General features: G+C 43.4%; 4 protein-coding genes across 7 annotated transcripts in view; 2 read left to right on the top strand and 2 right to left on the bottom strand.

Moving 5' to 3' along the window:
- The window catches only part of kcne3 (potassium voltage-gated channel subfamily E regulatory subunit 3), a 30,186-nt gene extending 8,826 nt beyond the window's left edge, over positions 1-21,360 (top strand). Inside the window, exon 2 of the mRNA XM_062974423.1 lies at positions 18,402-21,360. Coding sequence (XP_062830493.1) covers positions 18,457-18,747 — 291 coding nt within the window. The 5' untranslated portion in view covers positions 18,402-18,456 and the 3' untranslated portion in view covers positions 18,748-21,360. The remainder of the gene's footprint in view (positions 1-18,401) is intronic.
- A 3,319-nt stretch (positions 21,361-24,679) lies between these two features.
- On the bottom strand, positions 24,680-59,594 carry xndc1n (XRCC1 N-terminal domain containing 1, N-terminal like). Its single transcript, XM_062974420.1, has 10 exons — positions 59,383-59,594; positions 56,230-56,338; positions 47,795-47,939; positions 44,550-44,705; positions 43,039-43,202; positions 40,686-40,762; positions 37,780-38,030; positions 35,614-35,695; positions 32,966-33,111; positions 24,680-31,422 (listed from the first exon to the last, which is right to left on the bottom strand). The coding sequence occupies exons 2-10, from the start codon at positions 56,272-56,274 to the stop codon at positions 31,181-31,183; spliced, it is 1,308 nt and encodes a 435-aa protein (XP_062830490.1). The 5' UTR covers positions 56,275-56,338; positions 59,383-59,594; the 3' UTR covers positions 24,680-31,180.
- A 544-nt stretch (positions 59,595-60,138) lies between these two features.
- On the top strand, positions 60,139-96,981 carry rnf121 (ring finger protein 121). Of its 2 annotated transcripts, none has more exons than XM_062974421.1 (9): positions 60,139-60,272; positions 72,086-72,123; positions 74,438-74,579; positions 77,688-77,842; positions 79,732-79,839; positions 82,854-82,974; positions 85,473-85,606; positions 90,370-90,471; positions 94,828-96,981. In XM_062974421.1, the coding sequence occupies exons 1-9, from the start codon at positions 60,216-60,218 to the stop codon at positions 94,946-94,948; spliced, it is 978 nt and encodes a 325-aa protein (XP_062830491.1). In that variant the 5' UTR covers positions 60,139-60,215; the 3' UTR covers positions 94,949-96,981. The 2 variants fall into 2 exon arrangements, with proteins under 2 accessions (XP_062830491.1, XP_062830492.1); XM_062974422.1 differs by lacking the exon at positions 60,139-60,272 and adding an exon at positions 71,730-71,822.
- A 37,694-nt stretch (positions 96,982-134,675) lies between these two features.
- The window catches only part of LOC100566838 (nuclear mitotic apparatus protein 1), a 29,049-nt gene continuing 19,545 nt past the window's right edge, over positions 134,676-144,179 (bottom strand). For 2 of the 3 annotated variants that reach the window (XM_062974419.1, XM_062974417.1), the window contains 8 exons: positions 142,190-142,350; positions 141,236-141,479; positions 139,936-140,236; positions 139,546-139,691; positions 138,406-138,624; positions 137,582-137,701; positions 137,240-137,401; positions 134,676-136,215 (listed from right to left, as the gene is read on the bottom strand). In XM_062974419.1, the coding sequence (XP_062830489.1) occupies positions 136,177-136,215; positions 137,240-137,401; positions 137,582-137,701; positions 138,406-138,624; positions 139,546-139,691; positions 139,936-140,236; positions 141,236-141,479; positions 142,190-142,350 (1,392 nt within the window). In that variant the 3' untranslated portion in view covers positions 134,676-136,176. The remainder of the gene's footprint in view (positions 136,216-137,239; positions 137,402-137,581; positions 137,702-138,405; positions 138,625-139,545; positions 139,692-139,935; positions 140,237-141,235; positions 141,480-142,189; positions 142,351-144,179) is intronic. The other variant, XM_062974418.1, reaches the window with a different exon arrangement.

The following is a 144,179-nucleotide window of genomic DNA, read 5'->3' as shown; positions in this document are numbered from 1 at the left end:
AATACCATATAATAATAATAATTATATATTCTATATTACATATAATATTACTAATAATATTACAGTATAGTGGTATAGTTCAATATAGTAATATATAATGCTAATATTGTGCTATGCTAATAATATAATATATTGTATGTACATATAATATTGATAATAATATTATAATGTAATGCAATACAATAATAATAATACCATATAATAATAATAATTATATATTCTATATTACATATAATATTACTAATAATATTACAGTATAGCGGTATAGTTCAATATAGTAATATATAATGCTAATATTGTGCTATGCTAATAATATAATATATTGTATGTACATATAATTTGTAAGCCACTCTGAGTCCCCGTTGGGGTGAGAAGGGTGTGATACAAATGTAGTAAATAAATGCAGTAAATAAATAAATAATAAATAAATAAATAAATAAATTTTAGACTTAGGCTCACCCAAAGTCTGAAATGATTTGAAGGCACACAACAACAACAACAACAACAACCCTAATTAACTTGACTATCTCATTGGCCACAAGCAGGACCACACTCCCCATTGAAATCCTGATCAATGTATGTTGGTTAAAATTGTTTTTTATTTTTAAATAATGTATTGTTCTTTCATTGTTCCTGTTGTTGTTCCTGTTGTTGTTGTTGTTGTTGTTGTTTTTGCACTACAAATAAGACATAGGCAGTATGCATAGGAATTTGTTCGGGTTTTTTTTTTTTCAAATGATAATCCGGCCCCTCAACAGTCCGAAGGTTTGTGGACCGGCCCTCGGCTTAAAAAGATTGAGGACCCCTGATCTAAGCCCTCCCGACGGATGGCCATGCGACTTTTGCTTGAAAAGCTCCAGGGAAGGAGACACCATTGGAGCAGATTCCACTGCTGAATTTCCCTTACCAACAGAAAGTTGTTCCTAATGTTGAGGTGTAATCCCTATTTCTAGGATTTGAATTCATGGCTCTGTTGTGTCCTAGTCTCTGGAGAAAAAGAAAACAACCTTGCCTCCTTCTCCTTTAACAGTGATGGCCAACTTATGACACGCGTGTCAGCACTGACACGCCTAGCCATTTTTGCTGACACGCAGCCGCATGCAGATTGATTGGATGACTATGTCTTTTGTGGACAAATTTGGTGTGATTCGGTCCAGTGGTTTTGTTGTTTACTCCATGGGAATTATGCATATTACATTATATATATATATATATATATATATATATATATATATATATACTAGCTGTGCCCGGCCACGCGTTGCTGTGGCAAAGTGGTGGTGGTATTGGTTAAAAGTTGTTGTGGAATTTTTATTTGATGTTATTTGTATTTTTTTAAATTAATTTTATTGTAACTTATCGTTTTTATTTATTATATTTTATTATTTTGTTGTATTATTTTTTTAGTGTTTTTTATTGTATTATTTGTATTTATTTTATTTTTTATTCTTTTATTAACACTGGGCTGAGTGGGTTGCTAGGAGACCAAGTGGGCAGAGCTTAGAGCCTTCTAAGTGGCAGCAATTGGATAAAAACAATTACTTCTCTCCCTCTAATTAGGACTTTATTTTTATTTGCTAGAGGTGTGGATGAGGGGTTGTGTTGTCAAATTTCGAGGTTGGGGGGGCCTGTAGTTTTGTTGTTTTGTGGGTCGCCGTGATGCCATCACTCTTTTATATATATATATTCATTTTATTATTATTCTATTATTATTGTAGTATATTATTATATTATTACTATTATATTATTATTATATTATTCATTATTCAGGACTACATTGAAACTGCAATAGAGAGAAATCAGCGTGGAAATTGCAAGAGGTCCCATAGATTGTTGTACATGGAAATAATGGTAGTAAATAGTTTTTGATTTATTAAATACAGTTATATATTACAATTACAGTAGAGTCTCACTTATCCAACATAAACGGGCCGGCAGAAGCTTGGATAAGCGAATATGTTGGATAATAAGGAGGGATTAAGAAAAAGCCTATTAAACATCAAATTAGGTTATGATTTTACAAATTAAGCACCAAAACATCAAGTTATACAACAAATTTGACAGAAAAAGTACTTCAATAAACAGTAATGCTATGTAGTAATTACTGTATTTACGAATTTTGCACCAAAATATCATGATGTATTGAAAACATTGACTACAAAAATGCGTTGGATAATCCAGAACGTTGGATAAGCGAGGGTTGGATAAGTGAGACTCTAATCATTCTATTATTATTGTAGTATATTATTATATTATTACTATTATATTATTATTATATTACAGTACTCTGTACTATTGAAGCTGGCCAACTAAAGATTCCCCAAGGTAGCAAGCAGCCAGGCTTGGAAGCAGCAAGGCTATTCATTGCAATTCTAGCAGCCCAGAAAAACATTCCTGTAGAACGCAAGTCCCCAGGCTTCCAAGCAGCAAGCCTATTCCGTTGCATTCCAACTCACCAAACAAGGATTCCCATTAGAAGAAAACGGCCAGGCTTTGAGGCTGCAAGGCTGTTCACTGCTATTCTACCTGGCCAACAAAGGATTCCCATACGCCACAACAATGCGTGTCTGGCTATGTCCCCGAAGCATTTTCTCCTGGCATTTCACCCACATATGTGGCAGGCATCCTCAGAGGTTGTGAGGTCTGTTGGAAACAAGGCAAGCAGGGATTATATTTCTGTGGAATAATGTCCAGGGTTGGAGAAAGAACAGTAAAAAAGAAAATAAAATAAAAAAGAACAACACTCAGAAGACAAGGGAAAACAAGATGCAACCAGTGCCTGCTAACACCTCCCAAGAAAGGATTCCCTCAGGCAGGAAGCAGACAGACTTTGAAGCTGCAAGGCTATTCAATGCTAATCAAGGTGACCAATTGCAACATTCAACAGGCAAGAGTTCTTTTTTCCCATCCTGGACATCATTCCACAGATATATATACACCCCACTTGCCTAGTTTCCAACAGACCTCACAACTTCTGAGGATGCCTGTCGCAGATGTGGGCAAAATGTCAGGAGAGAATGCTTCTGGAACATGAAAACTCACAGCAACCCTGTGATTATAGCAATCAAAGCCTTCGACAAAGTCATTAAACACCCCCAGTTCCTAAGCCATTCCTCATAGGGATTCATGGTTTGCAAACTTTGGGTTATTATTATTTTGAAACATAGGCTGGATGGCCATCTGTCGGGAGGGCTTTGATTGTGTCTTCCTCCCTGGCAGAAGTGGGTTGGATGGCCTTCCATGATTCTACGAACCCCACGGAGGCCCTTTTTCTCCCTTGCACAAACAACAAGTGGCATTTTGTTGAGTTTCCTCCACGTTCTGCAAGAAGACGGAAATGTCAGTTTTGGCCCCGGAAACATGACGGAGTGCCAGGAATTATTGTCCGGAGTTCAATTTTTATTATCAGGGTTTCTCTGGAAGCGAACAATAGGCGCATTCAGCGGACACAAAAGGTGGCAAAGCCGGGAGATGGAAACAGGTGGGTTGTTGTATGTTTTTCGGGCTGTGTTTGCAAGTTGCAAAAGCCCACGAGGCTGGAAATGCCAGAAACACGTCAAAACTCTTGGGCAGAGCTTTTGAAATATTGTCTTTTAAACACTCCATCTTCCAAAACAATGCCGACATTGACATAGCTTCCAGAATCCCAGACTTTGCAACTCTCATGATTCCTTGGGAATTGATGTGGGGTAAAAATGAATCAATTCTACAGTGTAGATCAGGGGTCCTCAAACTTTTTAAGGCGAGGGCCGGTCCACAATCCTTCAGACTATTGAGGGGCCGGATTATCATTTGGAAAAAAAAAATACAGTAGAGTCTCACTTATCCAACTCTCACTTATCCAATGTTCTGGATTATCCAACACATTTTTGTAGTCAATGTTTTCAATATATCATGATATTTTGGTGCTAAATTCATAAATACAGTAATTTCTACATAGCATTACTGCGTATTGAACTACTTTTTCTGTCAAATTTGTTGTATAACATGATGTTTTGGTGCTTAATTTGTAAAATCATAACCTATTTTGATGTTTAATAGGCTTTTTCTTAATCTCTCCTTATTATCCAACATATTCACTTATCCAACATTCTGCCGGCCCGTTTATGTTGGATAAGTGAGACTCTACTGTACAAACAAATTCCGGTGCACACTGCACATGTCTTATTTGTAGTTCAAAAACAACAACAACAACAACAACGAAAGAACAATACAATATTTAAAAATAAAAACCATTTTAACCAACATACATTTATCAGGATTTCAATGGGAAGTGTGGTCCTGCTTCTGGCCAATAAGATAGTCAAGTTAATTAGGGTTGTTGTTGTTGTTGTTGTTGTTGTTGTGTGCCTTCAAGTCATTTCAGACTTTGGGTGAGCCTAAGTCTAAAATGTATTTATTTATTATTTATTTATCTACTGCATTTATTTACTACATTTCTATCACACCCGTCTCATCCCAAAGGGGACTCAGAGTGGCTTACAAATTATATGTACATACAATATATTATATTATTAGCATAGCACAATATTAGCATTATATAATTATTATATTGAACTATACCACTATACTGTAATATTATTAGTAATATTATATGTAATATAGAATATATAATTAATATTCTTATATGGTATTATTATTAGTGTTATATTGTATTACATTTTAATATTATTATCAATATTATATGTATATACAATCTATATATATAAAAGAGTGATGGCATCAGGGCAGCGGACAAAACAACAAAACTACAGGCCCCCCAACCTCGAAATTTGACAACACAACCCATCATCCACGGCTCTAGGTTGATACAACAAAAAGAAAAGAAAAATAAAGTCCTAATTAGAGGGAGAGGAATAATTGTTTTTATCTAATTGCTGCCAGTTAGAAGGCTAAGCTCCGCCCACTTGGTCTCCTAGCAATCGACTCACCCCAGGGGACAGGCAGAGTTAGGCTTCACTTAGGCCTCTTCCACAGATTATCTAATTAATATCGCAAAGAACACCACTCTGAAAACAAGGGAATTCCAGACAGGAAACAATCCGGGCCAGCTAACACCTCCCAACAAAAAATTCACTCAGGGAGGAAACAGCCAGGCTTTAAAGCTGCAAGGCCATCACATGCTAATCATAATCATAATTGCAGCATTCATACTAGCCTCCAACAGACAAAAAAAACCAGGAATATTGTATATTCACAACCTTTAGGAAATAATATCCCCTGATGGCGCAGTGTGTTAAAGCGCTGAGCTGCTAAACTTCTGGACCGAAAGGTCGCAGGTTTGAATTGGGGGAGCGGAGAGAGCCCCCACTGTCAGCCCCAGCTTCTGCCAACCCTAAAGTTCAAAAACATGCAAATGAGAGTAGATGAATAGGCACTGCTCCAGCGGGAAGATAACAGCGCTCCACGCAGTCATGCCGGCCACATGACCTTGGAGGAGTCTACGGACAACGCCGGCTCTTCGGCTTAGAAATGGAGATGAGCACCAACCCCCAGAGTCAGACACGACTGGACTTAACGTCAGGAGAAACCTTTACCCTTGACCTTAACGACCACCAATACCTCAATACTTTATTTCCCAGACCACCAGACTTCGCCACAGCAACGCGTGGCCGGGTACAGCTAGTTTATTATATTATAAAACTGAGGACGGGGGCCAGGTAAATGACCTCGGAGGGCCGCATCCGGCCCTCGGGCCTTAGTTTGGGGACCCCTGGTGTAGATGCACCTTTTGTCTGTTGGGTAGAATATAATCCGGAGCACCGTCTCAAACCAATACGTGTTTTCCTTGCTTCGGCATTGGATCCGAGATAAATTGTTCGTCTTTGTGTTACCAAGAGAGAGCAATGCAGCTTTTTTCCCATCCCTGTTTGCAAAGCTTTTGAAAAACTTTGTGCAAACAGGGTGGCGGAGCTGTGATGAACGGGTTCTGCCGCACAGCGTTCATCCTGGGTCTTAAAATGCGATTATTGCACACTAAAAAAAAAAAAAATGACTCACCGGGATTTGTTCATGTTGTTCTTTTGCCTTGACGTTAACTCTGATTTACGGCGATGCTCTCGTATTAGGCGTGTCTTGGTCGTTCTCTTATCCTGAATCCAATCCTAGTCTCCAAAGTCATAGGTTGCATCTACACCAGGCATGGGCGAACTTGGGCCTTCCCTCCAAGTATTTTGGACTCCAACTCCCACCATTCCTAACAGTCTCAGGCTCCTTCCTTTTCTCTTTCAGCCACTTAAACTTAAGGTCCACCCTCTATAAAGACTTCAGCAGGGATCCCATCAGGTTGTTGCACCTCAGCACTGGTTCACCTTGCTCTTAACACACACTCCACCACAGCTGATTTGGTGCTATCAATAAAAGATAGCAAAGTCTGAATAAAAAGCAGTAAAGAAAGCAATAATCCCAATGTAAAGGCAGTCAGTCAAAAGCAATAATCCAAATGCAAAGGCAATCTGCAGAATGTAGTTCAAAGTCTCTAATATAGCAAATCAGTCCTGAAAACAAGGCAGCACGAACTTCAAAATACAATCCAAAACACAGGATCCAGGCATGAACAAAGCAAGAATCATTTTTCATGAGCATAGACAAGACAGGAACTTAGCTTCCAAAACCAACGTTGCTTCGTCTGAAATCTTTCCCTGTTTCTCCCTTATTTAACCATGCTTACAGGCTAAGAAAGCATTCCTTTGTCCTTGAGTTCCCACACGTTTACCAGCTATTCTAAGAGAACATCTGGGACCATGAACTTTTAACCTTAACTTTTTAACTTTTAACCTTAACCTTGTATCTCTGTCTAAGGAAGACTCCTCTGACTCGCTGCCAGAGACACCGGGGATTTGTTGATGTTCTGAACTCTGTTGATGTTCTGAATCCTGTGAAAGGTCACCCTGATCACTGTCTTCTGTTTCACCGCTAGTCTGTTTATCCCAGACTTCTGCTTCACTGCTAGTCTGCAGCCTCTCTAACAATTCAGAACCTTCAACATTTCCTCATCAGCATTTCCTTGGTCAGCCTGCATAAACCCAAATCCTCCTTCATCATCAAACTGAACCACAACACAGGTCTGCTGGCTTTGTTATTTTTTGTTGGCTGATGGCATTGCTGACTTCCTCCAGACTAAGCAGTGATGCAAGCTCATCCCTGGTTTGTTGTTGCGGGATTTGCGAGAGAACCTCTTCGGCCACATTGGAGTTGCAATTCAGGAGGTTGTGGTAGGCCTGAGGCTACAACTCCCATTCTGTCGCATTGAGCCATTGCATTTCAGGTGGTGGTGGTGGGAGTCAAATTGCATTGGAAGCAATGGCATGAAAAGATATTGTCAATTTATTTATTCATTTACAGTATTTATATTCCACCCTTCTTTCTCATCCCAAAGGGGACTCAGGTTGGATCACAATGTACATATACATGGCAAGCATTCAATGTCATTATTAGACATATGACATATATAGACAGACACAGAGGCAATTTACCATTTTCCAGCTTCTGGCTTGCATGAGGGTATGCTCGATTCCGGCCACAGGGGGAGCTGCTGCTTCATCATCATCCACTGTGACACCGAGTTCTTGATGGAGTACTTCCTCATCTTCTGCACACTGCTGGAGATTTTATGGCATCGTAGATTAGTTAAATTTGCCTCCCCTAAATTCCTACTTGACAGATGCAACTGTCTTTCGGCTGCGTAGATCAAGATCACTGCGTAGATTACTATTAATGTCAGGAACTTACCCTGACCCGGGCTGGCTTCGAACTCGTGACCTCTCGGTCAGAAGTGATTTATTGCAGCTGGCTACTAACCAGCTGCACCACATGCCTGCCAGATTGCGACGATCCCCCCTTTTTTGGCTGGTCATACTTGCCGCACCTGTAAGTCATAACTGACACATTCTTGGTAATTATTTTAATTATAATGTTTAGGGAGAACACTGGGAGGTCAAATAATCAGCGGAATATCACAGAGATTTATAGGGACAGGATCCCAATCAATTCTATAGAATCACAGAGGTTGTCGTTTTACAAGGTGCCTCACCAAGCTACAAATCCCAAGATCTCATAGAATTGAGAAACGATAGTTAAAGCGGGGTCAAACTCACATTCACTCTACAGTGTAGATATGCACCAAGTCTTCCTCATTCTTGCAGTGGGTTCATGAAGTCGAAACTAGTTTGAACTCAACTTGCATCAGTTCAAGTAGGCTTAGCGTGATGCATATATGATGTATGATTTGAATGGAATTGTATGAAGGATGTATGGGGTTGTTGTGTGTTTTTGGGGCTGTATGGCCATGTTCCAGAAGCATTCTCTCCTGGCGTTTCACCCACATCTATGGTAGGCATCCTCAGAGGTTGTGAGGTATGGTTGGGGAAAGATATATGGTCGGGACCTATATAGTCTAGAGATACCTTCCTAAGATTGAAGACTGGAAAACTACAAGAAGGAAGTGAAGAATTCATGGACTGTAATTAAAAGTTGCTGATGAAAACTGTGACAAATAATTAACTGTTGACATTGTTGACTTGATTCAATTTTGGGGGGAAACAGTGTGTTTACATCATCAGAGACAAAGGCTCTTTAATTTAAGGTCATGTTTACAAGGTCAAAGTCTCTAATATAGCATGTCAGTCCTGAAAAACAAGGTAGCGTGAACTCCAAAATACAATCCAAACACAGAATCTAGGCAGGAACAAATGCAAGAATCTTTTTCCATGAGCAGAGACAGGGCAGGAATTAAGCTTCCCAAAATCAGTGTTGCTTCGCCTGAAATCTTTCCCTGTTTCTCCCTATTTAACCATGCTTACAAGCTAAGAAACCATTCCTCTGACCTTGGGTTCCCACACGTTTACTAGCTATTCTCATAGAATGCCTGGGATGAACCCTTAACCTTAACCTTGTGTCTCTACCCTGTTTCCCTGAAAATAAGACATCCCCAAAAAATAAGACCTAGTAGAGGTTTTGCTGAATTGCTAAATATAAGGCCTCCCCTGAAAGTAAGACCTAGCAAAGTTTTTGTTTGGAAGCATGCCCGGCGCCAGCCAAACAAAACACCATAGCATGCAGGATACCAGTTGTATATGGAAATAATGGTAGTAACAAGAAATTCTTGACAGGAGTCACAGTTTGTCTGGTTTGGTTATGTTGGTTTGTGATGACAACTACTGTACAGTATAGAATAAATGTTCATTTTTTTGTTCAACAATAAATGTGAATTCTTCTTCATGGAAAAATAAGACATCCCCTGAAAATAAGACCTAGCACATCTTTGGGAGTAAAAAATAATATAAGACACTGTCTTATTTTTGGGGAAACACGGTATCTAAGGAAAACTCCTCTGACGCGCTGCCCGAGCCACCTGGACTTTGTTGATGTTCTAAATCTTGTGAAAGGTTACCCTTATCACTAACTTCAGCTAGCCTGTGGCCTTTCTGACAATTCAGAGCCTTCAACATTTCCTTGGTCAACCTGCATAAACCCAAATCCCCCTTCATCATCAGACTGAACCACAACAGGTAGGTGGATAAAGTGCTGTATTTAATTGGAGACTTGGGGGTGGGATAAACAGTGAAATTATTTCCACCAGCAAGACATACTGCTATATAAGAGACCTTCTAATAGTCCAAAATTGTAGCAGACCAGAGGAGTCTGGTCCACCCACTTCTTTTCTCCTTGGGAAGGAGAGAGATTGTGTATCCTGGCTTTCATGGCCGGGATCACAGGGTTGTTGTGTGTTTTCCGGGCTGTATGTCCAGGTTCCAGAAGTATTCTCTTCCGATGTTTCACCCACATCTATGGCAGGCATCCTCAGAAGGATGGGAGAAAGGATATAGTAGTATTTGGATGCATGAGGACGAATGAGTGTATATCTAATGTGAATGCTGAGTAAACATGTAATTCCCCTTTTTGTTTGTTTGTTAGCCACTATAACTGTAGGTTATTTGTGGATTCAATGTAGTTACATAGACTCTGTATGCCTGTACGGCCAATGTTGTTCTTGGTGTAAAAGTTCTGATATCCTTTCCCATACTGGAAAATTGCAATTTTTTGAAGTTCTTGAAAAATTATTCATAACATTAGAACAAAGGAAAACGAGGGGGAAAGATGGGAGAGAGAAAGCGGGATGTTCACAGAAGGGGCCTCCATTTCCTAGTTGTTTCTATCATAAAAACATGGAAAAGGTTTATTAAACTGCAAAAACTTTGTTTTTGCGGGAGGGACATTCTGCCATGGCACATTTTGCTCTAGTTTCCCATTGAATACCTGATAGAGTCTGAACCCATTTAAACTAGTTTGTAGCAGCCACAAAAATAATATAAATATTATAATATATATTATTTATATTCTACTCTGTCTCCCCGACAAGCCTGCGGTGGCGCAGCATGTTAAAATGCTGAACTGCTGAACTTGCGGACCGAAAGGTTGCAGGTTCGAATCCGGGGAGCGGAGTGAGCGCCCGCTGTTAGCCCCAGCTTCTGCCAACCCAGAAGCTCAAGAACATGCAAATGTGAGTAGATCAATAGGTACCACCCTGGCAGTAAGGTAGCAGCGCTCCATGCAGTCATGCCCATGGCCACATGACCTTGGAGGTGTCTATGGACAATGCCGGCTCTTCAGTTTAGAAATGATGAGCACCAACCCCCAGAGTTGGCTACGACTGGACTTAACATCAGGGGAAAACCTTTACTTACCTTTACCTACCTATTTATCTATTGACATTTCTGCTTTTGATTTGCTAGGTGGGCAGGTGAGCTGGGGCTGGTGGTGGGAGCTCACCCCAGCCCAGACTTGAACTGCCGATCTTTTGATTGGCAGTATTTTTTGCAGCTTAACGGTTTAGCCCACTGAGCTAAGCCTGACCCCCCAAATGATGTTTCTGAAGTAGAACAACGACTTTCCAATTAAGGATCGCAAACTTAAGCAGGGATGACACTTTCAAACCAGGGACAAATCAGTTTTCAAATTCTGTTTCATAGTGTAATCCTAAAGTTGTAAGGGGCCTCCAAAGGCCATCTATTCCAGTCTAACCCCTTTCCACCAGCCTTTCAAACCTGTCCACCTCCTTCTGCAATTACTTTGCCCAAAACTGGACGCAGGATTATTATTCCAGATAAAGTCTGACCAAACCAGAATGGAGTGTGATTATTATTATTTTATTATGACACAGCAAACAAGATAGATATGCTGGATTTCGTTTCACAAAACCACAAGTCGAACACTTCCCAAGTGTCTAGGACTGTGTGATGTATTATCAGATGATGCTGCAGATCCCAGCAGGGTGGCCTTTTGCAGTTGGCAGATCCGTAATTTTGTCAATGTCTATTGTTTCCAAATGCCGGCTGAGAACTTTTGGCACGGCACCCAGTGTGCCCATCACCACCGGGACCACCTGCACTGGTTTCTGCCAGAGTCTTTGAAGTTCAATCTTGAGGTCCTGATAGCGACTGAGTTTTTCCTGTTGTTTTTCGTCAATGCGACTGTCACCTGGGATGGCAACATCAGTGATCCAAACCTTGTTCTTTTCCACAACCGTGATGTCTGGTGTGTTGTGTTCCAGAACTTTGTCAGTCTGGATTCGGAAGTCCCACAGTATCTTTGCGTGCTCATTTTCCAATACTTTTGCAGGTTTTTGATCCCACCAGTTCTTTGCTGCTGGGAGGTGGTACTTGAGGCATAAGTTCCAATGAACCATTTGTGCCACAGAGTTATGCCTCTGTTTGTAGTCTGTCTGTGCGATTTTCTTACAGCAGCTGAGGATATGATCCATGGTTTCGTCGGTTTCCTTGCACAGTCTGCATTTTGGGTCATCAGCTGATTTTTCGATCTTGGCCTGAATTGCCTTTGTCCTGATGTCTTGCTCCTGGGCTGCAAGGATCAGGCCTTCTGTCTCCTTCTTCAGGGTCCCATTCGTGAGCCAGAGCCAGGTCTTCTCCTTATCAGCTTTTCCTTCAATTTTGTGAAGGAACTTCCCATGCAATGTTTTGTTGAGCCAGCTGTCAGCTCTAGTTTGTAGTGCGGTTTTCTTGTACTGATTCTTTGTCTGCTGTGCTTTGAGGAGTTTCTGATTTTTGACTTCAATCAAAGCAGGTTCTTCACTTTGCTTTACATATTCTGCCAGGGCATTATTATTATTATTATTATTATTATTATTATTATTATTATTATTATTATTATTATTGTTATTATGTTTATTTATACCCAGCTTTTTCTCTGCACAAGGAGACTACGGCTTCCCTTTCTCCCGGGTTTCTGTCCCTGGTTTTGCAAAATTTGGTGGCATCTCATTCTTCGTCTCATCGGGCCATAATAACGTTTCTCGCTCTTTGGGAGTTTCCCGGTTTCTCATGGGTAAAACCAAAAAACAAAGAGAAGCAGGGCAAGGTTTTTCTCTCTTTCTCATGCCGTTGCAAAACTAGCTGGAAGGAAGCCACAAAGAATTGCAAATAAAAGTTTTCTTCGGTGTTGGCAGAGAGAAGAAATGGCTCTGTCTGTAGTATTTACGGGTTGGTTGCAGATGCAGGTCACTGAGAGTGCATCTACACGGCAGAATTAACACAGTTTGGCTCCACTGCAAAGCTCAATGCTATGGGATCATGGAAATCGTAGTTTGGAGAGGCACCAACCCTTTTCGGCAGTGACTTTGTGAAACTTTGTGAAACTACAACTCTTAGGAAAGTGCTACCAAACTGTGTTAGTTCTACATTGTAGATGTACCTTTGTATTTATGTGTGTGGGTTCCAATGTATATATGAGGGTTGAATGAAAAGTAATGCCTCCACCTTCGTAACTCCTCAACAGATGACAGTCCTGGTCTGCGGCAGGTGCTGTCTTGTTCAGTAGACTCTCCTCTACAGTTCCATTTGGCGGGAAGCCTTAGCATTGAACGGTTGTGTTGTTAAAGTGAGAAGTATGGAACCCTGCACAGTCAATGCGACTTAAGCAATGTGCAGTTATAAATTCTTGACCACAGAAGGTGTCACCCCAAAGGAGATTCCTCAGAGAATGCAAGCTGTTTGTGGTGATTGTGTTGATGTGAGTCCTGTGCGTCGTTGGGCGAGTAAGTTTAAAGATGTTGAGGTGGGAACATCTGACTTGCGTTGGATGTCCTGTGAGAGCAACCACTGAGTTTCCCAAGCAAAAGGTGGACAGATTGATTCAGGATGATCGTTGTATCACTCAGAGAGAAATTTCAAGCACAATCGGCATTTCACAAGAACGTGTGGCTCACATTATTGCTTTGCTTGGCTGTCAGAAGATTTGTGCATGATGGATCCTGTGAGACGTCGGTTGTGGAAACAGAGTGTCGACTTCTTCCGTGACGGCTTCAGAAAACTTGTTCCTCATTGGCAGAAATGTATCCAATTGTCTGGTGATGATGTGGAAAAGTGAATAGTGGCAGTTAAAGAGCACATTCTAAGGATTATTTATGTGTTTGATTTATTAAAATATCCCCATCCAAACCCAAGTAACGAAGGTGGAGGCATTACTTTTCATTCAACTCTCATATATGTGTGTGTGTACGTGTGGGTATGTGCACGTTCTTCTATGGTTTTTCATCTGAAAGCTTTACAAACAGGGTGTGTAAGTAAACAGATCGGCCACATTTCCTCCTTTTCAACCTCAAGCACTTTTTTCACCCAAGATGTACTTCTGCTGAATGCAGAAAATATCACAATTCAAATGCATTTATAGGGATTTTTAGTTAATAACTAACAGAAAATACTGGAAGGGTTTGGTGGGCATTGACCTGAGTTTGGGAGTTGTAGTTCACCTACATCCAGAGAGCACTGTGGACTCAAACCATGATGGATCTGGACCAAACTTGGCACAAATACTCAATCTTCCCAAAGGCAAATACTGGTGGAATTTAGCATAAATAGACCTTGACCTTTGGGAGTTGTGGTTGCTGGGATTTATAGTTCACCTACAATCAAAGAGCCCCTTGAACCCCACCAATGATAGAATTGGGCCAAACTTCCTACGCAGAACCCGCATGACCAAGAGATAATACTGGAGGGATTTGGGAGGAATTGGCGGTGGTTTAGGGGAGATGTACTGTGAATTAATATGTGTTTTGTGTTGGTCTTTGGCGACCCCTCGTGACCCCCCCAAGGGTCGCGACCCCCAGGTTGAGAAACACTGATCTAGACCTTTGTTTATTAAATTTGGTTAGAACACTTGCTAGGCAGATTCTCTCACTTTATTGCAGCCTATGTTCCATATCATCCCTGTCTGGAAGAACTGGGTCAGACTGGATGGCCTTGGAGGGTTCCTTCCAACTCTTATGGAGCATGTTTCTCCTTGAGCATCTTTTGGATTCTCCATCTCTGAAGGTTTTTAAGCAGAGGCTGGATAGGCATCCGTCTGCTGGCCCCATTTTAGGAGGCAACCCCTGGCAGTGAGACCAGGGAGAAGCCTTGTTAGATCCCAGCCACCCATAGCACCAGGGCCTACAGTGTTTCAGGACATGCACTTTGATACAGATGATGCTGAGGATTATACTAACATTTCACCTTTGCAGCTGCAGGTGCCCGAATATATTGACTTTAGAGACTTACTAATTGGGGAAGATTCTTCTACTCCTCCCTCACAGATAGAGCCAGATGTTGCTGAGACGCCTGGGAATGCGGTTTTTAATCGTAAAGATTTTGTGACCAGAGAGAGAAGTGCAAAACTATCAAGACCCAGGCTGCAGAGCACCAATAACCATGCGCAGAGGCCAGAATCTATCTAATATCTTTATTAAAGGAATATATAAAGTCAATAAAAACAAGTGAAGAATATAGTTCAGAAGTAGACCTTTCAGGAAAGGTCAAATGTCCAGGAAAAATGTCCAATATGATATATTAGAGTCCAAAGTTATAATCCAATAACCGAAACACACACTTTGCCAAGCAAAGTGTGGGGAAATGACAGGGTCCTTTAGTCCAATGGAGCTTGACAACAAGGCTGGAGAGCAAACTAGATTCTTGGCAAACAAGGCTTGATACGTGGCAACAAGAAGCAAGAGACGAGAACGAGGTCCGTGGCAAGATCCGGGGGCAAGGCAGGCTTGGAACTAGAACAAGGTCCGAGGGAACTGGAGTAGCGTAGTCCACACACGATCTTACTCCCTAAGCTGACGAATTTACTCCGCAAGGATTCCCTTGCGGTTAAACACCTATATAGGATCTTGTTTTCCCGCCAAGGAACACTTTCCCTGGGGAACAAGAAACGAAACCCATACTGTGTCCAGATGCATGACTCCTTAAGATTTCCCAAGGGAAACAGGCTTAATCAGCTAATTGTCTGGCAGCTATCCTGGCGCTTCTGCGATTCGCCTCCCTAGCGCCTCTATCTCGATTATAATTATCCCGGCGAGAAAATGGGGGAGATTTCTGCTCAAGGCTTGTTTGGCTGACTTCTTGTGGGCAAACATCTTGCAGGTGCAAGGGCTCCAATTCTGGCTGAAACGGTGGGAAACCCAAGTTTTCCTCTTCATCTGCCACAATAGTACTAGGAACGGGACTACATGGCCCATGAGTCATCACAAAAACAAGGGGTCCGCCGGAGCCAGAGACTGGCAAATAGATGGGATAATGGTTAGTGTTCCCATGAGAAAGTTTTGGGAGTTTGTACTCCCTAAATTGTGAACAGTCCAGAGTTTGTTAAAAGTGTTTCGCTCAGTAGATTTCTTGCGGTGTCAACATTGCTCTTCCTTGAGAGAGGTTTTCTCCGTCTCCAGCTCTTGTTTGTTACCAAGCCAAGTTTTCCAGTTCTAGTCGGGCCATGCCGTGCCGCGACTCTCGAGTAGACCTTGACTTTACTTCAGTTGTTTCCTTGTTCCTGACTCAAGTTTGCCTCAGCCTTGACAATCTTGCTGCCTTGATTGCTATGAAGTTTTTCCAGTGGATTGAACTCTGTTTCTGCCAGCCTTGTTTCTCTGTTTCAACTCATGGACACTTGGATTTCTTTGGAGAGCTATCGAGTTCTCATTGTGGATTATAATATTGGATCTTTTCCTTTACCCATTTGGAAGTGCCATTGACTTTCTAAAAAGAACTATTCCTTACTCAGACCCTATGCCTAATTTCCTTTGGATATATAATTACTTTAATAAAGATATAGTGTGTTACATTGGCTCTTGTCTGGTTTTCGAGTGCTCATGCTGCCTTGGGATGCAACAAGCCTGTTGGCAGAAACCTAGGCAAGTGATCCGCCTGGCTGCCCATTGTGAGTGAGTCCCTGCTGTGGTGAGCATACAGATCAGGCCCAATTGAAATCAGCCAGCAAGCAAGGAGAGAAGGTGATTTTCAGCCAAGGAAGATTTTATTATCTGCAGATAAGATGCTAGCTAGTGAATCATTCACAAAGTAGATAGCATACAGAATACAGTTTCATAACCCTTTTTATACCTAGGCTGCAACCAAGGCACTAATTCTGACCAGTCCCAGAGAGGGACTTGGTTCACAGGCCAGCATGGGCTGGGAACAAGGGATGATTAATTGTCGATAAATGAAGTTCCTTTTACTTAACAGGAAAAATAACAAAGTGATTGAGGGCATCTCTGGCCCTACCCAGGAAGACTATTGTCTGGATGGGATGGACATGATCTGGCCCATTGTGAGTCCCAGATCCCAGAGAAACAAGACATCATATCTCTTCTCTTAGGTGATCCCTCGTAGTTCGAGGAGGATTGTCTTCCATCTCTGGTGTCTTGGGGGTGGGTTCTTAGGTGGCTGAAGAGACCAATTCTTGATCTGCATGTTCTCCCGCAGTGAGGACATCAGTTTCCAGGTGGAAGGCGGTCCCGGTCAGGGTTGGCTTGACGGGCCTTCCTCTTGGCACGTTTCTCCCTTAAGTCCTCCATTCTTGCCTCTTCAAACTCCGCAGCACTGCTGGTCACAGCTGACCTCCAATTAGAGCGCTCAAGGGCCAGGGCTTCCCAGTTCTCAGTTTTTAAGGTTGGCTTTGAGCCCATCTTTAAATCTCTTTTCCTGCCCACCAACATTACGTTTCCCGTTCTTGAGTTCAGAGTAGAGTAACTGCTTTGGGAGACGGTGATTGGGCATTCGGACAACGTGGCCAGTCCAGCGGAGTTGATGGTGTAAAAAAAATCATATTTTAATACAATCATGCAAAAATGACAGAGGATGGGTTTTGGCTGTAGAAATGCTGATTTCCTTCTGATGCGAGAGGCCCCGTTCATCAAAGGCACAGGGTGGTGAAATGGGTTCTTCCCCAGAGGGCAGGGAGAGGTGATTTTCCCCACCTGAATAGAACTATTATGTTGCAATGTCCAGATAAAGTCCAAATATACAGGCGAAACTGGGAACTTGATGAGGAAGCTCCCAGCTTAGTTTCTTTCCCGCAGGCTATACAATTGTGTGGGGGGCAAGACATCTTTGGGTTCAGGAACAAGGTTTCCCCCAAAGGGAAGGAATGGGGATCTCAGGAGTATAAAATATTAGGTTAACATAAAATATAGGCAAAATAGGAACACATAGGAAAAAACATGGAGTGAAAAAACAGAGGAAAAAAAAGGAGACTTCAGTGAGCGGTGACCTGGCCCAGGTAAACTAGACATCCCAAGGACCCGGGGCTGGCTTTCTCATGCAACACAATAATAACTAAACATAGATGTCTATTCTAAACAATATCTGAAAAATATGCAACTACTATAAAGGTTCAAAGCATGGAACACAATATGTATATTAGAGCATCATATACATAATAATGTTGACAATAGTAATACAACAGATGATCAAATTCAGTTAGCTGTAGTGACACACAGTAGTAACTTACAGAGTATAAAGATTTATAGACTGCAATCATCCAGACTTAAATGCTACAAAGAACAGTTTTCAATATGGAACAATATCTACAAGACTCCAACTAAATATTGTTAACCACACAGTATGTGTACATTCAATCTCTCCAAAATGGTATGTGAAAATATGCTGTGAAACTAAATAAATCAGTATACAATTCTATTGGCTTACTTCAGCTCACAGCCAGCTACTCTAAAACAACATCTGTATTTGATCGGTTTCCTGGCTGGGGAACTGTGAACAACTCTTATTGAGCTATAGCCAGCTACTTAGAATTGGCATCTAAGCAACATCTGTTCCCCTATTTGGAAGCTTATCTCTGACAAACTGAATTTATTGTCAACAAACTGAAGCTACGGCTAATTGACTGCAATTACAACCTGAGGAGTCCTAAAGAACTGCTCCAGTACTACAGAGACTTTGATTTGTTTTGACTCCACACCAGGTTTGAGTCAATAGAATTGTATACTGATTTATTTCTCATGCAACACGTCAGGAGGGCTTGGATTGTATCTTCCTGCTTGGCTGCTTGTGTGATATGACATTCTTGTCTTGCTTGTGTGATATGACATTCTTTCTATTTTTTAACCTCCCCAGAAGCAACGTTTTCCCCCTTGATATCCGAGGGAGGAAGAAAGGAAGGCAGGCCAGGATGATAGGCAATGTGTCCGAGAGTTGGCTCCACAAACTCAACACGATGCTGAGAGTCCTGAACCAGACGCTGCAGCACGCGGAGTCTTGTGCCCAAGGCGTGAATCACATGAAGGAAGAGGCCGTGGAGGAGCAGGAGACCTACGCCTACATGTACATCCTCTTCGTCATGGTCCTCTTTGCGGTGACTGTGGGCAGCCTGATCCTGGGATACACGCAGTCCGGGAAGGAGGTGGACAAGCAGAACGACCCCTACCACGTGTACATCAAGAACCGGGTCTCCATGATATGAGAACGTTACAAGAGCTGCTGGAGATGGTGTGTCTTCGCAGCATCCTTCCGTAGTGACTCTTTAGGAATCCAAAGAAGCATTTGCACCTTGTACCTCTGAAGGATGCAAGAAGACTTCTTTTCAGAGGCAAAAGCAAAGTGTGCGAAAGATTACACTATGTAACACTATTTTTTTTTTGTTCCTGGGTTATCAATGTCATTTCCTAATTGGTTCTATCATAAAAAACATGGGAAAGGTTTATTGTTCTACAGATACTTCGTTTTTGCGGGAGGGACACATTTTGCTCTAATGTCTCAATATCCCATAGAGCAACATTTCTCAACCTGGGGGTCATGAGGGGGCTTCAGTGGGGTCACCAAAGACATCAGAAAACACATACCATATATACTCGAGTATAAGCCAACCCAAATATAAGCCGAGGCACCCAATTTTACCACGAAAAACTGAAATAACTTATTGATCTGAGTATAAGCCGAGGGTGGGAAATGAAGCAGCTACTGGTAAATTCCAAAATAAAAATAAATACCAATAAAATTACATTAATCGAGGCATCAATAGGTTAAATAATGTATATATATATATATGGATATAGATATACAGGTACATGGATCTATATGTATATAGGATTTGCAAAGATCTGCAAACATATGAGGGGAAACTTCATATATAAAATTAATGTATATAGATAGATAATAAGTACATAGGGATTGCAAATGCAGGCAGGGGGTTAATGCCTGTATATCTTGTAGGAGAGTTTAACAAATATTTCAGGGGAAAATGCTTTTATAAATTAATGGATATATGTTTTTCTTCTTCCTGACTTGCAAGGGCGTATTTCCCTTTTCAAAACACTCCCTTGTTTAAGAGCGAGGGAGACTTTGCAAAAGTAAACACACTGATAAGGGAGGAGAAGAGAGAAATATATGATATATTCCAAGCAATGGCCTCCAGGTTCTGTTGCCCGGCCTTGATCTTGACCCCATTATAAGCCGAGGGGAGCTTTTTCAGCTCAAAAAAAAAAAGGGCTGAAAATTCAGTTTATCTTCAAGTATATACAGTATTTCTGATGGTCTTAGGCAACCCCTTTGGCAGAGAAGGCTGAAGACCACCTGTCCTTTGGCCTAATTCTATCGTTGGTGGGGTTCAAGGGGCTCTTTGATTGTAGGTGAACTATGAATCCCAGCAAGTACAACTCCCAAATGTCAAAGTCTATTTCCCCCAAACTCCACCAGTGTTCACATTTGGCCATATTGAGTATCCATACCAAGTTTGGTCCAGATCCATCATTGTTTGAGTCCACAGTGCTCTCTGGATGTAGGTGAACTACAACTCCCAAACTCAACCACTAAATCTATCCAGTATTTTCCCTTGGTCATGGGAGTTCTGTGTGCCAAGTTTGATTCAATTCCATCATTGGTGGATTTCAGAATACTCTTTGATTGCAGGTGAACTATCAATCCCAGCAACTACAATTCCCAAATGGCAAAATCAATCCCTCCAATCCCACCAGTATTCAGATTTGGGCGTATCGGGTACTTGTGCCAAATTTGGTCCAGTGGATGAAAATACATCCTGCATATCAGATTTTTACATTACGATTCATACCAGTAGCAGAATGACAGTTACGAAGTAGCAACGAAAATAATTTTATGGCTGGGGGTCAACACAACATGAGGAACTGCATTAAGGGGTTGCAGCATTTGGAAGGTCGAGATTCATTGTCATAGAGTCTTAACCAATTCAACCTAGTTTTTGGCACAAAAATGAAGTAAGATAATGACCTTTCAAGTAAGTCCTGTTAGGGAAATCTGTCAGTCAAGTTCGTTTGAGCACAGCCAAAAGGAAGAGACGGACGGCACATCTGAATTTCACCACTTTTACTATTTGCAAAATAGTAAGAAACAGTTTCAGCGCATGCTGGAAATGAACGGCCCACTTTTTTGTGGGTTAGATTTCCAGTTGTACCATTTTACAGGCATGCGCAGGAGGCTAAACAAACAATGGAATTTTACCGAGTAAGGTAATTCTTAGACCACACGCTTGAACAGGAAGCAACACTTTCAAACCAGGAACAGAAAATGTTTCAAATTTTGTTACATAGTGTTATGGATCAGTAGATATGTCGATACAGTAGAGTCTCACTTATCCAACATAAACGGGCCGGCAGAACATTGGATAAGTGAATATGTTAGATAATAAGGAGGGATTAAGGAAAAGCCTATTAAACATCAAATTAGGTTATGATTTTGCAAATTAAGCACCAAAACATCATGTTATACAACAAATTTGACAGAAAAAGTAGTTCAATACGCAATAATGCTACCGGTATGTAGTAATAAATTTAGCACCAAAATATCACAATGTATTGAAAACATTGATTACTAAAAGGCAGACTGCATTGGATAATCCAGAATGTTGGATAAGCGAATGTTTTTGAAACGCAAAAGCACATATTCTTTAATGGAATAAACACTGTATTCATTTCATCATTTAAAGATGAAATAAATACTGTAGGCTCTCAGTTAACTGGAACTTAAGCAACTGGACAAAACCTCAACAAAATAATACTTTTAAATTAAAATAAAACAATGCTGTTTTGTACAACAAAACTGTGTTACGTTAAGTGAAGTTTGTCTTTATTTGTCTGAATTTGCTTTTAAATATTAATATCAGGTCCATGCAGAGTTTGTGGTGTGATACAGTATGGGGAATAGTACTAGTTAGGCCCATTTTGATAGGGAATCTCAAGCAACTAGAAGCTACATTTATCTGGCCAATCCCCATGGGGTGTAGTTAACTGTGGGCCCATCTACATCTATATATATAAATCTGTTCTGTCCATTTCTACCTTCATAAAAACAGTGAAACTACAAAACCCAGAACCACGAAACTTGGCAACAAAACACATGGTCCTCCCCACTGTGTTTAGATGACAAAACCAAAACACAATTCGAAGTCTATGTCCCTCAAAATCCCAAAATCCAAAAACAGCTATGTGCGCATGCGCAGAGGTGGCCCCTGCCCCCACCCGTGGAAGACATATGGGTATTTCAGCAGCATACAAGCAGCCCAACGGCTGCGGCAGACGGCTTGCCTGATGCTGGGGAAAACAACGAAGCTGAGGAAAAAAGGGGGAAAATTTTCCCCATCTCAAGCCATCTCAAATCCCCCATCTCAAATTTTCCCCATCTAATCGGTGAGGGACAATCGGACATTTGCAAACGTGCCCGGGGGGGGGGGGGGGGGAGGGAGGGACAACACTCTGAAAACACTCTGAATTGCACACAAGAAACAAACAGGGTCAGCTAACACATCCCAACAAAGGATTCACCCAGGTAGGAATCAGCTGCAAGGTCATTACATGCTAATCATTCTGGCTAATTGTAGCATTCATACTTGCCTCCAACAGACAATAAAAAAAAACCCAAACAGAAATACTGTATATTAACAAGCTTTAGGAAACAATATCCCCTAATGGTGCAGCATGTTAAAGCGCTGAGCTGCTAAACTTGCAGACTGAAAGGGCGCAGGTTTGCGCTGGGGAAGAGCAGTGAGCTCCCACTGTTAGCCCAAGCTTCTACCAACACAGCAGTTCGAAAACATGCCAATGTGAGTAGATCAATAGGTACTGCTCCGGTGGGAGGGTAATGGTACTCCATGCAGTCATGCCAGCGGCCACATGACTTTGGAGGTGTCTACGGACAACGCTGGCTCTTCGTCTTAGAAATGGAGATGAGCACCAACCCCCAGAGCCGGACACGACTGGACTTCATGTCAGGGGAAAACCTTTACCTTTACCTTAACTACCACCCATTCCTCAATACAGTAGAATCTCACTTATCCAAGCTAAACGGGCCGGAACTAGAAAAAGTAGTTCAATATGCAGTAATGTTATGTTGTAATTACTGTATTTACAAATTTAGCACCAAAATATCATGATATATTGAAAACATTAACTACAAAAATGGCTTGGATAATCCAGAAGCTTGGATAAGCGAGGCTTGTATAAGTGAGACTCTACTGTACTTTATTTCCCATACCACCATACTTCGCCACAGCAACACGTGGCCGGGCACAGCTAGTTACCCTATAATACAGTTTCAAACTGCTTTATGTGGTCAGTGTAATAATAATAATAATACACTTTATTTATATTCTGCTTGATCTCACCGGAGGGACTCAGAGGAGATTACAGTATACACCTATGAGGCAAACATTCAATGCCTTTTACACAGTGAACAAGGACATGCAATACACAGACAAAGGTAAAGGCTTCCCCTTTTCATCTCCGGCGTCTGGAGGCCATGCTCAACTCCGCCCATGGGGTTGTGCTCTTGTTCCATTTCTCCATGCCAAGGAGCTTGTTGTCTCTGATCTCCGATCGTGTTGCCGGCTATGTTTTGCACATCCGCCGAGGCAGTACCTATTGATCTACTCGCATTGGATGCTTTTGAATGGCTAGCTTGGTGGTAGCTAGGGCTGACAGTCGGGAACTCAATCTGACTTGTGGCTTCGAAATTGCTACGCTATTGTACCGTGTAGCACACTCATAGGGAACTAGCTGTGCCCAGCCACGCGTTGCTGTGGCAAAGTATGGTGGTATGGGAAATAAAGTATTGAGGAATTGGTGGTAGTTAAGGTGAAGGGTCCCCTGGGCTGAGTGGGTTGCTAGGAGACCAAGTGAGCGGAGCTTAGCCTTCTAACTGGCAGCAATTGGATAAAAACAATTATTGCTCTCCCTCTAATTAGGACTTTATTTTTCTTTTATTTTTGTTGTATCAACCTAGAGGCATGGATGAGGGGTTGTGATGTCAATTTTCGAGGTTGTGGGGTGTTTACTTTTGTTGTTTTGTCCGCTGCCATGATGCCATCACTCTTTTATATATATAGATTGCAGATGGGGTCTGAGGGTCTACTGTAGTTTTATTGATCCATTTTTCCACATTATAAACTGACGAAAGCATAGGAGTCCAAGGGGGCATCAAACTGCATTAAATTCTACAGTGCAGATGCAACCCTAACTGGCCCCACCCACACTGCCACATAATGCAGTTTGAAATGCATTATAATGGTCAATGTAGTGTCATATAATGCAGATTGAACTGGATTACATGAATCTACGCTGCCATATTGTAAGACAATTACCTTCAATGGGTCCTGGCTCAGGAGGGAAATCAGGCAGAAAAACCCAGTCTTGTGAGAGATGCAAAAAGCAAAGTTTATTTTCACCATAACTGTGAGAAGGCAAACAACCGTAAACCCCAAAACATTTGTACTTGCAAATGGCTGCCGCCACATGTGCGTAGCAAACAAAGAATTTATACCTTTTGCTTATCTAAAATGGACCAATGGCTGAGGGTCTTCCTCACCTTCCACACCCACTTGGCATAAGTGATACCTGTGACCTCACTTGTTGATTTCAAGATAACTTTTGGTTTTGGTCTTGGAACTTAAGCGGCTGAGGGGGGAAAGGAAGGGGCCTGAGGCTGTGAGGAATGGTGGGAGTTGGAGTCCAAAACACCTGGAAGGAGGGCCCAAGTTTGCCCATGCCTGTACCTCTTTAGTGTGGGAGGAGTTGTCGTCATGTGATTGTACTGAGCATGTTCAGACACAGGACTCCTTTTTGTTAGCAGTTTCAATCAGACCTCGGTGGAGTGGCTGAAGGGGAAAAGGAATGGGCCTGAGGATGTTAGGAATGGTGGGAGTTGGAGTCCAAAACACCTGGAGGGCTGATGTTTGCCCATGCCTGAGCTAAATCCTTAGTATCCATTGCCCATTGTTATCAAGACCGCGATTTAGCAGGGATCTGCCCTGTGAGGGAGATCCGACCGCTCCTCCGATGAGATAATGAACCTTGGCGAGCCGTTAGGGAAGCAGAAAATAACCCGGAATATAAATTTACCTGAGACCAAAAGGAAAAGACTCTGCCAAGTTGAAGGAAAAACTGCCAAGGCATTTTATTAAAGCAATTCAGCTGAAAAGGACATCCGCCGCGATAGATCGCCATGCGAGATGTAACGATACATTGAAAATAAAGCAATTTTATACATTTCTAAGTTTGAAGTCTGCTTGAATCTCCCGCCCTGTCTCTCTGCCCAATCTGGCTTCTGATAGGTCGAGGGCGCCGCACGAGGCGGGAGCTTGGTTCTCTGCCCTGCACCTCGGCCAATGAGGAACAACCTTCGCCTCTGCCAGGGCCAATCAGGTTGGGGAAGGCGGGAGTCAGCTAGACAATGGGTTCGGGTGAATGAATCATTTGGAGTTATCTTATGCAAAGTGATTACCCGAAGCTAGCGCCTTCCAAGATAATCTTAAGATTATTGCTGTTTTTGAATAGGGTCATTTGGGATGTCCGGGGTCCTTTATGCACGTACACAGTTCATGAACACCTTAAGGTGTGGCGGAGATGTCAGCTAATATTGACACTATGGGATTACGGTGGCAGGACCAGCGGGAAGTCTTCCTTGGGCTCCCCAGGGGTCCAGGATGGGATTGTGATCAACATTACCATATGAGACTTTATCACCCTGGGGACTGCTCCAATCTAGGGGGTCAATCTCTGGCTATGGGCCATGCAGATGCAACATAGATTAAATCTTTATGGTGACAGTTTACCTTCTTATATGTGTGAAGCCCAGAATCTAGGGTGAGGGAAGGCAGGAATTTCCGGGGTCAGCTAGAGTTCAGGCTATGCCTTCATTGATTAAAATATACTAGGGAATATAGAAAATCATATCTTATCAATTTCCACCCAAAATTACCGAAAAAGCACTAAATATTAACATTTATAGCTTATTTTCCATTCCTGCGCTAATAGCGCAAAGCGGGAGGCGATTTAGGCAAGGAACGCAGTTTGACAATCAGCTGATGATCAGAGAAGGAATGGTCAAAAATGATCTCTGTTGGTTGTATTTTAAAGATTAGGCGATTTTAGTCATGAATATGAATTGGGGTGATTCTTGGTGCAAAATTGAGTGAGTTATGAATGGAAATGCATGCTGGGGGTGGGCGATTCAGCAATTCAGCCATATTGTGGTTTTTCTGAGAACAGGGAGGAAATTCAGATTCCCTCCGGTTTAAAAAAACCCAGGTTTTTCTGTAATATGATATATATAAAAGGGAAATATATGAGTTTGGGGGTCTTCCAGGGAACCCACAGACCAAGTTACATTTGGCTAAACAGTTAATAAAGAATTGATTCCAATATTTCATAAACATATAAGCATACGATTCATGAAAAGTCCATAAGCAGCTCAGGTTGATTTCTGTCCTTGGGAGTCCAGCAAGAGTATATGAGTGAGGAATCCTGTCCATTCATAAAAATGAATGAATGAACCGAAGAAGTCCGTCCGGGAGTCTTTGCCATTATGGGGATCGCAGCTGGTCCTTGAAGAAACTACATTTCTCTCCCAGGGAATGGCAGTCCGCCACCAGCAGCCCTGGGAGAAACTTGTGTCCCCATAAAGGCATCCTGTCAGGCGCGGGAGCCGAGAAGCGGCCCGGGGCTGCAAAGAGCAATTGGAAACGGCTTTTTCTGACAGTCAGCTGTTTAGAAGTTTTAGAATGGACCAATTGAGGCGCTGTTGGTTGTCCCGGGACCAGGAGTCTTTAAAAGTGTTAAATATAAAAGATAGGCACGCTTGGAATATTTTTGAGAAAGTTATGGGTCAAATTGTTCGGTCCCCTATGTTACTCAATGGCAGGGAGAGTGCGGAAGGCTTCCCGCCAGGGTTGGAACGGCGGCTGGGTTAGTGGAAGAAAGGAGAGAGGTTTTCCATGCAGGAATCAGAGAAAGGGATACAAAGTAACCACTGGAGAGAGTCTCAAGATAAAAGGGGTGTCATAGACAGAACGCCACCAAATAGAGTACAACACAGTTTATTAAAGTTACAGAACTAAAAAATGCCCGTAGGAAGCAAAGGACTAGGCAAACACTTGTCTTCAGTGTGAAAAGTAACAGAAACAGCTCCGTTTGAATTAAAACGGTTCGAAAGGATAAACCGGATTAAACAGGAGTTTAATCCGGATTAAAGCAAAAGTGCTTACTTCAGCCTGACAATTTAAACAAACAAAAGTTGGAAAACAGAGGTCAAAATGAACACAAAAAACTGGCAGCAGATTCCTCTCTGCTACTCAAAAGCTACAGATGAGTAACTCAGGCTGTTTACTCCTCCGTGCAACGAGCGAAATCCGGGTCCAGGCACATCAATCAGGGTAATGGCGGTCAGCAGGGTCCCAATCCGGTCCAAGGTCGAAAGCCAAGTGCAGACGTCTAAAGTTCCACAAGTTCCACCGAAAGCCACAGAAGGGATAGTCCAAGGTCGTAGTCAGTCCGTCAGTCCAGCGTCAATCCAGAGTAGGTCCAAGCTATCAAGATTAAACACAAGTTGCACAGAAAAACCCCACACAGTTCCTCCCGCCGTCTATGCCGTGTCCTTGGTAACTTACGTATCCAGCAACGAATCACACCCGTCTTCAGGAAGTTCCCCAACAAGAGCCCAAGCGTTCGTCCAGATTACCTTGCCCAACGCAATTAGCCATTGATCCTAAACCCCATTTTATCCCAGTTCATAACTCCTCATCGCTGTCAGCTGCAATCCTAATTCCAGGTGCCTCATCATCATCATCCTCATCAGAGCTAAAACACCTTTGACTACGCCCCACAGCATCCCCAGCTGCGGATCCCGCTCCATCCCTCCAGCCCGTCCATGGGTCTGATCCTGCAACCCGCCAATCGCCTCCCATGCTATCAGTGCCGGTGACACCCAAATCCTCCCTCACACGAGTCCACGCCATGTCATCCTCCTCTGAGCTAACCATCTCTTCCTCCATTCCCTCAGTAAAATCCTCAAATGAGTCTTCATCTGTTGGTTCTGCAAATAAGTCCCGGAGCCGTTTCCTTTCACGCTCCTCAAAAGAGTCTGACTCTCGAGGAGTCTTACGACCCCGTCTCCCAGTACCGGAGCCAGAAGGCTCAACCATAACAAGGGGATACTTTTATTGGGGGATTAGTTACAATGTTAGGGTTGGGGGGGGGGAGTGATAAAAGAAATCAATAATAATTCGTTGTGGTCCGCGCACTGTCCCGCTCCGTTGGTGATCCGGATTTGTGGAACTCCCCGCAGCAGGTCAGATGAATTTAAAAGCGGGGGTCTCCGCTATCAATGGGAGTTGGAGTCCAAAATACCTGGAGGGCTCGTTTGCCCATGCCTGAGCTAAATCCTTAGTATCCATTGCCTATCACTCATTTCTAAAAGGAGTATGAAGGCATTGTTATTGCTGGTGTTATTATTATTATTATGATTCAAATTGCCTTATGTTATTATTGTTTGGTCAGAAGAATATGTGGGTGAAAGATCTTGGGCTTTCTGAATCCAATGGTGACCTGTTTTGCTATCCGCTGGATAGGGTGCATCTACATTGTGGAATTAATCCAGTTAAGTTCCGTGCAAAAACAAAATAATTTTTTGTTTGCAATCCAAGCTCCTAAAACGTGAAATATCATTGGGAAAGTAACAAAACCTCATACAATTTCACTCAAGAGAGAGTGGACCTTTTGCTAGAAAATCAAGCATTGTATGCTTTGTGTATGTATCCCTTTGAGTCACCTATAAATGTATAGCAATGGTATGGATTTCATATGTTTAGCTTGGATGCATGCTGCAAGTCGACATGCGAGTGTAGAGAACAAACCATAGAGCACTGACTACATGCAACCTGAGCCCTGGTCAAAGGAAATCTAGTATAATGACAAGTTTGTAACTTTGTTTGTGTTTTTAAATACATTATAACCCTCAATTTCCTTCTGACACGATTAAATGCATAGCTTGGATGTTGTTTTCTAAGTGCCCACTAGAGGACAGTTTTCTCCATGTTCAGAGACCAAGCTTTTCGTATTCTGGGTTGTTGTGTGTTTTCCGGGCTGTAGGGCCATGTTCCAGAAGCATTCTCTCCTGATGTTTTGCCCACATCTATAGCAGGCATCCTCAGAGGTTGTGAGGTATACAGTAGAGTCTCACTTATCCAACATAAACGGGCCGGCAGAATGTTGGATAAGCGAATATGTTGGATAATAAGGAGGGATTAAGAAAAAGCCTATTAAACATCAAATTAGGTTGATTTTACAAATTAAGCACCAAAACATCATGTTCTACAACAAATTTGACAGAAAACGTAGTTCAATATGCAGTAATGCTATGTAGTAATTACTGTATTTACGAATTTAGCACCAAAATATCCCGATGTATTGAAAACATTGACTACAAAAATGTGTTGGATAATCCAGAACGTTGGATAAGCGAGTGTTGGATAAGTGAGACTCTACTGTATTAGAAACGAAGCAAGGGAGGTTTATATATCTGTGCAACCAGGCTATGAAGCTGCAAGGCTTTTCAATGCTAATCAAGGTGATTAATTGCAACATTCCCACTTGCTTTCAACAAACAAGTTCTTTCTTCCACTCTGTACCTTCCAGATATATAAACCTCACTTGCCTAGTTTCCTACCTGTTTCCCCAAAAATAAGACATCCCCCGAAAATAAGACCTAGTAGTTTTGTTGAATTGCTAAATATAAGGCCTCCCCTGAAAGTAAGACCTAGCAAAGTTTTTGTTTGGAAGTGTGCCCATTGAACAGAACACCAGAGCATGCAGGATTGATAAATGTACGTACCATAGATTGTTGTACATGGAAATAATGGAATTAACAAGAAATTCCTGATAGGATTCACAGTTTGCCTGGTTATGCTGGTTTGTGATGACAACTATTGTACAGTATATAGTCAATGTTCATTTCTTTTGTTCAACAATACATGTGAATTCTTCATCGAAAAATAAGACATCTCTGAGAATAAGACCTTGTGCATTTTTGGGAGCTAAAATTAATATAAGTCACTGTCTTATTTTCGGGGAAACACGGTATAGACATCACAACCTCTGAGGATGCCTGCCATAGATATGGGCGAAACATCAGGAGAGAATGCTTCTGGAACATGGCCAGAGAGCCCGGAAAACTCACAGCAACCCTGTGATTCCAACCACGAAAGCCTTTGACAATACATGTTCATATTCTACTGCAAAGGTGTTTAATTTGGCTTGTAGGTCTTCTGAATGAGCACAGGCTACATTGTCGTCAGCATATTGGAGTTCTATAACGGTCGGAGATCTACATCACTTGTTCAACTATGTTTCTGGCAGCAAATAAAATCAATAAGTGTTAACAGGAGCAGGAATCTTATATAGTCAAGGATGGAAGATGACCCGAAATGCCAACCATGGAAGACTGGGCAGTGAATATATCGGTGTTGTGGTTCAGTCTGATGATGATGGGGGATTTGGGTTTATGCAGGCTGACCAAAGCAATGCAGATGAGAGAAATCTCAAAGGCTCTGATGCTGGAAATGTTGAAGGCTCTGGCTTGGATCCACAGACTAGCAAGGAAACAGAAACTAGTGATAAGGGTGATCTTTCCCAGGAGTTCGAACATCAACAAGTTCCAGGTGTTTCTGGCAGTGACTCAGAGGAGTCTTCCTTAGATATATGAGGTTAAGGTTAAAGGTTCATCGTCCCAGACGTTCCCTTAGAATCGCTAACAAACGCGTGGGAACGCAAGGACAGAGAAATGCTTTTTTGGCTTGTAAACATGGGTAAATACAGGAGAGACAGAGAAAGATTTCAGACGAAGCAACGTTGATTTTTGGAAGTACAGCTCCGCCTTGTCTTAGGATTCTCGTTTATGTTCATGCCTGGAATCTATGATTTGGATTTTACGCCAAAGTTCATGTTGCCTTGGTTCAAGGACTAATTTCCTATACCAGAGGATGCAAATTGCTTATACCTCTGGATTATAGCCTTTTTGACTGACTGCCTTTGCATTTGAATATTGCTTTTTATTGAGTGCCATTGCATTTGGATGTTTGCCTTCTTTACTGCTTTTTATTCATACTTTGCTATCTTTTATCAATAAACTGTTTAAACCCAGCCTGCTGTGGTGAAGTGTGTGTTAAGAGCAAGGTGAACTGGTGCTGAGGTGCAACAGTGGGAATGTATAGAAATGGACAGGTTAATGAATTTGTTGAAGGATAAATCACTGCGCAAAGATTTAGAATCGAAACTTTTCTATCAACGTATATTTGAGGGAGAGGAAAATACTTGACGGACAGGTTTGGAGATATAAACCATTGGGAGATTCATTTGTTAACGGGAAAAAGAAGTAGAAGTAAACAACTTTCCTATGTAAGAAGCCTATTACTCTCAATATCCTCCTCGCTGAGGGTCCTTATCCAGCGAAGTCTCTGTCCAAAGACACAGACCCTCAGCATAATGGGAGCCAATGGTTTGTAGGCCTTCTTCTGAATGAGCACAGGCTATGTTGTCGTCAGCATATGGAGTTCTATAACAGTTGGAGAACTACATCAGTTGGCCGAAGCTCTCCGCCTATTCTGCCCACAGCCAAGGAGGACTGCTGCCTGAAGGCTGGGCCTGATCCCCGCATCCACTGGCGTGGCTCTCTATCTCCGAGGCACGGAAAGGCAGCTGGCAAATGGGGCACTGGACCCAGGCTTCTTCCCATGATGATGATGAGGAAGAGGAAGAGGAGGAGGAAGGGCTGGGTGCGAGGTCCTCTTCTTCTCCGCACCTGGAGGCATGCGCAGGTAAGGCTTCGGCAGGGAAGCGACCTGGGAAGGAAAGAAGGGAGGTTGATGAAGGTGTAAAGAAGTGTGTTTTTATTTTAGTTTATAGAAGTCATGTTTAACTGTGTTTTAAAAGAGTCAGTATTTCAGTTATTCTGCTTTCATGAGTGGTTGCCATGGAAAAGGGGCCAACTGTGTTTAGTTGAAGAGAGAGTAGAATTTGGAGGGAAACTCAGTCTGTGGTCAGAGAACCACAGGGAAGGTTGGTTTTTAGAGTATGTGCCTGAGAAGGTGCAGTTAAGACTGATTCTGGTTGAAGGGATCAGGGTGGCTCAAATGTTTGATTTTGAGCCAATTTAAAAATAAGTTTGGTGGCTTATTTTAAGGTAGTCTGTTTCCAGATAAGGAACAGATAGTCTGTGATTGAAATTCACAGGGTGACTGCAGGTTAAAGCAGTGGAGAAAGAAGTGGTATTTTAAGGTTATTGTAACTGTTAATCTAAGTGCCTCTGAAGAAGTTATTGTAACCATTAAGCTTGTGCCTCAATAAACGTGTTATTGTTCTCTCAAACATCTCAGTCTCTGTCATATATACACACATCAGGAATAAACCAGAAGAAGAAAGAAAAACAAAATTTAAAAGTCTCCTCTCTAAGTAGCCAGTGGCTAAATCTTCCAATAGTGGTGGCAAGAGTTGATGATCCCCTTGACATCTGGTGGCAGCATTATAAAACCTCTATAATTTGGTGGCAGCTTTTAAACAAAACATCTTTATATTGGTGGCAACGGATAATATAAACTATATAACAATAATATAACAATCTCCATCTCCACATCTCCGCAATTGGTGTCAGCGATGGGATTTTTAAAAAAGATTTCTCCCCCTTTCTGACATCTTTACAGAAGGGAACTCCAGCAGGGGCAAACTTGGGCCTTCCAGGTGTTTTGGACTCCAACTCTCACCATTCCTACCAGCGTCAGGCCCCTTCCTTTTCACCCTCAGCAGGAGATGTGCTTCCAAAAATCAACGTTGCTTCTTCTGAAATCTTTCCCTCTCTCCTGTATTTACCCATGTTTACAAGCTAAAAAAAACATTTCTCTGTCCTTGCGTTCCCACGCGTTTGTTAGCGATTCTAAGGGAACGTCTGGGACGATGAACCTTTAACCTTAACCTTGTATCTCTATGTAAGGAAGACTCCTCTGAGGCACTGCCAGAAACACCGGGAGCTTGTTGATGTTCGAATTCCTGGGAAAGGTCACCCTTATCACTAGTTTCTGTTTCCTTGCTAGCCTGCTGCTCTAAGCCAGAGCCTTCAACAGTTCCAGCATCAGAGCCTTTGAGATTTCTCTTATCAGTATTGCTTTGGTCAGCCTGCATAAACCCAAATCCCCCTTCATCATCAGACTGAACCACAACACCCACATCTTCCCTGCGGGTGAAAAGGAAAGGGCCTGAGGCTGTTAGGAATGGTGAGAGTTGGGGTCCAAAACACATGGAAGGCCCAAGTTTGCCCATGCCTGGTGTGGACAATGCTTTAGAAAGCAAGGTGTTGAAAAGCAACTTCACTATGCAAACTTTTCTCCTTACCTGCGCAAATGGGACAGGTGTCTGAGGCCACAGCTCCATCCTCCGGCCTGTTCACTCCTCCCTCTTCATTTTCTCTTCTTTCCACATTCAGACGATTTCTCTTCCGGTCCTGGGCTCCTCCCTTCCTCTGAGAGACATTCCTGGGCCTGCAAGAAGGAACAACCGTAGACATTCAGGTTCTCCTGGGAAGACTTAAGCTGAAGACGTGGGAAGAAGACCAGCACTGATTTGCTATATGCGACCGTTGGGAGTTTGAACTCCATTCTGAAGGAATGTGGAGAAATGCCAGGATTCAAAACTAATAAGGAGAAGACGGTCACTTTTTGACTAAGAATACAGGGAGTAAGGAGGAACATTTATTTATTTATTGACAGTATTTATATCCCGCTCTTCTTTCTCATCCCGAAGGGGACTCAGGGCGGATCACATTGTACACACACAAGGCAAACATTCAATGCCATATGAACATAGAGACAGAGACAGACACAGAGGCAATTTAACCTTCTCCAGCTTCCTGAGGGTCTGTTCGATTCTGGCTATAGGAGGAGCAGCTGCTTCATCATCCACTGTGACGCCAACTTCCTCATTCCAAATGCTGCTGGGTGATTTTTATGGTGTTGTAAATTAGTTAAATTAGCTTCCCCACATAAGCGGCACCTAAATTTCCCACTTGATAGATGCAACTATTTTTCGGGTTGCTTAGGTCAACAACGAGCAGGGCTATTTTTTATTTTAATAGTCACGTGCTCACTCCAACGGGCTGGCCTCGAACTCATGACCTCTCAGTCAAAGTGATTTATTGCAGCAGGCTACTAACCAGCCCACGCTACAGCCCAGCCCCATAAAACCTTATGTGATAAATAGATCAGCTATTCCTAACATGGAAGGTTAGATCCCACCCAGTAATGATAATACAATGAAACAAAAAACAAATCAACACATAATCATGGTAATGTTAGAACAGCCAAAATAAAACCCACCAAAAGAGGGAAGGACCTCTTCCATGGAATGGCTTTGGATCCCAAAAACATACCAGAGAGGTAGCAAAGCCAACTATTAGAGAATTGGCTGTGGGTAATTTTTCCAGTTTTCTTTCAAAGCAGCAACAAGTTCTTTTAACAAAGCAGAATTGTATTTTTAGGATCACAATTTGACTTGAGAAGCATGCCCTTCGTTTTCCAAGAAACGGCAGAGAAAATCGGGTTGTTGTATGTTTTCGGGACTGTATGGCCATGTTCAAGAAGTATTCCCTCCAGAGAAAATCAATTATGTGCAATGCAAGGCCCTGGAAAATGGATGAAATTGGAAGGCTATGTATTTTATCCTCCCCAGACCTACATCAATACCTATGTCCCCATCTACATTGCCACTTAGTACAATTTCATGTCATTTAGCTGCATTGAACTGCGTTTAATGACAGTGTAGACTCATGCAATGCAGTTCAACTTGCATTATGAAACTGCATTATATGGATACCTGACCTATAAGCTACATTTTCACCATAGGAAAAAAAATATGTAGTTGCAATTAAATTAAAAATAAAACCCTGAGACCTGAATGGTCCTATCTATCCTTTAGCACAGTGATGGCCAACCTATGACACGCGTGTCAGCACTGACACGCCTAGCTATTTTTGCTGACATGCTGTTGCATGCAGATTGATCGGATGACTAATGTCTTTTGTGGCCAAATTTGGTGTGATTTGGTCCAGTGGCTTTGTTGTTTACTCCATGGGAATTATGCATATTACATTTATATATATATATATATATATATATATATATATATATATATATAATCATTCTATTATTATTCTATTATTATTGTAGTATATTATTATATTATTACTATTATATTATTTTTATATTATTCATTATTCATGACTACATTGAAACTACAATAGAGAGAAATCAGCATGGAAACTGCAAGAGGTACCATAGATTGTTGTACATGGAAATAATAGTAGTAAATAGTTTTTGATGTATTAAATACAGTTATATATTACAATTATATATTTTTGTTATTTAAACTATATATATTGTGAAATTATGGTTTTTTTCTCGAAGTGACACACCACCCAAGTCATGCTAGGTTTTTTGGTGAATTTTGACACACCAAGTACAAAAGGTTGCCCATCATTGCTTTAGCATGTAGTTTTGCCCCACATTCTGCTGGTTCTCATTTCATGGGGATTTTTTTTGCTTCCTGCAAATCTGTTATCGAGGGAAGTTGCAATAGTGATGGTAAGGGATTGTGGATGGTCAAACTGGGATATTAGGGATTTAATTGTTCACCAGAAATGAACCGAGAAGAACAGAGGAAGGGCTGTGCTGCAGAAGCATCCTGCCGATTGAAAGGTCAGCAGTTCGAAGCCCGGGTTGAGGTGAGCACCCGCCGTTAGCCCCAGCTCACCTGCCCACCTAGCAGGTTGAAAGCAGAAATGCAAGTAGATAAATAAGTACCGCTTTTAGTGTTGTCTGTCCTTGTTAATTGTATAATCGGCATTGAATGTTGTACAGTATGTGTGTTCTGCAAGCTGCTCTGAGTCCCTTTTGGGGTGAGAAAGGCGGGGTATAAATATTATAAATAAATAAATAAGTAAATAGATAAACAAATAAGAAGCAAGTGCCAGAGACAATCAAGATTACCTTCCCCCATTATTGCAGCCTGATCCTCTTCTCCGGCTTGTTTTCCTCCGATCTCTTCTTCCAGCGGATTCCTGTTCGGACCCTGAAAGATGCACCAGAACAACAACTTCAGCAAGTTAAGGTCAGTTAAAAGGGAGACTAGAAGTCCCTTTGGGGAGATAGGGTGGCATATAAATAATTATTAATAATAATAATAATAATAATAATTAAGCACAATGGAGCCACGGGTGCACATGGCAGGAAAGGAGATTCCACTTCAATATTAGGAGGAACTTTCTGACTATTAAAGTTGATTTGCACTTGGACTCTCCTCCTCTGGGGTTTTTTTTTAAAGCAGAGACTGGATGGCCACTTGTTGGGAGGGCTTGTATGGTGTCTTCCTTCCAGGCAGAAGGGGACTAAACTGGATGGACTTTGAAGGACCACTTCCAAGTCTAGAATCCTATTATTATTATTATTATTATTATTATTATTATTATTATTATTATTATTATTATATTGTATGACACAGCAAACAAGATAGATATGCTGGATTTCGTATCACAAAATCACAAGTCGAACACTTCCCAAGTGTCTAGGACTGTGTGATGTATTTTCGGATGATGCGTGCAGATCCCAGTCGGGTGGCCTTTTGCAGTTGGCAGATCGTAATTTTGTCAATGTCTATTGTTTCCAAATGCCGGCTGAGATCTTTTGGCACGGCACCCAGTGTGCCCATCACCACCGGGACCACCTGCACTGGTTTCTGCCAGAGTCTTTGAAGTTCAATCTTGAGGTCCTGATAGCGGCTGAGTTTTTCCTGTTGTTTTTCATCAATGCAACTGTCACCTGGGATGGCGGCATCAATGATCCAAACCTTTTTCTTTTCCACAACTGTGATGTCTGGGGTGTTGTGTTCCAGAACTTTGTCAGTCTGGATTCGGAAGTCCCACAGTATCTTTGCGTGTTCATTTTCCAATACTTTTGCAGGTTTGTGATCCCACCAGTTCTTTACTGCTGGGAGGTGGTACTTGAGGCATAAGTTCCAATGAATAATTTGGGCCACATAGTTGTGCCTCTGTTTGTAGTCTGTCTGTGTGATTTTCTTACAGCAGCTGAGGATATGATCTATGGTTTCGTCGGTTTCCTTGCACAGTCTGCATTTTGGGTCATCAGCTGATTTTTCGATCTTGGCCTGAATTGCCTTTGTCCTGATGTCTTGCTCCTGGGCTGCAAGGATCAGGCCTTCTGTCTCCTTCTTCAGGGTCCCATTCGTGAGCCAGAGCCAGGTCTTCTCCTTTTCAGCTTTTCCTTCAATTTTGTCAAGGAACTTTCCATGCAATGTTTTGTTGTGCCAACTGTCAGCTCTAGTTTGTAGTGCGGTTTTCTTGTACTGGTTTTTGTCTGTTGTGCTTTGAGGAGTTTCTGTTTTTTGAATTTAATCAAAGCAGGTTTTTCACTATTATTATTATTATCATTATTGGGGTCTGTCCTGCCACGAGGAGGCAGAACATCACCTGCTGTCCTGTCTCTTTAAGATTCTAAAAGGGCGGAGCTTAGCCTTGGCTACTGCCAGCCTGAAATGGCAGTTATTTTTTGTCAGTTAGATTTTGTCAGTTGGTGAGGCACTGGAAGGAAGTGTAGGAAGCAAAAAGGATCACAGAAATTCACATCACGTTGGAACTGTATTCAAATTAGATTAAAAAGCCATAGACTACAGCAATAGAGAAAGCCATGTCAACACTGCATTGAAGTCATCTCAAAGATACAAAGAATCCAGTCATAACAAGACTTTATACTCTGTGGCAATATCTATCCAGAACTGCATAGACCAAAAGATTTCTTTCCTCACAAGAGACTTCATAGTGGCAACAAGAGGAAAAGAGATCAATTTTGTCTATTAATAAAATATTTTGTTTCACCAGATAGTCTCCAATCTGTCCTTCGTGCTATGGTTCCTTCCAGTTCATTTGGTTAAGCATGGAGGCAGAACAGAGTCTATTTCTACTTCTTTCTCTGAAAGTACCTGATAGCAATCTGTCCCACTGGAAGCGGATTGAAGAACATTTCTAAGGTTCACAAAGCATTCATGAGCATTAAAGTGGTGTCAAACGCCATTCCTTCTTGGGGAAGCCTTGCGGAGGTGAAAGCTGAGGGCCTTGTCCTAGTTTGACATAAAGTACTCACGCAGTCCCAGGTTCTTCTGAACCGCTTGTGGGCTTGACCTCTTTTCCTCTCCGCTCTTTGCCCCAAGGGGAGAGGAGTCCAGCAGCAGCGGGAAGACCCTTTTGCGGGGGGCCGAGGAGGAGGAAGCGGAGGCCGCTTTGAGCACCATCCTGGCCGTGCGGCTCAAGCAGGGCGAGGGGGTTCCTCCGGGGCTGGAAGAGGGGTCCAGCTGCTGCAAGCGGCTCCTCAGGGCCACTTCTTCCTCGGAGACCCTGCAGAAATGGAGAGAGGAAAGCCCAGTGAGAAAGGTCCGAAGCAGAAGCTCAGATGCATTGTGATACCAGACATAACTTCAAAGCTGATCATGAAGACATCAGAATACTCGTGGTCCCTAAGTTACAAACACTCAAGTTACAAAAGAATTAAGAGTTAAGAACAGGAGTGAGACAACAGGAAGTGGGAGGAAACTCCAGAAACTTCATTTCTGCGGCTGCTACAAATGAGGTAATAATAATAATAATAAGCTATATGGAAAAATGCAAACTGAAATCCAGTCTCTGACTAACACTGTCCGAATTTTTAGCACTGATATCAGCATGGAGTTTGGTTTGGACAAATGTTCAACAGTGGCATTGAAGAAGGGAAAAATCATTGAAAGTGAGGGCACAAATAAGCTTAATGGCCAAACAATAAAGTGTCACCAGCCAGAGGCCTATACATATCTGGGCATATTACAGCTGGACAACATCAAGCATGAACATGTGAAGACTGTGGTCAGCAAAGAATACACACAAGTGTCACAGACAGAACGCCAGCGAGTAAAACAAAACTCAGTTTATTGAGGTTACAGAACTAAAAACGCCCGTAGGAAACAAAGAACAGGGCAAACACTTGACTTCAGTGTGATAAGTAACAAAAAAACAGCTCAGTTTGAGCTAAAACGGTTCAAAGGGATAAACCGGGTTAAACAGAAGTATAATCCGGATTAAATCAAAAGTGCTTACTTCAGCCTGGCAAACAATGCAAACAAAGGAGGATCAACAGGAGTCAGAATGTAAACAACAGACTGGTAGCAGATTCCTCTCTGCTACTCAGAAACAGCAGGAGAATAAACCAGGCTTGTTTATTCCTTCCTGCAGCGAACGAAAAGCGTGGTCGTAGTCAGGATTCAGTTTAAGGTTCAGCGGCCAACGATATCCAGGTCCAGGCACAGCAGTCAGGGTAACGGCAGTCAGCAGGGTCCCAATCCGGTCCAGAGGTCAATAGCCAAGCGTAGTCGTCTAGAAATCCAAAGGTCTCACCGATAGCCAGCAGAAGGGATAATCCGGAATCGAAGTCAGTCAGTCCAGCGTCAATCCAGTGCGAGTAGATATTGCCCGTCAAAAAGACGACGGAGGATCAAGCTATCGAGATTAAACACAAGTTGCACAGAGAAAAACCCCGCACAGTTCCTTCCGCCGTCGATGCCCAGTGTCCTTGGTAAACTTACGTATCCAGTAACGAATCACACTCTTCAGGAAGTTCCCCAACAAAAGCCCAGGCGTCCGTCCAGATTACCTTGCCCAATGCAATTAGACATTGGTCCCAAACCCCAATTTATCCCAGTTCAAGCTCATCATCGCTGTCAGCTGCCATCCCAATTCCAGGTGCCCCAACATCATCATCCTCATCAGAGCTTAAGCACCTTTGACTACGCCCCACAGCATCCCCAGCTGTGGATCCCGCTCCATCCCTCCAGCCAGTCCATGGGTCTGATCCTGCAACCCGCCAATCACCTCCCATGCTTTCATTGCCTGTTTCCCCAACACCCAAATCCTCCCTCACACGAGTCCATTCCATGTCGTCCTCCTCCGAGCTGGCCATCTCTTCCTCCAAACCCTGAGAAAAACCCTCAAATGAGTCCTCATCTGTCGGGTCTGTAAACAAATCCCGGAGCCGTTTTCTTTCACGCTCCTCGAAACTTATAGTTTCTCAAGTCGCTCCTGACACAAAAAATACTACTATTATTATTATTCATCAAAAAATCATTTATTGTATGGGCCCAAGGCCATGACAAAAAGCAACACATCTGCATAATTGTGCTGTTGCGCCTGGGGCTATAACTCTTAGCGAAAGAGGCATGGACGTGACATCTTTCCCCAGGGGATTGCTTCTTGCCCTCCTTTAGGGAAACTGGAACTCCCAAGGACCAAAACACTGTAGATAACTCAAAACTGGTTTTATTGTTCACAAAAGGTTATCCCAATAAGCTGGAAGTTTCAAAGGGGTAAAGGAAAATATATATTACAGTATTTGGTTGTCTTAAGTCCAAGGAGCTCTGCAGCGGAGAAGCTTTTCCAGGTCCCTCTTTCTCAATGGCTGTGAATGCCGGAGCAATCCTCAGCCTCAGTCCAAATGGCCTATGTTTGAAGACACAGTCTTCCTCTGGTGCCAAAGAACTGATTTGAAGGCGCTTGAGACTCCTCAACGTCGTCCAGGTTGGCCCTGAACATGAAGCAATAAGTCTCAAGGGTAAGAACCTCAGAATTGGTGCTGAGAGGTAACTTAATCAAGGGCTTTTAGAGCCAAGTCCCTCTCTCACATCCATCTGATAGAAAGTTTGATTGTGGAATGAAAAAGGAAACACTGACCCACTCCAGGAAAGGGTGGAGTCAAACAATTGAGCTGAGGGAGCAATATAACTGGTGCAAACAACATTGATTGACAACTATGAATAACCAATCAATCCAACTACATTTACAGGGTAAAGGCAAAATCAGGCATGATACAACCATTCAAATTTTGCAACTTACAGTTCGACATATAGATGGCGCCACTTGAGCCGTCACAATAATAGTACCCTTGAACAATAGACTTTATTTTATTATTATTATTATTATTTATTAATAAGCAGTACTTGCTGTTGTGATAGTGGTAGTACTACTTACGCAGGCTCCTCTGGGAAGAAAGTCCGGCAAATGGCTGCATTGGAAAGCCATGGGTTACTCGGGGGTTCAGCAGGACCCTGTGTGTGGTGAACAGAGAAGCGAAAAGGATAGGAAAATAAAATAGGAAGCAAAATAGCATAGGCCCCCATCTACAGTGACCACATAATACAGTTTTAAACCAGTATTGAGGAAAGTGGCTTTGCTATGCAGATGATTCCATAGAAAATCCTGGAAGAAGTTTTGGGCCCAGAGGGGATTTCTTCCATACATTTGTGTGAGAGTTTGTTGTCAGGCTGCTGCTGGCTCCAAACTGCATTAAATGCCCAGTTTAGACGGGGCCTCAGTCTTAGAGCTCGAAAAGATCCCAAGTGTGATCTAGTTCAACACAATTGTGTCATGCAACAGGACACAAGCAAAGCACTCCTGGAAAATGGCCATCCTGCTTCTGTATAAAGAGCCTGGATGACATTGATCATAACTTTGCTCTTCTTTCTGTCAATGCATTTTTAGCTACTCAATGTCATTATGGGCCAGTCTTTGAATATTCTATCTATATCTTCAGCAAAAAGGCTTCTAGTTATTTTGAAAACATTGTGTTGTTTTATTTTTAAGGAGACAAGTCAATCTGGGCTGGGCTGTGGCGAAGTTGCTTAGTAGCCAGCTGCAATATATCACTACTGACCGAGATCAGTCAGCCCGGGTCGGATTGAGCTTCCGACCATTAAATAGCCTAGCTTGTTGTTGATCTAAGCAACCCGAAAGACAGTTGCATCTGTTGAGTAGGAAATTTAGGTGCCGCTGCGGGGAGGCTAATTTAACTAATTGGTGTCACCATAAAAAGAAGTCCAGCAGCGTGCAGAAGAATGAGGAAGTACTCCATCAAAGACTCGGTGTCACAGTGGATGATGAAGCAGCAGCTCCCCCTGTGGCCGGAATCGAGCATACCCTCATGAAGCTGGAAAATGTTAAATTGCTTCTGTGTCTGTGTCTGTATGTCATATGTCTAATGGCATTGAATGTTTGCCATGTATATGTGCATTGTGATCCGGGGTGAGAAAGAAGGACGGAATATACTGTATATACTCGAGTACAAGCCTAGTTTTTCAGCCCTTTTTTAGGACTAAAAAAGCCCCCCTTGGCTTATACTCGGGTGAGGATCCTGGTTGGCTTATATTTGAATCAGCTTATACTCGAGAATATATGGTAAATTTATTACTTTTCTCTATTATTATTGGTATTACATTTATTTTTTTACTCTATTATTATTACATTTATTATTGTACTCTATTATTGTTGCTACTATTACATTTATTTTACTTTATTTTAATTATTATTATTAATACATTTATTATTTCAATCTGTTCTTATTATTAATATTATATTTATTATTCTACTCTATTTATTATTACATGTATTATTTTCCTGTATTTCTTATTATTATTACATGTATTATTTTACTCTATTATTATTAAAAGGATACATAAGCACATTTACATTGAAGAAGATGAGAATAATGATTTGATCAGAGTTGGACAGTCTTATCTTAAATTTGAGCTTGATGCTAATATTCAAAAACATTTACTGTATATACTCGAGAATAAGCATAGTTTTCAGCCCTTTTTTTAAGACTGAAAAAGCCCCCCTTGGCTTATACTCGGGTGAGGGTCCTGGTTGGCTTATATTTGGGTCAGCTTATATTCGAGAATATATGGTATATTTATTATTTCTCTCTATTATTATTGGTATTATTACATTTATTATTTTTCTCTATTATTGTTGCTATTACATTTATTTTATTATTATTATTAATAATACATTTATTATTTCACTCTGATCTTATTATTATTATTGCATTTATTATTCTACTCTATTTATTATTACATGTATTATTTTACTCTATTATTATTAAAAGGATACATAAGCACATTTACATTGAAGAAGATGAGAATAATGATTTGACTAGAGTTGGAGTCTTATCTTAAATTAGAGCTTGATGTAAATATTCAAAAACATTTAACCTACTGATGCGTCAATTAATGTAATTTTTTGGTATCTATTTTTATTTCTGAAATTCCCCACCCTTGGCTTATACTTGAGTCAATGATTTCCCAGTTTTGGTGGTAAAATTAGATGCCTCGGCTTATATTTGAGTATATACGGTATATAAAATAAATAAAATGGGGCTAGTTGGCCATCTGTGAGGAGGGCTTGGATGGCACCTTCCTGCCTGGCAGAAGGGGGCTGGACTGGATAGCTTTTGGAGGACCCCTTCCGACTCTAGGATCCTATGATATTATGGGTTTGGATCTACGTCCACATGAAAAGTGCAGGACGGTCGCCCCTTGGTTCGTACCTTTCCAGGAGACGAGGCCGGCGCTGCTTGTGCCTCCTCTGCGTCCAGCGGCGTCCGGATCCGGAGGAAGGTGAGGCCAAACTGGGCCTGTCGGTTGAAGGGCTGGCTGCAGGTGAGCCGGACCCGGTCCCACTTCTCAGCCAGAGCGGGAGCCAGGAAGTCCCCTGGGGAGGCGGCCAAGGAGACACACAGCAAACACATGTCGGCCATCTCTCAAAATCCGAATCAGAATTAATCAAAATCTGAATATCTGGAAGAATTAAGCGGTGCAGCTTTGTGTTTAGCATGTGCAAAAAAAGCCAATGTGATTCTAGGCAGCATCCATAGGAGGAGAGGGTTGTTGTATGTTTTCCGGGCTGTATGGCCATGTTCCAGAAGTATTCTCTCCTGACGTTTTGCCCACATCTATGGCAGGCATCCTCAGAGGTTGTGAGGTACCTTCCTTCCTCCCCTCCTTCCTTCCTCTCCCCTCCCCCTTCTCTTCCTTCCTTCCTTCCTTCCTTTCCTTTCTCCTTCCTCCCTTCCCTCTCTCTGTCCTATCCTTCCTTCTCTTCCTTTTCCCTTCCTTCCTTCCCCTTTCCTTCCCTCTTCCCTTCCCTCCTTTCTTCCTTTCGCCTTCTCTTCCTTCTTTTCCTTTCCTTCCCCTTTCCTTTCTCCTTCCTTTCTTTCCTATCCCTGTCCTATCCTTCCTTCCTCCTTTTCCTTTCCATTCCCTTCCCCCTTCCTTCCCTCCTTTCGCCTTCTCTTCCTTCCTTCCTTTCCTTCCCCCTTCCTTCCTTTCCTATCCCTGTCCTATCCTTCCTTCTCTTCCTTTTCCCTTCCTTCCTTCCCCCTTCCTCCTTTTCCTTTCCCTTCCCCCTTCCTTCCCTCCTTTCCCTTCCTTTCGCCTTCTCTTCCTTCCTTCCTTTTCTTCCCCCTTCCTTCCCCTTCCTTTCTTTCCTATCCCTGTCCTATCCTTCCTTCTCTTCCTTCCCCCTTCCTTCCCTCCTTTCGCCTTCTCTTCCTTCCTTTCCTTCCCCCTTCCTTCCCCCTTCCTTTCCTATCCCTGTCCCATCCTTCCTTCTCTTCCTTTTCCCTTCCTTCCTTCCCCCTTCCTCCTTTCCCTTCCTTCCCTCCTTTCCCTTCCTTTCGCCTTCTCTTCCTTCTTTTCCTTTCCTTCCCCTTTCCTTTCTCCTTCCTTTCTTTCCTCTCCCTGTCCTATCCTTCCTTCTCTTCCTTTTCCCTTCCTTCCTTCCCCCCTTTCCTTCCCCTTCCCCTTTCCTTCCCCTTCCTTTCGTCTTCTCTTCCTTCTTTTCCTTTCCTTCCTTCCTTCCCTCCTCCCCTTCCCCTTCTCTTCCTTTCCTCCTTCCTCCCTTCCTTTCTCCTTCCTTCCTTTCCTCTCCCTGTCATATCCTTCCCTCTCTTCCTTATCCCTCCCTCCCTCCCTCCCTCCCTTCCTTCCTTCCTTCCTTCCTTCCTTCCTCCTCCCCCCTCCCTCTTCCCTCCCTCCCTTCCCCTTCCTTCCTCCTTACCTTTCTTGAACATCCGGACCCCGCATCGGTTCTGGCCCCCCTTGGCCTCGCTCGGGGTCATCAGGGCCGTGCAGGGCAGGAGGGTGAGGTAGTTCTGGCCCGGAGCCCAGGAGGAGCGCCCCACGTCAATCTGGAGGAAAGCCGAGCCACAGTTCCCTGGGGAGACACACATCAGACCACGTTCAGTCCCAGGGACCCTGTTATAGGGCGCTAAAGCACAAAGGGAACCCCATTCCCATCGGGACCAAGGATGCAGGGGCCACCTTCAAGTGGGGGGATTTTGATTAATGTCAGAGACCCCCCTCTCTGTCATGGAACCTCCTCTGCATTCCACAGTCTGTGATATATCTTCCTGTCATGTAGCACAAACAGAAGTCTTTGTCATTTGCCCTTCCAGCAATCAATCAGGGCTTGCTGCAATTAACCTCTTGACTGTTGGAATGCTTGCCGGAACGAAATACATACACTTCCACAGCAACAATAGATTAAACATTTCACTCCATATCACAAAAACACTAAAACTCTCTAGGTCCTCCAGAGTGACCCCATGATCCCCTTCCGCCAGTGGTTTGACCACAGAATTGCTCTGGTGAGTCTCTGGCCCTCCAAGCTGATTCTACGGTCCATAGACCCACATGAAAGGGGACAAACTGTAAACAGAAATATGTTTCCTCCAGAGACTAGGACCCAATGGAGCCATGGATTCAAATGGCAGGAGAAGAAACTCCAACTAAACATTAGGAAGAATTTCCCGATAGTGAAAGCTGTTCAACAGAGGAATAGGCTGCCTTGGTAGAGTCCCCTTTCCTGGAAGTTTTTCAATAGAAACTGGATAACCATCTATCAGAAAGGTTTTGATTGTGCCTTCCTTCCTGGAAAGAGGGGGGTTGGACTGGATGACCTTTGGGATCCCTTCCAATGCTAAGATTCTATGTGAATTAAAAAAAACTGTGAATAAACCCCCCTCTCTAGATTCTTCAACACGACTTTATGGAAGACATCCACTGGAACCATAGAATTACCCTGGAGAACCTAGAGATTACTAGGGTGCATTTATATTACAGACTGAATGCAGCTTGATCCCACTTTAACCACGCTGGCTGAGTGGTATGGCCAATGCAGTTTTAACGCCAGAAGAGAATGCTTCTGGAACATGGCCATACAGCCCTGAAGACTCACAGCAACCCAGTGATTCCGGCCATGAAAGCCTTCAACAACACACTGTGTATTGTAGCTCACCGTTATGTTTATGACAATTGAAATAAACTCACGAAAAGACCACTAAAAGATTTCCTGTCTCTGGTGATTAATTGGAACACTGAAATTTCCAGAGATTTATATAAGGTGTCTGGTCTGGCTAAAGGGAAACAAGATCTGGGTAATTTCACTATAGTACGGGAAAAATATGAACACACTTCTATGCACACTGCACATACCTTATTTATAGAGCAAAATAATAATAAGAAGAAAACCGCACTACAAACTAGAGCTGACAGCTGGCAACACAAAACATTGCATGGAAAGTTCCTTGACAAAATTGAAGGAAAAGCTGATAAGGAGAAGACCTGGCTCTGGCTCACGAATGGGACCCTGAAGAAGGAGACAGAAGGCCTGATCCTTGCAGCCCAGGAGCAAGCCATCAGGACAAAGGCAATTCAGGCCAAGATCGAAAAATCAGTTGATGACCCAAAATGCAGACTGTGCAAGGAAACCAACGGAACCGTGGATCATATCCTCAGCTGCTGTCAGAAAATCGCACAGACAGACTACAAACAGGGGCAGAACCATGTTGCCCAAATGATCCATTGGAACTTATGCCTCAAGTACCACCTCCCAGCAGCAAAGAACTGGTGAGATCACAAACCTGCAAAAGTATTGGAAAATGAGCACGTAAAGATACTGTGGGACTTCCGAATCCAGATTGACAAAGTTCTGGAACACAACACACCAGACATCACAGTTGTGGAAAAGAAAAAGGTTTGGATCATTGATGTCGCCATCCCAGGTGACAGTCGCATTGACGAGAAACAAGAAAAAAACTCAGCCGGTATCAGGACCTCAAGACTGAACTTCAAAGACTCTGGCAGAAACCAGTGCAGGTGGTCCCGGTGGTGATGGGCACACTGGGTGCCGTGCCAAAAGATCTCAGCCGGCATTTGGAAATAGACATTGACAAAATCACGATCTGCCAACTGCAAAAGTCCACCCGACTGGGATCTGCACGCATCATCTGAAAATAAATCACACAGTCCTAGACACTTGGGAAGTGTTCGACTTGTGATTGTGTGAAACAAAATCCAGCATATCTATCTTGTTTGCTGTGTCATACAATAAAATAATAATCACAATATTTAAAACAAAGAACAATTTTAACCAACGTAAACATGCCAATATTTCAATGGGAAGTGTGGTTGTTTTTGGCTGATGACAGGATCAAGTGAATTAGGATTGTTGTTGTTGTTGTTGTGCGCCTGCAAGTCGTATCAAATTCAGGGTGACCTTCAGTCAATAAAGTTTTAAGGGGGTTGGGGTTAATGGCCTTGGAGGGAAGGCCACATTTGGACTGCAGGGCTTGAGTTTGCTGACCCCTGGTCTACGAGTGCTAGGTCCTCACTAAACTACAACTCCCAGGGATCCCAGGTGTCAAACTGCCTGGCCATGTCTGTCTACACATACACAAGATGGTCTATGTACAAAGAAAATATGTCCAAATAGCATATAATATTATTAAAGTTCCCAGTACAAAGCTCAATTTGGCAGTACCAGACAAAATGAAAAGGAGCAACAGCTCTAACACAAAAGTTATCCAAGTCTGATATTGGTTCCAATGTATATAGGCTTCAGGGATATGAAAATCATTGTTGCTGAGTATACCAACTCCTGAAGAAGGGGACTCTCCCCGAAACAGGGTACAAAAATACCCGGGAACCCCTGTAGACTTGGGACTTTATTTGGACTTTACTTTCGAAGACTTTTTTGAGAGCGGTGCTCCATCTTTATTTTCTTCATTCCAGTATACAGCAACAGGACCGACCATCTGTTTACTTTGTTTGGAAGATATTTTCATTGACTATGTATCCCCGATACATACAATACTTTACAAGTATTCTGGGATTTTGTATAGTGGCCACGTCTGTCTGTCAGAAGGGTTTGGGCAATGTCTTCCTGCCTGGCAGAAAGGGGCCAGATTGGATGCCCTTTAGGAATCCCTCCCAGCTCTGTGATGCTATGCTTTTTGTGCTCACCCACATCCACATAGCCAATGCGCGTGGCTTGCTCCAGCTGCAGCTCGGCTTTGAGCTGGCGGCTCCGGTCCCGGGGGCAGCAAAGCCAGGGGCGAAGAGGGCAGCCCTCTTCCAGCAGAAGGTTCTCCACGGGATGCTTAGGGTCCTGGCCCAGGAAAGAAGGAAGAACATGGCAGTCAACCTCATAGAATCCTAATGGTAAGAGACTCCTAAAGGCCATTGAGTCCAACCTCCCCATAAATGCCGTCTATTTATAGCTTTTGGACATCAGAGAAATATTGCCATATAAGAGACCTTATGACAATCCAAAAATTGTAGACCAGACCAGACTGGCCATGCTCTGCTCCATTGGGAAGGAGAGAGATGGTATACTTTGGAGAGTGTCAGATCTGCAAAGGAGAGTAGGATTCTGTTCACTTTGCCTCCTTTACTTAAGGGAAGAGGAAGGAGTGCTTTTTTGAGTCATGTTCTTAGGGATTTTTGAGTTTTGGAACTGTGTGTTGGCACATTTGCAAGGAAGCAGTCTGGCCTAAGTGGTGTTCTTCGTGGAGGAAGAATGGAGAAATTGTGCATGTATGCATGAGGATGAATGTATGTACATGTGTGTGAATGCCAAGAAAAAAAATGTAACTCCCCCCCTTTGTTTGTTTATGAGCCAATGTAACTGTAGGTGGTTATTAATCCAATGTAGTTGCATAGAATCTGTATGTCTATATGTCCAATGTCGTTCTTTGTGTAAAAGTTCTGATATAGCCTCTCACACTGAAAATTGCAGTAAAAAGAACCTTTGTTTTAAAAGCATACTCGAGTATAAGCCGAGGCGCCTAATTTTACCACAAAAAAACTGGGAAAACATGGACTCCAGTATAAGCCGAGATACCAATAAAATTACATTAATTGAGGCATCAGTAGTTTAAATGTTTTTGAATCTTTACATCAAACTGTAGTTTAAGATACGACTGTTCAACTCTGATTAAAACATTATTTTCATCTTCTTCAATGTAAATGAGCTTATATATCCTTTTAATAATAATAGAGTGAAATAATAAATGTAATAATGAGTAAAATAATAAATGTAATACAAGAGTAAAATAATAAATGTATTATTAATAATAAAAATAGAGTAAAATAAATGTAAAAGTAACAATATTAGAGTAAAATAATAAATATAATAATAATAAATAGAGTAAAATAATAAATGTAACAATACCAATAATAATAGAGAAAAATAATAAATATACCATATATACTTGAGTATAAGCCGACCTGAATATAAGCCCACCAGGACCCTCACCCGAGTATAAGCCGAGGTTTTTTTTTCAGTCCTAAAAAAGGGCTGAAAAACTAGGCATATACTCGAGTATATACAGTATTCATGACAAATATATAGATCAAAATGATACCACATTGGTAAGGATCATTGCAATTTGTGTTATTAGGATGTGATCTCCACTGCAGAATTGATGCAGCTTCACACCATTTTTACTGCTATGGATTAATGCTATGGAATCATGGGGAGTGTAGTCTAGCAGGGGTGAATATCCACAATACAATAATACAGTTTTGACACCATTTTAATTGCCATTACTCCATGGCATGGAATTCTGGGATTTGAAGCTTGGCAAGGAGCATGTCTACAATGCAAAATAAATGGGGTTTGATATCATTTTAACTGCCATGGCTCGATGATTTGAAAACCTGGGAGTTGTAGTTTTCTCAGGCTTTTCGCCTTCTCTGCCAAAAGGTGATGGTACCTTATCAAACTACAACTCCCAGGATTCCATAGCATTGAGCCATGGCATTTAGTGCAGTCAAACTGCATTAATTCTACAATGTAGATGCACTCAAAGAATATACGCTGAAATGTTATTGCCAAGAGTGCTGTTTTGAGCTCCACATTCCTTTGCTAGCTTATTTCTAAAAAACGTTATATTCTGCTTTGGCCCTAAATATGACCTAAGTATTATAACTGTACCCTCAATTCGCTTCTGACACAATAAATAAAAAAATCTTAACTCCTTTTTTATTTTAAATGTGCAATGAAATATTCTGTTGCTATTTGTGTTCTGAAATGAATATGTTATTATGACCATTTCAAATGATAATATTTTTTATTATCCACTTCTCCTCAAGGCCAAGGTACAATATGGTTGAAATCCGTAAATAAAAACATTAGAACACATCTATTAAAAGACACAGACATAAGACTAAAACATTTTAAAATATAAGTACAGTAGACTCTCAGTTAACTGGCCCCATGGGGAGTGGGAGGCATAGTTTCCAGTTGCTTGAGAGTTTCCATTAAGGATAGGCCTAACTAATACTAATCCAAACCTCACAGCATAAACTGTATAACTGTACAGACTTGATATAAATATGGAAATACAGTCATTAAAAGCAAATGAAGACAAAGACACAATTATGTATTACGAAGACTGTTTTGTGAAGGCAGTATGCAGTCTGAGTTCAATGGCAGTCACACATCATTGTCATTACAGGAGAGTTCCAGCTATCCGAGTTAAACGGGCGGGCCGTGTGTCAGATAACCGGATCTTGTTGGATAATAGGGAGGCCTGGCCTAGGGATTCTCCGTGTTTCCTCAAAGTCTTAGTCAGGCCTTTACCGAAGACTGGGAATTCTTCCCTACGATAAAGGCATGACTGAGACTGGGGAAATGTGGAGCAATGCGCTCCACATTTCCCCAAAGTCAAGCACCTTTACCGAAGGGAGGAAACTCTTATCTTACCTTCCATGGCTGCCTCTGCTGCTGCGTCTGCCTCCCTTCCTCTGCCGCCTCCTCCTTTGCCTCTGTCAGAGTTTTTGGTGTTATAGTGTGAAATGTTAAATCCAATTGTTGCTGTTGGATTGTGTTTATGTGTTCTGGCAAGCTTTCCAGCAGCACAAGAGTTAATTACAGTCGTGATTGATTACCTGCAGGGCCAATGGGTCAAGACTTCCGTTTCAACTGCTGGACGGAAGGTTTGTCATGAACTGTGGAATGTTAGGAGTTGCCTTGCTAGCACTGATAGGAGACTTGGCTTACTGAGAAGACGGCTTACTGAGAAGACGGGGCATGCTTTGCCCTTGCCGGGGAACATGTGTCCTGATAGTGATGGTGTTTAGAGTTGTATATAGTCTGTAAATAAAAGTATTGAATGCTGGGATCAGCAGATAATTTACGACTGAGGTGTCATTTGTTGGTGCCACTTTCACCGGATGCTTAAGTGGTCTGACTGGTTAGAAGAAGGTGAGAGACCTGACTCATAAATAAGTAAGGGTGGCGATTAACCCCTGACAGCCTCCTCCTGAGGCAGCCCAAGGAAGAGGGAAGTAAAAGTCCTCCTCTCTCTCTCTCTCTTGAGCTCCCTCCAGCTCAGCAGTGCTCCCTTCTCAGGCTGCCCCAGGAGGGGTCACGGAGGAGGGGGAGGCAGACACAGCACCTCGGATAATACAGAGTGTCGGATAAGTGGAATACGGATAAGCGGAACTCTACTATATTATTATTTTACTAGCTGTGCCCGGCCACGCGTTGCTGTGGCTTAGTCTGGTGGTGTTGGTCAGTCTACATTAGGTTGTATTTATGCTGTGACCTCCACCTTCTTTATACTCACATTAGTAGTAGTATTTGAAGTCTGTTACCTTCTTCAATTTTTGTGTTGATTGATAATTGGTTGAGATCCCTGTTCTCTTTGGTTTGTTGTTAGTTGTAATGCCTGTTTCTGCTGAGTGTGGTTTATATTTTTATTGTGGTACAATAGTCCTTTTTTTGTTTTGCCTGTGTAGGTGTTTATTATTGTTGTTGTTGTTGTGGTCATGAAGGTTGGATAAGTTAGATGCTACTGTATTGTTTTTTGGAGGCCCAGTGTAGCACTGACTGGCCTCTCAGCCTCAGTGCCTGGCTGTTTCTTGCCTGTGATGGTGTTGATTCTCGTTGTTGTTGTTGTCATTGTTATTATTGTAATTGTTTTTTTGGAGGCCAAGTGTGAATGTAGTGATTGGGGAGGTGGATGAGTTGTGTTGTCAAATTTTGTATTTGTTATAGTCACAATGCGTTGTTGTGAGTTTTGTGGGTCCGGATTGTGGTTTTGTGGTGTAGTTGTGTTGTTACAACCGGGAGAAAAGGCTTTTGTGTTGTGTTGTCAAGTTTTGTATTTCTGGGGCGTTTAGTTGTGTTGTTATAGTCACGATGCACTGTTGTGAGTTTTGTGGGTCCGGATTGTGGTTTTGTGGTGTGGTTGTGTTGTTACAATCGGGAGAGAATGCTTTTATGTTGTGTTGCCAAGTTTCATATTTCTGGGGCATTTAGTTGTCTTGTTATAGTCATGATGTGTTGTTGTGAGTTTTGTGGGTCCAGTGTGGGTGTGTGGTGTGGTTATGTTGTTACAACTGGGAGGCAAGGCTTTTGCATTGTTTTGCCAAGTTTTGTGTTTCTGGGGCGTTTAGTTGTGTTGTTATAGTCATGATGCGTTGTGAGTTTTGTGGGTCCGGATTGTGGTTTTGTGTTGTGGTTGTGTTCTTACAACTGGGAGGCAAGGCTTTTGTGTTGTGTTGTCAAATTTTGTATTTCTGGGGCGTTTAGTTGTGTTATAGTCACGATGCGTTGTTGTGAATTTTGTGGGTCCAGATTGTGGTTTTGTGGTGTGGTTGTGTTGTTACAACCGGGAGAAAAGGCTTTTGTGTTGTCAAGTTTTATATTTCTGGGGTGTTTAGTTGTGTGCCAAGTTTCGTATTTCTGGGGTGTTTAGTTGTGTTGTTATAGTCACGATGCGTTGTTGTGAGTTTTATGGGTCCGGATTGTGGTTTTGTGGTGTGGTTGTGTTGTTACAACCTGGAGGGAAGGCTTTTGCGTTGTGTTGCCAAGTTTTGTATTTCTGGGGCGTTTAGTTGTGTTGTTATAGTCACAATGCGTTGTTGTGAGTTTTGTGGGTCCTGTGTGGTTTTGTGGTGTGGTTGTGTTGTTACAACTGGGAGGCAAGGCTTTTGCATTGTGTTGCCAAGTTTTGTATTTCTGGGGTGTTTAGTTGTGTTGTTATCGCATGATGCGTTGTTGTGAGCTTTGTGGGTCCGGATTGTGGTTTTGTGGTGTGATTGTGTTGTTGTAACCTGGAGGCAAGCCTTTTGCATTGTGTTGCCAAATTTCGTATTTCTGGGATGTTTAGTTTTGTTGTTATAGTCACTGCGCAAACAACTTTATCATTTTATATATATAGATTAGGGATCATTGGCATCTGCCGCTGCTGCAGGTGGGACAGGATCAGGAAAAGTGGATGTGGATGGTTTGGGATCTAGATCAGTCGATGATGGCGTTCTGGCAAATTCACGGGGGTCTCTCTGAAAAAACGAAGGAAGATCCGTTTGTGTCACAGTCTTGTGCCACTCCTGCAAGGTCATGTTTTGCATGATGTGCAGCTGCATCACATGGTGAGGAGCGAAGAAGGGCTGTTGTTCCGCAAAGGCGATCACGGTATCAAAAGCAGCAGCCGCTTTGTGCCAGGAGACCTTTTCCACCTCGCTCCTGTCATCTGCATCATCATTGCCGCCATCACCATCGCTCTCTTCCTCCTTTATGCCTGTCATCGTCCCCTGGTTTACGGTGGCCTCCATGACGTCTTCCGTGTTCAGCCTGTGAGTGACGCGAATGGCTTCGTCCACGGCCAACTCGCTGAACACGTCGCGAAACGAAGCCGCCGCTTCAAAGCTGGCCGTCCTTGGCTCTCCAGACAAGTCCAGCTTGCAAATGCCGTGGCGGACCTTGAAGCGGGTCAGCCATCCGCTGGAGAAGGAGCACTGGCCACCCAGGTTCATCTTCTCGTGGAACTCCCTCGCTTTCTCCTGCAACATGGGACCGGACACGCGGCTGCCCTCGGCCCGTTTCAGCGAAAACCACTCGTACAGGGCTTGGTCCAGCGCCTCCATTTTTGGCGCGTGGAGAGTGTGGCGCTTCTCGACGCTCCGTTCGCTCTCAGACTTGAAATAGAACTCCTTGATCTTCTGTGACTGGGCCTTGATGCCGTAGATGGTCGACGAGCCAACGTTGAATTCATCCATGAGAACCGCACGGCTCTCTCCGTTCTCAAGCCTCTCACAGATTTCCATCTTCTCCTTGAGGGTCAGCACAACGCGCTTGCGCTTGAGCGGGACCTTGGTCGGAGAACTCGAGTCCTGCTCCATTCAGGCTCCTTCATGCAGTCTCTAGCTCTTTCTAGAGCCCTCAAAGAGTTGATTCCTCTGCTGGCTGTTGGATCTTGCGCCTCTCGCCAGCAACACCACCACGAATGCGCCACTGTTCCTCTAATGTCACCACGGTTTGCTCGATCTCAGCACCACCATCGCTTGCCCTTGCTCACTGCCACCGCTTGCTTGAGGTAGATGCAGGAAAGGCTGTGGATGTAGCATATCTTGATTTCAGTAAGGCCTTTGACAAGGTCCCGTGACATTCTCACACAGAAGCTACATAAATTGTGAGCTAGACAATACTCCTTTGAGGTGGATTTGTCACTGGTTGTCTGCCCGGACCCAAAAGGTGCTTCTGTCCAATGGCGGCTCCTCTTCCTCTTGGACAGAAGTGACCAGTGGGGTGCCATAAAGAGAGCTCTGTCTTGGACATAGAGCTATTCAACCTCTTTATCAATGACTTGGATTACAGAATAAAAAGCATGCGTATCAAATGTTTAGCCTGCAGAAGAAAAGGCTGGGAGGAGACATGATGGCCGTATATAAATATGTGAGAGGAAGTCATAGGGAGGAGGAAGCAAGCTTGTTTTCTGCTGCCCTGGAGACTAGGACGTGGAACAACGGCTTCAAACTACAGTAAAGGAGATCACCTGAACATCAGGAAGAACTTCCTTCACTGTGAGAGAGAGCTGTTAAGCAGTGGAACTCTCTGCCCCAGACAGTGGTGGAAACTCCTTTAGAGGCTTTGAAACAGAGGCTGGGTGGCCATCTGCCGGGGGATGCTTTGAATGCGATTTTCCTGCTTCTTTGCAGAATGAGGTCGGACTGGATGGCTCACAAGTCTCTTCCAACTCTAGGATTCTACGTACAGATGGCATCAAATTGGGAAGGCTGGCTTGCAGATATTGAATATGGGCCAAAACTAACCAAACAATGAAATGCATAGATATAGGATGGCTTGAGAACAGTCGAAGTGAAGGGGATTTATGAGCCTTAGTGGACCACAAGCTGAACATGAGTCAACAGTGTGAGGCAGCAGCTAAAAAGGCCAATGCAATTCTAGGCTGCATCCGCTGGAGTCTAATGTCCAGAATGAAATCGAAGTCTCCTTCTCTTCTGCTTTGGTCAGAACTCATATGGAATAACAATCCTGTGTCCAGTTCTGGGCAAAGCAACTCAAAGATGGAGATGGACAAGATGGAGGGTGTTCAAAGGGTGACCAAAAGGGTGCAAGGTCTGGAGGAGTGGCTTAAGGAGCTGGGGATGTTTAGCCTGGGAGAAGACAGGATAGCCACGTCTAAATATTTGACAGGATGTCCCACTGAAGAAGGGCAAGCTTGTTTTGTGCAGCCTTGGAAACTAGGACACAATGGATTCAATCTACAGGAAAAGAGATTCCACCTGGACACTCTTTCTGAGAGTAAGAGCTGTTCGACAGTGGAATACAGATGACCCCAGCATCCGGTGGAGCCTTCTCTGGCAGCTTTTAAAGAGAAGCTGGGAGGGGGGGCATATATTGGGCGGGCTTTGATTGTGTGTTCCTGCAAAGCAGGTGTCGAACTGGACAGCCTTTGGAATCTCTTGATTCTAGATTATCACTGCAGAGAATTGTGCTGCTTGCTTGAGCTTGTCTTCATTGCTGGCTCCTAGAAAACACTGCTGAGCATCTCCTATGTTTATACACAGTGAACTGATATGAATGGGGCCCCATCTCCACTGACCATTAAATGCAGTTTCAAACCAGCATTGCAGAAAGTCTTATCACTGTGCTAATGATTCCACAAGAAATCCTTGAACCAGTTTCAAACCTAGAAGATGATGACACAAAACTACAAAGCACTGATGAGGTGCATTAAGGTCTTCCTTTTGCATGCTTTCCTGGGCATTAGTTGATGCTGCTGTAGTTGAAGCCAGCTAGCTTCAAATTACATTAAAAGATCAGTGTAGATGGGTCTGGGGAGACAAAACTGTGGTGCACATAGCATGGGCTTACTCATGGTGTGACACACCAAGTTTAGAATTATTATTATTATTACCTTGATTTATCTCTTCCGAAGGAGACTCAAAGCTAACTGAGATTTCTACTCAAGATTAATTTGATTTCTACTACAGTGTTATTTCTTCAATTTTTTACCAGTTCCTTGAGAGTTCCGGTTATCTGAGAGCCTTCTGTAAACATTTTTACACTTCAGTTTATAGACAAAAGCAGCATATTTGCTTTCCAATAAAAAAACAACCAAGTGTAACATCATTCATATTACCTGAGACGTGAAAGACACGACATATTTAATGTTAACTGGAGCCATCTTTAAGTTGTTGGAGAATCTCTATTTGATTTTCTGGGTATTCTCCCATCAAAACGCTCAGATGCTGCAGAAAAAGAGAGAAAGAGGTTAAAAAAAGGAGAGAGATAAGATTATTTCTTGCTAGATTTCTTTCCCATTCTTTAATGATTATTTATACGCCATTTTGTTCTCCAGGATTAAGACCCAAATGAGCTCACAACTTTAAAAGGACTGAATTCATACAATGTGGATCAAGTAGAAATCTTTAGATTTCTTGAAGTAGATTAACTTCAAGAAACATTGGAAATTGTTTATCAGGAACATAACTAATTTGAATTACTGTATATACTCGAGTATAAGCCTAGTTTTTCAGCTCTTTTTTAGGGCTGAAAAAGCTCCCCTCGGCTTATACTCGAGTGAGGGTCCTGGCCAGCTTCTATTTAGGTCAGCTTATACTTGATTATAAAGGTATTCAGAGTTGGACAGTCTTATCTTATTAAAGTCTTATTATTATCTTAAATCAGTTTTATATAAATATTCAAAAACATTTAACCTACTGATGCCTCAAATAATGCAATTTTATCAATATCTATTTTTATTTTTGAATTTGACCCGTAGCTGCTGTATTTCCCACCCTTGTCCTATACTTGAGTCAATAAGTTTTCCCAGTTTTTGTGGTAAAATTAGGTGCCTCGGCTTATATTCGGGTCGGCTTATACTCGAATATATACGGTAGTATTTATTTTTGTTTTAGGTATTGAATGTTTGCCGTTTTGTTGTTGGAATCCGTCCTGAGTTCCCTCGGGGAGATAGGGCGGAATACAAATAAAGTATTTATCATTATTATTATTGACACAAAGACACAGTATGACACAGCAAATGAGATATATATGCCGGATTTCATATCACAAAATCACAAGTTGAACACTTCCCAAGTGTTTAGGATTGTATGATGTATTTTTGGATGACGTGTGCAGATCCCAACGATCAAGTGTATTATTATTATTATTATTATTATCATTTCATTTATTTCTGCCTAAGTGGGGTATCTTATATTTGTCCCAGTTGAAATTCGTGTTGTTAGTTTTGGCCGATCAGCTCCCTATTGTGTTGAGGTACTTTTGCATCCTGATCCTGTCCTCTGGAGTATTAGTCTCTTTCCTAATTTGGTCCCATGTGCAAACTTAACCAGTTACGGATCCACCTCACAGCAGCCTTGCCCAGCCCACATTGGACTAGTTTGCCTGCAGGAAGGCATGGGGGAGTGTGTTGTCAAAGGCTTTCATGGCTGGGATCACAGGGTTGTTGTATGTTTTCCGGGCTGTATGGCCATATTCCAGAAGCATTCTCTCCTGATGTTTTTCCCACATCTCGCTTAAAAAACTCCAAAATCAGAACAGTAAATATTAAGGAGCAGCACTCTGAAAACAGAAGAATTCCAGACAGGAATCAATCAGGGGCAACTAACGACTCTGAACAAAGGATTTCCCCAGGCCAGGATGTGAAGCTGGGAAGGCCATTTAATGCCAACAAAGGTGATTAACTACAACATTCACACTGGCCTCCAATAGACAAGACTTCCTTTTCCCCACCCAGGATCTTCCACAGATATATAAACTTTCCTTGCTTAGTTTTTCCATACCTTTTAAAAAAAATTTAGTTTTAGGATTACAATAAAAGTAATGCAGAAAGAAAGTAGGAATAGGGATAAGTAAGGGGAAGGGGGAGGAGGAGACTAAAAAGGGGGGGGGAACTTTGGGGGGAAGGGGATAATAGTAAAAAAGAAATGATAAAAAAATTAATAATAACAGTACTTCCAGATATCCTGTTTCAGATCATACTTTCCTGATCTCTTTCTTTTAGCAACATTGGACTATTTTAATATATGTCTGACCGAGGATTGTTTTAAGTCCATCTTTAGTAGAGATCTATTTTCTCCTTCTTCAAATAAAGTCTTAGTTTATTCCAGTCTGTTGGTTGTCCGTGTGGTTTATTCTGTGTCATTAACTGTGTCAATGAATTCCTGATGTCTAGGATTCTTAATATCCATTTTTTGGTGGAGGGAGTTTCTTGAGTTTTCCATAGTTGTGCTAGGCATATCCTGGCAGCAGTTGTAAGGTAGATGAACAACTTGTTTGTGTTTGTGTCCATTTGAAAATCCGTGAGCCCTAGCAGAAAATATTCTGGTTTGAACTCAAAATATTTTGTAATATTTTTTCTGTCTTTTTCTGTACATTGTGCCAGAATTTTTTTTTACTTTTTTACATTTCCACCACATGTGTATGAAGTCACCCTTGTGTTTCCCGCATTTCCAACATTTATTTTATTTATTTATTTGCAGTATTTATATTCCACCCTTCTCACCCCGAAGGGGACTCAGGGCGGATCAATGCCCATAAACACATCGAAGCGAGACAGAGACAGACAGACGCAGAGGCAATTTAACTTTCTCCTGTGGGGATGTTCGATTCTGGCCAGAGGGGAGCAGCTGCTTCATCATCCACTCTGATGGCATTTCCTCACTTCCTCATGCCAATGTTGTAAATTAGTTAAACTTGCCTCCCCACTTTTATAAGTGGTACCTTATTTCCGACTTGATAGATTTATCTTTCGGGTTGCTAGGTTAGCAACGAGCAGGGGCTATATTTTATTTTTAATTGACGGGTGCTCACCCCGCCACGGGCTGGCCTCGAACTCATGACCTCATGGTCAGAGTGATTTATTGCAGCAGCTGCTCACCAGCCTGCGCCACAGCCCGGCCCCATTTCCCATTATTTTTTTCATTGCTGAATTTGGCTATTCTTTCTGGTATTAGGTACCATCTGTAAAACATTTTGTACCAGTTTTCTTTTAGTTCAGCTAAGTATGTATATTTTAACTTCTTTGACCAAGTCAAAGAAGTAGTTTCTCCATACCTCACAACCTCTGAGGATGCCTGCCACAGATGTGGGCGAAACGTCAGGAGAGAATGCTTCTGGAACATGGCCAGGCAGCCCGGAAAACATACAACAACCCAGGAATAGGGGACTTTGCCAAACAAGGCCTTGCTAGAATCAAGAGAGGCTCCATCCGCAGTATTCCCTGCTCCTGACAAGCCAGGCCACACATTTCCACTCCCATCGCACCTACCTCACATTGGCCTTGTCCAATCCATCTCACATTGTTTTAGCTTTCTCTCCGAGCGCCCCCCGGGATGATGGGCCTTGCAGTCCTTCGCGAACCTGAGGAAAAGCCACAAAAAGGAAGAGCCGGCTAACCCTTCATCTCCCGCCCAAACCGCCTCTTCACCTTCTCTCCTGATTGGCTGCCTCTTCCCCCTCGCCGTGACGTAAGCAAGGTCATATCCTCCTTGAGTGGAGAAAAGGGCGGGTTGAAATAAAAACAAATAAAATAAATACAATTAAAATAAACAGCGCATTGGTCTCTTTGTGTATCTCTCTCTCTATTTATTCTACTTGCGAGAGGAGAGGAGTGATTTCAAGTCTCAAGCGGGTGTTTTTCCATAAATAGAGCCATTATTATCTGTCAGGACCTGTCGGGACTTGTACAGGTTTTTTTCCCCTCTCAAGAAAGGAGGCGAGAGGAAGGGATTATCTCTCAATTACTATCCTCTAAACAAAACGCAAAATTTGGAGTCCTCGATGGAAAGTGTCAAATCGACGAAGGTATATTTATTACCAGGATTCATTGCGTGGCGATCCGATTTGGATGCTTGGTTTCGAACCGGGAGCTTTTTATTTTTCGTCAGAGAACCAGACTCACACATATCAGATAACCCCTCATCCTCTCAGGCAGCATTTTCTCCCCTCAGAAGGAGAGGCCCCGCCTCCCAAGCCATCTCGGCCAATAGCCACGTCGGAGGTGAACCCAACCGTACGCTGATTGGTAGAGCGGGAGCCGGCGTCGGGCGCTGATTGGTGGGCGCCGGCGGAAGCGAGTTGGCCAGTTGGCGAGGGGGCAAGATGGCGGCGGTGGTTGAGCTGGAGGTTGGGGGTCCGCTCGAGCACGACGTGGACGAGGTAAAAACAGTGGGGCCGATGTAGAACAGCCTGATGGGAAGCACGGCCCATTATCCACAACACTGTGACCTGTATTGCTATTCATGCTGATTACCACAGCTCATAGAACTGTCATGCCTTGTATTTAAAGGTGGATGGGGCCTTTCCTGCCTAGGAAGGCCTCTCATGAGCTAAGTGGGTTAATTAAGGGCCAGGCCCCGTCATTTAGTTATTTCTAATTATTATTATTATTATTATTATTATTATTATTATTATTATTATATTCTGCCTCCTAGAAAGGCCTACCTGGAAATGGGCTATACATGTTAATTCATTATTATTGTTATATTCTCCCTCCTCAAAAGGCCTATCTGGGAAAGGGCTACATATATTAATTAATCATGTTATTTGTGTTGTCAAAGGCTTTCATGGCCGGGATCACAGGGTTGTTGTATGTCTTTCGGGCTGTGTGGCCATGTTCCAGAAGTATTCTCTCCTGACGTTTCGCCCACATCTATGGCAGGCATCCCCAGAGGTTGTGAGGCATGGGTAAACTAGGCAAGGAACCACTGACCGCATAGGCAAACTGATGAAGAAGCACAACCTACAAACTATCTACAGACCCACAAAGAAAATCCAACAAATGCTACGGTCAGCGAAAGACAAGAGGGATCCTCTGCAGGAGTCTACCAGACACCATGCAGCTGTGGACGAATATACATAGGGACCACCAAACGCAGTGCACAAACACGAGTCAAACAACATGAAAGGCACTGCAGACTAATTCAACCAGAGAAATCAGCCATAGCAAAGCACCTGATGAACCAACCTGGACACAGTATACTATTTGAGAATACAGAAATGCTTGACCACTCCAACAACTATCATGTCAGACTACACAGAGAAGCCATTCAAATCCACAAGCATGTGGACAACTTCAACAGAAAGGAGGAAACCATGAAAATGAACAAAATCTGGCTACCAGTATTAAAAAACTCAAAAATCAAAACAGTAGATGGGAAGCAACACTCTGAGGGCAGAGGAGCCCCAAGAACGGCTAATGACTCTGAACAAAGGATGCCCCCCAGGCAAGAGACAAACCTTTCCAATGCTAATTAGGGTGATTAACTGAAACATTAACACTGGCTTCCAACTGACAAAGGACTCTTGTCACACCCTGGACTCTCCACAGATATATATTTTTTCCTTCCTTGCCTAGCTTCTCCATGCCTCACAACCTCTGAGGATGCCTGCCATAGATGTGGGCGAAACATCAGTAGAGAATACTTCTGGAACATGACCATACAGCTCGAAAGACATACAACAACCCAATTATATTATTATTATTATTCTCCTCCCTCCTAGAAAGGCCTATCTGGGAACGGGCTAGGTATAGGTAAAGGTTTTCTCCTGATATTAAGTCTAGTTGTGTCCAGCTCTGGGGATTGGTGCTCATCTCCATTTCTAAGCTGAAGAGCCGGTGTTGTTCATAGACTCCTCCAAGGTCACGTGTCCAGCATGACTGCATCAAGCACTGTTACCTTCCTGCTGGAGCGGTACCTATTGGTCTACTCACATTTGCATGTTTTCGAACTGCTAGGTTGGCAAAAGCCGGGGCTAACAGTGGGAACTCACCCCTGATGCGGCTGCTAAAAAAAAACCAATGGGATTTTGGCCTGCATCAATAGGAGTATAGCGTCTAGATCCAGGGAAGTCATGCTCCCCCTCTATTCTGCCTTGATCAGACCACACCTGGAATCACACTGTGTCCAATTCTGGGCACCGCAATTGAAGGGAGATGTTGACAAGCTGGAAGGTGTCCAGAGGAGGGCAAGGGTCTGGAGAACAAGCCCTATGAGGAGCGGCTTAAAGAACTGGGCATGTTTAGCCTGCAGAAGAGAAGGCTGAGTGGAGACATGATAGCCATGTACAAATACGTGAAGGGAAGTCATAGGAAGAAGGAAGCAAGCTTGTTTTCTGCTGCCCTGGAGACTAGAACGCAATGGAACAATGGCTTCAAACTACAGGAAAGGAGATTTCACCTGAATATCAGGAAGAACTTCCTGACTGTGAGAACTGTTTGGCAGTGGAACTCTCTGCCCCGGAGTGTGGTGTAGGCTCCTTTGGAGGCTTTTAAGCAGAGGCTGGATGGCCATCTGTTGGGGGTGCTTTGAATGCGATTTCCTGCTTCTTGGCAGGGGGTTGGACTGAATGGCCCATGAGGTCTCTTCCAACTCTACTATTCTGTGATCCCCGGATTCGAACCTGCGACCTTTCAGACAGCAAGTTCAGCAGTAGTTTAACCCACTGTGCCACGGGGGGCTAGATATGTTAATTAATGGCCAGGCATTTAATTTTTGCTTATTGTTGTTATTATATTCTCTCTTCTAGAAAGGCCTGTCTGGGAACGGGCTATATATGTTACTTCTTCTTCTTCTTCTTCTTCTTCTTATTATTATTATTATAGTCTCACTCCTAAAAAGGCCTATCTGGGAAAGTGCTACATATTTAAGCTGAAGAGCCGGTGTTGTCCGTAGACACCCCTAAGGTCATGTGGCCGGCATGAGTGTGTGGAGCGCCGTTACCTTTCCATCATTTTCACAATGAAAATGAAATAGTAATAATTTTAGTGGTTTTCTGCAAGTTTTCCAGACTGACCATGTTCCAGCCCGGAAAACTCACAGCAACCTAGCGATTCCGGCCATGAAAGCTTTCAACAACACATTAATAATTGTATTTCTTACCCACCTCTCTTCATGGCTCGAGGTGGGTCATAGCACAGTCAAATTCAGACAAATACTATAAAATACAAACACACATATTAAATATAGATCTCAGAGTCTTAGTGGATCACAAGCGGGACGTGTCCACAGTGTGATGCAACAGCTGAAAAAGTCAATGCAACTCTAGGCTGCATCCACAGGAATATAATTTCCAGAACAAGGGAAGTCCTAGTGCCATGCTCTTTTGCTTTGGTCAGGCCTCACCTGGAATAACAAGCCTGCGTCTATTTCTGGGCAAAGCAATTCAAGAAGGAGATGGACAAGCCCAAAGATGTCCAAAATGGTCAAAGGTCTGGAAACTAGGAATCTGAGGAGCAGATTAGGGAGCAGGGGATGTTTAGTTTGGAAAAAAGAAGGTTGGGAGAAAAGGACACGTGACCTATGTTTAAATATTGGAAAAGACATTCCATTGAGAAGGGAGGAAGCTTCTTTTTCTGCTGCTCCAGAGACTGGGGCACGTTGGAGCCATGAATTCAAACTGCAGGAAAAAGGATCCCAAATGAAGCATTCAAAGAGCACCCTGATGGTGAGAGCTTTTCAACTGTGGAATCAACTGCTGCCTGGGACTCTGGTCTAATTGATACAGAGGCCATTTGTTGAGAGGATTTTGATTTTGTGTTACCGCATGACAGAAGGTGTGGAACTGAATGGCCTTTTGAATCTTTTCTAGGTTACTGAGCCCAACCTCTGCAGCTGAAGTGTCCTTAGGGGGCGCCATGAACATAGGTTTCAAGATGAAATATTATTATTATTATTATTATTATATTTTTATACCCTGCTTTTTCTTTCTACAAGGAAACTCAAAGCAGCTTACATTAAAATCTTTCAAATCTTGTATGGTCCTATATAGTCCCGTATTTCCCACCTGATTAAATTCTCACTTAAGCATTGAATAAATGGGTCTAAATAAAGACATAAGTACTTAATTGATAAATCTATATTTGATCCAATTTTTTTCAACTGCACACAATCTGATTTTAAGGTGCACTTTTATCTGTTAGCTCTAATATCCTAGAGCGAGAAACAGGAACCCCAAGGGCCATTCAGTCCAACCCCCTTATGTTTGCCAGGCTGAGAGACACAATTCAAGCCCTCCCGACAGATGGCCATACAGCCTCTGATTAAAAACCTCCAGAGACGGAGATTCCAGCAGACTCCCAGGCAGCCAATATTTTGTCCTTTCGAAGAGATCTTATTGTCCATATGTTCTTCCTGATCTTTAGGTGGAATCTCTTCCTAGAATTTGCATCTGTTGCTCCATGTCTTAGTTTCCAGGGTATCAGGCATGGGCAAACTTCACCTCTCCAGTTAGGGAGTTGAAGTCCCAAACACCTGGAGAGGCGAAGTTTGCCCGTGCCTGCTTTATAAACTTGGAGAATAACACCTTGGACTTGGTTTGGTCGCTACCTGACACCAGCATCTGATATGGGTGTACCTTGGACTTCGCTGAGGCTGCGAATCAACTTAAGCCTTTTTCCCTGTATTTCTGCTGTTGGTCACATCTGCACGCAGCTTCTCAAAGAAAGGCATGCTTCCTTCTCATCTTGATTTCCGTCTCAAGTTTCCATGTGGCTCCTGTCTGAGGGAGATTGTAAGCCAGCTAGGTAGTTAGCAGGGCATTACAGTGCTCCCAGGGGTGAAAATTCATGACTATCTAGATGTTCTTGAAGTGCAATATCTATCATGGGGTTGTTGTGTGTTTTCCGGGCTGTATGGTCATGTTCCAGAAGCATTATCTCCTGATGTTTCACCCACATCTATGGTAGACATCCTGCATGCAAAGACTCACAGGTACAAGCCCCAGTGGTCATTTCTTGAGAGCAGGGAGAGATGAGGGTCAGTTTGTAAGATCTCAGTTAAGCTGTTGATCTATGCAGTACTTTTAAATAGTTTTGTTCATGAAACAAAATTTGTGTACATTGAGCTTCAGAAAGCAAAAACGTCAGTTTTGGATTTCATATTTTAGAATTCTGGATAAGGAGTGCTCTGTTTGTGCTATCCTTTTCTACTAGATTCAAATACTTAAAGCATGTACCTTTGAGTCGTCTGTTGATTTATGGCAAGTGCATGGATCTCAGAATTTTCTTAGGCAAGGGTCACTCAGAAGAGACTTGCTATTTCCTTCTTCTGAAATCTAGCCTCCTGCAGCCAGTATTCCTTGGTCTCCTATCCAAGTACTAACCAGGGCTTACCTTCCAAGATCAGGCAGAATCTGGTGGCTTCAACTACTTAGCATCCAGTAAATGTATGCATAGATTAACATAAATGGTCACCTTTGTGTCCTCTGGGGAAGGAAATGGATCTGATCTCAACTGAGTTAGTCTTTGTAGTAATTTGTCGTCCCCATAACATTGGAACTAGCATATAGGGCTGCCTGGACTTGAATGCAAATGCTGTTAACTTTGTAGCCAAGATGCTCAACCTATATAGGTGTGATGTCATTGGTGGTCCTACTTGCATAGGTCACTGCCGGTCATTCCCCAGGACCTCCGAGGCAGTTGCTGGAGCATAACAACATTTTGGCACTGGGCTCGTAAACAGTCAAGAGTTAAAGTGGAGAAAGTTGGCCAACTCTCTCATGTTACCGTAAGCAGCTGGTCTGGACCAAGCTGTCCCTTACCCATCCTATCAAGTTGCAGCTGTTTCACTTCTAGGCTGCATTAATAAGAATCTAGCATCTAGATTGCGGAAAGTCATGGCCACGCTCTGTTCTGTGTTGGTCGGGGTCACCTGGATTAATAGCCCTGTGTTCAGTTCTGGGAAAAGCAAGCCAGGAAGGAGATGGTCAAGATGAAAGGTGGTCAGAAGAGGGCAATCAAAATGGTCAAAAGTTTGGAAACTATGAATCCCTCTAAGGAGCAGCTTAGGGAGCTGGGGATGTTTACCTTGGAGAAAATAAGCTTGAGAGAAGGAGACATGATAGCCATGTTTAAATATTTGAAAGGGTGTCCCATTGTGGAGGGGCAAGCTTGTTTCCTGTTGCTCCAGAGAGTAGGACACAACAGTCATAGATTTGAATTGCAGGAAAAGATTCCACCTGAACATTGGGAAGAACCTCCTTTTTGATCATGGAATGCATTGCTGCTTGGAAGTCTGGTGGAGTCTCCTTCTTTGCCTGGAAGTTTTTAAACAGAGGCCAGATTGGCCATCTGTTGGGAGTGCTCTCATTGTATATGCTTGCAAGGAAGGGAGTTGGACTGGTTGGCCCTTAGGGTCCCTTCCAACTCTGTGATCTCATGGTTAACTTTGATTCCTGCTTATTGCCACGTGGCCCCTGTTCTTTGCTTGTTCTTTCATCCTCTGAAAGGTGAGCCTTTCACAAACTATACCTCTTGCCACGTTCACCAAGGGTGGGGCTCCCTTGTTCCTTACGCAATCTCCTTTGGGGCATGACATTCCCCTGGATTCACCAGTTGCATCCTGCATTTGCAAATCCCAGGGGCATGTTCCGGGTCTCCTGGCCCTGGGAGCATGACTCATCCCTGTTGTGGGATCGTGCCGTTGCGCTCGCACAACATGGATTATGCTAAGGTCCTCTACTCCCAGGTTTCATGGCGGAATCTCAAAATAGGCTCAGTCGCCCATCTGCCAGTGGGGGATTGTGCTGCTTCCTCTATTCTTGAGTTTGGCACCTTAAAACTGTCTTGAGAAATGATTCCTTGCAACAAAAAGCATTTTTAGTTCATGGCTTTGAAGAGTGTGACCTCTTTTTTTCTACTGATTTTTTATTCAGAAATAAAGAGGTCATAGTTAACATAATAAAGGAACAGAAATAATACAAAAAACAAATGGTTATATTTCTAAACCTAAGCAGCTAACTAGCCACTACAACATATGGCTACACTACATCAAAACCAAACACTAACCTAACATATATGTATTGATATGTACATGCTGTAGACACACAACTAGAGAGACAATTCTGTGAAGTTCACACTACTTAGTGGTTGATCTTTCTCCCCTTAATATTCTACTCCCTTTAAATAGAACTATATAATCAGACTTCCACTTTTAATAGCACTCATCTACGTAATTCATAAATTTAAAACAGTTGATGTTTGGCCCCATCTTTGTTGTGAAAAAATAATACACAAGTTCCAGCTTTTCTTTAAGTTAGTAAGGGATTTCTACTAAATCAGCACCATCCATTTCTCATTCTATCTCTGTGCATAGGTGATTATTCTCAAGTTGATCGTCCAGAATTCCCAACAAGTAAAACCGTGGTTTCATTGTGGTTTTAACCTGAACAATTTCTTCCATCCTCATATGTTATTTGAGTCCAATATCTCAGAGACTAGGAATGTGGCTTCTGTGAATCTTAAATCTATTAGAGTATTTGAACATGTTGTCGACCGCGTTTTAGGGGATCGGGCCCTTAAGGAGAGAGCCGATCCGGTCCTGAGAGAACGGACCTTGGCGGAGCCAATAGGAAAATATGAGCCGCAATACAACCTGAAGCTGAAATGAAGAAGGTCCGCCAAAGTTGAAGGAAAATCCGCCAAGGAGTCTTTATTGAGCGATTCAGCTGAAAAGGACTCTAGTAGTGATCATTCAGTCTACTACGGTACCATATAATCAAAATAAAGCCATATTTATACAAAATTTCAGTCTGACAGCCCTTTGAATTTCCCGCCCCGCTCCCCCGCCCATCTGATTGCTGATAGGTTAGAGGGTTGAACGAGGCGGGCTTTCGTTTCCCGCCTTGCTCTGTTGGCCCAATAGGGAGCTGCTTTTTGTCCCCACTCGAGCCAATCAGGGAGGAGAAGGCGGGAGTCACTGAAACAATGAAGTGACTGAGCAGGAAAGATCGGATTAATTCCTGCCCGGCCGATTTCTAAAGGGATTAATGACAGCAATCAAGGGTTCCTGTCACGTATACAGATTTCAGATATGCCTTGGGGTGGTGATGGGCCATAATTGACAAACTCTGCAGGGCGCCTTCCTGCGGTGTCCTGGATTTTCTTTTGGAGGAGATATGACAATGTTTGCCTTGGGGGTGAATCACCTTCAGGTCAATACTCCGAATTCGGCGACTCCAGCCCTATATTGTCCATGCAATCTGAATTTGATTGGGTTAAGCGGTGGCGGATTATCCTTTTGTTTTTGGGAAGGGAAGCCTGGGTCATAGGATCTGGGGTTCATGTTGAGTTCAAAATATTTCCTATTTGATTTCATGATTTGACAATTATGTGAAATAAAATGAAAAATAAAATGAAGTTGGAATATAAACCCTGCTGGGAAAAATACATATTTTCCGGGGATCCCAAAGAGTACAAATACATATAGGCAGATAGATAGATTTCAAGGAAATAAGGGAGAATACATAAAGGTGGGTTACATTGCATAAGGGGGAACCATGAATGATATAAACAATTGAAAACATTTGATAAGAACGAAGTTCACAACATCTGGGGAACCCAATATGGAAATTCATAAAAGTGGAGTTTTAGCAGCATGATTTCACAATTCATGAAGTTAGCCCAACGATTAGAAATTCATACAACAGTGATTCATGAGGGTGTCCAGGTACATAGAATATGAAAATTCACGGATACATTGGGAAAAGAGTTCATCTGTGGTGGAAGGAATTCATAGAAATAGCATGGGGAAGAGGTACATGTGGGTTGCAGTCTTTGGAAATATAGGATTTCATAAGTTCAGGGGTAGGTCTGGGAAGAGTGTCCCTCTCATTCATAAAATTATGAAGGTATGAATGAAACGTGGAGGGCGCCCGTCCAGGCACCCTCCTGGCAGCTGTAGAGAGGGTGAAGGTCCTTGGAGAACTATGTCTCCCCAGCGGGAGAGCGATCCCCCATCCACAGTTCACAGAAAGGGACCAGTGATCTCTTAAAACCATCCCGCGGGTCGCGGGGAGAGGAAAGTCTGGGATAAGGCTGGAAGAGAGCAGTCTGGCTTGAAAAGAGCAATCGGTTCCGTTTGACAGTCAGCTGATGAGGTGCCGAGAACTGGACCGATTTTGGTTCCGCTGGTGGTCCTTGAGTCAGGAGCCTTAGAAAGGGTTAGGACTAAAAGAAGAGTGTGCTAGGGGTAATTTTGATAAAGATATGAGCCAATTTGTATCGTCCGCCGTATTAATCTATGGCGGAGAAGCCTCAGCCAGAGTTAAAAGGACGGACGGGTTAGAGAGAGAGAGAGAGAGAGAGAAGATTTCATGCAAAAGAAGGAGTCAGGGAAAGACACAAAATAACCAGGTAGAGAGTGTTACTGTTAAAAATGAATGCTACTTTTATTGGGGGATTTGTTACATAGTTCAGGGAAGGGGAAAGTGAAGAAAAAAAATCTTTTAACAATAGTCTGCTGCGGTCCCGCTCCGTTCCTTAGGTGATGGATCTGCGGAACTCTCCGCTGCGGGTTCAAATCAATTTGAAAGCTGGGGCCTCGGTCATCAAACACATGTATAGACCATGTCCACCAATTGGGGGGAAATTTATTAATGTGATTCTTATTGAAAATGGAATTAGGGGAAGAACATGTGAAAGAATGTATGATACAATGAGCCTTAAAGAGAATGTCTGATGATACCTGACTCCGGTCAAAGTGTTGAAGATGGATGAGGACCTTAAAAGCTTGTGTTGGAAAAGTGAAACACATTAGGGTGCTTTCTACTTGAAATGGTGACCATAATGGCAAAGCAAACTAATATTGGAGAGTGATTCAAGAGATGCTTAGTATCAGAATTCAACTAATAGTCTCTTCCAGCATGCTATGTAAATAAGAACTTGTCTTCTGCTTTGCATAGATGCATATTTTTTTAAACATCTTAAGTGAGAATTGGAAACAAGGGCAGGGAATGTTTTAATTCTGATAAGACTTTCTGACAAGGAAGAAGCAATGGCTTTCTTTAATAAAAGAAAATACTCTGACATCTGCTTTGTGACTCTGTGAAATAGTGGAGAGGCAGAATAGAAAGGCTCTTGTTTGGAGCTTCTCGCTCAGCCCTTTGCTCTGGGCTCCAGTTACCTTTGAGGAATGTGCAGGAGGCCTCGTTCAGGTGACACAGCTGTGGGAAAACTCCTTTCAGCAGGTATTGGCCAAATTGCACTAAACTGAAAGATAGCTGCTGTTTCCCCAGGGAAAGGAATCCTTGGATTGCTTCCAGCCCAATTCTGACAGCCCAGTTTGCCTTCCGATCAACTCTGCAAAGGAAAGGCATCCCAAAAGTCTTACAACTGCAGATCCAAGTCTTGCAAAGTCAGTGCAGCCTTGGCTTTTCCTTCATTGCAGGGCAGTCTTCTCTTTTCCTATTGCTTTTTATCTCGTATGTGTGTGCGTTCAAGTCACCATTCAATATGGGATTTTATATGATTTTCTTAGGCTGAAGATCCTCAGAGGAGGATCTCTCATGCCTAATGTTGTCGTAAGTGGAAGCAGACCTAACATCAGCTTACAAAAAATTTAAAGCCTCCTTATTCCAATTACAGGGTCTCAAAGCAACTCTACATTGTTATTTCTCTTGGCACTAGGGGCCTGCACAAGGGCTTCCACTCCAAGTGAGCAAAGGATTCACTCCTCCTGTTTTGCTAAGCATTATTATTTGTCTTTTCCAAGGAACCTCATCTTAGATATGTCCAAAGTGTGTTAGCCTCTATTTAGTGGTTCCAGATTTGATTTTGTTCCAGGGCCCATTGATTTCCCTCTTCTGTAGCATTTGCAGAACTCTTCCCATTCCAAAGGGGTCCCCATCCAATATTCCCTATGGCAAACACTGTCCCAAATTCACCCTCAGTCCTGCCAATAATGCCTTCCTAGAGCCTCTTCACAGAATTACTTGAGCTGCTTTTTTTTCCATGTCAGGAGCAACTTGAGAAACTGCAGGTCGCTTCTGGTGTGAGAGAATTGGCCGTCTGCAAGGACATTGCCCGGGGGCGCCTCGATGTTTGATGTTTTACCATCTTGTGGGAGGCTTCTCTCATGTCCCTGCATGGGGAGCTAGAGCTGACAGACGGGAGCTCAGTCTGCTCCCCGGATTCAAACCTTTCGGTCAGCAGTCCTCCCAAGGGTTTAACCCATTGTGCCACCGCAATGAGGTGCTGAACTGTATTGATTTGAACATTTCAGGAGGCATACCTTGCTCTGCCATGAATTAAAAGGGCTACACTGCATGTGATGTAGTGGTTTGAACCTTGGATAAAGGGTCCACCTGTACTGTAGAAATAATGCATTGAAGCGACTTTAACTACCATGGCTAAATGCTGTGAAATCATGGGATTTGTAGCTTTGGTGCGGCACCTGTACTCATTGGCAGAGAAGCCTAAAGAGCTCGTGAAACCGCCAGGATCCCATAGCATTGAGCCAGGGCAGTTCAAGTAGGGTCAAACTGCATTAATTCTGCATGTAGATGTACCTAAAGATTGTGGAGATGAACTTTCAAGCCCCCATTGCTTGACCAAGACACCCATGGGGTGGCCTTGGGTGAGTTACACCCTCTCAGCCTCAGAGGAGGAGAAGGACAAATCTCTTCTGAACAAATCATGCCAAGAAAACCCAGCCATAAGGTTTTCACAAGTCAGAAATGCCTTGAAGGCACACAAACCACTGCAACATATGCATCAACCCAACATTCACAGAGAACGTTTATCTGGAGAAAAGGGCTGGAGAAGCTTCTGGAATGAAGTGACGTAACAAATAAGCTCAGAATGTGCGGAGCTGCAAGGGTTCTGCGGGTTCCTCTGCTAGGCACACAATCGGCCCAGCTTCCATGGCCCCGCAGGTCTTTCTCCTTGACCACACACCCCTGCCTTGAAAAGCTCAGGCAGCTGGCACTATGGTGGGTTTGGCTGTGTGTCACCTAATATCATTAACTCTGAATTTACACTAGAACCGCATTTAAAGACAAGGACCTGTGTCCTCCTGTGATGTCAGTTGGCAAAAGGTGGTGGTGGGGTTTATATCAGCATCAGTAGAGATGATGACAATGACCATGACGACAATAAATTTTATTTGTTGCCTGCCTTTCTCCATGTTTCAATGTAAGGTTGTTTGAGGCGATTGAGATTGATGATGCGTTGTGTCTGTTCTTCTCTCCCTCAGGTTGACCTGTCGCACTTGGCCCCGGAGGAGCGATGGAGGTGAGTGGAGACCAGCTTTGCCTTGAAGCTTATGGGTGACCTGGCTACTCATCCCTTTTTCTGCCCAACTGAGGGTCTGTGAAACCACAAGAGATGGTTGCTGGTGGAGGAAGTCTGGCTACATCCATCCTAAGGCCCTGCTTGCAGCATTTCCCCTTCATAGCTGCAAAACCTTGTAGCTGCTGTGATGTAGGCTTGCTGCCTTGCTTTTCACCTCTTCTTTCCTAGATCTATGCCAGTCTTTTGGCTTCCTGCCTGCATCACTTCCCCATCCTTCTTCCCCCAACTCTTCTGTGTGCCATTATTCCCCTTTTGTTTAAGAAGGGAGCACCATGAGTCTTCTCTGTCTCAGAATGCTTTAAATTGGGCATGGGCAAACTTTGACCCTCCAAGTGTTTTGGACTTCAGTAGCTGTCCATCTGTGCTTCCATGGATAGTCATGGGAAGAGCCCTGTGCCAAATAGTGGAGGCCCTAAGGCATATCTGACACAGAAAGTTTGATTTTAAAAAGAATTAAGTGCTTTGCTTAGCCTTGGTTGCTTCTTTGGCATGCAGAGAGGAAGACCTTTTTCTCCGAATGCAGCCTATTGCGTAGAGAAGAGAATAGGGGTCTAGCCAGGCCAGGTGCCATGAAGGTAACTCAGCAGCAGGCAGTCTGCTACAATCATAGAGCTCAAAGGAACCCCCAGGATCGGAAGCAAGAGGGAATACATCTCAGATAAAGGAGTAGCTAAACAAGAAGAAAGTGACCTAACTTTAGTACAAGACCCCCTAATGCTGACTCTCCTGTCTGTGTGCTTCTATCCTTTTGTTTGGGATGGGAGCACCATGAGACCTGTCTTTGCCCAAATGGCCCAAATCCATACTCATAAGAGTCAGCATTAGGGACTTGTATTGTTCCAGGTAATACATCTCAAGGCCAAAAAGAAAAGTGACCTAACTTGAGTGGAAGACTTCCTAATATTGATTCTCCTGTCTCTGTGTGTCAGGCATCTTGAGGCAGAGAGAGAAGCCTCGTGGTGCTCCCTCCTCAAACAAAAGTGCAGTAAAAGCACACAATATATCACAGCCAACCTAGCAGTTCGAAAACATGCCAATGTGAGTAGATCAATAGGTACTGCTCCGGCGGGAAGGTAACAGTGCTCCATGCAGTCATGCCAGCCACATGACCTTGGAGGTGTCTATGGACAATGCCAGCTCTTCGGCTTAGAAATGGAGATGAGCACCAACCCCCAGAGTCGGTCACGACTGGACTTAACGTCAGGGGAAACCTTTACTTTTACCTTATATCACAGCCAGTCTTAGGGACTCTTCTACCGAAGTTATGTCACTTTCTTTTGTCTAACCTAGAATAGAATAGTAGAGTTGGAAGAGACCTCATGGGCCATCCAGTCCAACCCCCTGCCAAGAAGCCTTTTGATCTGAGATGTTTTTTATCCTGTCTCTTAGCATAAGATAATATATAGCACTAGGTATGCTACATTCTACTCTGCTGGTGATTAAAAAAATATCCTGCAGATGATGAGCCCAGCATGCTTTTGCTGCATTCTGCTCTGCTTGATATCCCAAATATTCCTATAGGCCAGGCATGGGCAAACGTCGGCCCTCCAGGTGTGTTGGACTTCAACTCCCACAATTCCTACCAACTGTTAGAAATTGTGGGAGTTGAAATCCAAAACACCTGGAGGGCCGAAACTTGGCCATGCCTGTATTACTCGCAGAAACATGAGAGCCTTAGAGACTCTCTAAGAGACCTTAGAGACCTTTATTGTTGCTGGTAAGACCAGACAAAAGGAAAGTGAGGCCACTTCCTTTTGTCTGGTCTTACCAGCAACAATAAAGGTAAGCTCTTACCTTTTCAGCCTTACCAGACCATCTCCCCTTTTTTCCTACCATAGACCATGATGCCTATGCTGCCCTTTATTTTAGATACCAATATTCCTACATAGTGCAGGCCTGCTGTCTTATTTTCACCAGATCTATGTAACACGAGGTGTTTGGCTTTCTGCCTGCATGGAAAGGTCAGGTTCCCCTTTCTTTCCAAAAGGCTTTGGTGTTCTTTCTTTGAGAAGGGAGCATCATGAGACTTCTCTCTGCCTCAAGATGCCTTCACATAGACACAAGAGTCAGCCTTAGGGACTCTTCTACCAAAGTTGGGTAACTTTCTTTTTGCCAGTCTACTCTTTTATCCAAGATTTCTGACCTGCAACAATGAAAGCGATGCCATCCAGGGTCCCAGGGATGTTGTGGAGCGGAAGCCGAGGGCAAGTGCCAGTCTCTGACCTGCCGTTCTCCCTCCTTCCCTTCCTTCCAGGGTGGAACATGTCCGGATGCACGCCAAGCACCGGGGCCACGAGGCCATGCATGCCGAGATGGTCCTGATCCTCATTGCAACGCTGGTGGTGGCCCAACTCCTCCTGGTGCAGTGGAAGCAGCGGCACCCCCGCTCCTACAACGTAAGCTGGCCCCTAGGTATATATGTTTTCCCCCCTGCCCTCCCCCCCCCAAATAACCCCATTCCAGCCAGACTCAGTGGACTTGCTGTCTTCACAACTCTGCATTGGATTTTAGAGTGCATCTATGCCAGGAGTGGGCCAACTTCCTTATTTAAAGGAACCATTGTCTTTGGTAATGTGAACATGTTGTTTCCCACTAAAAGTTCAACAGTTACTCACTGTCATAGTTATCATAAGCAACTTTTAATTATAGTTCATGGATTCTCTTTTTTGCAGTTTTCGAGGCCTCAATATTTTAGAATTGTGTCTTCAGCCCAATTAGGCCCCATTCATCCTCCTTTCATACCATTCCATTCAAATCATACATTATATTTATCAATCACAAAACAAACTCCACAGGAGTGTTCACCCTTCCCTATGCAATCTGAAGCTAAAGATTATATATATTTAGCTAGAGTTACACTTAAAAGGTCCCTGTTCTGACTTGCATACAAATTCAACTTAAAAACAATCCTACAGAACCTCTCTTGTTCGTAATTTTGGGACAACCTGTAATTGGAGTTTCGGAACTGGGTCTAGAGGTAGCCCAATCTACAGCGCAAGGCAAAGGTCCAACTTTAAGGTTACTACCATCTTTCGGCCCTCAAATTCTATGAAAAGGGCACAGCTGATATCAGCCGGAGCCGGGAGTAAGCACCAATGCTGTGAGATCCTGGAAGTTGTAGTTTAGTGAGGCACCACTACTTTCCATCAGAGAAATATAAAGGCCTTGTAAAACTACACCTCCTTTGAGGCTGGGTAGTTCAAATGGCATCAGGCTGCATTAACTCCAGAGCTCGAACACTGTTTCCATCCTAAATATCTTGGTGTGACCTTAGATCGTACACTAACATATAGGAAACACTGCATGAACACCAAGCACAAAGGAGCTGCACGCGACAACATCCTGCGGAAACTTACTGGCAGTGTGTTGTCAAAGGCTTTCATGGCCAGGATCACAGGATTGTTGTATGTTTTCCAGGCTGTCTGGCCATGTTCCAGAAGTATTCTCTCCTGACGTTTTAGCCCACATCTATGGCAGTCATCCCCAACGCACTCCCTTTCCATTTGGCTGCTGAACACATTTGCATCCGTCCTGAGGTCTCACTGACCCCTGACAAAGAAAGCTTTTTTTCTGTTGGGAGATAATTTTATCTCAATTTAGCTGAATTTTAATCACAAGTATAGTTGGCCTTCCACATTCATGAGTTTAGCTTTTGAGGATTTGTTTCTTCATGGATTTGGTTAATACGTTTTCTAGGAATTTCTGGGTCCTCCAAGGCCACTTTGTGCTCATCTTCCCCCCAGAATTGACCATAGGTTCATGCTGGAGGACCTAGCGGGCCCTAGAGAGAGCAGTTTTTTAGGAATCTCTAGGTCCTCCACTGCAATTCTGTGCTCAGCTTACATTGTTCTCTCTGGTAAGAAAAAAATAATGTTTTTATTCATGTTTCTTCCATTTTTTGCAGCAGTCTTGTGTTCATATTCTATTATTATCATTAGTATTAGGCCTACACTATTACATTATTATTCTATTACTATTATTAGACCTATACTAATACATTCTTATTCCATTATTATTGTTTACCCACACTATATTTGTGTATTATTATTATTATTATTATTATTATTATTATTATGCCTACACCATTACATTCGCATTCTATTGTTGTTATTAGGCCTACATTATTAAATTCACATTTTATTTTTATTTTTTTTATTATTATTATTATTATTATTAGGCCTATACTATTTCATTTGTATTAATATTAAGCTTACACTATTACATTCTTCTGTTATCATTATTACTTACACTATTGCGTTCTTATTCTTTTGTTTATGTTTATTATATTTATTTTACTCCACCTTTCTCTCTGTGTTGATATCATGAGCTCCCTTGGGTCCCGAACTGAAATACGGGCAAAATATTAAATAAATGGATGAATAACAGGAAATGCACACAAATGATAGTAGAATGCACAACAATCAGGCAAGACGCAGCCCCCACTTTCAGTCTTTTTGGGCAGAGTTCAATTTAGAACTCATTGAAATGAGCACCAAGTACAAAGATTCGGGGATGAATTCTTGTCATGGATAATAAGCCAAATAGTAGGGAAGATAGTACATTTCAAGGAAGCTGTGCTCATGATTTCTGTATTCAAATGTAGAATAGGGACTTGATAAATAAAAATCTTAGAGAGCTCATATTATGAGCCACAAGACTTGAAATGGTCTGTGCCTAGAAAAAATTAAGAGAAATTATCAATAAAGAATTGGTTAAATGGGATATGAGCTTTTAGCTCTGTGGGGGGGGGGGGGGGGGAGAGAAACACAATAAGATCTATTTAATAATACACTGAAGCAATTTATTAGCTTTGTGTGTAAAAGCAATGGCGCACTTCACCACCAAACATTAAAGAAAGATTGTGGATGAACAATTATAAAATATATATATATATAATAATTATGTGCAATAGATGAAATTAGAATAAGTAGTAATAATAGAGTCTACAGAAGGGTTATTTTTATAACACTCTGTAAGTGATGGAGGAAACAGGTGATGTGACAAGACAATTGTATTACACTATGTAACAAAATTTGGATTAATTTCTGTTTCTGGTTTGAAAGTATTATTTCCCCTTTAACTGTGTGGTCCTTACTTTGAAAGTAGTTGTTGTATTCCGGAAACTTTGCTTTTGTGGCTGTTGAGTTGGCTTGAGACTCTGTTGGATGTTCATTGAAAAACGATAGCAAAACATGCTATAGCAGGATGTCCCTCCTGCAGAAACAAAATTTTTGCAGTTGAACAAACTTTCCCCATGTTTTCATGTTGGAACCAATTAGGAAATGACATTGATAACCCAGGAACAGCAATCGTGTTATGTTTTAAATATTTTGAAACAAAATTAATTATTAAAAAAAGAAAGAAAGAAATGAGCTCCAAAAGAGAAGCAATATTTTTTTTGTTAGAGGTGGAAAACCTAAGGAACTGTGGGGTGTGGGTTTGAATCTCCTGCAGCAACAGCGGTGATAGCCTTTTGGTTAACACACTTTGACCATTCGTTGCAGATGGTGACCCTCTTCCAGATGTGGGTCGTGCCCCTCTACTTCACAGTGAAGCTGCACTGGTGGCGGTTCTTGGGGATCTGGGTCTTCTTCTCTGCCGTGACAGCCTTTGTTACCTTCAGGGCTACCCGGAAGCCCCTCCTCCAGACAACGCCCAGGTGAGTGAATGCACCTGCCTCCTATGGCAGAGAAGGCTCAAGGCCTTGTAAAATTACAGCTAACATGACTCCAGGGCATTTAAGGAGCATTCATTCTGCAGCAGGCCTGGGCAAACTTGGGCCCTCCAGGCATTTTGGACTTCAACTCCCACAATTTTCCAAAAGTCCAAAACTCCTGGAGGGCCCAAGTTTACCCAGGCCTGGTCTACAGCATAGATGCACCCTAGGTTTTCCTTTCTGTTGCTGGAAACTTTGGAGTTCTAACACTTCCGTTGTTCAGGTTTTTGGTTTCAGGGTTTTTGAAATAGAGCTGCACCTTAGATTCAGTTGCGCTTTAGACTTGAGTAAACAAGAAACATATATAAACAGATATACAGTAGAGTCTCACTTATCCAACATAAACGGGCCGGCAGAACGTTGGATAAGCGAATATGTTGGATAATAAGGAGAAATTAAGAAAAAGCCTATTAAACATCAAAATATGTTATGATTTTACAAATTAAGCACCAAAACATCATGTTAGACAACAAATTTGGCAGAAAAAGTAGTTCAATATGCAGTAATGCTATGTAGTAATTACTGTATTTATGAATTTAGCACCAAAATATCACGATATATTGAAAACATTGACTACAAAAATACGTTGGATAAGTGAGTGTTGGATAAGTGAGACTCTACTGTATATGTATATATAGGAGCCTCCAGTGGCTCAGTGTGTTAAAGCACTGAGCTGCTGAACTTGCAGACTGAAAGGTCCCAGGTTCAAATCCGGGGAGCGGAGTAAGCGCCCGCTGTTAAGCTCCAGCTCCTGCCAACCTAGCAGTTCGAAAACATGCCAATGTGAGTAGATCAATAGGTACCGCTCTGGCGGGAAGGTAAGGGCATTCCATGCAGTCATGCCACTGGCCACATGATCTTGGAGGTGTCTATGGACAACGCCGGCTCTTCAGCTTAGAAATGGAGATGAGCACCAACCCCCTCATAGGGCTTGTTCTCCAGACCCTTAATCATTTTAGTCACCCTCCTCTGGACACATTCCAGCTTGTCAGCATCTCGCTTCAACTGTGATGCACAGAACTGGAGACAGTAATCTAGGGAGGAAAGAAAGAGCCACAAAGAAAATGCAAACATAGGCAAGACCAGGTATATACCGTATATATTCGAATATAAGCCGACCCGAATATAAGCCGAGGCACCTAATTTTACCACAAAAAAACTGGGAAAACATTGACTCCAGTATAAGCCAAGGGTGGTAAATTTCAGAAATAATAATAGATCCCAATAAAATTCCATTAATTGAGGCATCAGTAGGTTAAATGTTTTTGAATATTTACAACAAGCTCAAATTTAAGATAAGACTCTCCGACTTTGATCAAATCATTATTCTCATCTTCTTCAATGTAAATGTGCTTATGTATCCTTTTAATAATAATAGAGTAAAATAATACATGTAATAATAATAATAATAATAATAAATACAGGAAAATAATATATGTAATAATAAATAGAATAAAATAATAATTGCAATAATAATAATAAGATCAGAGTGAAATAATAAATGTAATAATAATAATAATAATAGAGTAAAATAAATTTAATAGTAGCAACAATAATAGAGAAAAATAATAAATGTAATAATACCAATAATAATAGAGAAAAATAATAAATGTACCATATATTCTCGAGTATAAGCTGACCCAAATATAAGCCCACCAGGACCCTCACCCGAGTATAAGCTAAGCGGGGCTTTTTCAGTCTTAAAAAGAGGGCTGAAAAACTAGGCTTATACTCGAGTATATACAGTATGCTAGTAATAAATACTATTATGGTTGTTGTTATTTAATGGCTGGGCCTTGTGTGTGGTTTTTGTTCTCTTTCCCGGCATCTAGGTTGGTTTACAAGTGGTTTCTGTTGATATACAAGATCAGCTACGCCACGGGGATCGTGGGCTACATGGCCGTCATGTTCACGCTCTTCGGACTTAACTTATTATTCAGGTGAGGCAGATCCATCTCTCGTTGTCGACGTTGCTAGAGCTCTCCTTTATTTTATTTCTTTACTGGATGTATACCCTGTTTTTCTCTATAAACACCAGGTGCACACAAAGTGTGTTGGACATTTGTAGATGTTTCTTGTGGTCTCCTTCAGCTCTTTTAAGACTGTATGACCAGGCAGGCCCTATGACATTGTCACTTCTTTAGGGGAGTTCGATCTGCTTTTATGACCCCTATTGTACAGAAGATCCCTGGCAGAAATTATGAATATTATTTAAAACATCTAATAGAGGATAGGGAATCACAGATCACTTTTAGAGTGGCTGAGTTTTGGTGTGCAGCTATAAAATTAAGGAGGCAGATTGTGGGTGATTTTAGCAGATAATGTTTTAACCCATTCATTTTAATATCTATATCCAGAGATTTTGATTAAGTGTCATATTTATTTATTTTCAATATTTCTATCCCGCCCTTCTCGCCCGAAGGGACTCAGGGTGGCGTACAATTGGCAACAATTCGATGCTGACACATAATTAAAATCAAACAGCATATAAAATCTATTACAAACAATTAATACAGTATAAAATATAAAACATATAGTTAAAATCCGTTCATCCAATATCCTCGTGTTTTAGCCATACATCAGTCCGGGTTTTATTTATTTACCACACTTATATCTTGCCCTTCTCAACTCCAAAGGGGACTCAGGGCAGCCTTACAAAGGCAACAATTTGATGAAGAATTTCAACAACTTTGTGAAGAAATTAAAGAATCTCATAAAAGGAGACATTGCAGTTCTTCTAAATGCACTCCATCTTACTATTATGTAATGCCAAAGCAGAACTCCTTAGAGTACAAGAAATTGGACTCTCAGGGCACATATAAAAATACATTGGTAAATAAATAGAAGCATTAAAACCAACAATTCAAAACATATATGAAGCTGATGAGAATGGTTGCATATCCTGGACTTTCTGCTTTTATTTATTTATTTGCAGTATTTATATTCCGGTTCTGCCATTCTTTCTCACCCCAAAAGGGATTCAGGACAGATCACAATGTACATATACATGGCAAACATTCAATGCCATTAGACATACAACGCACACAGACAAAGATACAAAGGCTATTTAACATTCCCAGCTTCTGGCTTCATGAGGGTGTGCTCGATTCCAGCCACATGGGGAGCTGCTGCTTCATCATCCACGGTGACGCCGAGTCCTTGATGGAGTACTTCCTCATCTTAAGGCACACACGCTGCTGGACATTTTAATGGTGACATAAATTAGTTAAATTAGCCTCCCTGCATAAGCGGTCCCTAAATTTCCTACTTGACAGATGCAACTGTTTTTCAGGTTGCTTAGGTAAACAACGAGCTGGGGCTATTTAATGGCTATTTAATAGTTGGGCACTCAATCCTGACCCGGGCTTTGAACTCATGACCTCTCGGTCAGTAGTGATTTATTGCAGCTGGCTACTAACCAGCTGCACCACAGCCTGGCCCCTTTTAATGTTTTGAACTTCTGGTTTTAATGTTTTTCTTTTGAAACCTTTTGGTTTTAATATTTGAAACCCCTGGTCTGTGACTGTATAATAAAATCCATTCATTTATTTGAACCCGAGGGTGTTGGACTAATGGATTATGACTTGTGATGAGCACAACCTGTTTGGGATTATGACCTGTTAGGATCATAATCTATTGGGTAGCAAAGTTTCAGGAGTATTCCTTCAGTTTACTGGGTAATGGATTATCATAAATATCTCTATCAACAGACAAAGATTCAAGTAGGCGCCTTTAAAATTATGTCATGTATTTAAATATACAGGTACATTTCTTGTCAGGTTAAACTTCAAAACTTTTCAGTTTGTATCTTTAACTTACAGTCTTTATCAGTCTCTTCAAAACTATATTGTTCTGTACAACTCTCTTTTATAACAGTCTACTTCCAAGAAACTCAAGCCTCAACTGACTTCTAACTTCTAACATTGGCTTTTGTAATTAAACAGACCTGAGCCTCAACAGTCATCCTTTTTAAAACTGCAGTCTAAACAGTCACTGATCCAATTGCATGGTCTGCAGCTCCTCCCACCATCCCAAGCACACAGAGCTAAGAAAAACTGCAAACCAAGGAAGACACACACCTCACAAAATAAGCTGACACATTACAAACATGAGAAATATTAGACTGAGGAGGCTTGAGAAGGTTGCTGTCTCCAACAACGGGTTTTGAACCCATGTCTTTAGAGTCATAGCCCAACACTCAAGGCACGGATGGCACTACGCTGCCTCTCATTAAACCTCAAGAAATGTTAATACAATAGAGTCTCACTTATCCAAGCTAAACGGGCCGGCAGAAGCTTGGATAAGCGAATATCTTGGATAATAAGGAGGGATTCAGAAAAAGCCTATTAAACATCAAATTAGGTTATGATTTTACAAATAAGCACCAAAACATCGTGTTATACAACAAATTTGACAGGAAAAGTAGTTCAATACGCAGTAATGTTATGTTGTAATTACTGTATTTACGAATTTAGCACCAAAATATCACGATATATTGAAAACATTGACTACAATGTTTGGCGCAGGCTGTCGAGCAGCCAGCTGCAACAAATCACTCTGACCAAGAGGTCATGAGTTCGAGGCCAGCTCAGAGCCTGCATTTGTCTTCTGTCTTTGTTCTATGTTAAGGCATTGAATGTTTGCCTATATGTGTAATGTGATCCACCCTGAGTCCCCTTCGAGGTGAGAAGGGCGGAATATAAATACTGTAAATAAATAATAAATACACAAAAATGGCTTGGATAATCCAGAGGCTTGGATAAGCGAGGCTTGGATAAGTGAGGCTGGATAATTTGCTTGAAGGAACCCTGGGTGAAAACCTCTAAGCCAGAGAGAATCCATTTGCGTTGCTTGTTTCAGAAATTCCTTGCTGAAGAAAACAAGGCTAAAATTGATGAGTTGTTTATCTATCTGGTGGTAAATGTGCATCTGTGTATTTCTCCCAAATTGGCAGAATCAAGCCGGAAGACGGTATGGATTTCGGGATCTCTCTCCTCTTCTATGGCCTCTATTATGGGGTGTTGGAGCGGGACTTTGCGGAAATGTGTGCGGATTACATGGCGTCCACCATCGGGGTAAGAGATCCATCCCTATGGGGGAAGCTGCAGACAGTTTGGTGTGCCCTAAATAAAAGATTGGCTTCCCTTGTCTCCCTAATGGTCCCATAATTGTATTGTGGACCTAGGATTTGCCTTCCATGATCTTATGAAGCTGCTTTGACATTTGGATGATCCATAGGACCCAGGGCAATCCCCCAACTTCAGCATTTTCTGTGAAAATAGTAACATTTTCTACACAAGACATACAATTATCTGTGTAGGAATACAGTGTGGTCCCATATCCACAGTGGGTACATTTCCTGACTTGACATGAAACCATCCATAAGTGAAACCACCTATATCTGGTCTGTGGATATGGGGGGAGATACTGTATTATTTCCTGCACCGAAAGGGAAGTTTCCTTGGCAGGAGAGTGACCTTTATTCACAGGGGGGGTAAACAAATCTCTCTGCAAATTTTACTGAGAATAAATCCCAACCTTTATAGAATAGTCTGCAGTTTCCAAAGACTTTTGTGCACCATGAAGGTAATTACAGAAATTCTGGGTTGCTTCCTGCAAGAGTGAAATTAGCAGAATTGTATCACTGTTGCTATAACTTATTGCTTGAAAGGTGAGCCATCCTGCCTTGGTTTAAAGGCTTCCAATGGAAGATGGATCCATGGCAAAGGTGTTCCTTGTGTGATCCATCAGCAGAGACATGAGCAAAGCCAATGGCTTCATGGCATACTATGACATGTAGTAATGCAAGAGTCCTTACTGCTCTGTATATAACAAAAGGGAAAGTTTTGAACCCAAGGAAACAGGTCTTTGGCAGATTTATTGCTTTCGTACATCCGCACTTAACTGACCACCATAAAGATCAGAGAACTTGAAAATGCCTTTGAAATGTTTAGGGCAAAGGATCTGATTGGGATCTTTCTGGATCCTATTTTATCCCATTCTTATAATGAGGCGAAGCATTTGTGGATTTGATTATTTGCAGTCACCATCATCATCATAGCATTTGTATGCCACCTCTATCCCAGAATGGGAACAAACATTTCTGTTGCACTTTATTCTATTCGTGTTTACAATATTTACATGGTGTACCTTACCCAGTCTACTTTTACAACCTCTCCGTTTTAATCCATGTTTTTATTAGTTTTTGTTAATTGTTTTTATTGGGTAAAGTTTAAATTTTTATAATTGTGCATGTCTTTTGTCTTTTGTTGTCTTTTATATTGCTATTGTTTTTATTTGGGCTTGGCCCCATGTAAGCTGCCCTGAGTCCCCTTTGGGGAGATAGAGGCGGGGTATAAAAATGAAGTTATTATTATTATTATTACTATTATTATTATTCCTTCAGATGTAAATAGCTCTTACGTTTACCTCATCCCAAGCCCCTTACCAATTATAGCAGTTGGGTTGCTTACTTCTTTTCTAGTTTACAATCCTCACTCTATGCAATTTCATTGGCCCGGTTCGCTTTTATCAGCCTGCTCAGGTTTTTAACTATTTGTGTTATTTTGATGTGATTGTTATGTTATTATGTTTTATACGGATCTGCATTTTTATTTTGGATGTGTTTATTTACAATGATTGTAACCACTTGGGCTTGGCCCCATGTAAGCTGCCCTCAGTCCTTTCGGGGAGATGGAGGCGGAGTATAAAAATAAAGTTGTTGTTATTATTATTATTATTATTATTATTATTATTATTATTATTATTATAAAGGTAACTTCCAAGGCAGTTAAAATTCACAATAAAATTTTAGAACATTAAAAAGGTATACAATAGAATAAAGACATTTTAAAACATAGTATGTTCCATATAGGCATTTTCTAGACCTTCCAGTACAATTCTATGATAATATTTTGCAGCACGATGATAATGATGTTGATAATTTATTTATTACCTGCCTCTCCTTCCGGCTGAAGGAGCACAACATAGTTAAGCACATCAATAACATCACACATTAAAACATAATTAAAATCTAACCATAAAAGCATATATTTAAATATACACGTATCAAAAGACCTGAGACAAAAATTAGAACATCATAAGCGTAGAAAGTCATAGTTAAAACTCACTGGATTGGCTTAGAATCATGCCAAAGGACCTAGCAGCATAAAGAGAAGTGCTTTCTCAGCCAGAAAAATAGTATTAGTGATTTTTCACAATGTTGGAATGGAGACACAAAAGATCCCAGGATGCGTTTGCATGGCGAACTCTCCAGAATTGGATTCCTTTGTGCCTTCTAGTCTCTTCTTCCTCAACTCCCACTGCAATTCGTTTTTTAAAACTATTTTATTTTTATCAATATAGGTATTGTTGAGACAGTAATTTTCCAACACATCACTTATGTTGTTGCTGTTGCTGTTGTTGTTATTGCTGTTGCTTATAACCCAATTTCCCTTTGAGAATAGTTCTTTAATTTCCCATTTTTCCACATAAAGTCACCTTGCTGCTACAAGCATATGAAGCAATAACTTGGAATGCATGTGTGTTTGTTCATTCTTGACCTCTGCTGCAGTTCTACAGTTCGACAGGGATGCCCACCAAGCACCTCTCGGACAGCGTCTGTGCCGTCTGTGGGCAGCAGATCTTCGTCGAAGTGAATGAAGAAGGCATCATCGAGAACACCTATCGGCTCTCCTGCAACCATGTGTATCCTTTGCCTCCCTTCGGCAGGGATTGATTGTTTGACTGGTTGATTGATTGATTGAACAAGTTGAACATGAGCCAAGAGTGTGCTGCAGCAGCTTCAAAAAGCCAGTGGGATGTTGGACTGCATTCAAAGGTGTCTAGTGTCCAGATCAAGGGAAGTCATGGTGCCTCTCTCTTCTGCTTTGGTCAGACCTCACGTGGAATAATAACACTGTGTCCAATTCTGGGCAAAGGAATTTAAGAAATATATTGACTCTAAGCTGGAAGGTGTCATTGTGAAATAATCAAAGGTCTGGAGATCATCTGAGGAGCATCTCAAAGAGCTGGGTCTGTTTAGTCTCAGAAGAGAAGGCTGAGAGGAGACACGAGAGCCTTGTTTCTATAGGACTAGAACTCAGTGGAGCCATGGGTCTAAATGACAGGAAAGGAGATTCCACGTGAACATTAGGAAGAACTTTCTGACCGTAAGAAGAGCTGTTCAGCAGTAGATCTCTCTGCCTCCGAGTCTGGTGAAAGCTCCTTCCTTTGAGGCTCTTAAACAGAGGCTGGATGGCCATTTTTTGGGGGTGCTTTGATTGTGCTTTTCCTGCTGAGCAATATGAGGTTGGACTATGATTCTATGATGGACATTGATTGCTTCCTTGGAGTTTACATCCCACTTTTCTTCCAAGATGAGATTCATTTTTTATATCTCTTTAGGATTCATGAATGGTGGCTAAAAGTAGATTGAAGTCAGCAGTTTGTTTGCCGATACAATGCTGGGTATTTTGGATGGGAAGTATCCCTCTTGAATTGCTTTGCCCAGAACTGGACACAGGCTTATTATTCCAGGTGAGGCCTGACCAAAGCAGAAGAGAGGGGGACTACTATGACTTCCCTCTATCCAGACTCCTGTGGATGCAGCCTAGAATCGCATCGGCCTTTTTAGCTGCTGCATCACACTGTCAGCTCGGGGTCTCCTGCTAAGACTCCTAGATCCCTTTCCTATTGACTGTTTCCAAGCCAGGTCTCACCCATCCTATATCGGTGCATTTTGTTCTTTCTGCCTAAATCGAGTACCATTCATTTCTCCCTATCGTACTATGGATGCAGACTGGAATCGCATCGGCCTTTTTAAGCTGCTGCGTCACACTGGTGGCTCATATTCAACTTGTGCTCAACTAAGGTTCCCAGATCCCTTTCCCATTGACTATTTCCAAGCCAGATCTCACCCATACTGTATCTGTATGTCACGACTCTGCTGCAAACACATTCGGTGCTCTCTTTTTGCTGAAGGGAGCGTTTGATTGCCTGACTAAGAACACGGCCTTTCTGGGTTTCCGATCCCCGTTTCTCTGACGCAGCCGAACTTGTGGCTTTCAGCACGTGCGCAGTGAGAAAAAACAACACATTGAATTGCTGACTTCTCTTTTTCCTTTGGGTTGAAATGCCAGAGGTTGTGATTAACGGCAGCTGCTTCAGCTTGGCTGACTGGGTCTAAGGCAGGGCTTCCCTGCCATTCAGACTTTTGCAAAGTCTCAGTGCCTTTGATGGACTGTTCTAGCTGCTGGTACTAATAGAGTGATACAACCATCACCCTATTAGCAAGAATGGGAGAAATGATGTCTTTCCTTCCTAAGAGATGTACACAGACCCTAGAGCAATGATGGGCAACCTTTTGCGCTTGGTGTGTCAAAATTCACCAAAAAAAACCTAGCATGACTTGGGTGGTGTGTCACTTTGAGAAAAAAAAAACATAATTTCGCAATATGTATAGGTTAAAAAACAAAAATATATACAGTAGAGTCTCACTTATCCAAGCTAAACGGGCCGGCAGAAGCTTGGATAAGTTAATATCTTGGATAATAAGGAGGGATTAAGGAAAAGTCTATTAAACATCAAATTAGGCTATGATTTCACAAATTAAGCACCAAAACATGTTATACAACAAATTTGACAGAAAAAGTAGTTCAATACGCAGTCATGTTATGTTGTAATTACTGTATTTAAGACTTTAGCACCAAAATATCATGATATATTGAAAACATTGACTACAGAAATGCCTTGGATTATCCAGAGGCTTGGATAAGCGAGGCTTGGATAAGTGAGACTCTACTGTAATTGTAATATATAACTGTATTTAATAAATCAAAAACTATTAACTACCATTATTTCAATGTACAACAATCTATGGTACCTCTTGCAGTTTCTACGCTGTTTTCTCTCTATTCTAGTTTCAATGTAGTCATGAATAATGAATAATATGATAATAATATAATAGTAATAATATGATAATATACTACAATAATAATAGAATAATAATAGATAACGTAATGTGCATAATTCCCATGGAGTAAACAACAAAACTACTGGACCAAATCACACCAAATTTGGCCACAAAAGACATAGTCATCCAATCAATCTGCATGCGGCAGAAAATGCAAAAATGGCTAGGCGTGTCAGTGCTGACACACGTGTCATAGGTTGGCCATCACTGCCCTAGAGTCTTAAGAGAGCCTCTTACCTCTTGTATCACGCAGACACAATTGGAATATGTCAATTAAAACCAAACACAGAAGTTGATGGAAAGCAATATCTTTATGGGTTGCTGTGTTTTCTGAGCTGTCTGGCCATGTTCCAGGAGCATGCTCTCCTGTCGTTTCGCCCACATCTATGGCAGGCACCCTCAGGGGTTGTGAAGTCTGTTGGGAACTAGGCAAGTGGGGTTTATATATCTGTGGAATGATGTCCAAGGTGGGAGAAAGAACTCGTTGTCTGAATGTTGCAGTTGGCCACCTTGATTAGCATTGAATGGCCTTGCAGCTTCAAAGCCTGGTTGCTTCTTGCTACCTTTATGCCTTGTAAGACTGAGAGAAAGATGTTGGTAGCCTAAGCTTTTGTAGACTAAAGAATCCATCTACACTGTATTTATTTATTTTTTATTTATTTACAGTATTTATATTCCACCCTTCTCACCCCGAAGGGGACTCAGGGCAGATTACAATGAACACATATATGGCAAACATTCAGTGCCAACAGACAAACAACATACAGTATAGACAGACACAGAGGCATTTAACATTTTTCCAGCTTCACGATTCCGGCCACAGGGGGAGCTGTTGCTTCACCGTCCACTAGTGGCTGTACTTCCTCATTCCTTTCCTCGTGTTTTGCTGTCAGTTTTATGGTGTTGTAAATTAGTTAAATTAGCCTCCCGCATAAAACGTACCTAAATTTCCCTACTTGACAGATGCAACTGTCTTTCGGGGCTGCATAGGTCAACAGCAAGCCGGGCTATTTAATGGTCGGGGGCTTAACCCAACCTGGGCTTTGAACTCAGTAGTGATTTATTGCAGCTAGTTACTAGCCAGCTGCGCCACAGCCCGGCTAAACTGTAGACTTTATGCCAGGCATGGGCAAACTTCGACCCTCCAGGTGTTTTGGACTTCAACTCCCATAATTCCTAACAGCTGGTAGGCTGTTAGGAACTATGGGAGTTCAAGTCCAAAACACCTGGAGGGCTGAAGTTTGCCCATGCCTGCTTTATGCAGTTCGGCCCTACTTTAACTCAATGTTATGAGATCCTGGGATCTGTAGTTTTGCAGGGTCTTCTCTGCCAAAAAGTGCTGGTGCCTCTCCAAACCATACTAGTAGGATTCTCTAGCATTTAACACAGTTAAAGTGGTGTCAAAGTACACTCATTCTGCAGTGTAGATGTACCCTTAGTCTACTTCGTCACATTGCCACATCACACTGTTGACTCATCTCCAGCTTGTGTCTTCCACGAAGTCTCCTATGAGCAGCCATCACAAAGGCCAATGACAGGCATGCGGACATGACCGCCTTGTGACAGCGGTGGTCACTCTCTGGTCATGGTTGGGATCTACACATAGTTTCCCTGACTCGCTTTCTCAGCAACGTGGCCCCTCTCCGCCCCATGAGTTGTTTCCTGCAACGTGGGTTTTTCTGGGGGAAACATGCTGAAAAAAAAAAGACTTGAACATTTTCCACTGCTCTTCACTAATGTTGCCCTACTTTGCACATTTTGCCTCTCCACGTTTGCAGATTGGATGCTTCACAGATTTTCTCTAGGACTCTCTACTCCAGGCATGGGCAAACTTTGGCCCTCCTCCAGGTGTTTTGGACTTCAACTCCCACAATTCCTAACAGCCTACCGGCTGTTAGGAATTGTGGGAGTTGAAGTCCAAAACACCTGGAGGAGGGCCAAAGTTTGCCCATGCCTGGAGTAGAGCAAAGGTGGCAAATAATAAGTCCATGATAAATACACACAAATGTCTATACTAGGTATTGAAAAGCTTGTTCCAAAAAAATACCTGGGAAGTCTTAAAAGATATATTAATCAATATTATTTTGCAAAGGTTGAATGTGTTTATATTATTTTGGTTGCCAAATCCAATTGATGTTTAAATAGTGGAGACTATTACAGTCTGGGAGATACTACTGTGGATTATAACAGTTGACTGTACTTATTATTTTCATTATTTTTGTTAACTCTCAGGTAATATTGTATGTATATGGTGCTCTGAATTACATGGTGCAACTTATGTTTTGAAAATTTATAGTATTCGCTTATCCTTTTTACATAGAGGGAAGATAGCTCTATACTCAGAGAGGCCTGACTATTTCTGTGGCCTTTGCAAGATGCTCTAATATACACATCTTTTTATGTTTTGAACCTTTATAGTGTTTGTTTATCTCTTCGATATTAAATAATAAGTCCATGTCAACCAAGTCCATATCCTTAACTTCTGGCGTCCTCCCAGCTTCCACGAGTTCTGCATCCGGGGCTGGTGCATCGTGGGGAAGAAGCAGACCTGCCCCTACTGCAAGGAGAAGGTGGACCTCAAGAGGATGTTCAGCAACCCGTATCCTTGCCTTGGCTGATTTGAGTATTTAAAGTGAGATTCAGAAGGTTCCCATCACCATAACTTGGTCTGGAAAGGTAGCAGCTGATCTCTGGGCAGGTGTATTGCACCTGGACAGCCAAAACCACCCTCAAGATCTGGGAGCTATGTAAGCCAGATGTCCAACTATAGATAGGTACCTTCGATAACTGGCTGTCCATCCTTGGATAGGTACATTCACCATTTGGATGACTAGCTGTCCATCCATGGATAGGGACTTTAACTGGCCAACTAGCTAGCTACCTAGTAATAGTTGGGGACCTTCACTGGTTGACTGGCTAACTGGCTAGCTCTCCATCCATAGATAGGTACTTTTGCCAGCTAACTGGCTAGCTGTCCATTGATGCAATCCACGAATAAGTATCTTGGTTTTCTGGCTGGATAACTGAATAGTTGTCCATCCATGCTTCCATGGATAGTCATGGGAAGAGCCCTGTGCCCAGGTGGTGGAGGCCCTAAGCCATCTTTGACACAGAAGGTTTGCTTTTAAAAAGAACCAGTTGCTTTGCTTGGCCTTGGTGGCTACTTTAGCCTACAGAGAAGAAGACCCCTTTCTCCAAATGCAGCCTGTTGCATGGAGAGGAGAATGGGGGTCCATCCAAGCCAGATACAGTGAAGGTAACTCAGCAGCAGACAATCACAGAGCTCAAAGGGATCCCAAGGATAGGATGTCAAGATCAGTGCCAGGGGTCAGGGTGCGTGATGGGTGGGTTTCTTCAAACACCATCAATCATACTCCGGACCAGCACCCTGATGAATTGGTGAATTTCTGCCCTCACCAATTCCTCCAAAGTCAGACTCAAAAGACATCTGCAGTCTGAAGTTCAAACATCTATTTAATATTTACAGAGATATTTACAATTGCAGCCAAGTCCATCACTCGAAGCCGGCATTCTTCAACAGAGAGATAAGAAGGCACATTCCTTAGTCCGAAGGAAGTTCCGACCTCCAAGGCCGGAAATCATGTCTCATAGGTCACAGCAGGCTGTCAGTCAAACTGGCCTGCTGTTAACTTTCATTGCTGAAACACACACTTGCAAAACAGCAGAAACACTTGATTTACATTTCATATACACACAACCAAAAATCCAACATAGGAAGCAAGAGGAGGAAGCATCTCAGATAAAGGAGTAGATAGACAAGATAGGAAGCATCTCAGATAAAGGAGTAGATCAATGGTTCTCAACCTGTGGGCCCCAGGTGTTTTGGCCTACAACTCCCAGAAATCCCAGCCAGTTTACCAGCTGTTAAGATTTCTGGGATTTAAAGGCCATAACATCTGGGGACCCACAGGTTGAGAACCACTGGAGTAGATAGACAAGAAGAAAGTGATCTAAATTTTGGACAAGACTCCCTAATGCTGACTCTTCTGTCTATGTGTCTCTATTCCTTTTGTTTGGGAAGGGAGCACCATGAGACTTCTCTCTGCCCAAATGGCCAAAACTCACTCGTGGGAGTCAGCATTACGGACTCAAAAAAGCTCAAAAAACTTACTTGTGTTGTTCCAGGTAATACATCTCAAAGGCAAACAAGAAAAGTGACCTAATTTGGTGGAAGACTTCCTAATGTTGACTCTCCTGTCTGTGTGTCGGGCATCTTGAGACAGAAAGATGCCTCATGGTGCTCTCTTCTCAAACAAAAGTGCAGTAGAAGCACATATAGTATCATAGACAGTATCAGGGTCTCTTCTACCAAAGCTAGGACACTTTCCTCTGTCTAACCTTTTGATCTGATATCTCTTCTATCCTGTTTTGTAGCATAAGATAATCTATAGCACTAGCTATGCTGCATTCTACTCTGCTAGAGATAACAAATATTTATCCTAAAGATTATGAGCCCAACATGCTTTTTTAAAAAGTGTCCACATATATATATATATATATATAGAGAGAGAGAGAGAGAGAGAGAGAGAGAGAGAGTCATAGACAGAACGCCACAAGATAAGATATAACAGAGTTTATTGAAGTAACAGAACCAAAAAATGCCCGTAAAAGACAAGGGCTAGGCAAACAATAGCCTTAAAAGTAAAAAGACACAAGAAAAACGTTCAAAAGATAAACCGGATTAAACCGGAGTTTAATCCGGGTTAAACCAAAAAAGCTTACTTCAGCCTGGAACTTAAACAAACAAAAGTTGGTGAACAAAAGGTTCAAAGGAATGCAAATAACTGGCAGCAGATGCTTCTCTGCTGCCAAAAGCTATGTTTGAGTAACTAAGAGGTTACTCCTCCACACAGCAAGCAATTTCCAGATACAAACACAGCAGACAAGGGCAGAAGCGGTCAGCGAAGTTCCAATCCGGTCCGAAGGTCGTAAGGCAGGTACAGACGTTTGTAGTTCACCAGTTCCAACGATAATCACAGGAAGGAGAGTCCGAGGCCGTAGTCAGTCAGTCAGTCAGTCAGTCCAGAGAAAACAGATGGCGTCCGTCAAGAAGACGACGGAGGTCCAAGCTATTAAGATTAAGCACAGGTTGCACAACAAAAGCCCACACAATTCCTCCCGCCGTCTATGCCCAGTGTCCTTGGTAACTTACGTAGTCAGCAAACGAATCACACCCGTCTTCAGGAACTTCCCACACAGAGCCCAAGCGTTCGTCCAGATTACCTTGCCCAACGCAATTAGCCATTGCTTCCAAACCCCATTTTATGCCAGTTACAAGTCCTCATCGCTATCAGCTGTTCTCCTTAGTCCGGGCGTTTCCTCATCACTTTCCTCATCAGAACTGAAACACCTTTGACTACGCCCCACAGCATCCCCAGCTGTGGATCCCGTCCCATCCCTCCAACTTGTCCACTGGTCTAATCCTGAAGGTCCCCAATCGCCTTCCATACTATCATTGCCAGTGGCACCCAAATCCTCCCTCACACGAGTCCATTCCATGTCATCCTCCTCTGAGCTAACCATCTCTTCCTCCATTCTCTCAGTAAAACCCTCAAAGGAGTTCTCGTCAGATGGTTCTGCAAATAAGTCCCGCAGCCGCTTCCTTTCTCGCTCCTCGAGAGTATCTGACTCCCGAGGAGTCTTACGACCACGTCTCCCAATATCAGAGCCATAAGGCTCAACCATAACAGAGAGAGAGAGAGAGAGAGATCTGAACAAATGGCGATATAAAAATGCAAAAGAACTTGGCAAAGAAACACACCAAAAAGTAGAAGCGAAAAAGCATTAGCACTGGCATTAAACACTTCTAGTAAAATCGCTAGGTTAGAAGCAGCTGACATTGGTAATGTTCTAACAAAGAACTGCCAAAAACTGTTAAAGTTAAACTAAACAATCATTGTTGTTCCAGTACAACAGTTGGAAAATATAATAATAATAATAATAATAATAATAACAATAATAATAGTAGTAATACTAATAGTCAGGATTTCCAAGCAGTATGTCATCATTTGGTTAACAGAGAGATATAGAAGAATAATACAGTAGAGTCTCACTTATCCAACACTTGCTTATCCAACGTTCTGGATTATCTAACGCATTTTTGTAGTCTAATGTTTTCAATGTATCGTGATTTTTGGGTGTTAAATTCATAAATACAGTAATTACTACGTAGCATTGCTGCGTATTGAACTACTTTTTCTGTCAAACTTGTTGTATAACATGATGTTTTGGTGCTTAATTTGTAAAATCATAACCTAATTTGATGTTTAACAGGCTTTTATTTATTTATTTATTTATTTCAAATATTTCTATCCCGCCCTTCTCACCCGGAGGGACTCAGGGCGGCGTACAATTGGCAACAATTCGATGCCGATACATCATTAAAAACAACAACATATAAAAAATACAACCAATTAAATACAGTATAAAATATAAAACATAAAACGTGTTTAAAATCCGTTCGTCCAATATCCTCCAACTTTATCCATATAACAATCTGGGTCGTCTTTATCATTTATTCATTAAATGAGGCTTCTCCTCCATCTCAACTTATTATCTAACATATTCGCTTATCCAACGTTCTGCCGGCCCGTTTATGTTGGATACGTGAGACTCTACTGTACAACGTGCATTTATGATAAGTCTGTATTTCATTACAAGCCCAACGTGCTTTTACTGCATTCTGCTCCACTAAAGATACCAAATATTCCTATAGCCCAGACATGGGCAAACTATGGCCAAAGATATATACCCCAAGCTTTTGGATTTTCCAGGAGGAATCCACCAAGAAGGCCCTGTCTCATCCGCCCACCAGCCATTCCATTGAAGGTAGCAAGAGGGGGGAAAGGGCCTGTCTTTGGGGAGAAATCTGGGGGTCTTTGGGGAGGAATACGGGGCCTTTGTGTTTGCCTTCCTTTGACTCGCTGTTTCCCAGCTGGGAGCGTCCCCACGTCATGTACGGCCAGCTGCTGGACTGGCTCCGCTACCTGGTCGCCTGGCAGCCGGTCATCATCGGACTGGTCCAGGGCATTAACTACATCCTGGGGCTGGAATAGCCGCGGGGTCCGGCTCCCGGTTCCCCCTCCGGCCTTTGCCAGCGTTGCGCCCGGGGAGCTGCGCGTCGGCGGCGATGGCAGCACAGGACGGCGAGCGGAGAGCGGCGAAGGCACGGATCTTTTTTTACGAAAATCACTTACTTACCTCTCAGGATTGCGGCCTCCTGCCCGGCGCGATGGGGAAAGGACTCGCACGAGGGAGATGCTGCCGCCGAGGGGAAGGGAGGAAGGGGGGGGGAGAGTCCTTTTTTTAAAAAAAAGAAAGAAAAAAAAGAAAATAATTATTTTAATGAGCATATTTAAAGTCTTTTTATTGCTGGTGTTTGGAAAAGGGAGGCGGTTTTCTCTGCTGCCGTCCAGAGCGCTGTTCCCGCGTGACTGTTTTGATCAAGAAACCAAATTCTTTCAGCAAGGTTTTAGAGCGACCCTTTGATTCCTGGGCCTTTTAGCAACGTGCGGATAAGTCCGGTCAGCACGTGAGAGGAAGAAGGATGCGATGTTGGCCATGTCAAGTTGGGCTTGGACCTGTTGAGGCAAAAGCATGACTGGATGAAGAGCTCGGAAGTCGCCCCGTTTCGAAAACAAAACCCTTTTTGCCCAGGAGGCATAGTTTGCCACTTGCGTCAGACGTAGGTTCCTCTCCTTGCGTTTTTTGCACTCTTTTTCTGCTTGCAATTTGGGTTTGAGTCCCCTTCGGTCTTTTCTACAAAGCCCCGGACCCTTCCTGGTGGGAAGTCAATTTCCACTGTATCCCCGAATTGCTTTGTTTCCTGTGAAAAACACTAAAGATGCCAGAACATCAGGTAGTATTGTCATTGTTACCAAAATCCAAGAAAGAGCGAACTCAAACTGCAACTAGAACTAAACAAGGAAATTTTTTAGAAGTCACTGTGCTGCAGATCGGCCGAGAGGAGTAGCCAACACGGAGGGAAGAAATAATAACAAGAAGAAGAAGCCTTGCCATCCCTTGAAGTACATGCCAGTTGTGATTACTGCAAAGTTTGACAACAGTATTTTGTGCTTTTGAGTCTCAGGGCAGCGGTTAAGAGAGCCTGATGGTGGGTTTCCAGTTTGGACAAAGCAAAGTGTTCTGACACAAGGAAGCATCGGTCATCACAACCTTGTCTTGGTTCCTGCTTTATGTTTCAGAGAGTGACCCCAGAAACCCATAACCGAGGAAGAAGAGTGACGGTTTGTAGAAGGAAGGAACTTCCTGCAGACTTTACACCGAGGAGTAGCCCTTGGACACAGTGGAGTGGAAGGAACCCTCGCTGGATCTTGACCCCACAAGACCCCATTCATGTCAGTGTTACGGTTTCTCCAGAGTGGATCATTCGAGTAAACGAGTAAATGGTCTTCCTTCTTGTGAACAAGTCCAAAGGCCAGCTTTGTGGTGAGTTGCAAGTCGGGCAGAATGGCAACCGGTTGCCATGATGCCTTGCTCGATTATATCCCACCGCCCTGTGTATCCTCATCCCATCCAAGTGCATTTAGGAGAATGATCTAGATGAAGAGATGGGAGGACCTCTCAAAGGGCAAAGTTAGTTGTTCATGTAAGGGCTTTTGGGCTGCAGAAATCGTTCTTCTTTTTCATCCTTTGCCTCTGTTTTCCTCGACCCCGAATGGGACGCAAGGCTTGGTGTGTCATGCAAGGAATGAGAAACCAGGCAAAAAGGGTGTGAAACTATGGTGAGAAATTGCTCCATTTGCATGTTTTGGTGTTTACCTGGCTTCGATCTCGCTCAGGTCAGGAAACTTGAGGCAAGGTGTCTCTGAAACTTAAAAGGATGAGAAAAGGAACGGGCTGTATTTGTGTGTGTGTCCCTTTTATCGCCGTTATTTTGATTCCTCCCCACCCCAGATAATAAAAGGAAAATGTGTTTATTTGCACCCTCTCGAACCATTTAAGAGCCGTGCAAAACACCCGAGTCACCGACAATGAGCTTCTCCACTGGACAGACCTTTTGGAGAGTCGTCAATGTCACTTGATAATATCTTTTCTAAAAACATGTAATAAAATTTGCTGAACTGCTTGTCCTGTTCTTTCTGAAACTCCCCAAGTTGACCAGAGGTTGGCTTTGAATGGCTGTAGTTCAGTACTAATGTCAAATACAGATTTTATGATATGGTACAGCTTTAAAGTACTATTTCAGTACTAATATCAAGGCAAATACAACGTTTACTAGCTGTGCCCGGCCACGCATTGCTGTGGCGAAGTATGGTGGTATGGGAAATCAGATAATCTGTATTTTATAGGTAGTGTGGAAGAGGCCTAAGTGAGGCCTAACTCTGCCTGTCCCCTGGGGTGAGTGGGTTGCTAGGAGACCAAGTGGGTGGAGCTTAACCTTCTAACTGGCAGCAATTGGATGAAAGCAATTCTTCCTCTCCCTCTAATTAGGACTTTATTTTTCTTTTCTTTTTGTTGTATGAACGTAGAGGCATGGATGAGGGGTTGTGCTGCCAAGTTTAGTGTTTCTGGGATGTGTAGTTTTGTTGTTTTGTCCTAGGCCGAAATTTCATTACCCTTTTATATATATAGATGGTATATCAAGGCTTTATGGTATGGTACAGTATGGGGTCTAGTGTTAGACCTATCTTTAAGTAGCCAGAAACTACACTTATCCGTCATTGACCAATCCCAATTCGGGCCATAGATGATCTGAGAGTCTATATATGGTTATTTCTTATGTTGTCCCTATTTTCACTTTCCTTGTCCGTTTTCTGAACCAAGACTTTCTCTTTATGGCTCGTTTAAGGCAGTTGCTGGTCCTATTAATGGGGATATTTTGGGGCCGAACCTCGTGCTGAATTTTCACACCGAGAACCATCTAATATGAATGGAAACAACTGCAAGGGCCTAAAGTAGGCATGAGCAAACTTGGACCCTCCGGGTGTTTTGGACTTCAACTCCCACAATTCCTAACAGCCGGCAGGCTGTTAGGAATTGTGGGAGTTGAAGTCCAAAACACCCGGAGGGTCCAAGTTTGCCCATGCCGGCCCTAAAGAAACAATTGGGATTTGATTACCTTTTCTTTTTCTGAAATTTTTCTCTTTTTTATGTCCTGGAAGTATTTCCGAGTTCCTCGGAAGAAATAAATAAAGGAATAATAAAGCAAAAAGAGAAATACCAAACCCAGTGACTCAAAGGTGGCACATGACTGTGTTTCTCGTTCTTTTAAATTGACTGTCATCGTGAGTGAATGTGGCGTTTTGCGAAGTTTTAGCAAGGAAATGAACACTCAGTTCCCACCCTTCACAGAAAACGCAGCATTAAAATACGAGGGTTGAATGAAAAGTAATGCCTCCACCTTCGTAACTCCTCAGCAGATGGTGGTCCTGGTCTGCGGCAGGTCCTGGCTTATTCAGTAGACTCGTCTCTATAGTTCCATTTGGAGGGAAGCCTGAACATTGAACGGTTGTGTTGTTAAAGCGCGAAGTATGGAACCCTGTGCAGACAGTCGGTCAATGAGACTTAAGCAACGTGCAGTCACTGAATTCTTGACAGCAGAAGGTGTCACCCCAAAGGAGATTCATCAGAGAATGCAAGCTGTTTATGGCGATTGTGTTGATGTGAGTCCTGTGCGTCGTTGGGTGAGTAAGCTTAAAGATATTGATGTGGGAACCTCTGACTTGTGTGACAAAGAGTTGGACGTCCTGTGACAGCAACCACTGAGTTTCACAAGCAAAAGATTGACAGATTGATTCAGGACGACCGTGGTATCACTCAGAGAGACATTTCAAGCCTAAGAGACATTTCACAAGAACGTGTGGGTCACATTATTGCTTTGCTTGGCTCTCGGAAGAACTGTGCACGATGGGTCCTGTGAGACGCCGGTTGCAGAAACAGAGTGTCGACTTCTTCCGTGACAGCTTCAGAAAACATGTTCATCGTTGGCAGAAATGTATCCAATTGTCTGGTGATGATGTGGAAAAGTGAATAGTGGTCGTTAAAGAGCACGTTCGGAGGATTATTTCTGCGTTTGATTTATTAAAATATTCCTACCCAAACCCAAGTCACGAAGGTGGAGGCATTACTTTTCATTCAACCCTCGTATTTCCAAAGAAGGCTATAAAAATGAATGAGGTTTTTTGTGGTTTGGTGCTTGGACTTATGACGGTAGAAGGCAAACCTGTTCTAGGGTTTTTCTCTGCAAGTTTTGCTCAAAAAGGTTTGCCCTTTTGCTTGACTCACCCAATAATTTTTCCTGGATGAGGCAGGGTTCAAACACTCAAACCATTATACATTATGCTGATGAAGGTGCCATGCTGATTCGTATTCCCAGCTGGGCTTGTCCTTATAGGCTCCTAAAATTGGAAGGGGTCCCCAGAGGCCATCTAGTCTGACCCATCTTCTGCCAGTCAGGAAGACACAATCCAAGCACTACCCAATTAGATGGCCAATGACATTGGTATTGCTTTGCATCCACTAGGCATGAGCCAACTTGGGCCCTCCCTCCAGGTGTTTTGGACTTCAACTCCCACAATTCCTAACAGCCGGTAGGCTTTTAGGAATTGTGGGAGTTGAAGTCCAAAACACCTGGAGGGAGGGCCGAAGTTGGCCCATGCCTGGCATAGATGCATCCTAAGTTTCTCGCTAAACTACAACTCCCAGGGCTCCATCATCTTGAGTCATATCAGTCACCAAACTGCATCAGTTCTGCTGTGTGGATTCAGCCATAGTCTGCAAAATCGTCTTCTTGCAACGACTTTGTGACAGCCGAAAACCTAGCTGATTTCACACTCTGACTGATCAGTTTCCATGATGAGAGAAAAAGAAGGCATGGCGTGAACGTTTGGGTGACCTTTGTGTGGAAACTCTGGTGTCTCCTTCCTGTCTGAGGCTAGAATAGATTGATATCCTAGATAGTTCCCTTTTGGCCCGGTTTCTGGGGAGTGACCACTCACTCCGTGGGGCTGCCCCTTGGGAGGCGTGGGCGGCCAATGTTTTGCATTGCGGTCTCTCTTTCTGACTTGTCAGGGCTTTTATTAGAGGCAAGATCATCTTCTGGAGAAATGGGAAGAAGGCCCTGCGGCATCACTTTGGTCTCATGCCTTTCCCTGTTTCTAATATTTAGTTGCAATATTTCTGTTAGGGATTCCTCTTCTTCAGAAGAGGAAGGGGAGCAGGAAAGTGCTCATGAATCTGAGGGTGAGTTGGAATCTGAGGAGGAGACTTTGCAAGTACCCACATTTCAGGAAAGGCGAAAGGAAACCAAGCAGAGACATTGTTCAGCTAGATTAGCTATAAGAATGGTATATATATAAAATAACAACTTAAATGTATATACTCCCATGCAGGTTTAAACATGTGTATTATAGTATGCTAGTATTGTTGAGTATTTTCTTTATAGTCCCAACTGGGTACTATCTTATTATGTAACATATAAAGCAAAACACACATCAATCTCCAACCAAAAACAGTCCACAAATATGGTATATATACAAGTACAATTATACAACCTTATTATGTAACATATAAAGTAAAGCATACATCAATCTCAACGGAAAACAGTCCACAACTATTGTGTGTATACAAACAAAACTATGCAACAACAAGTAATCCTGGGTACAATGCCTCGTTTCGGGGAGTCCTTCTTCAGGTTGTGGATATTTATGTTAGATCTTAAACAGTTTTTTGATGAATAGTGATTTTCTTCTTACTGTGATTCTCAGAATCTTCTACGGTATGTTGTGGATATATTGCTGTCTCTTTTAATCTCAATTACTTGCTTGGTCCTGCTTCAGTTCAAGGCCTATCCATGTTGTCAATTTACGTTGTTACTCTTGCAGGGCTCTGTGTTTTTTCAAAGTTGCTAGATTAGCTGCCAAAAATGCAGCTGAGTAATTAGGAACTGCCCTAGCAGCTGTGAGGGAACCCAGGGCTATAAAGCAGAATCAGGTGCAGCCAGCTCTTGCTGGTAACAAACTGACTCTAATGCCTTCACTCCCCTTGTGCCTGCTTCGAGTCTGCATCTGGATTTATTGCTGTTTCTTTGTCTTAAGTAAGACTGCTATTTGATTTGGAATTTTATCAGAGACTAAGAACTGTTTACCCTAAGACTTCATACAATCGTAGAGTTGTAAGAGACCTCATGGGCCATCCAGTCCAGCCCCCTGCCAAGAAGTAGGAAATCGCATTCAAAGCACCCCCGACAGATGGCCATCCAGCCTCTGCTTAAAAGCCTCCAAAGAAGGAGCCTCCACCACGGCCCGGGGGAGAGAGTTCCACTGCTGAACAGCCCTTCTCACCGTGAGGAAGTTCTTCCTGATGTTCAGGTGGAATCTCCTTTCCTGTAGTTTGAAGCCATTGTTCTGCATCCTAGTCTGCAGGGCAGCAGAAAACAAGCTTGCTCCCTCCTTCCTATGACTTCCCCTCACATATTTGTACATGGCTCTCATGTCTCCTCTCAGCCTTCTCTTCTGCAGGCTAAACATACCCAGCTCTTTAAGCCGCTCCTCATAGGGTTTGTTCTCCAGACCCTTGGCTTCCTTGCTTCCTTTTGTATTATTCCACTGAGTGAGCTGTCCTTTATGTTTGGCTGAAGTAAAGCAGTTTTCATTTACTTACCACAGTGTTTTAAGGCTCTTCTTGAAAGACAAAACAGGACAATTTCCCCCTGTAATTTGAACCCATGGATCCATTGTGTCCCAGTCTCCGGAGCAGCAAGAAACAAGCCTATTCCCTCCTCAATATAAATGTGAGAAATAAATAAATAAATATTTCCCTCAATATCCTTTGATATACAGTAGAATTCCAGTTATCCGACTTCCGCTTATCCGACACACCGTATTATCCCACACGCCAGCGTCTCGCCCCTACTAACAGGTGCCCAGCACTTGGAGAGGCCTGCTGCGCATTGCTGATTTTCTAGGCAACCGGGTGCTTGTTGGAAGGGAAAAGTTATTTTTCTAGGCAGCAGCGGGCCTCTTCAAGCCGGGTGCTTGCCGGAAGGGAGGAGACTTTTCTGGGTGCTTGCTGGGAGGGATAATAAGGTCTTCCTATTATCCAACAGTTTCGGTTATCCAACATTCATCCCGCCCGTTTATGTCAGATAACTAGAACTCTATTGTATATGTAAACACGGCTCTTGTGTCCTCTTCTCCCAGCCTTCTTTTCTCCAAACTAAACATCTCCAGCTCTTTAGGGATTATTGATTATGTTGACACCTTCCAGCTTAGAGTCATAGAATCATAGAATAGTAGAGTTGGAAGAGACCTCATGGGCCATCCAGTCCAACCCCCTGCCAAGAAGCAGGAAATCACATTCATAGTCAATATACTTCTTGCATTGCTTTGTCCATAACTATACCCAGGGTCATTCTAGATGTCCTCAATCCAGATACTACATATCCCAAGTCCTTTTAGAATCATTCTGCCCCAGACTCTGCTCCTTTCATGGATAGCTTGTCTTATTACTAGTCTAGACACCTGCAGCCTCCAACTGTCCCAGTTTGTCCTACTTAATTCCTTCCCATCCCACTTTCTCATGTGCTTTGAAAATGTCCAACATTTCCTTCCCGCCTTCCGCTTTGTCCTCAGCTAAGTTCAGCAGCTGCCAACAAGAGTTCAAAATGCAAAAGTGGTTTACATTGAATGAACCCGGCACTGAAGGGAGGATTGCTGAGGGCAAAACCATCCTAGGCTGGCTGTACACACTGTGGAATTAACACAGTTTGACACAGCTTTAGCTGCCATGGCTCAATGCTAGGGGATTCTAGGAGTTGTAGATTCCCAAGGTATTCGGCCTTCTCTGCCAAAGAGGTCAGGTGCCTCAATGAACTACGAATCCCAGGATGGATATTGCCGCATTTGTCTGTGTCTCATATCAGAATCTTATCCATTTAACTATCTTGTATCCCACCTGAACCTAAGAGCTCTATGTCTCCCAAGGACAAATGTAGTGAAATGCCACTACTCACCAAGGAGCAGGAAGAGGATCTGTTACTCAGCCTGCTGTGCTATTTTGAACCAGATCAACACATAAACCAGGTTGAAGCCAAAGGAACAGAGGTTAATTACTTTCAGGCCTGAAAGGATGTCTGCTACAGAGTCTCCGCTCAAAATTGGAAACAAGCTGTTCAAAGTTCCTGTGCTCTCCCCTGATTGGTCAGAAATCAGCCCAGTTTCAGTCTGGGACTGGGAACTGAAGTCATTTGGAAAGATCTGCAGGTAGGTAAATATATGATGAATCCACATGTTAAACAGTTCATGATGGGATTATGAATCAAGTCCGGTTTGCAGCAAAGTTGAGCCTCGGAACACAACAGGGCTGTTAATGCAGATATGATTAGTTCAATGCAAAACACAGATTTTATCTGTACATTGTTGGAGTCTGGCAGCCTCTGGTCGGATTTCCTTGAAGCTTCTTTTGGCAGAATTTGGTCTTTTTGGACAGCATTTTTCTAGAGGGACTAACATTGTAGGAGATCGGCAGCTGGCAAATACCTTTTAAGCACATACAAAGTCTTGAGTCCCGCTCGGGGCAGAGAAAGGCGGGATATAAATATTGTAAATAAATTAGATAAGATATTTGTTTAACTTTTCCCCTAATAAGCCTGACTGTATTTTACACATATGTGTTTCTCCTTGCTCTAGTGAATTAGTTATTTTTTAATCCCGAGCACATGTGTGTGAGTCCCAAAAAAGGTTGTTAACTCTGTGTATAATACAAACGATATTGCCAAAGAAACCAGAGATGTATAGTTTTGAGGCATGGAACAAAAGTGATTTCTGAGAATGTAAGAAAGGGGAGGAAATATTGTCCAGTCCATTGCTGAGAAAGAGACTTTCCAGTGCTGATGGAGTGCTCCATTTGGCTCTATGCAGCCAAGGTTTGCTGTCCAGGGAATGCTAGGACTTTTGCAGCCCCAAATTAGCACCTTTCCCAAGCTCTAGCCCAGGATGGGCAAACCTCGGACCTCCAGATGTTTTGGACTGCAACTCCCATAAAACTCCAAAACACCTGGAGGGCCCAAGTTTGCCCAACCTTGTCTAGCCCCATTTCCATCTGTCTGTCTGTTTCTGAATCACTCCTCCATATATTTCCACTATCTGTCTATCTACCTATCCATCTGCCCATCTATCCATCCTTCCATCCATCCGCACAGGGTGGGTGGCCATCTGTTGGAAATGCTTGGATTGTGTCTTCTTGCATGGCGGAACATTGGGGTCCCTTCCAATTATAGGAGTCTATGATTCTATCTATATATCCATGATTCTATTTATCTATCATCACCATTTCTCTCCCTCATCTATATATCTATCCATCTATCTACCCATCTTTCCACCTAGCTAGCTATTTATCCATCCATCTACCCATCCATCAACCATCTATCTCTCTTTCACACTGTCCATCTACCTATCTGCTTATCTATCTATCATCTATCATTCTATTTATCTTTCATCATCTCTCTTTCTCATATATATATGTATCCATCTATCTAACCCTGTCTGTCTGTCGGTTCTATCGATCTAGTTATCTATCATCTATCCACTCACCCACCAACACATCCATCAACTCTATCATCTCTCTCTATCTATCTATCTATCTATCTATCTATCTATCTATCTATCTATCTATCTATCTATCTAATCTATCTACCCACCCCTGTCTGTCTCTTTGTTCTATCTATCTATCTATCTATCTATCTATCTATCTATCTATCTATCTATCTATCTATCTATCTACTTATGATTCTATTGACCTATCATCGTCATCTCTTTCTTTCATCTATTTAACTATCAACCCTTCCATCCATCCATCCACCTACCCATCGTCTCTCTTTTGCTGTATGCATCTACCTATCCCTCTGTCTATCCATCCACCTATTCATCCATCTGTCTCTCTTTCACACTATCTATCTATCTATCTATCTATCTATCTATCTATCTATCTATCTATCTATCTATCTATCTAGCTATCTATCTTTCTATTTTATCTATAATAATCATCACCGTCTCTCATCTATATATTTATCCATCTATCTACTCATCTGTCTGGCTATCTAGATATCCATCCATCCACCCACTTACCCATCATTATCTCCTTCACTCTATGCAAAAGATATCCTTCTGTCTAGCTATCCATCCACCCATCCATCTATCTACTATCTGTCTCTTTCACTCTGTCCATCTACTTATGTGCCTATCTATCTGTCCGTCCATCCATCCATTCATCCATCCATCCACTATCTGTGTTTCTTTCACTTTGTCCATCTACCTATCTGCCTATCTATCCATCCATCCACCCATCCAACTGTCTATCTCTCTTTCATTCTGTCCATCTACTATCTGCCTATCTATCTATGTATCTACCTACCTACCTACCGTACCTATCTTTCATCATCTCTCTTTCTCATCTATCTATCTATCTATCTATCTATCTATCTATCTATCTATCCATTCACCCATCCATCAACTGTCTATCTCTCTTTCATTCTGTCCATCTACCTATCTGCCTGCCTGCCTATCTAATATCTATCTATCCATCCATCCACTCATCCATCCATCAACTGTCTATCTCTCTTTCATTCTGTCCATCTACCTATCTGCCTGCCTATCCATCTATCTATCTATCCATCCATCCATCCATCCACTCATCCATCCATCAACTGTCTATCTCTCTTTCATACTGTCCATCTACCTATCTGCCTGCCTATCCATCTATCTATCTATCTATCTATCTATCTATCTATCTATCTATCTATCTATCCATCCACTCATCCACCCATCAACTGTCTATCTCTCTTTCATTCTGTCCATCTACCTATCTGCCTGCCTATCTATCTATCCATCCATCCATCCATCCATCCATCCATCCATCCACTCATCCATCCATCAACTGTGTCTCTCTTTCACTCTACCTATCTGCCTATCTATGATTCTATTTATCTATTATCATTATCTCTGTCTTTAATCTGTATATCTATCTGTCCATCTATCTATCCATCCACCCACCCATCCATCTGTCTTTCACTCTATCCATCTACCTATCCATCTCTCTGTATGCCGCTCTGTCCACCCACCCACCCATCCATCCATTCACCCATCAACTATCTCCTTTGCTCTATCCATCTACCTTCCTACCTATCCATCTTTCCATCTATCCATCCATCCTTCCATAGAGTCTGGATGGCGATCTCTTGAGAAGCTTGCCTTCCTTCCTTACAGGAGGGGTTGGACTGGATGGCCTTTTGGGTTCCCTTCCAACTCTGTGATTTCCAAGAGAGGAATGTGCCGGAGGGCAATGCTACAGAGTCATGCCAACATCTGGCAGAGGTTTTCAGATCGGGAGTTCCTTGGTGACTCCCTGGTCCTTGCTCAGCTGGTTTGCAGAAATGCCATGATCCGGGGAAGACCTTCGGGGCAGGAAGTGGTGGGTGGGCAACCACAGGAAACGCAGAGTGACCAAGACCAAAAAGTGTATTTCGGTTGATTCACCCTCTGCTTGGATTCCCCCAAAAAGGCCATTCAAGCTTGTTCCGCTGAGATACTTTCCCTTTCTGGTCTTTGGCCACGAATAGTTTGAGTGTCCTCTTGAACATGGAGATCTTTACTGGAAACCATGGGATTTATAGTTTGTTGGATCGTAGGGCCAGCTACTGAGCAGAAGGCATCAGCCTCATTCTGGGGAAAGGAAAGGAAAGGCCAGAGGGTTGCAGGGAAACCAAACATGTTCTTCTTGCAGAAGGCAAGGCCAACGAGAAATCCTTCTTCTGGTGGAAATTCCATCCTGGGAATGATGGCTTTTGGCGACAGAGGAATGAACGACATCCACAATTGGCAGGACACTCCGTTCCAGGAAGACTGGGGTTATTTATTATTATAATGAGAAGAAAATGACAACACCAGACATGGAACTCATTAAATCATAGGAACATACAGTTGGAAGGGTCTTCAAAAGGCCACCCAATCCATCCCTCACCCAATTCAACCTAGTTTGTGGTAGCCACAAAAACGAAGTTTCTAGAGCAGAATAACTATTTACAAAGTTATCATCATCGACGATCCATGGTGTCCAAGTCCGATTGCCTTCCAAGCACAGGGTCTTGGTGGTGGGTCCATAGATGGCTGTGGAGATCTACTATTGACCAGCATAGAATCATAGAATCATAGAATAGTAGAGTTGGAAGAGACCTCATGGGCCATCCAGTCCAACCCCATTCTGCCAAGAAGCAGGAAATCGCATTCAAAGCACCCCCGACAGATGGCCATCCAGCCTCTGCTTAAAAGCCTCCAAAGAAGGAGCCTCCACCAGTCCGGGGAAGAGAGTTCCACTGCCGAACAGCTCTCACAGTGAGGAAGTTCTTCCTGATGTTCAGGTGGAATCTCCTTTCCTGTAGTTTGAAGTCATTGTTCCGTGTCCTAGTCTCCAGGGCAGCAGAAAACAAGCTTGCTCCTTCCTCCCTATGATTTCTATTCACGTATTTATACATGGCTCTCATCATGTCTCCTCTCAGCCTTCTCTTCTGCAGGCTAAACATGCCCAGCTCTTTAAGCCGCTCCTCATAGGGCTTGTTCTCCAGACCCTTAATCATTTTAGTCGCCCTCCTCTGGACGCTTTCCAGCTTGTCAACATCTCCCTTCAACTGTCGTGCCCAGAATTGGACACAGTATTCCAGGTGTGGTCTGACCAAGGCAGAATAGAATAAGGGGGAGCATGACTTCCCTGGATCTAGACGCTATTCCCCTATTGATGCAGGACAGAATCCCATTGGCTTTTTTAGCTGCCGCATCACATTGTTGGCTCATGTTTAACTTCTTGTCCACGAGGACTCCAAGGTCTTTTTCGCACACACTGCTGTCAAGCCAGGCATCGTCCCCCGTTCTGTATCTTTGATTTCCATTTTTTCTGCCGAAGTGAAGTATCTTGCATTTGTCCCTGTTGAACTTCATTGTGTTAGTTCCGGCCCATCTCTCTAGTCTGTCAAGATCGTTTTGAATTCTGCTCCTGTCTTCTGGAGTGTTAGCTATCCCTCCCAGTTTGGTGTCGTCTGCAAACTTGATGATCGTGCCTTCTAACCCTTCGTCTAAGTCGTTAATAAAGATGTTGAACAGAACCGGGCCCAGGACGGAGCCCTGCTTGTGGCACTCCACTTGTCACTTCTTTCCATGATGAAGACGACGCATTGGTGAGAATCACCCTTTGGGTTCGTTTGCTTAGCCAATTACAGATCCACCTAACCGTAGTTTTGTCTAGCCCACATTTTACTAGTTTGTTTGCCAGAAGGTCGTGGGGGACTTTGTCGAAGGCCTTACTGAAATCCAGGTACGCTACATCCACATGTATCAACTCAACTCGTAACTCTATCGAAAAAAGAGATCAGATTAGTCTGGCATGACTTGTTTTTGGTAAATCCGTGTTGACTATTAGCAATGACCGCATTTGTTTCTAAGTGTTTGCAGACCAATTCCTTAACAATATTTTCCAGAATCTTGCCTGGTATCGACGTGACCGGACGGTAATTGTTTGGGTCGTTCTTTTTTCCCATCTTGAAAATAGATAGGAACCACATTCGCCCTCCTCCAATCTTCTGGGACAATTCCCGTTCTCCAAGAACCCTCAAAAATTATTGCTCGTAGTTTATTTATTACTAGCTGTGCCCGGCCACGCGTTGCTGTGGCAAAGTGGTGGTGGTATTGGTTAAAAATTGTTGTGTAATTTTTATTTGACTTTATTTGCATTTTTTTTATTAATTTTATTGTAAGTTATATTTTTATTTATTATATTTTATTATTTCCTTGTATTATTTTTAGTTACTTTCTGTTATTATGGTATTTTATTGTATTAATTTTTTAGTGTTTTTTATTATTTTTTATTGGGTTGCTAGGAGACCAAGTTGGAGGAGCTTAGCCTTCTAACTGGCAGCAATTAGATAAAAGCAATTATTCCTCTCTCTCTAATTAGGACTTTATTTTTCTTTTCTTTTTGTTGTATCAACCTTGAGGCGTGGATGATGGGTTGTGTTGTCAAATTTCGAGGTTGGGGGGCCTGTAGTTTTGTTGTTTTGTGGGTTGCCATGATGCCATCACTCTTTTATATATATAGATTATTATTATTATTGACAGCATTTATATTCCGCCCTTCTTACCCCGAAGGGGACTCAGGGCGGATCACATTACACATATAGGCAAACATTCAATGCCCTTTAACATAGAACAAAGACAAACAAACATAGGCTCCGAGCGGGCCTCGAACTCATGACCTCCTGGTCAGAGTGATTCATTGCAGTGATTCATTGCAGCTACTCTCCAGCCTGCGCCACAGCCCGAGTGGTTCTGAAATACCTTCCGCTAGTTCCTTCAATACTCTTGAAGGATACAGTGTAGACTTTAAAGTTACTAACACTTCCAGGTGGAAGATGCTTGAGTATGTTCGCATTGTCACATAAGTTGCATTGCTTTTGGAATGGAAAAAATAATAATATTTTCAGTCATCCACAAGTGTTCAGTCACATCCAAGGGGATAAAGAGAATTGATCGAAATAACTTCAGAATAATTTTGGAGAATTCCTGGAGAGAGACGGAGAATTCCCAGCAGCGTGAAGGAGGGCACATTAATATCTAGGCAAGAATGTCATTAAGCACCGAGTTCGAATTATGCAGCAGGTGTGCAAATCATCAATTTAAGAATAACTTTTGGTCTGGAAAGAGGTGAGTACGGTGAGATCTTAAGTGCAGACTCCACTCAGAACGAAAGTGCCGCCAAAGCACAAAAGTTGACATTTGGGGTCTCGTGCGCGGCAGGATGTTTGCACACACACTTTAATGCTGATCAATTGAGGTTTTTGGTGAGATCACGGAACCAAAGTTCTGAGGTCGGTTTGTGCCCTGAAAGCGTTTTCCATCCTCAGCAAAAAAAAAAAAAAAGGAGACCCTTTGAAAAGCAAAAGCAAAACCGTGGTCCTTCCAGAAGAACGAACTGTGTCAATATGTGGGTCCGATTCCTGGATAAACAGAGGAAGTTCCAATAAGTGTTCAAGCACAAAGTGTTCCTCGAAGCATTTCCAGGAACTTTGGAAGGGTTTCCGCAAAGGTTCTGGTGGGATGTTCTGCTCCTGCACCCTTCCCAAGGGAAGCCTTGCAAATTACGTTTCATTGGAAGGGTTCATTAGCAGGACGTCCCAGCAGAGCCTTGGCTCCTGCATTTCCCATCATCCCCAGATTCTACATCTGTATCAATGCAAGGCAGGCTGATCCGGTTTGCAGATTGGAGCAAATGGAGATCGAAAACAATCCACGCAAAAGGGAAATGTTCAGTGTGTTGTCGAAGGCTTTCATGGCCAGTATCACTGGGTTGCTGTGAGCTTTCCTGGCCATGTTCCAGAAGCATTCTCTCCTGACGTTTCTCCCACATCTATGGCAGGCATCCTCAGAGGTTGTGAGGTCTGTTGGAAACTAGGCAAGTGGGGTTTATATATCAGTGCAATAATGTCCAGGGTGGGAGAAAGAACTCATCTGTGAATGTTGCAATTGGCCACCTTGATTAGTATTGAATAGCCTTGCAGCTGCAAAGTCTGGCTGCTTCCTACCTCGGGAAATCCTTTGTTGGGAGGTAGGTGTTAGCTGGCCTTGATGGTTTCCTGTCTGGAAGAACTCGTCTGCTAGAGGCAAGTTTGAATGTTGCAACTGGCATCTTGATTCGAATTGAATAGCCTTGCAGCTTCAAAGCCTGGCTGCTTCCTGCCTGGGGAAATCCTTTGTTGGGAGGTAGGTGTTAGCTGGCCTTGATGGTTTCCTGTCTGGAAGAACTCGTCTGCTAGTTTGAATGTTGCACTGGCCACCTTGATTCGAATTGAATAGCCTTGCAGCTTCAAAATCTGGCTGCTTCCTGCCTGAGGAAATCCTTTGTTGGGAGGTAGGTGTTAGCTGTCCTTGATGGTTTTCTGTCTGGAAGAACTCGTCTGCTTGAGGCAAGTTTGAATGTTGCACTGGCCACCTTGATTCGAATTGAATAGCCTTGCAGCTTCAACGCCTGGCTGCTTCCTGCCTTGGGGAATCCTTTGTTGGGAGGTGTTAGCTGTCCTTGATGGTTTTCTGTCTGGAAGAACTCGTCTGCTTGAGGCAAGTTTGAATGTTGCACTGGCCAACTTGATTCGAATTGAATAGCCTTGCAGCTTCAACGCCTGGCTGCTTCCTGCCTGGGGGAATCCATTATTGGGAGGACAATTTCAACAGAAAGGAGGAAACCGAGAAAATGACCAACATCTGGCTACCAGTATTGGAAAAAAAATCTAAAATCAGGACAGTAAATAAAGGACAACACTCAGAAAACAGAGGAATTCCAGACATGAAACAATCAGGGCCAGTTAACACCTCCAAACAAAGCAGAAAACAAGCTTGCTCCCTCCTCCCTATGATTTCCTCTCACGTATTTTATACTTGACCCTCATCATGTCTCCTCTCAGTCTTCTCTTCTGCAGGTTAAAGATGCCCACCTCATTCAGCCGCTCCTCATAGTGTTGTCGACCGCGTTTCTAGGGGATCGGGCCCCTTAAGGAGAGAGCCGATCCGGTCCTGAGAGAACGGACCTTGGCGGAGCCAATAAGAGAATATGAGCCGCAATACAACCTGGAGCCGAAATGAAGAAGGTCCGCCAGAGATGAAGGAAAATCCACCAAGGAGTCTTTATTGAGCGATTCAGCTGAAAAGGACACTAGTAGCGATCATTCAGTCTACTAGCGTACCATATAATCAAAATACAGCCATATTTATACAAAATTTCAGTCTGACAGCCCTTTGAATTTCCCGCCCCGCTCCCCCGCCCATCTGATCGCGGATAGGCTAGAAGGCTGAACGAGGCGGGCTTTCGTTTCCCGCCTTGCTCTGCTGGCCCAATGGGGAGCCGCTTTTTGTCCCCACTCGGGCCAATCAGAGAGGAGGAGGCGGGAGCTATTGAAACAATGAAGTGCCAGGGCAGGAAATATCAGATTAACTCCTGCCAGACCGATTTCTAAAGGAATTAATGGCACCCATCAAGGATGTCCGGGTTCCTGTCACGTTCACAGATTTTAGATATGCCTTGGGGTGTCAGAGGGGAAGTGGTGATGGGTGTTGATGAGCCACAGGGCGCCTTCCTGAGGTGTCCTGGAATTTCCTGGGATATGACAATGTTTGCTCTGGGGGCTGAATCACCTTTAGGACTATAATCCGAATTTGGTGACTCAAGCCTTATATTGTCCATGCAATCTGAATTAGATTGGGTTAAGCTGTGGCAGATTATCCTTTTGTTTTTTTGGGAAAGGAAGCCTGGGTCATAGGAGCAGGGGTTCATGTTGGGGTCAAAATATTTCCCATTTGATTTCATGATTTGACAATTATATGAAATAGAATGAAAATTAAAATAAAGTTGGAACATAAACCCAGCTGGGAAAAACACATATTTTCCGGGGATCCCAAAGAGTACAAATACATATAGGCAGATAGATAGATTTCAAGGAAGCAAGGGAGAATCCATAAAGGTGAGTTACATTGCATAAAGGGGAATCATGAATGATATAAACAATTGAAAACATTTGATAAGAACGAAGTTCACAACATCTGGGGAACCCAATATGGAAAGTCATAGGAGTGGAGTTCTAGCAGCATGATTTCACAATTCATGAAGTTATTATCTCTTGCCTCAGAGTGCAGGGATAATCCACAGTAAACTCCAGTAAAAAAGTCTCAATCACTTTCTACTATAAATATATGGAATATAGAACATAAATTCTTGACTTTTGAACTATCTTTTACAAAGTCCTGGGGGGGGGGGAGGGTGGTCACCTTGATCACAATAGGGCTTGCTCTCCAGACCCTTGGTCATTTTAGTCTCCCTCATCTTGTTGTGGTTCAGTCTGATGATGAAGGGGGACTTGGATTTATGCAGGCTGACCAAAGCAATGCTGATGTGGGAAATCTTGAAGGCTCTGATGCTGGGAATGTTGAAGGCTTTGGCTCTGAATTGTCAGAGAGGCCACAAGTTGGCAACGAAACAGAAAACAATGATAAGGTTGACCTTTCACTTGATTCAGAACATCAACAAACTCCAGGTGTTTCGGGCAGCGAGTCAGAGGAATCTTCCTTAGATTAAAAACCTGGCTCTTCAAAAGGCCTTCAAGGATTAATCATTGTAGGTTGATTTATCTGCCCACTCAACAATAGGATGCCTGGCCATTATTACTTTGCACTTTATTGACTATTTTAGCTATGAATCTACCTCTCCCATGTGAAGTTTTCTGCACTTTGGCCCAGATCTGTGTTTTAGCCTCCCGTTTTTAACATTTTATGCACTATGCTGACTTTTATGACTGTTTTACTGATGTTGATGTCTTATTGATGTGAAATTGTTTTACTGTTTTATCGCTGTTATTGTATTTTTATGTCGGGCATGGCCCCATGTAAGCCACTCCGAGTTTCTCTGGGGAGATGGGGCGGGGTATAAAAATAAAGTTGTTGTTGTTGTTATTATTATTATTATTATTATTATTATTATTATTATTATTACTTAGACAGAGATACAAGGTTGAGGTTGAAGGTTCATCGCCCCAGACGTTCCCTTAGAATCGCTGGCAAATGTGTGGGAACTCAAGGGCAGAGAAATGCCTTTCTGGCTTGTAAACATGGCTAAATACAGGAGAAACAGAAAGTGATTTCAGACGAAGCAACGTTGATCTTGGGAAGCACATCTCCTGCCTTGTTTAAGCTCATGGAAAAGGATTCTCGTTTGTGTTCATGCCTGGAAACTGTGTTTTGCTTTTTACTCTGAAGTTTGTGGTGCCTTGTTTTTCAGGACTAATTTCCTATATCTGAGACTTGGATTTATATTCTGCAAATTGCTTTTACTGCTGGATTATAATGTTTTTTATTGACTGCCATTGCATTTGGATGTTTGCTTTCTTTACTGCTTTTTATTCAGACTTTGCTATGTTTAAACCTAGCCTGCTGTGATGGAGTGTGTGTTGACATCTCCCTTAAATTGCTGTACCCAGAATTGGACACAGTGTGATTCCAGGTAAAGTGGTCTGACCAGGACAGGACTCACCTGCATTTCCTTGACCAGTTGGAGGAGGAAGCGGTCAAGCGGGGATGTGTCGAGAGGAGGGCGGCCAGGACGGCCCAAGGCCTGGAAATACCGAATGACGACCTATCTAGGAAACTGGGTAATTTTAGTTTGGAAAGACAGAAAGGGAGGTCCAAGTTCTACTTTCTTCTTCTGCTTTGGACAGAGCTCTTCACCTGGAACAATATCCTTGAGTCCAGTTCTGGGCAAAGCAAATCGAGAAGGAGACGGACAAGAAGAAAGGGAAGAAGAGCAGGCAAAAGGATCAAAGGTCTGGAAACTATGAATCTCTGTAAGGAACCAATGGCTGTATTGGTGGTATAAGTGATGATTTGGAAAATAACCAGATTTACAAGTAATACTGATATGGCTGGGGGGAAAGAATGAATCTCTATATATAAAAGTGGAGAAGTGTGTTAAAGCGCTGAGCTGCTGAACTTGCAGACCGAAAGGTCCCAGGTTCAAATCCCGGGAGCGGAGTGAGCGCCCACTGTTAGCTCCAGCTTCTGTCAACCTAGCAGTTCGAAAACATGCCAATGTGAGTAGATCAATAGGTACCGCTCCGGCAGGAAGGTAACGGCGCTCCATGCAGTCATGCCAGTGGCCACATGACCTTGGAGGTGTCTACGGACAACGCCGGCTCTTCGGCTTAGAAATGGAGATGAGCACCAACCCCCAGTCTCAGACACGACTGGACTTAACGTCAGGGGAAACCTTTACCTATATATATATATACTAGCTGTGCCCGGCCACGCGTTGCTGTGGTGTTGTCTGGTGGTGTTGGTGAGAAATTGTTGAGGTGGTGGTGGTATTGAATGTCTGTTGTATGGTTGTCTTTATGTTTAGTATGCATTTGGTTGTGTACTGTGAAAGTGGTGAGGATAGAGGACACTGTTTATGTTGGATTAGTGAGACTCTACTGTATATTTGTAATCTTATATTATCTGCCTAGAACTGCCCCTTCTACACAGCTGCATAAAATGCACACTGAAGTGAATTATCTGGCAGTGTGGACTCAAGATAATCCAGTTCAAAGCAGATAATATAAGATTCTAAATGGGTAATATAGCTGTGTGGAAGGGCCTTGAGTCTACACTGCCATATAATCCCGTTAAAATCAGATAATCTGTATTTTATCGGCAGTGTGGAAGAGGCCTGAGGCCTAACTGTGCCTGTCTCCTGGACTGAGTAGGTTGCTAGGAGACCAAGTGGGCGGAGCTTAGCCTTCAAATTGGCAGCAATTGGATAAAAACAATTATTCCTCTCCCTCTAATTAGGACTTTATTTTTCTTTTCTTTTTGTTGTATGAACGTAGAGGCATGGATGAGGGGTTGTGCTGCCAAGTTTAGTGTTTCTGGGATGTGTAGTTTTTTTGTTTTGTCCTAGGCCGAAACTTCATTACCCTTTTATATATATAGATGGTATATCAAGGCTTTATGGTATGGTACAGTATGGGGTCTAGTGTTAGACCTATCTTTAAGTAGCCAGAAACTACACTTGTCCGTCATTGACCAATCCCAATTCGGGCCATAGATGATCTGAGAGTCTATATATGGTTATTTCTTATGGTGTCCCTATTTTCACTTTCCTTGTCCGTTTTCTGAGCCTGTCGTTTTGTTGTTTTGTCCGCTGCCTGATGCCATCACTCTTTTATATATATATAGATGTAAAGTACGTTTGTAGGACAGTGTAAACAACAAAACCACTGGACCAATTCACACCAAATTTGGCCACAAAAGACATAGTCAAACGATCTATGTCTTGCGAACAAAAAACCCTAGAAAAATAAATTCCACAGCAACGCGTGGCCGGGCACAGCTAGATGTGGACAAAGAGAGGCAGCCTCCCTCCTCAGGTGCCTTTCCAGGAAATTGCTTCATTGTGGTGTCATTATTTTTAATTCTTATTTTTGGAAGGGATTTCCCCGTTGACTCAAAGGAAGACTCCAGGAAGGGAGAGAACCCTATAAAGGGCTTCCTCCCTCCCTCTGCGGCCTCTCCGGCCCCATTGCCAACAACAGGACCCCAAAGATGCCTTCGGCTCCAGGTAAGGAGGCTGCGGAACCCCCTCCCCCGTTGGAAGGACCAGTGCGGCCCAGTATGGCTTGCATTCGGGCGAGGTAGACCCTCCAGTAGGCAAAGAATTGGACCATAATGGGGTCACGGGTTGAGTGTTGGGTTCGAATCCCTATTCAGGCGTAGAAGTCCGTTGGGTGACCCTGGGGAGGTCACACTGTCTCAGCCTCAAAGGCCAATCCCCTCTGAAGGAAACTCCACTAGAAGGGGTCCCCAGAGGGCATCTAGTCCAACCTCCTTCGGACAAGCAAGAAGGCACCATCAAAACCTTCTGGACAAATGGCCATCCAGCCTCAGTTCAAAAGGAGGCTCCACTGGAAGGGGTCACCCAGAAGGCATCTAGTCTGACCCCCTTCGGACAGGCAATGAGGCACAATCAAAGCTCTCTGAACAGATGGCCATCCAGCCTCAGTTCAAAGGCTCTCCTGTGAAGTAGGCTCCTCTGGAAGGGTCACCCAGAGGGCATCTAGTCTGACCCCCTTCAAATAGGCAATGAGGCACAATCAAAGCTCTCACAACAGATGGCCATCCCACCTCAGTTCAAAAGGAGGCTCCACTGAAGGGTCACCCAGAGGTCATCTAGTCTGACCCCCTTCGGATAGGCAAGAAGGCACAATCCAAGCTCTCTTGACAGATGGCCATCAAGCCTCAGTTCAAAGACTCTCCTGTGAAGTAGGCTCCTCTGGAAGGGTCACCCAGAGGGCATCTAGTCCAACCTCCTTCGGACAGGCAGGAAGGCACAGTCAAAACCTTCTGGACAAATGGCCATCCCACCTCAGTTCAAAAGGAGGCTCCACTGAAGGGTCACCCAGAGGTCATCTAGTCTGACCCCCTTCGGAAAGGCAAGAAGGCACAATCCAAGCTCTCTTGACAGATGGCCATCAAGCCTCAGTTCAAAGACTCTCCTGTGAAGTAGGCTCCTCTGGAAGGGTCACCCAAAGGGCATCTAGTCTGACCCCCTTCGGAAAGGCACGAAGGCACAATCAAAGCTCTCTGAACAGATGGCCATCCAGCCCCAGTTCAAAGAAATGTCCTGAGAAAGAGACTCTACTGGAAGGAGCCCCTAAAAAGCATCTAGTCCAACTCCCTTCAGACAGATAGGAAAGCACTATCAAAGCCCTCCTGACAGATGTCCATCCAATCTCGGTCCAAAGACTCTCCTGTGAAGTAGGCTCCTCTGGAAGGGTCACCCAGAGGGCATCTAGTCTGACCCCCTTCAGATAGGCAAGAAGGCACAATCAAAGCTCTCTCAACAGATGGCCATCCAGCCTCAAGTCCAACCCCCTTCAGCCAGCCAGTGAGGCACAATCAAAGCCCTCCTGACAGATGGCCATCCAGCCTCAGTTCAAAGAAATCTCCTGAAAAGGATACTCCACTAGAAGGGTCCCCCAAAGGGCATCTAGTCCAACCCCCTTCAGACAGGCAAGAAGGCACAATCAAATCCGTCCTAACAGATGGCCATCCAGGCTCAGTTCAAAGACTCTCCTGTGAAGTAGGCTCCACTGGAAGGGGAACCCCAGGGGGCATCTAGTCCAACCTCCTTCAGACAGGCCAGAAGGCACAATCTAGTAAAACTGAATGATTCTTTTTCAATATTATTTATTCTCTTTCTAGTATCTCCAATAATGATTTAACAATAATATTTGAAATTACAGTAGAGTCTCACTTATCCAACACTCGTTTATCCAATGTTCTGGATTATCCAACGCATTTTTGTAGTCAATGTTTTCAATACATTGTGATATTTTGGTGCTAAATTCGTAAATACAGTAACTACTACATAACATTACTGCATATTGAACTACTTTTTCTGTCAAATTTATTGTCTAACATGATGTTTTGGTGCTTAATTTGTAAGATCATAATCTAATTTGGTTTTAATAGGCTTTTCCTTGATCCCTCCTTATTATCCAACATATTCGCTTATCCAACATTCTGCCGGCCTGTTTATGTTGGATAAGTGAGACTCTACTGTATTTATTTTCTCCTCCAATTGAGGGTTTTTAAAATATATGTCCAACCTCCCCATATGTAGTTTTTTTTTTCTTTAATGAGTCCCTCCTTGTCAGAGTACATGAAAGACTGCAAAACTACAACTCCCAGGATCACATGTAGCCATGGCAGTTAAAGTGGGGTCAAACTGTGTTAATTCCACAGTGTAGATGCACCCACTTTATCTAGGCTTGCAAGTTGTGTTGGAGTGTGTGTTACATAATGGAGAGCAGACTATTCCTTTGCAATTTCATTCGGTAACACAATTTTTGTTCTTGTGTTTTCAATTCCATTTCCTAATTGGTTCTTCTTACAGGCGTCCTCTTTTTGGTCCTCCTCTGGAGCTGCACCTGCTTCCAAGGGACAGGTAAGGACACCTGGGTGCAAGGAAGGCTCCCTTTCCATTCAGCACCTCCTCCTTCTTGTTTCTTTCTGGCCTCTGGCTTTTGTAAGGAAGTCATATGTACAGGCTTGTGCCAGAGTCTTTGCAGTTCGATCTTTAAATCCTCATATCTGCTTCTCCTCAATTTTGCTGTCACCTGGGATTGCAACATCGACGATCCATACTTTTTTCTCCATGTTCAGGAGTCTTGTGTTTCAAAACACTTGTCAGTCTGAATTCGGAAGAGTAGTTTGATGTGTTCATTTTATGTAACTTTTTCAGGCTTGTGATCCCATCAGTTGGTATTTGTGGCACAAGTTCCAGTGGATCATCTGAGCCACAGCATTATTATTTTATTGTATGACACAGCAAACAAGATAGATATGCTGGATTTCGTATCACAAAATCACAAGTCGAACACTTCCCAAGTGTCAATGCAATGTTTTGTTGTGCCAGCTGTCAGCTCTAGTTTGTAGTGCAGTTTTCTTGTACTGGTTTTTTGTCTGCTGTCCTTTGAGGAGTTTCCGATTTTTGACTTCAATCAAAGAAGGTTCCTCACTTTGCTTTACATATTCTGCCAGGGCATGTTCTTCTTCTTTGACTGCTTGTTTTATTTGCAAGAGTCCTCTGCCCCCTGATCTTCTAGGCATTATTATTATTATTATTATTATTATTATTATTATTATTATTATTATTATTGTATGACACAGCAAACAAGATAGATATGCTGGATTTCGTGTTACAAAACCACAAGTCGAACACTTTCCAAGTGTCTAGGACTGTGTGATGTATTTTCGGATGATGCATGAAAGATCCCAGTAGGGTGGCCTTTTGCAGTTGGCAGATCGTAACTTTGTCAATGTCTTAATAATAATAATAATAATAATAATAATAATAATAATAATAATAATAATAATAATAATAATAATTTTATTATGACATAGCAAACAAGATAGACATGCTGGATTTCGTATCACAAAATCACAAGTCGAACACTTCCCAAGTGTCTAGGACTGTGTGATGTATTTTCGGATGATGCGCGCAGATCCCAGTTGGGTGGCCTTTTGCAGTTGGCAGATTGTAATTTTGTCAATGTCTATTGTTTCCAAATGCCGGCTGAGATCTTTTGGCACGGTACCCAATGTGCCCATCACTACTGGGACCACCTGCACTGGTTTCTGCCAGAGTCTTTGAAGTTCAATCTTGAGGTCCTGATAGCGGCTGAGTTTTTCCTGTTGTTTTTCATCAATGCGACTGTCACCTGGGATGGCGACATCAATGATCCAAACCTTTTTCTTTTCTACAACTGTGATGTCTGGTGTGTTGTGTTCCAGAACTTTGTCAGTCTGGATTCGGAAGTCCCACAGTATCTTTGCGTGCTCATTTTCCAATACTTTTGCAGGTTTGTGATCCCACCAGTTCTTTCCTGCTGGGAGGTGGGACTTGAGGCATAAGTTCCAATGGATCATTTGGGCCACATAGTTGTGCCTCTGTTTGTAGTCTGTCTGTGCAATTTTCTTACAGCAGCTGAGGATATGATCCATGGTTTCATCGGTTTCCTTGCTTTTTGGGTCATCAGCTGATTTTTCGATCTTGGCCTGAATTGCCTTTGTCCTGATGTCTTGCTCCTGGGCTGCAAGGATCAGGCCTTCTGTCTCCTTCTTCAGGGTCCCATTCGTGAGCCAGAGCCAGGTCTTTATTATTATTATTATTATTATTATTATTATTATTATTATTATTATTATTATTATTAATTGCCTTTGTCCTGATGTCTTGCTCCTGGGCTGCAAGGATCAGGCCTTCTGTCTCCTTCTTCAGGGTCCCATTCGTGAGCCAGAGCCAGGTCTTCTCCTTATCAGCTTTTCCTTCAATTTTGTCAAGGAACTTTCCATGCAATGTTTTGTTGTGCCAGCTGTCAGCTCTAGTTTGTAGTGCGGTTTTCTTGTACTGGTTTTTTGTCTGCTGTGCTTTGAGAAGCTTCTGGTTTTTTGACTTCAATCAAAGCAGGTTTTATTTATTTATTTATCAAGCTCCTAATGCCACACCCTTTAACAAATTCTCTTTTGTCTTGAAATGTATTCCTTTTCTCCTCCCAGATTCAGCAGCAAAGTTGCCACCAAGCGTCTCCTTTCCTCAGGCCTACAAACCTTTGTTTGGTAAGTTTAGGGCTTTTCTTTTGGGCTGGGAGTGTGTGGCTATTAATTATCTACCTACCTATCTATCTATCTATCTATCTATTTACAGTATTTATCTTCCGCTCTTTTTTCTCACCCCGAAGGGGACTCAGGGCAGATCACAATGCACATATACATGGCAAACATTCAATGCCATTAGACATACGACATATATAGACAGACACAGAGGCAATTTAACATTTTTCCAGCTTCCGGCTTCAAGAGAGTATGCTCGATTCCGGCCACAGGGGGAGCTGCCGCTTCACCGTCCACTTGTGACACCGAGTCCTTGATGGAGTACTTCCTCATTCTTTTCCTAGCACTGCTGGCAATTTTATGGTGTCGTAAATTAGTTAAATTAGCCTCCCTGCATAAAGCGGTACCTAAATTTCCTCCATGACAGATGCAACTATCTTTCGGGCTGCTTAGGTCAACAGCGAACTAGGCTATTAATGGTTGAAGCATAACCTGACCTGGGATTCGATCTCATAACCTCTTGGTCAGTAGTGATTTGTTGCAGCTGGCTACTAACCAGCTGTGCCACAGCTTTGGATTTGGGTGGCCAGGCAAGGATTTGAGCTGCTTTGAGAGAAAAATTTGGGTATAAATAAACATTAATAGTGATAATAATTGAACTTCTCCTCCAGATCATAGTCCAGCATTCAGACCACAATGCTGTATTGGCCCACCAAACATTATCATCAAGAACTCTTTGTTAACAAGAACGCAACCATCTACCAAGCTTATATTGTATTATTATTTGTTTAACCCTCTACTCTTTCCTGATCCTTTTTAGGGCAAAAAACGACCGTCTCCTGCCAAGGTTACACCGCGTTTCCCAGCAGCGGCATAATTTACTGGCTGGCAAATGAGACTTTCGTGGACGACTTATATTCGGAGGAGGAGGTGCTCCAAGAGGACACCGTGTGAGTAGATAATACCTTTCCACGTTATATGTTTTCAAGCCACTTTTATTCCCTTAGCATAGTAAGTACCGTACATTTCTCTCTGTTGAAAATCCACTGAAACAGGACCCACATCCCCTGGGATACAAAGGTGGTCTCCCATCCATGTGTGCACCGGGGATGACCCTACTTAGCTTCCAAGATTTGGCAATGTCTCGTATATTTTGAGTATGGAAATGCTGGGCAAGCATATGCGCCTTAGGTCTTGTTTTCTGCTATCTGGAGACTCAATGGATTCATGGATTCAAATGACAGGAAAGGAGATTCCACCTGAACACGAGAAAGAACTTCCTGGCTGTAAGAGCTGTTCAGCAGTGGAACTCTCTGCCTCAGAGTCCAGTGGAAGCTCCTTCCTTGGGTGCTTTAAAACAGAGTCTGGATGGCTATCTGTCGGGGGTGCTTTGTGCATTTCCTGTATGGCAAGGAGAAGTAGCATATTGATATAATGATGATGATAATGATGACAATAATAATAATAATATGATAATGGTATTATTATTATTAGTGTCTGCTGTGGACTCATCTTGTGTTTCAAATAATAATAGAAATCCAGCATATCTATCTTGTTTGCTGTGTCATACAATATAATAATAATAATAATAATAATAATAATAATAATAATAATAATAATAATAACCATCATCATCATCATCTCCTCAGTCCTAAACACTTGGGAAGTGTTCGACTTGTGATTTTGTGATAAGAAATCCAGCATATCTCTCTTGTTTGCTGTGTCATACAATGTCGGTGTGTCAATAATAATAATAATAATAATAATAATATAAGAATAATACTAATAATAATAATCACACAGTCCTAAACGCTTGGGAAGTGTTCGACTTGTGATTTTGTGATACGAAATCCAGCATATCTATCTTGTTTGCTGTGTCACACAATGTCGTTGTGTCAATAATAATAATAATAATAATAATGGAATAATAATAATAATAATAATAATAATAATAATAATAATAATAATAATCACACAGTCCTAAACGCTTGGGAAGTGTTCAACTTGTGATTTTGTGATACGAATGTCAGGCTCACTTCAAAGGACCAGTCTGAACGCAGATCAGAGATAGCTGCTCTCAAATCCAATCTTTATTGAAGAATACATGACTTTGGAAAAGTCGAGAATGACCTAATGTTTACATACAATCATTTTTATCACCTCTGATGCAACGTAACACCACACGCAAATATCATCATCAAACCCCACCCCTTGTATCACATTTCTACTATTCCCACACACTATACCAATTATAATTGTTTATACTTTCAACCCCGAGTTCCCAGGCTCATTCTATCTTCTTCTGCCAGGTGCTTCCAGGGTTATTTATGTTATGACTCCAAGTCCAGGGCTTGGAAATTCAGCCCTGTGACTTGGTTCCATGACATGGCGCCCTCTTTTTCTTCATCCTCCTCTTCGGTGCTTCTTTCATCACAATCCTGAAATAAATCAAACAATAACTCTATGTGTCCGTTTTGTCCAAAGTACCCATATACTTTTTCAGTAAGCTGCGATGGAATACTGGGTGTATTTTCCCTAAACTTTTTGGCAATGCCAACTGGAAAGTCACTTCGTTGATAACACCCTGTATTCTGAATGGTCCAATATATTTGGGGCCCAATTTTCTCGAAGGTAGCCCCAATTTGATGTTTTGGGTACTTAACCACACTAAATCTCCTTTCTCCAATTTATCGCCTTCCACCCTTTTTCTGTCTGCGAATGTTTTATACTTTTTGTGTGCTTCCTTTAAGGATGCAGTCACTTGACTCCAGCATTCTAGCATTTGAGTTTTCCATTTCCCTGCCACTGTTTCTTCATTCTCTGTCCATCTTGGCAACTGGGGCAGAGGCTGTATTTCATACCCGTAAACTACTTCAAAGGGAGTTTTATTTGTTGCTGAATGTATAGTCGAATTAAAAGCTAGTTCTGCGAAAGCCAGCCACTTAGACCAGTCATTTTGTCTCATGTTAGAGTACATTCGAAGGAACTGCCCAAGCGTCTGTTGAGTACGTTCTACTGCCCCGTTTGTCATGGGGTGAAAAGCAGAACTTAGACTCCTTTCTGCTCCTAGCATTTCCAAGAATTTTTCCCAAAATTTTGCTGTGAATTGAACTCCTCTGTCACTGACCACTCTACTGGGACATCCATGAAGTTTGTAAATATGGTTTATGTATAATTCAGCTAGTTTCTCTGCCGATGGTAATTTCGTCAGTGCTATAAAGTGGGCCTGTTTAGAAAACAGGTCTAATACTGTCCAAATATAACGATGTCCTTTGCTAACCGGCAGTTCCCCCACAAAGTCCATAGCTACACATTCCCAAGGCCTGGTAGGTTCCGCTACTGTTTGTAATAATCCCATTGGCTTCCCTCCTCTCGATTTATTCCTGGCACAATCATCACATTGAACAACATGATTCTTTATGTCCTTCCTCATTCCTGGCCACCAACAATGTTTTGCTATTGCCTTTGTTGTTTTTGTAATTCCTGTATGACCAGCGCTCTGGTTGTTGTGAAAACGATGCAAAATCTTAATCCTTAATATTGCTGGGATATACAGTTTCTTGTTCACAAACCAAAATCCCCCCTTCTGCTCCCCCTTTTCTGCGTTGGATGCGATCCACTGATCTCCTTCGTACGACTGTTTCAGTTCTTTTCCCCAACTATTTTCCCCGTCGAATTCAATAATAGCAGTGTTCTCTCTTTGGGTCTGCGCTCTTGTCCTGACAGCTAAGCCCCATTGTTTATCAGAGAATATTGTTCCCTCTTTTGCTGTGGTTATGCCTTCGTGTTGAGGCATGCGTGAAAGAGCATCTGCCAAGACATTCTGTTTCCCTTGGAAAAACTTTAATTGGAAATCGAACCTGCTGAAGTATTGTGCCCATCTAATTTGTTTGGGGGACAATTTTCGAGGAGATTTTAAATACTGGAGGTTCTTATGGTCAGACCAAATTTCAAATGGGATTCCGCTCCCTTCGAGGAAGTGTCGCCAGCATTCTAAGGCTTTTAATATGGCTAATGCTTCTTTTTCCCATATGGGCCAACATTTTTCAGTTTCACTGAACTTCCGGGACAAATATCCACAAGGTTTTAAGTTCCCATTTTGATCCTTTTGCAATAGTACTGCCCCGTATGCACAGTCTGAAGCATCGCAATGGATTATGAAAGGGCTCCGGATATCGGGGTGTTTTAGGACGGGTTCTTCTGTGAAGCATCCTTTTAGGGTTTCAAATGCCTTTTGGCATTCTGGCGTCCAACTCAGTTTGGCGCCAGGAGCTTTCACTTTTGCTGTCTCCCCTTTCCCTTTTGTTTTTAAAAGTTCAGTAAGGGGTGCGGTTATTTGCGCAAAGCCTTTTATGAACGATCTATAAAAATTTGCAAACCCCAGAAATGATTGCAATTGCCTCCTTGTTTGAGGTACTCCCCATTCTTTTACGTCTGATACTTTAGACGGGTCCATAGCTAACCCTTCTGGAGATATCCGATACCCCAGAAAGTCAATTTGAGTTTTATTAAATTCACATTTGGACAGTTTTGCATACAGCTTTGCTTCCCTTAGTCTCTGCAAAACTTCCCGGACCAATTCCACGTGCTTTTCTTTATCTTCGCTCACGATCAAGATATCATCAAGGAATATGAATACCCCTCGGTACAACAATGGGTGCAGTATTTCATTTATAAGCTGCATAAAGCAACTGCCGCCATTTTTTAATCCAAATGGCAAAATTTTATATTCAAAATGGCCGAATGCGCAGGAAAATGCAGTTTTCCAAGTATCCTCGGGTTTGATTCTTAATTTATGATATGCTTCAATTAAATCAAGCTTAGTAAATATGCTCCCTTTCTTCAATACGGTAATTAAATCCTTTACTAAGGGCATAGGGTATTTATTGTCCTTAGTAATTGCATTTAAATTTCGATAGTCAATGCACAATCTTAGAGAGTTGTCTTTCTTTCTCCTAAATAACACTGGGGCTCCGAGAGGAGAATTGGATGGCTTAATGAAGCCTCGCGCCAGGTTCTTATCAATATATTTCCTCAATTCCTCCTTCTCCTGAACAGACATGGGATACACTTTTGGTTTTGGTAAGTTTGCTCCTGGGATTATTTCAATTTCTACTTCTATATTCCTCTTGGGAGGTAATTTACTTGCCTCTTTCTGATTGAAAACATCCACAAAGTCTCTGTATTCAGGTGGCAATAGCTGTGGGTCTATTTCCCCTGCTTCATCTCCCTCGTCCTCCTCTCCTGCTATTTTGCTTATCTCCCATTGCATTTGTTGTTCTTTAAATGCTAGGCTCTTTCCTCTCCAATCTACTTCAGGATTTGCCTGTTCGAGCCATGGGATCCCTAGTATTACATGGTATGTGGCAATAGGGGCTATCACAAAGGATATTCTTCCTTCCCATTTGCCTATTTTACATGGGACCCCCCGTATTTCCTTTGTAGATACTTCCCCAGCAGCAACTGATCCATCTAGCTGCGAAAATGCAATTGGGGAGTCAAGCAACGTCTGCTGGCATTTCAGCGCTCCTGCTAGTTCCGGAGTTATAATGTTCCTAGAACAACCGCAATCCACGAATGCCCTGCAGGTGGCCCGATTCTCTAGCCCCGATAGGCAGATTGGCACTACTAGCATGCGTTTGTCTCGACTCACCAGCCTTTCCGGAGATTCTGGGGCTCGCACCTCCTCCTCCGCTCGCCTCCCGGCTGCTGGCTTGGGCTTTGAGGGTTTTGGCGGCTCCCCCTTCCGGGCCCAACATTCTGCTGCTCGATGGCCCGTCTTCCCACATACAAAGCATCCCGGCTTGGGTTTGTTGTCATCTCCTTTGAAGGGGATCCCCGGCCTCCCTCCGGGCCTTTCCTGCTTCCTCGTTTCTCCTCGACCTCTCGCCACCGGTCTTTGCTGGCTGCCGCCGCCCCTGAAACGCTTTACTTGGGCCAGGGTGGATTCGACGCGCCCTGCTAGTTGTATCCATCCCTGGAGTGTTTCTCGGTCGTCTCTGTGCGCTGCCCAACTAAAAACCTCGGGGCGTAGTCCCTCTTTGAATATCTCCACTTTGGTCACTTCAGACCACTCTGGTACCCTTTCCGCGAGATGGAGGAATTCCTCTGCGTACTCGGGCACCGTTTTGTCCCTCTGCTTTATTCCTTTAAGCTGGTCTCGAGCCCTCAATTGCTCTAGCCGGTCTCTGAACCGGTTTTCCAGTGCGGCGAGGAAGCGGGGCACTGACCTCAGGCACGGGTCGCGTCTGGCATGTAGTTGCACATACCAGCTGGCCGCTCCTCTCTTTAGTGTGTTGCCGATGGCCCGAACCATGCTTGCTTCGGAGGGGAATGTGTGTGCATTGTCTTCCATATATCCTCTGATGCTAATGAGGAAAAAGTTCAGTTCAGATGATTCCCCTCCGTATTCCAGTTTGAGATCTTCCCTCCTTTGCATCCATTCTGCGGCCCGTTGATGCTGTCTGGGAGGTATGGGGAAGGGTTGCATTGGGTTTCCTTGGACGGCCCCTTTGAACACGCCGCGCCCCACTCCGGCGGTCGTTCTACGCGGCTCCCGAAATTCTGCCGCTGCTGTCGGCCCTTCCACCCATCCGAATGCGGGCCTCGCTGTAGCCCCCGCACCTCGCCTTCCCTCGTCGTACGGCACATCCTCCTCCTCTTCCTGGATCTCCGGCTCCTCTCCGCCTTCGTCCGCTAATCCACTGGACCCGATCCCTGGCCTCAGTGGTCTTTCCACCCCGACGCCCATTCGGGGGGTTGGAAGTTCTGTTGGAGTTGGCGGCCTCAGAGTTCCCAGAGCTTGCTGGCGCTCCACTTCACGCGCCATTCTGTCTCGGAACTCCAGTTCCTGCCAGTATTCCTCATCCCCCTCGCTCCTCGCCGCCACGGGGCTCTGCGTTGAGGCGCGCTGGCCCCTCTGGCTCCAATCTCCTTCTTTACGTGGCTCTCTCTCGGCGCCATATCGGGTGGGCTCCTTCTGGAGATTCTCTTCCAATAGTGGCACCAACCTCCCCACGGTTTCCGACAGCCTGGATAAATTAGTTTCCAGGATGGATAACCGCAGGGCCACGGTCTCCGGCATGCTTCCTCCAGATCCCCAACTGGTTTCTGCAGCCGCCGAAACGCCTCTTCCTCCTCTGGGAATCCTCTGGGTCACGCCGTTCGGCCTGGGGTACCCCGTAGAGGAAGCTATGGCTTGCAGCGTCTCTTCCCCCAACGGCCGGGCCCCTGGCAAAGGCCTCTCTGCTCCATTTAGGCTTTGATCTCCTTCTCCACTCATTATCACTTCACTGCGAATTCGCAGGAGGGTGAGAACGGGATTCTCGACTTAAATGTCAGGCTCACTTCAAAGGACCAGTCTGAACGCAGATCAGAGATAGCTGCTCTCAAATCCAATCTTTATTGAAGAATACATGACTTTGGAAAAGTCGAGAATGACCTAATGTTTACATACAATCATTTTTATCACCTCTGATGCAACGTAACACCACACGCAAATATCATCATCAAACCCCACCCCTTGTATCACATTTCTACTATTCCCACACACTATACCAATTATAATTGTTTATACTTTCAACCCCGAGTTCCCAGGCTCATTCTATCTTCTTCTGCCAGGTGCTTCCAGGGTTATTTATGTTATGACTCCAAGTCCAGGGCTTGGAAATTCAGCCCTGTGACTTGGTTCCATGACAACGAATTCCAGCATATCTATCTTGTTTGCTGTGTCAGACTATGTTGCTGTGTCAATAACAATAACAATAACAATAATGGCATAGTAATAATAATAATAATAATAATAATAATAATAATAATAATAATAATCACACAGTCTTAAACGCTAGGGAAGCATTTGACTTGTGATTTTGTGATACGAAATCCAGCATATCTCTCTTGTTTGCTGTGTCATACAATGTCGTTGTGTCAATAATAATAATAATAATAATAATGGTATAATAATAATAATAATAATAATAATCACACAGTCCTAAACTCTTGGAAAGTGTTCGACTTGTGATTTTGTGATACGAAATCCAGCATATCTATCTTGTTTGCTGTGTCATACAATGTTGTTGTGTCAATAATAATAATAATAATGGTATAATAATAATAATAATAATAATAATAATTTTATGCCCTGCCTCCATCTCCCCGAAGGGACTCGGGGTGGCTTACATGAGGCCAAGCCCGGATAAAAACAGCAAATCAGATTAAAACATCTAAAAATACAGGCACAGTTATTAAAATTCAACGCTCAATAACAGAAGAATAAAATAGTAATCATAATCATATTAAAACATGCATTTTGCAGGGGTTTTCTTAGGCAAGGAAGACTCAGAGATGTGTTGTTGTTGTTGTTGTGTTTATACTTTGCTTTTTCTCTCTGCAAGGAGACTCAGTCCCTCATTGTCTTCCCGTCTTCCTTCCTTGCAGAGAGAAGGCCAACGGTACCGGCCTGATCCTGAGACGGAGCCTGGTTTTCCGTTCCTTCTCACCGAAGGACTCGTGCACCAAGTTCGAATGCATCGTGGTGGATCCGTCCGGCTTGGCCCAGAAGACCCTCACCTGGGAAACCCCAGACCCCACCTGCCCCAAGTTAAACAGGTAAGGGTTTGACCTTTTGACCACAGCCCATTCCTCTTTGTGCAAGAAGTTCCTTGTTAGAGGCAAGCACAGGTGAGACTCTCGGCAGCCTTTCAGGTATTACACTATGTAACACGATTTTCGTCCCTGGGTTAAAAATGTCATTTCCTAATTGGTTCCATCATTAAAGTTTATTAAACTGCCAAAACTTTGTGTTGGCCGGGATCACAGGGTTGTTTGTTGTGTGTTTTCCGGGCTGTCTGGCCATGTTCCAGAAGCATTCTCTCCTGAGGTTTCGCCCACATCTATGGCAGGCATCCTCAGAGGTTGTGAGGTATATGGAGAAACTAGGCAAGGAAGATTTACCGTATATACTCAAGTACAAGCCGACCCGAATATAAGCCGAGGCACCTAATTTTATCACTTATTGACTTGAGTATAAGACGAGGGTGGGAAATGCAGCAGCTACGGGTCAAATTCAAAGATAAAAATAGACATTAATAAAATTGCATTATTTGAGGCATCAGTAGGTTAAATGTTTTTGAATATTTATATAAAACTCTAATTTAAGATACAGTAGAGTCTCACTTATCCAAGCTAAACGGGCCGGCAGAAGCTTGGATAAGTGAATATCTTGGATAATAAGGAGGGATTAAGGAAAAGCCTATTAAACATCAAATTAGGTTATGATTTTACAAACAAATTTGACAGAAATGTTATGTTGTAATTACTGCATTTACGAATTTACCAGCAAAATATATTGAAACATTGATTACAAAAATGGTTTGGATAATCCAGAATCTTGGATAAGTGAGGCTTGGATAAGTGAGACTCTACTATAATAATAATACTTTAATAAGATACGACTGTCCAACTCTGAATACCTATATACTCAAGTATAAGCTGACCTGAATATAAGCCAACCAGGACCCTCGCAGGGGAGCTTTTTCAGCCCTAAAAAGGGCTGAAAGACTAGGCTTATCCTCGAGTATATACAGTATATATCTGTGGAAGGTCCAGGGTGGAGGAAAGGACTCTTGTCTGTTGGAGGCCAGTGTGAATGTTGTAATTAATCACCTTGATTAGCATTAAATGGCCTTCCCAGCTTCACCTCCTGGCCTGGGGAAATCCTTTGTTCAGAGTTGTTAGCTGCCCCTGATCGACTCATCTCTGGAATTCTTCTGTGGGCGAAACGTCAGGAGAGAATACTTCTGGGATATGGCCATACTGCCCAGAAAACACACAACAAAACTTTGCTTCTGCGGGAGAGACATTATCCTGCAGTACAGTTGGCTATAATTTTCCAATGAATATCTCATTATTGAGTCTCAACCAATTCAACCTAGTTTGTGGCAGACACAACAATAAAGTTTCTGGAGTAGAACAACTACTTTCAAGTAAGGTCGCATAATTAAACAGGAGATAGCACTTTCAAACCAGGGACAGTAAAAAATTATTTTTTTGTCACATATTGGATTACAGTTCTATTATTTAAAGATTGTTCTTAATTTTTGACTATGTAATGTATGTTGTTTTTTGATTGGAAACCGCCCTGAGTCCCCTTGGGGAGATAGGGCGGTATATAAATAAAGTTTCATCATCATTATTATTATTATTATTATTATTATTATTATTATTATTTTATGACACAGCAAACAAGATAGATATGCTGGATTTCATTTCACAGAATCCCAAGTCTAGGACTTTGTGATGTATTTTCGGATGATGTGTGCAGATCCCAGTTGGGTGGCCTTTTGCAGTTGGCAGATCATAATTTTGTCAATGGCTATTGTTTCCAAATGCCGGCTGAGATCTTTTGGCATGGCACCCAGTGTGCCCATCACCACTGGGACCACCTGCACTGGTTTCTGCCAGAGTCTTTGAAGTTCAATCTTGAGGTCCTGATATTATTATTATTATTATTATTATTATTATTATTACAACTCCCAGTCACTCCTTACCCAGCATCAATCTTCCATCTCACATTTGTATGATATCTAATACTCCAGAGGACAGGATCAGGATCCAAAGTAACCTTCATAGAGGAGAGCGGCTCCAAATGAAGTTCAATATGTATGGCAGAAAACATGAAAACACGAGAGCCCAAGCTGCAGCAGCTAAAAAGGCCTGGCCACGCATTGCTGTGGCATAGTCTGGCGATTAGGGATCCCTTTGGTTAGGAAAGCAGCCTGGCATTGAAGCTTCAAGGCTGTTCTATCATGGCAACATTTTTTAAAAGTGGTGTTACACTCCGCACACAGCTATGAGGTCCTTTGGTTAATGTAGTGGTTTCAGTTCCGGGGGGGGGGGGGGGGGGGGGGCTCTGCGCATGCGTGGTAAACAATGGGGGGTGTTCTGTTATTTGGACTTCATTTTTCTAAGTTTTTTGATTGAAAGACATAGATTGGATGACCATGTCTTTTGTGGCCAAAGTTGGTGTGATTTGGTCCAGTGGTTTTGTTGTTTACTACATGGGAAAAACACACATTACATTTTTATATATATAGATGGTGCAAGCAGCTTTGTATCTGTTTTGGGAAGAAGGTGACCACGATTAATTTTACATTATGTTATTAATACAAAATGCACTGTTAGTACTACAGTATTACCACCACCTCCCTTGACTGGGACTCATGGCAGATAGGCAACCAATTCTTTTTTGCATCTGACAAACCAAGTGTAATGAAGTACAAATTTTGGTTTACAGATGTTATGTTTAATTGTGTGTTTATGTTTTAAAAGGGTAAGTATTACAGTTATTGCATCTCAGCACTCAGAGGCTGGTTGCCATGGAGAAGTAGGCAGAGCCAACTGCCGTTTAGTTGAAGAAGTGCAGAGTTTTAAAAAGTCAGTCTGTGCTCTGATGAGGCACAGGGAAGATTGATTCCAGGTTGATGGGATCAAGGAGACTCAATTGTTCATTTTGAGTCGGTTTTAAATAAGTATGGTGACTCATTTAATGTAGTCTGTGTCCTGGTAAGGAACAGAGAATCTGTGATAGTATATCACAGGGGTGACTGTGGTTTGAAGTCACTGGATAGTCCAAGTTTCAGACTTTGGGAACCAATCCCAGCTGGACTCACAGAGATCCATTGAAGTAATGGTTTAAAAGTAGGAGAGGAATAGGTTTTAACTACTTTAAAAGAAGTGATACTTTAGAGAGTTGATTCATCTCATTCTAGTATTGTAACTGTTAATAAGAATACCTCTAAGTGAGAAACAATATTGTAACCACTAAGCTCTGTGCCTGAATAAACTTGTTATTGTTTTCCAACATCTAAGCCTCTGTCGCATATATTCTAAACCAAGTTACGCTACCCTTTAAAGTAAAAGTAAACATCTCCCTGTGTCTTTGGTGGTTTGCATCTTTCCAAATTGGTGTTAGTTGTTCATAGTACTTTACAAATTGGTGGCAGTCGTTATAAATTCTTCACACCAAGTTTCGGCACCTAGTTAAACAGCCTTTTCTAAGGTCCTAACCTGACTTATGTCTCCTTTTTCTGATTCCGCAGGGAGAAGAAACCCAAGAAATGGGAGTGCACGTGCGTCAGGAAAGGGACAAATGCCAGCTAAAGCCCTCTTGCCATCCACATCAGTTGTGTTTCCTCCACTTAGCTCAAGAGAGACGAAAATGGACGGGAAATGCCTGCTCAGAGCACCAAGCAGTGCTGTCAAATAAAACCTGGAGACAACTATCTTTTCATTTGTGTTTTTTCCATTCTCATCCCCAGCTATCTCACTGTATGGTTTGAGAGCTTAAGTGGGGAAGTTGTAACATTGACATCTTGGAGGCTGTGTTTCAGTGGGCCACATCTCTTACCCCCTCCCCAATTACTTCCCATCTACTCCCCAAGTCTTGGAAGGCGAGACGTCCCAAACACTCCAGCAAGGCACACATGAGCTGCAGGTTGCGTCTCCCCTTGGCAAAGACCCTTCTGGGAACAAGGTCTTCTGGTCTTTTGTGCACAAATGTTTTTGGTCTTTAACTCCCACAATTCCCAAAAGCCTGGGAGTTGAAGTCCAAAATACCCGAGTCCCAGGCTCTCCTGGGACAGATGAAGCTCCTGCCTTTTACCACTCTTACCACCGGAGCGGTACCTATTGATCTACTCACACTGGCATGTTTTCGAACTGCTAGGTTGGCAGAAGCTGGAGCTAACAGCGGCCGCTCACGGGGTTTGAACCTTTCGGTCTGCAAGTTTAGCAGCTCAGTGCTTTAACACACTTCACCACCGGGGCTCCTTAAGGTCCTTTAAAAAAAAAAATAAGAATTAAGATACCATATTCGCACTGACCCTATGGATAGGCTGACCCATGGATAAGTTGATCTTTTAGACCAGTGGTTTCCAACCTTTTTTTGATCAGGGACCACTCTGACCATGGACCATTCTCCAACTTTAGTATCAAAAGGGTTACAAATCAGTTTTTGGTCAACTTTACTTTCGGTTTGGTTATTTGGGGTGCTGATCCAGAAAATATCTAGCATTGGATAGACTACATCAGCTCTAGTTTCCAATACACAACATATGCCATCCAGTCGGTCAACTTTAGATTCAGTTTGGTTATTTGGGGTGCAGATTCAGAAAATATCTAGCATTGGATAGACCACATCAGCTCTAGTTTCCAATACACAACATATGCCATCCAGTCGGTCAACTTTAGATTTGGTTTGGTTATTTGGGGTGCAGATTCAAAAAATATGTAGCATTGGATAGACCACATCAGCTCTAGTTTCCGATACAGAACATATGCCACCTGGCAGTTGCCATCCGCTCACCCACAAAAAAGCTTATTTAATCATCTAGAGCTGATGTGGTCTATCCAATGCAATTTTCTGAATCAGCACCCCAAATAACCCCAGGAACAGGCCTAAAAACGAAGACACCAAGGCACCCCTGCTTTCAGGCACCATATGGAATGGCTCCACTCAGGGGGAGGGAGGAGGAGAAGCGGCAGTCAGAAGGCTTGTTCTTGTGCCTTTCATTGGTAGCCAGCCTCCCCTCCTGATGTTCCTGTTGCCTCAGCACTACAAGAGGGTTCTGCAAGACCAGTCGCTCTTGTTGCAATGGTGTAGTAGCCGTGAGGCCGCAGACCATATTTTAGTTCTTAGGGACCACTGGTGGTCAACGGATCACAGGTTAGGAACCACCGTTTTAGACTGTATGTAAGCTAAAGGTAAAGGTTTCCCCTGACGTTAAAGTCCAGTCGTGTCCTACTCTGGGGGTTGGTGCTCATCCCCATTTCTAAGCCAAAGAGCTGGCGTTGTCCGCAGATACCTCCATGACTGCATGGAGTACTGTTACCTTCCCGCCAGAGTGGTACCTATTGATCTACTCACATTTGCATGTTTTTGAACTGCTAGGCTGGCAGAAGCTGGGGCTAATATCCAGAGTATATGCCAGCTTGCTCTAGAAAGAAGGCTGACCTGACCCTGTGTCCTCACTTGCCAGGAAGTCTTGAGCTCAAGCAGGTGCGCCAGGACCACAAGACACGGAGCCACGGCTGGGAGAAAAATACCATTTATTTACAAGTAGAAACATTATTTAAAATGACACATTTGATTGCTAAACTCTCTACGAAGGCGGATAATGAGAGGGCTGTTTGTGGGGGCCCCCTCAGGCAGTGTCCTTTCCCCAAACCACCACAGCAGCAGCCCTCTCGCCGGGGCAGCCCCCCAACCAAGGAAGGAAGGAAGGAAGGAAGACCCCCTCCTACCGGCAAAGCCTCCTTTCTTTCGGCTGAGGCACTCTGCTCCCTGCAGGAGCAAGAGAAAGAGAGTCCCCTCCAGAAAGAGGGGGAGCAAATGCTCTCACAGGGAGCAGGGCCCCAGCACCACCCCCGGGCCGGAGGAGGAGGGAAGGACAAGGAGGAGGACCTCACTTCCTGGGCCTGGCAATGAGGGACAGCTGTCACTCACTCCGACCGGAAAGCTCCCCCCACTCCCTGGCACAGCTAGCCCCATGTCCACCCACCTGCCAGAGGAACACTGCGCTGAAGGGTCCCCCCCCACAGCAGTGCCTACAGAGTACAATACAAAGCGACACAGCTAAGTAAAGCCTGTGGGGAAAAGGGAAGGGGAAGGCAGGCCTGTACAAAGCGCTTCTGCTTGTGCCCCTCCCTCCCTCCTTCTCCTCCAAGAAAAGGCCCTTAAGGCAGCCCCCCCCCCCACCCTTCCTCCCCCCAAGAACACCTTGCTCTCACAGGTACACGTTGCTCTCACTCAGGCTCTCCAGTGACTTTGGGAAACTGGTGGAAGACGCTTTGGAAGAACAGTGCTGCTTTGGTGCAGGAGACTCAGGACAAGCGGCTGGCTGGTTTCTCGTTCCCTTTCGGACCAAGGAGAAGCAACTGGTTCTTGGTGTGTCTTTTGACGGAAGTGTTTTGAGTTCATTCTTCAGGACTTCTGGGCCTTCCGGCAAGGAAGTGATCTTGGGAGGGACCCATGTGAGGATGGACTGTCCACTGCACTGATATGGGAAACCAAGTGCTGCAAATGTGCATGCCCCTTCCTGCACCCAATGGAAAAGGGGAACCGCTGGTCTCACACAGGGAAACCTTGGTTCCTACGGTGCCAGGTATGTGGGTGAAAGGAAACCGATCCCAGTCCCTGTGACGAGGCCGCCTCAGGGTTGCCCAGCTCTGCCCAATGCTTCCGGACTGGAGCCCAGTATGCTTTGGAGAAGCTCTCGTTTTGTTGGCAAAAATCCCCAGCGCACGCTCACAGGCAGGTGCTCAAACGGTGCATGTGCGTGGCCCTTCCAAGCCGGCTTTAACCATCACACTGAAACTGTATGAAGGTGGGGAGGGGGTGCCATTGCCTTCAGGGGGGCTGTGTGAGCAGTAGGAGGGAGGAGAGAAGGGGGAAAGGCGGCAGGGGACTCAGGCGGCGGCAGCAGTGGTGGCGGTGGGGTGGCGGCAGCACCTGGTTCCCTCTCGGTTGGGGGAGACGGTGCCCAGGGTGGCAGGGGGATAAGAGGACTCTTTCCCAAGCAGGAAAGGTGAGATTAGAATTTTGTGTTTCTCAGCAACTTGGTGTTGTTGGCCTGCGGGAGAACAAAAGAACACACAGAATGGAGGGTCAGTACAGTTGCCCTGAGGTTCCCTACAGCCAAGATTACCTGGCATTTGACATTCAGGGGGAGAGATCCAAACCATGTCTCTGGCAGCAGCCCTTCTCCCAGGTCACAGTCCTCTGAAACTTTCCTCTGTGGTGCAAGGACACAGCAATGCTCTGCCCAGCCCTCAGCCTCCCCCTGCTAATCCAAATGGAGCACCAACATTGAGTGACTTTCAGCAGGATGACCAAGGAGAAAATGGCCTCAACAGTGACCCCAAACCTGCCACCTGAGGCCGCTGCTGGACATTCAAGTGCTTTGTTCTGTGGGAGGCAAGCACAGCCTCCCTCATATTGTTGGACTGTAACTCCCATCTGCCTTAGGCAGTGTGGCCAATAGTTAGGAATGCTGGGGGAGGCAGTTCTGCATCACCTGGAGCAGGCACCCCTAAACTGGAGCCCTCCAGATGTTTGGGCCTTCAACTCCCAGAAGCTCTCACCAGCTGGAAGTTGGGGGCCCAAACAGCTGGAGGACTGCATTTTGAGGATGCCTGACCTGGAGGGCCACAATTCTGTCCATACCTGAGAGGAGAAAACCAGAACCAACCACCTTTCCCATTCTCTGCCCTACAACTGTTCAGATGAAATTCAAGATCTGCAGCTCACACTGTCTGGTGCTGCCCCCCCCCCCCTTCCCCGAAGGTGCCTTAAACTGAGGTTCTGCTGGAGACCTCAAGATTATCTACCAATCCCAGCACACTTTGCCTGCACAATACTGAAGGCTGGGATCATGGACTCATTCATCCCTGCTAGGAAAGCATTTCTACCTCATTCTGCTCCTAATATCTCAAGAGCTGAAACAAGAAGTGAGTCACACTTTGGCTGACCTGCTTCATGCCATGCCCATCCTTCCTGATACTAAAATGCTTTTCCAATGGATCCCTTACCGCTCTGCTTTGGAAGGCTTTACATAAGTGAAACAGGGGGATAAACGCTCAGCTCAGCCTCCCTACCTTGCCCCTGGGAGACGCAGATGTCCTGGGGGACCTCCGGATGCCGCCTCGGGGGGAGTTTTTGGGAGTCACTTTCCGGTTTGCCCCTCGGCGGAGGAGGCTGTTGCCCAGCTTCTTCGGTGTGTTCAGGAGGGTGAAGGCCAGGGACTGGCGCCTCTCCGGCTGCAGAGGAGAGAGAGCAGGACTGAGCCATCCCTTTGCTCTGGCAGGATGCTTCTTGCCCCCAACAGACAGGGGAATTCTCTGAAGGTGGGATATTGTGTGTGGTTCCTCTGCTACTGCAGAGAGTGGCCTGGAGAACTTGTAGGAGAGATCATGGCAGTCTCTGTGGGGCTTCCTCACCTGTTTGTCGGCTGCCTGGCCCTTGCTCTTCTTGCTTCCCGCTTGGCTGCTGTGCTTGTGATCCTCAGTCCGGCCTTTGGGGGTCTGAGGCCGCGGGAAGCAGCTGGCAGATTTCTTGGACTGGAGAAAGAGAAGGATGAGAAGGGTAGGGGCTTAGAACACTTGAGGGGCCACAGGGATGGACAACTGTGCAAGGCGCCCCACTGCTTTGAGAAATACCAAATGAAGACATGCTCAGCTGGAGAGAAGAAAAAGGACTCCCACAGTTTCACAATGCTCTTTCTGTCCAGAGAAATTGCACCAAGACTCCAGAGGCCTTAACCTTGAGGAAAGCTGTTCTTTCCCCATTTCTGCCCGAGAGAAGTTCTCTAACATGACAAGATCAAGTATGGGAGAAGAAGAGGCTCTCCAAACTCACATCAGGACTTTCAAAAAACCCCAAAACAATGGAGACGGAAAGGACTTTATTCCTCTACACAAGCAGCCCTCAGTCCAAAGTGAAGTCTGACACCTGATGATCAGAAAAGCAATAAATGTGGGGAAGGGACTTCCATTCCTAGTATATTCCAAGTAAGTCCTCAAAATCTGGGGGGTTAAGAGGTCCACACAGTCAACCTATCCCTCCCTGAGCCCTTCAAACTTCTCCAAATTAAATAAAGGAACAGAGTCATACATGGGATGCCTAGTGGCTCCAGAGGAGAAGGCAAGAGGACTGGCACTAGTTGTCCTGGCTTGATTTAAGGTTCTTGCAGCCACAGCCTCCCTCCATAGCTGCCTGGGGGGTGGGATGGGCCAACCCAAAGCCCAGCAGAGGGGCTGCTCACCTCGGGGGTGCCTAGGCCATGCTGGGGTTCATCTGAAAGGCGCTTCCTTTGCTGCCGGGTGGCAATGCCTCCTTCTGTCCCGGCAGTGCTCAGGGTGCTGCGACGGGTGCTGCGGACTTCCGCCACCTGAGAGGGCAGCAGAGTGGCTCTTCGGAGAGTCTCCTTCGGATCGCCGGTCAGAATCTCTTCATCTGTGATGGTGGTCAGTGACTGCGAGGGCTGGGGAGGCGGGAGGAGAGGGGAAGAAAGGAGACCTCGTGAGGGCAAGGAAGGGTGCCCATAGGGGAACAGTGACAAATAGACACACCACACATCTGCTGAAGAGCCAGGTCGGAGGAAGCTCAGACCCTGGAAGTTTTGTTACTTGACATGAATAGCAACTATTGCACAGAGCTCTGTGGGGTTTAAAATGTGAGGGGAGGGCTGAGGTATGCAGCTGGAACAAGAGGTGAGTGTCCTGAAGAAGCAACACAGGCGGAGGGATAACAGCCCAACTAACTCCTCGTACCTTTTAAACGTTGTAAACTGCTGCAAACAGTAGAACATGAATAATCTTAAATAATCAGAGCCTGATTTTTTTTGGCTGATGTGATTTTGTAGTTTGGCCAGAGCTTCAACCATTGCAATTTGACTGGGAAGGTGACAGTGTTGCAAAACTTGTTTATTCCCAAGCAAAGCCAGGCTGTTCTCTAAACAGTAGACCACTTTTGTACACAGAACAGTCCATGGTACAATGCAACTAAAGTGTACAGAAATTTGCATGGAAACTTGGCCAAGTTGCAAAGACAGTTCATTAGGTCAAATACATTTCTGGCTGGGACAGAGGAAGGTTGCTTTTAAAATAACTGTGTTAGATAACAATTTTCCCAAGCCATGCTTTCTAGACTGCAAAAACACAGGTTCCCATGGGGCGGGCGGGGCGGGGGGGGGGGGGGGGAGAGAGAGAGAGAGAGAGGGGGAAATCCCTATCAGGAGACCCAATCCCTGTTATTTTCAGTTCAGGAATCTTCACAACTTTCTCTCCACGAATCTTACCCTGTTTCCATGCACATTCCCAAGCAATCTCCTCCCCCCCCCCCCCCACACACATACAGGACCACCCACCCACTCACCCCCACACACAAAGGCCCCTGTCCTCACCCTGGACTCCAGTGGGTAGCAGGTCTTGAGGTGAGGCGGACAGACCCTGTTGCGCTCCTGCAGTTCGGCAATTCGGTTCCATTCGTCCAACGGCTCCGGCTCATCATGGCAAGAGCCCACATAGAAGCTGCTGCTGCGGCGGCGGCCTAAGAAGGGGAAAGGCGGAGGAGAAAAATCAGTCTAGGTGTCAAACTCAGAGAAAAGGTGACTGAGCAAACTCTGGCCCTTCTCCAGGTGTTTTGGACTTCAATGGCGGGAAGCCTGAAGTTTACCAATGCCTGAGAAAGAGGCTCCTGGGCCTGCTTTGCCAAGGCTCTGCACAATTCCTGGCTTCTTCTCTCAGGATTAATGCAAGCCCTAGGACCCAGACCCCCAATCTCCGCCACTCACCAGTCCCGGTCCCTCCGGCAGTGGGCTGGGGGTGCCTCAGAGAGCTGCTGCGGGTGGTGGGCCGGTAGCCAGGGAGGCTCATCAGAGCTGCGTTGCTGGTTGCCGTGTCGTTGGGGGAGGATGAGCTCAGCCGGTTGAGGGACTCTGGGGAGGCGAGGCTGGGCAAGGAGCGGGTGGAGGACGTGGCGGCCGAGCGCAGGCGGGTCTTGAGCGTCTCTTGGCTGGAGGCCTGGGAGCTCTCAGAATGGATGCTGAAGAAGGACTCGTTGGGGCTGATGGGGCCCTCTGCCTCGGGACGTTTCTGTGGAGGAGGAGGAGCAGGGTGAGCGCCAGGAAGAGGAGAGCTTGTGGTCTACTAGGAATCATAGCACACCACAAGCAGAACACGAGCCAATATAGTGTGACGTGGTAGTTTAAAAAAGCCATTAAAAAGATTCTGGGCTGCATCAATAGGAGCACAAGGTTCAGTTCAAGGGGAGTTATAGTCCTGCTCTATTCTGCTTTAGTCAGACCTCACCTGGAATAACACTGGGACAAGTTTTGGGGAAAGCAATTCAAGGACATTGACCAGTGGGAAGGTGTCTAGAGAATGGCCAGCAAAATAGTCAAAAGTCTGGAAAGCTTGAATCTCTATGAGGAGTTGCTTAGGGAGTTGGGGATGTTCAGCTTGGAGAAAAGAAGTGGACATGAGAGCCAGGTTTAAATATTTGAAAGCATGCCCCATTGGGGAAGTGGCAAGCTTGCTTTATGCTGCTCCAGACACTAGGATACAATGGAGCAATGGATTCAAACTTCAGGAGAAGAGAATCCGCCAAAACATTAGGAAGAACCTCCTTGAAAGTTAGACCTGTTCAACAGTGGATTAAATTGCCTGGGAGTTCAGTGGAGTCTCCTTTTCTGGGGGATTTCAAGCAGAGGCTGGATGGCCATCTGTCAGGAGGGCCAATAATAATGTGTGTTCCTTCATGGCAGAAGTGGGTTGGTCTGGATGGCTTTTGGGGATCCCTTCCAACTCTATGAGCCCATCTCTGTTTCTCAGGTTACACCAAAAGACAAGGAAGGCTACCCTGTGCTTGGCCAAAGAGACAATAGTGATTTCCTTCCACTTGTATGGTAGGAATGGGCAGGAGTCGCCAGACCTGTCCCTTGGGGGACACCTGCTGCCCCCCTGCATCTGACCAGGCACTTAGGGGTCCTTTCCCTCAGAATCTGTCTCCTGAACCACGACTCCACGCACATGAGCCGCCCACGAGGGCTGCCACCACGCCTCTGCTCCCACCCGAGGCACACCCCACATTACTTTGGTCATGGTGATGCTGATGACCTGTGTGGTGCGCCGTCGGCCGGAGAGGGTCTTGTGCCCAGACTCAAAGGAAGCTTCAGTCGCAGAGGCCATGCTGTTCTCGAGTTTGGAGCGGGAGCGGGTGGGGATCGGAGTGAAGTAGAGGCTCTCCAGGGACTCCATCTTGCGGGGCAGCTGCGTCTGGGAGGCCTTGGACCGCTCTGCTGGGCCAGACTCCGAGAGGGAGCGACGGGTTCTCCGGCTGCAGCAAGAAAAGAGAGCAGGAAGGGTCAGCACAAAGGGCCATGGGCTCTTCCTGTGGGGCACATGGGGCAGCCGAGGCTTGGAGGACCACAGAAGGACCGACCTTCCACGCTTCTTCTGTTCCACCACCATTGTCCACTCAGAGCCCAAGTCCCCATCTACACTGACCATTGTATGCACTTTAAAGTTAGCTTCAAATTGCAGTGGCCAGGGAACAAATTCCCACAAAAACATGCAAAAGAAAGCCCATCATGAGTGTCAGTGCTTTATGGTTTTTGTAATCCCCATCTGGGCCTCAGACTGGTTCTAGGATTCCTTATGGAACCAGCAGTAAAAACCATTTCCATCAAATACTGGTTAAATGATCAGTAGTGATGTGGCCCAAGACTACAACAATAATAATAACTTTATTCTTATATCCTGCCGCCCATCTTCCCAAAGAGACTTGGGGCGGCTCACATGGGGACCAAGCCCATGTGGCATATCTTTGTCAAGGCCTCTAAATGAAGAAGCCAAAGACACTGGCATAGAGCTAGTGTACTACAACACAGCTAGTGTTGTTTCCCATTACAATAAGAAAGAAGGCAGATAAAACCAAAGCAGCTGCCAAGACTCACACTCCCCTCTGCCCCACTGCTGCAGACAAGGCCCTTCCCAGCATTGGGACTTCTCAGCTCAGCCTTCTTGCATCCTTGCGGGGGGAGGTACCTGGTGAAGTTGAGGGGCTGTGTTTCCTCGCTGGCGCTCAAGTCCAGGCTGTCAGTGCTGATGTCGGCAGCACTCTGCCGGAAGGTTTCGCGGCTCTTGAGGGTGTCTTTGGCCACCTGGAACTTGCCCTGCTCTCGCAGTTGCCGGTCAGCAAACTCCACCTGCGTTTTGAGGGGAGCGAAAGGGAAGGGAAGAGAGAGGTGAGAGCTCTAGGCTGGTAAGATATCAAATTCAAATACTTATCCACACATCTGCAGACATTAAAGCAGGCATGGGTAAATTTCGGCCCTCCAGTAGGCTATTAGGAATTGTGGGAGTTGAAAGCACATGGGAGGACCGAAGGTTGCCCATGTCTGCATTAAAACAACTGGGCTCACAAAGTGAACTTGGTTGAAAAACTAAACCAAATCATAACTTGCAAAAGCACTAGATGGCACCTAGCTGGCTGAGAAAGAAAAAAAAGTGGCAGTGATATCTTGCTGTTACTTAGATCTATGGAACGAGCAAAGCATCAGTGGCACAACGGGTTAAATGCCTGAGCTGCTGAACTTCCTGACTGGAAGATTGGCAGTTTGAATCCCGCGGGATGGGGTGAGCTCCCACTGTTAGCTCCAGCTTCTGCCAACCTAGCAGAAACATGCAAATGCGAGCAGATCAATAAGTACTGCCTCAGAGGGAAAGTAAACGGCGCTCCATGCAGTCATGCCGGCCACATGACCTAGAAAGCATCTACGGACAACGTAGGCTCTGCAGTTTAGAAATGGAGATGAGCACCAACCCACAGAACCGGAAGGGGAAGCTTTTACCTTATTTGTGTTGATTGTTTCTAGGCACTGAATGTTTGCCCTGAGTCCACTCGGGGAGAGAGGGCGGAATACAAATTAAGTGTTGTTGTTGTTATTATTATTAAATGCAGAACTCGGGTTAAATAGTTTCCAGTGTTTTTTTCTCCATTTGTTTACTGGCATACAAGATGAACTTTATTACTCTACGCATTGCAAACATTTTTCAACTTCAGGTATGAGATGAGCCTAATGTGAAACGCCTTGTCAGATAAGGATAAAAAGAACCTAAAAAATTGACTGTTATGACCGAAATGATAAAAGCTCTCTCTCTCATACACACACACACAACCAACTGGAATGGGAAAAGTATTTGTTAATGTGGACAGAAAGCTGCTGTAGAGTCATCACTGAGAATTAAAGCCCCCACTTTTCTTCTTCTCACACAAGTATGGGCTTGGTGCATTTGTTTGCTCCACTGCCTTGTCTGCCATTTGCTCTTTCTTTAGAAGATGTGAACCTGCTTTAAATTAAGACTTGGAGCAATGGGTTCAAATTATAGGAAAACAGATTCCACCTGGACATTAGGAAGAACTTCCTGATCATAAGAAGAGCAGTTCAACTTTCTGCCTTGGGAGTTCGCTGGAGGCTCCTTCTTTGGAAGCTTTTAAGCAGAGGCCAAATGGTCATCGGTCTGGGGTGCTTTGACGGTGCTTCTCCTGCCTGGCAGAAGGGGGTTGGACTAAATGGCCCCTGGGGTCTCTTCGAAATCTATGATTCTATGTAATAGGTTATGATTTTCTGGCCATCTGTGGTCGATTCCCACCAGTTGCTACCTGCTTCTTGGCAGCGGGTTGGACTGGATAGCCCATGAGATCTCTTCCAACTCTAGGATTCTATGATTTTATGAAATGCAACTGGAAGATGGCAAGGATTCAGTTGAGGACCCTCTGAAAAGCCATTGCCTGTGTTCCTCCAGTGTTCAGGGTCAAGACTAAGCAGCTACATAGAGCTTTCTTGCTTGGGCCAGTGAAGGCATGGCTTGTTGCCATTGTGTGCCTACAAGTCATTTCCGAATTAGGGAAACCCTAAAAAGAACTGATCACTGTGTTTTCTAGGGCTGAGAGTGTGTGGCTTTCCCAAGATGGCCTTCCATGGTCGAGGGGGAAATTGAACCCTGATCTCCTATGCTCAAGCCACTATGTCAC

The sequence above is a fragment of the Anolis carolinensis genome, chromosome 3 (genome assembly GCF_035594765.1).
Source record: "Anolis carolinensis isolate JA03-04 chromosome 3, rAnoCar3.1.pri, whole genome shotgun sequence".
NCBI lineage: Eukaryota > Metazoa > Chordata > Lepidosauria > Squamata > Dactyloidae > Anolis > Anolis carolinensis.
This window is presented reverse-complemented; position numbering and strand designations above follow the sequence as displayed.

Excerpts from the sequence above, each read along its gene's own strand:
- xndc1n (XM_062974420.1), bottom strand. The coding sequence starts at position 56,274 with ATGGCTCCAGTTAACATTAAATATGTCGTGTCTTTCACGTCTCAG. Across the intron at positions 43,203-44,549 it reads GGTCCGGATGTTCAAGAAAG|GGGACTTCCTGGCTCCCGCT; the intron begins GTAAGGAGGAAG and ends CCGCCTCCCCAG. Across the intron at positions 31,423-32,965 it reads CACCTGTCCCATTTGCGCAG|GTCGCTTCCCTGCCGAAGCC; the intron begins GTAAGGAGAAAA and ends TTTCCTTCCCAG.
- rnf121 (XM_062974421.1), top strand. The coding sequence starts at position 60,216 with ATGGCGGCGGTGGTTGAGCTGGAGGTTGGGGGTCCGCTCGAGCACGAC. Across the intron at positions 79,840-82,853 it reads GGACTTAACTTATTATTCAG|AATCAAGCCGGAAGACGGTA; the intron begins GTGAGGCAGATC and ends CCAAATTGGCAG. Across the intron at positions 82,975-85,472 it reads ACATGGCGTCCACCATCGGG|TTCTACAGTTCGACAGGGAT; the intron begins GTAAGAGATCCA and ends CCTCTGCTGCAG.